Genomic DNA, 144,179 nt, shown 5'->3' on the forward strand with positions numbered 1-144,179 from the left:
AAAAAAACAATAATTCACTCAATTCACTGGTACTTGTACTATCTTAATAACAAATTGTCAAACAATTAATGTCACAGTGCACATTAGAAGATAATTTCAAAGTTTAAAAACATGTTTGTATATATATAAATATATAGTCATAAGTTATACACAAAAAAAGACTAGACAAAAACAGGGCTGCCTTTCACTAAACAACATTAGCATAAGTATTTAGGCAAGTACAGACTTTCAAGTACACTATACTTCCGCTACTTAGTGAAACAGGACCCTGATCTTAAATTATTGCAGACATACAAAACGCATGTTGAATTTTTCTCTATTGCACAATGTTTTTTATAAATATAATTTCATTAAATATAATAATGTATATCATAAAAACAGTTGTGGCAGTATATGTTAATGAATTAAAACATTGTAAAATACAAATTATTAAATATTCATGACAATATTATGGCATTTCAAGTAAAATCATAAATATGTACCTGTATACCCTTCATAAATCAAAACTGATCTATATGGAAAGTTTCAATTTGATAAATTGGGCTGTTTATGCCTGTAAGATGGCATGGTCCATCATTTAAAGTATTAAATAAAACAATGGAATGTTCACAAAAGATCATTCTGTATGACTCTAGATGCTTCTCACCATTACACCATTCAAGCCAGATACTAAACCTATACATGAAGTACATTAAAAAAAAAGTTATCAAATTTAAATTCTGTTTATGGTATTATGTTTAACATATTAGCACTACATTAATTATAATATCTTATGCATATCATAATAAATACAAACAGAATATTCACAAAGCTTAGTAAATTAGTCTTTTATATCAGGTCAATAAGCTAGTTATCGTACTCCAAAGAAAAAAGGATTGTACAGAGCTCCAATAGTCTTATTATTATGAATAAATTTGTCTACAACTGATTTTGATTTCAAATTTTACCAATAGTATTCAAAACAAGTAATTGTTTTAAAACCATACTCTCCAATGCCCTGACCTAATCTGGTCAAATGACTTGAAGTGTCATTTAACCCTAAAGCTTAGTGAGATACATCTAGTTCCACCAATGTGTATAAATACCCCTTTGATCCACAACCAATATATTATAATACATAATTAATATCAATATTCCAATAAAATCTTTAATATTTTATAACAACAACACTTATAACACCAAATTTAATTAATAACATATTATTTGAATAATTTATAACATAATTTTCACTGGCAGCTATAATTATAATCTTAAATGCCCTTTGGTGTGTAAATGTATCCCTACCCATTCCTGTTGCCACTCCCTGTAAATTTAATTACACTAAGAACAATCCCATTAACACCGGTTTCCTCCTCTGCAATACTAATAAGACTTAAGTGTAATATTTAAGAAATGACATGTACTACTTGTATTTATAAGGAAATTTTGTTAATCCTGTGTGATGAAATTAAAATATGTGATAAAATTAAATGATAAAAGATTTTTTTAAAAATATATTGAATACATCAAATGAACTATTCATTGTAAAAACAAGATAGTCAAGAAAATTATGACATTAATGTATCATGAATACCCCAATTTATTTCATGTACTCAAAACTTTTCTTATAAATTTCAAAAAGAAATAAACCACCACAAAAAATGGCTTTATATAACTTGACTTGTTTATGGTTATTTTATTTTGTCACCGAGAATCATATTGCCATTCGTATAAAATAACGGCAAAAGAATCCCTTTTGTAGGTTTTTTTTATATTATAAGATGTAGGTATTTCTATCATTTCATGTAGGGTTTTTTATATAACATGTAGGTTTATTTATATTATATCATGCAGGTTTAGGTGCATTCAAATCTATTAAATACTTGTACTTAAAGACACATTATGTAAGATTTAGATACACAGCTGGCCGTTCTTGCTATAATAGTTCTAAAACAGATAATACAATATGAACATATATAAAATTTCATTCAAATTACTTAATTCTGAGTGAAGATATTTGAAGGTTTGACAAGATCTGTGCATTAATTGTAACCAGTGCATTGGTTGTTTAGAGGCTTAGTCTTGTTTCACCATTTTTAAATTAAATTATTAAATGGCCAAACCTTCTAATCTACTTGAAATCGGGCCTATCCAATGGCATTGAGAGTTGATTATGGTCTTGTCATGTTAATAATGTCTAATTAATAGTTTATATAGCACATAAGGCCCAAAAAAGGCCTACAATAGGCAGACTCAGCTCTTGCATGATGCCTGTTTAAATCTCTAATTTTTTACTTGTAAATTAAAACAATACATTATATATTTATTGTATATAACCACCACAGATGATAAGAAACAACTTCAGAAATATTGAATGTCTCTCATAAAGTTCAGGAATATGACTAGTGGGGGGCTGATGGAAGTATGTCTTTAACAGCAGGATGTAAATAACAACAATTCATTTGACAAAAACTTTGTTAACATGTTCCATAATAAACAAGCCAGCAGTGAGCCTGATGTCCCCCGCCGAAATCACAAAACAAATAGATGACACATATTCATTAATCACACATTTGTTATGTTCCAAAGCTCATCGATCCTTAGCCTAAGCAGAAAATTCTCATCATCAAACTTAGTCATGGTATAATGATATAATGAATCCAAACTCAGAGTTTCATCACTCTCACTTAATTAAAACCAAAGTTATTGTGCCCCAAATCATCAACCAATCAGATTGCTTATCTCTGCTTACCGTCAGCAGACAATGTTCATCATCAAGGCACTCACCTAATGAACGCCTACACCAAGTTTGAACATTCTACCTCAATTAGAAGCAGAGTTATCGAGTTCCAAAGTCTCAACCAATCAAATTGCTTATCGCTCTGCTTACCCTAAGCAGAAAATGCTTATTATGGAACTTAGTCAAGGTATTGATGTGATAAAACTATACACCATGTGTCCTCACTCTCACTGAATTTGAACTATAGTTATCGTGTCCCAAAGCATCAAGCAATCAAATTGCTTATCTTTGCTTACCCTAAGCAGAAAATGCTCATCTTCGAACTCCATCCAGGCATTGACCTAATAAACACCTACACCAAGTTTGAACATTCTAGCTCAATTAGAAGGATAGTTATTGTGTCCTCCAAAAAGTGTGATGGACTGACAGACAAGCGGACGAACCCATTTGAATAGTCACCTGCTTTCTTCGAAAGGTGGGGGACAATTATGACAAATGTATGTATAAAGAACAGTACCAAAAATCCCTGTAATATCTGACACATTAAAGTTAGTTATCAATTTAGGCCTATTATGGTTGAGATATCATGGTGTACACTAAGCTCATTTATTTGTTTCCAAATGCTATAAATATAATTTTCAATGTCTAACTAATGTGAGGAATTCTTCCCTGGTTTTTGGATCTTCTCGGAATACACCGAGCATTGTACTTGTTACTGTCTTACTGTTTAACTTCTGTACACCTCTCATTACCATACACATATGACTGTAACATAAAAAAATGTCATCACTTAATAAAACGTAATAAAACATAATATGCAGTAGAAAAAAAGAATTTTATGTCCGCACAATAGTATAGTATCATTTAGTTACATTAACATGTCATGGCAGTAAATTTCAACTCAACTGTCCAGTCAATCTGTGCTGTTTCAACTAGCTAAACAACTAACGCAATTAAAAGGAAATACATGACTGCTGACTGAATAATAGAAAAAGTGATTAAAAAAGCAGAATCAGTTCAAAACAGTTTGTGAATTTTGAAGTCCAAAACTACATTTTTTCACATAAATATCTTGACAATTCAAGTGGAAAAAAAAATCAAACAAGAGTATTTGCTTGAATTCTACGAAAGTTACAAGTTGTGTTTACACTCTGAATTAGATGGAACAGATCCAACAGATATCAATCAACCCTGCACAACCATATCAGTGAGAAGAATATTACATTAAAGAGATGTTCCTCTGATATGCATATAAATTGCCTTTCTTTCACTCACAAAACTTTCATTTATTTGAATAGTATTTGAAATGAACAGGAAAGATAAAATCAAAAACTTAAATTGCATAGAAGCCCAAAAGGAAATAAAACAAAAGTTAATTATCATAACATCCGCAACGATGCTTGCCAAAGCCATTAAACAAAGCTCATGCAATCACTGTATGGTATATTTAAATAAATTTATCCCATTGGAGACTATTCTGAAGAATTACACTATTCTATCATATAAAGTAGCAGTTTCAGAATTCACAGGACACCATAAATAAAAGTGGGCTTTATTAACCATGTCATTATTTGTTGGCCAGTCACCGGGTCATAACACACTACCTGTTTCCATTCTATTATTTTATTATTAGTATATAGATCATCATAGATAGCTAATGTAGTAATGAGGGAGATTTTGCTTGAACAGCAGAAATGATTGTCAGATTTGCTTAACAGAGTTACAATACTGCAACTGTAAGAACTTCATTTTTAGTTGTATGAGTGGCTTGACAATCACAATGATAACTTACCAACATGACTGCAATATATAGATATGGTTATCCAGGCACTTATACAGAATGGAATTTAAGGACCTACGGCCAACCCCATGTGAAAATTGGATTGGAATTTTGAATTTCTTCAAAAAGGTATCTAAACATAATTATACCAACAAAAGCTTGGGTAGTTAAGTACTGCACTACATGCTCCATAATTAGACAAAACTGATAACTGTTAATGAATAGGCAAAAATAAATAGTGAACATAAACAGTAATACCTAGACATCATAACATCATTGAGAGAACTGAAACACATACAAAACAAAACAAAACACAAAAATAATACAACTCTTTCTTTATTTAATCTTAAAATTACACATCCCCAAAGAGTTGTTATGGTACTATGAATTTTTGCTTAAATGATGTGCAAATGGCCATGAGTATTCATGATACCTTGGAATTATAAAGAAACATATGGCAGACAATCACAATTACCGTAGTTAGGCAAACAACCCTTTTCTAGTGAGTTTTTGTGATCATATTTTTTTAAACACACCATGCTCTATTCTATGTGATGTCTCAAATATAAATAGAGTAGTTTTCAACGACTTCAGTTTGTTGGGGGGGGGGGGGGGGATTATATAAGAATAAGGAGACTGTATTTTTGTTTTATCAGTGTCCTTAGTCTTACAGTTTCACTCCATTAAAGATACATTGTCCCGGGTAGTTATTTCCAATAAAAGTATGGCAAATTTGGTAGGCCTATATATGGAGAGTATAGACCCCAATTACTAGAAAATACTTGAAGGAGAGTTATTGTGTTCCAAGGTCTTGACCCGATTGAAGTCTTTACTTTGCCTAAGCAGAAAATGCTCAGCATCGAACTATACACAAAGTTTCACCACTATCACTCAATTACAATTACAAAGTCTCATTAGCCCAATCGGAGCAGAACAGACCCAATTCAATGGGTGGTGAGGATACCTTGGAATTATAGAGAAACATGGCAGTCAATCACAATTACTGTATATAGGCAAATAGCCCTTCTCTAGTGAGTTTTTTTGACGATCATGGGGAGGCCCTTTTCAAATATTTTTGGATCTATATCTGGACATGTACAGTAACATAAACATGGCAGTCAAAGAAAAGAGAGTGTGACAATGAACATCAGACATATGGATAAATGGAGGACAACACTGTCCTTGATTTTAACACGTCATGTAAACACAAGTTCTCCAGAAAGAACCAATACAACATTCTGCATTTCAAATCCAAAATTTTTATTTAAACTTATAACTTACGTTGCTTCGATGACTACCCCAACACCAGCAGGAGATATAGCTTCTGTTATAGCAACAGCTATCTGTTTAGTTAATCTTTCTTGTACTGTAACAAACATACATTATAATATAATTTTATCACACGTATATACTTGAACTATCAGCTCAGTAATAACTTCATGGAACATTTTGTTAAGCCCTGTATTAAGCCCTCTTTCCTGTACCATGTTCACAAGCTTGAACATAAACTGAAAGATAACTCCACGATCAATGAATTATGAATTTTGAACAGTTGCCATAAACATACGCCCTCATTTTGCTAGAGATGGACAGAGAATAAGCTAAAAAAAAAAGCCATTTTTCGTACAATCTGGGGCCATAATCCAGGATGTTACAATCCGGCATGTGTCAATTTCGAAAGGAACTGAGATTTTTGAGATGTAAACACATAAGTTTCATCAAAATTAGATATTACATGCTTATTATACTATTTGCATAAAGGGAGCAGTCATTTTGTCAGACGGTTTCCATCCGATTTTCATGAAAGTCACAACCAACCATAATTATGATGTAACGGTGATTTTTCGTATAATCAGGAGTCATAATCCAGGAAGTTACAGTCTGATATGTGCCAATAACGAAGGGAACCGAGATCATTGGGATATACATTGTAAACAGATGTTTAAAGTTTCATCAAAATCTGATAAAAATTGTGACCTCTAGCTAAAAATGCGATTTTTCATACAATCAGGGTCCCATAATCCAGGAAGTTAAAATCTGATATGCGCTAATTGTGACCCCTAGAGGGTCTACAACAGTGATGGGATGTCAAAATTTTTTCTTGTCAGACATTTTTACCAAAGATAGGTTGCCAGGCAACGAAACATACGCCCACAGCAGCTAAATCGTCCGGGCAGTCAACAAGAGTTGTCGCATATTTTTACTTTTTTCGGTAATGAAACATTTATAATACACTTAAATCTGATTAAGAGCAACAACTCAGAAAACCATTAGAATTTGTTTGGTTTTTATAAAGTTCTGCCCCATGCTAACGTTTTGTATACAAAACTTTTAATACTGTATCATGAATTTAGCTGTTCCAAGTCATAAAAATTCATTGAAAATCAATATACTTGTTCCTCTCAAGATCTTAAACTCTGTGTATCAATCTGCAGTCAATCGGATATTAACTTTGGCCTCTAGAGCGTCCACAAGATTTTTCAAAGGGATCAAGGGCCATAACTTTGGCAGTAATTATCAGAAATCTTTGAAAATCAATAGGATCCTTCGCCTCGTGACCTCAAACACTGTGTATAAATTTAAAGTCAATCAGATATTAACTTTAGCCTCTAGAGCTTCCACAAAATTTTTTGAAGTGATCAAGGGCCATAACTCTGGCAGTAATTATCGGAAATCGCTGAAAATCAATAGGCTTCTTCGTCTCATGGCCTTAAACACTGTATATAAATTTAAAGTCAATCGGATATTAACTTTAGCCTCTAGAGCGTCCACAAGCAATTGTGGACGCCGGACCGATGGACGGACGGGGGCGACGACAATATACGACCACATTTCAATGTGGGCGTATAAAAATAAACGGACATAACTGTTATCGTTATTTAAGCAGGCAGTTTTTAGACCACACACAAAAATCATGTGTCAACAAAATATTCAAATAGATGCACCTCGTTATTTTTCATATTTAATTCCCGTATGGCATTCAAATTTATGTCAGTAATATTCCTACAAAATTATGTGATGTCGTAATACGAAAGAATGTAGCGTGCCGACTACTGCCAACCTGTACCGGTTTCAAATTCCTCTAAAATTACTGTATTTTTCAGGTCATAACTCAATACATTTTTCAGAAGAAGTTCGGCATTCATCTTGTACTCCGTTTCAATTTATATACAGAATTTTAAAAAATGACATCCGAAAACGTCGCTCTACCACAACGACCAAGTGACACCATCTGCTAAACAATCACATTTTTCAACATTTCCTAACGTACTTATTTCTTTATTTAGCCTGGAGGTCAGGTGTTCGATCCCTGGAATTGCCGAGAAAGTTCATCTAGATTTTCCGCCGTGGTTTCCCCTTGTCAGTGATGCAGGACGGAAGGCCTGACAAGGACAGCTGTCTAGTCGTTTGGATGGGACGAAAAACCAAGGTCCCGTGTAAACATTGGCGTGCAGTTGAAATTCGATATAAGAGTAGGCTGTAGTGCCGCTATCCGGGCAAAATTTCCCTCATAGTACACTGTATGGTGTATACCCATCATCATTAGTCCATTTCAGAGCAGAACAGTAGGACGTTAAACCCCATTTCATTTCATTTTCTCCGACATTAGACGTGTGAAATTTGTCACATATTCATTTCATAATTTCACACGTCTCACGAGAATTCTACTTCAGTTATTGTACTATAACCGTGTGTCATCAGAAACAGAGCTTGCATTGTCTAGTATTTTTCAGGTATGTGTGTGTGTGTGAAATAGCTTTATTTAACGGTCACTTCCACCGAAGTGATATCGCAGACAAGTTATCGGATACAATGTATATTGATTTGGGGTGTTATATGCTATTAGGATATGTGACATATATTACTAATATTAATGTGTTGTCGGCTGATATCAAGGAGATCAAATCATACGACAATAGAGAAATCACAGGTCAATCACATAGATTAAGTTTATAATCACTCTCATTGGATTGATATATAGTCTGACAAAAGGGGAAGCAATGACTTCTGTCAGGATTGGATTGATGAATTGTCCGATAAAGGATTAAGTCAGCCAATCAAGGCAGATTAACTAGTTAATCAAGGTAGGTGTATAGACGGCATAACACGATAAATACGTTGATGACTTAATTACCTAATCAATCCATTCTATTGTCAACTATAATCAGGTTGAGTGGTAGATATACACTCAGTACACTATATTAATTTTGGAATTTTGAATATTATTCACCATACCTTGATGTTCAATTGGGCATATTCCTGGTTGGATAATTTAGGACATTTTGAAAGCAGCATCGGACATGTCCGGAATATACGGGCGAAATCCCATCACTGGTCTACAATCTTGGTATTACATACTTTTACACTATTTGCGTACAGGGAGCAGCCATTTTGTTTGGGACCTTTGGTCTGATTTTCACGAAATTCGAACTCAACCCTCATTATGGTGTAACAGTGATATATTTGAACAGTTTTTAAAATGAAATTGTGACTTCTAGGGTGTCCCTAAGCTAAAAACGTAATTTTTCGTACAATCAGGGGCCTTAATTCAGGAAGTTACAATCCTATATGCACCAATATCAAACGGAACCGAGATATGTGGTTTATAAACACACATTTTCAGCTTCATCAAAATCGGATAAAAATTGTGACCTTTAGAGTGACCACAGGCTAAAAACAGGATTTTTCATAGAAACAGAGGCCATAATCCATGAAGCTATGGTCTGACACATGCCAAATCGAGATCTTTGGGATATAAACCTATATTTCAAGTTGCCTCAAAATCAAATAAAATTTGTGACCTATAAAGTATCCAAAAACAAAATGTAAACGGAAGGATGGGCGTCAAGATGAACATGAAAATGTGGGCGTATAAAAATATCTGTAAAAGAACTCTGACCTGTAGAGTGTACATAATAAATTGTAGTTGGACGCTGGAGCGGCAGACTGAGGTGACAACAATATACATCCACACTAAATGTGGGTGTATAAAACCACACAGTACTCAGTGACAAGACACATTCATATTCCAAATTTTAATTATTTGATTATATATCTAAACTTTGACCATAATTGTGAGATAATTTGTAAAAAAAAATTTATGTATTTTTTTTTACCTTGTAATCTTCTACTAAAAATTTCCACTATCCTGAAAAGATAATATATATTTCTAAATAAAGCCAACTTGTGAAGTCTATAGTATACAAACTTCATTGACATTTGACATATAATTAAATACATAGGTTATTACCCATTTATTCAAATGCCAGGATAGTAGACAAAAGAGAACATTGCAGGCAGTCAATGACTTAATAATCAATAGCACTACAAAGCACTTCAGTTGTATGCTTCTTGTGAATGATTTGTTAATGTGAGTAAGCCTGATGTGGGAGCTCTGTGTTTTAGTCTTTATATAGATAATATGCCCCTCCTCATCCCATAATAATCAGAACTAACTGTAATAATATATTGTATTATCTAGACAATGTGTATTAATATGAAATGGATATGAAGAAAACTGTTGCCAACAGAGCAAATTTCTACACAGTAGGTTTTTTTCACTTGTTTTCCTACAGTAATTTAATTAAACTAAATAAACAGATGATGTATATGATCGGGCCTAAATATCTCTAAAATATATTTATAGGCCTCTTAATTTGAGATTATCCAGTTTTTCATGTATCAAAATTAATGCAGTCACATAACTACTTTTCCTCTTTGTTTACTTGTACCGTCTGTGGCCAAATCTAATTGAAGAACACATTAATTACTAGAAATGACAATTTACTCTTCACTAAGTCTGATTGACTTACATGTACAGTACCAGACATATTAATGACATTGACACATGAATTTTTTATGAAGAGGATAATACACAGATATTCCTATCAAATTAACCAATATGGTTCTTCCTAATCTAAAAGACATCAATTTATTAGATGAGTTTGTTTAATGTGACATTATCTACAGATATCCATAAATAAATACATAAATAAGAAACCTTTATCTTAAACATACATTATGCAAGAGCTAAATCTGCCTATTGCAGTTCTTTCTTTAGGCCTGAAATGTTATATAAACTATCAATTAGACATTAACAAAACAAGACCATAATCAGCTCTTGATGGCATCAGATACTCAAAATTTTAACTAGATTAGAACGATTCGCCATTTAAAAATTTAATTTAAAAATAGGAAAGCGAGGCTAAGTCTCGAATATGCCAGTGCCCTGGTTACAACTACATGTATGCACACACATCTTGTCAAAAATACAAATAGTGATAACTTGGCTCAGAATGAAGTAATTTGAATGAAATTATCTATTTTTGAGCTACATGTACATGTATTATAGCAAGAACATATGGTCAGCTCTTTATCTAAATCTTACATAATGTATCTTTAACATATGCTGTAACCTATAAAGATATAAAAACAATAAGTTGTCAGGCAATGAAACATACATTTATATGTCCACAGTACCTAAGTCATCCTAGCAGTAGCACTAGCAGTTTACAAGTGCTGTTGCATATTTATTCTTTTGTAGTTAATTTGAGCATTTACAAGAGAGTGCAAGAGAAATAGCCCATGATTGGTTTCTAGTTCTTCGTAGTGCTAACATTAATTATACAAAACATGAATTGGTTATCAGATGATAACTTTAGCTGTAAATTTCACGTCAACTGGATTAGACAATGAAAGCAGAACAGTAGGACGTTAAACCCCATTTCTTCATTTCATTTCATTTCGTCACCATGAACCAAAACACTACATAAATTTCATGCCTGTTGGATGATAAGCTAGGCCTCTAGAGCGTTCACAAGATTTTTTAAATTGATCAAGGGTGATAGCTGCAACATTAATTATCAGAAATTGTTCTCATGAACACAAACACTGTTGTTACATTTTAAGTCAATCAGACGATACCTTCCTTTAGCCTCTAGATCACCCACAAACATTTGTGGACAATGGACGGTGGGTGACAACAATATACGAAAAAATTTCAATATAGGCTCATAACTAGTTAATCTTTAGTTAAAATTTAATTTATTAACAGATCAAACAAGCCAACAGTGAGGCTAATGTCTCCCGCCGAAGTCAAAAAAAAAACCCAGATGACACATATTAATTAATTGCACATTTATCTTTTTAAAAAGTATCCAGTAATCAAATTGATTATCTATCTATACTAAGTCTAATCATAAAATATTCACGATCAAACTCAGGTTTTGAAGTACCTGGTAGTGAATGAAACTATACACTAAGTTCCATCACTCTCCATCAATTAGAATCAAAGTTATCTTGTTCCAAAGCATTGACCAAAGAAATTCCTTAGCTCTGCTTAGCTTTAATGGGAAATATTAATCATTGAACTCAGTCAAGACATTTGCCTTATGAATATCTATACCTCAATTAAAAGCAGAACTGTTATGTTCCAAAGTCTTGACCAATCAAATTGCTTATCGCTACTTAGCCTAAGCAGAAAATTCTCATCATCGAATTTAGTCAATGTATTGATATAATGCATCTATATTCAGAGTTTCATCGCCCTCACCCAATTAGAACCCAAGTTATGTCAAGGCATTCACATAATAGACACCTACACCAATTTTGAACATTCTACCTCAATTAGAAGGAGAGTTAATGTGTTCTAAAGTCTTGACCAATCAGATTGAAGTCTCTACTTTGCCAAAGCAGAAAATGCTCAGCATCAAACTTTCAGATTGAAGTCTCTACTTTAATTGCCTAAGCAGAAAATGCTCAGCATCACACTTTGTTAAGGTATTGATGTAATAAACCTATACACGAAACTATCACTCAATTATAGAATCAAAGTTGTCGAGCTCCAAAGTCTTACCAATCAAATTGCTTATCGCTTTGCTTACCCTGAGCCGAAAATGCTCTCATAATCAAACTTACTGTAAGTCAAGGTATTGATTTGATGAAACTATACACCAAGTTTCAGCACTCTCACTTAATTAGAACCAAAGTTATCGTGTCCCAAAGCATGAACCAATCAAATTGCTTATCTCTGCTTACCCTAAGCAGAAAATGCTCATCGTTTAACTCCATCAAGGCATTCACCCAATCAACACCTAAACCAAGTTTGAACATTTTACCTCAATTTGAAAGAGAGTTATTGTGTTCCAAATTTTCGATCAATCAAATTGCTTATCGCTCTGCTTACCCTGAGCAGAAAATGCTCATTATCAAACTTAGTCAAGGAATTGATGTAATGAAACTATACACCAAATTTCATCACTCTCACTTAATTAGAACTAAAGTTATCGTGCCCCAAAGCATCAACCAATCAAATTGAATATCTCTGCTTACCCTAAGCAAAAAATGCTCTTTCAACTCAATCAAGGCACTGACATAATAAACACCTACACCAAGTTTGAACATTCTAGCTCAGTTAGAAGGAGAATTATTGTGTCCCAAAAAAAGTGTGACGGACAGACAGGCAGACAGGCGGACAAACCCATTTTAATAGTCCCCTGCTTTCTTCGAAACATTTTTTTTTCAATTTTTTTTTTTTTTATTGTTTCTTAGTCTTAATGTTTTGTAATATAGATTTGCTGTAGAAAAATTATGTATAAAATTTCTACAAAAACAGCATTGTTTGAAATCTCTTAAGTATATATTACATGTAGACAGTACATCTTTTAAACATTATCTTTGTGTTCAGTTTTCAAAGGAGATCACTCCTCAATTAATTTATTAAGTAATTTTTCTTGTAAGCAGCTCATTATTCTTGGTTAATATTGTACATATTAAATCTTATGTTTCCAAATATAAACTTCTTTTGTGTTCTTAAATTCAGTCTGCTCATTGAATTTGGTACTTCAGTGTAGAAGTTCCATATAATAATAGGTTCTAGAAGCATGACCTTTAAAATTACTTTTATTTCAACAATGCCAAAAATAGCTTCATATAGAATAGCAAAACATGACTTTTTTCCAGGAAATCTGTATAGAAAATTTTTAAGGGGACAGGAATTTTATTTCAAGAACAATAACTCTCATTTAAAGAGCATAGGTCATAGATAGTTGACCTTCCTTAAAGATACATTATGGGAGATAAGATAAAGAGATGCCAGTTCTCGTTATAATAGTTAAAAACTAGATAGTGAAAAGGTAATTTGCTGAAAATTTCAGTCAAATTGATCCACTATGAGCCGAGAAAGAAGTGGGTGAAATTTTTGCATAGTCTCGGTCATCATTACTAAAATCATTAATATAAACAGCATAGTCTCGATTATCCACTTTTTCTGATTTAATTATCAACGGCCGTTAGCGGCATATAGGAATCAAATCCAGCCAACATCGAAGGCTAGCCTTGACATCGAGAGTTTATTATGGTCTGGATAAGTTAATTAATGTCTAATTGATAATTTAGATAACATTTCAGGCCTAAAGAAAGACTTGTAATAAGCAGATTTTGCTCTTGCATAATGCATGTTTAATCATTCTTTTTGAGTCAATTGTTAAAAGATAAATAACTTATAATTATTATACTATTACTCTGAACGTACTAATATTTCAATGCAGATGTTTAGATATGTTATGAAGTGACAAAATCAATAATTCATGTAATATTTGAACATCCTGAGAAGCCCATGACTTGACAGTACAAAAATCAAAAGCAATCAATAAAGTTAAAGTTAATTGATACCCTTGACATTTCTCAATAAACATTACATAAGTTAAAGATTTTCTCTTTCAAAGCCAACTGTGACAAATTATAAGTGGTACCAGAATGGCAGATTGGGGGCAGTTATAAATCTATGCAATAATTTATTGATCACTAATAACGCTTTATTGATTTTCACTTCCACAATTGTACTCACTTCAAAGAGTCACCAAAATCAGGAAATTGAAAGTTCGTGTAATGACCAAGGCTGACTATATTTAGTTCGTAGAAATGACTTAAAATTCTGTAGACGTATAATAGACATTCGATTGGTTAATGTGACAAGTTGCTTTTAAAGCTTTTAATGGCTGTCTTTCTACCCTCTTTTAGTCTACCAGACAATATTATTTTCAAGTCTATTTTAGTTCCATTTCTAGACAAAAACATGTTGTGTACACCAATGCTGATGACATCACTGCGAACTATTTTACATTAAGATACATTTAACAAAAATTATATCTTATTTATAGATAAACATATAACAGAAATATAATTGATGTATTGACAACAGTGGCATAAACAGTAACTGAAAGGGAGGCACAAAATGATTTAATTACCTACATTGATATTGAAGGTGGGGGAGTTGTGGGGTACAGCCCCCCAAAAACAAATTATTTGGAATTAAACACACTTAAAACCACATTAACCGTTTTCAATAAGATTAACCACTCAAAAGAAAGGACGTGACCCAATGGCCCTTCTCTAAATATGCTGCTGAACATCAAAGTTCTATTCACAATATTGTAAAGGACTGTTTCATAAAAATCATCTATGTTTACCCACTATCCTATCCTACCAAAATCATCCTCCAGAAATATCAATATTATACAAATGCCTCACCCACTACACCTCCATCACTATCCCATGTTAATATTGCTACACTAATTATATCTTTTTACTACATATATTTTATCCACTATCCTATATCATTATCAAATCTAAATCATCATATCCAACAACTGTTACATTATAAAAGATTTATTAAAACAAATATTTACTGATCTTACGTAAAATATATAATTAAATGTATAGAGATACATACCTTGCTAATTTACTTAGACCCAGAATTTTCTTATTTGGTAAATATCCTATGGAAACCTAAAAAGAAAAAAAAAACAGAAAATGTTTTTGAATAAAATTATTTGAAGTACTGAAATACAGTTCATATGAAACCCTGCCGTTCAAAAAAGTTATAGTGTTTCCAATTTGTGTAAAATAAAACATAGCTTGCCAGGCAAGGCTACATATGCCCACAAGCAGCTTTGTCATATGTGCTGTAATAAGATTCATCATCTTATGATTCTTTTTCTCCATTTATCGTTACGATATTTTGAGAAAGATCAAGATCCAAATTGAGTAAAAAGTCAAAAAGTCAACTCTGTTGATTATAATAGGGTAATATCTTTCAACCAAGTATAATAATGTTAATGTACATTTATCCACAATCCTATCTGTTAGGGTCATTAACTCTGGAACTTCCTTATTCTCATCCAATAAATAATAAAACTTGATCTCTATAATATGTTTTTAAATAGTACATACATGTAGCAGCTGCTGATTCTAGTTTACTGTCATGACTGTTGACAATCTGCTTAAAACACGGATCCTATTTCGTTTTGTTTTTTATAGTTCAAAATTTCATTTTATTTGTAAGGACTACACTAGGACCTGGGAAGAGTTGTTATATAACATGCTTTCTGGATGGCGTGAGGAATTAGCCAATGAAACCATCTGTTACGGCAACTACTTGGCACACGATGCACGGAACAGTGAGTAAACCACAAGAAACGTCAATGCTGATTAATCAATGTCTGACGTCATAGGGTCAAAAGCCACTCATACGACCCCTGACATAACCTCCCTCTACAACTGGTCAGATCTTCATGTAGTGTAGGTCATTGAAAGTATAAAAAAAAGGAAACGAAATATAGACCTGTATTTTAATCAGATTGGACTGTTGATCACATAGATATGTATGTACATGTATAACACTGTCGAGCTATTACTCATGCATGTCCTACTAACTCCTTTAAAATGTGAAAATATTTTCTCTGTCAGGACTAGGAAACTTATTTGCAGATTGAGCAATATCAACTTTAACTTTCCAGATCTGGGTCTGTTTGTAGGCTACTATTCAATTCATTTTACTTACTTTTCCCATAAAAGGCACTAAATGATGTTCACATAAAGAAAACATTTCTATATCTTTAACAATAACCATTTCATCGTGATCTTCGTCAAATATAGCATCATTTAAAACATCTGAAAGTTAATTAACATAAACGTTATGTTGTTATTAAATCAGATTCAAGGTATCATCATTAAAACATTGAATCAAGTGGCACAGTTTTGCTACTAAATTTGTTTGACTGCCTAACCTCGTGGGTTTTCTCTGGGTTCCTCCAGTTTCCTGGCTTTCCTTCCCCTGCTAAAGACCCCTAATTGGAAGCAAATTATTGAAATAAAATTGTACTATGTGTTAGACCCACAAAGATCTCATTTGTGTTGAGTTGAGTGACATTTTAACAAGAGCATCACTAACAAGGCAATTTATGTCCACATTCCTGCTTTGATTGGTATGGTACTTTTTAAAATGAAGAGAATGAAATATGAAATGGCTGCAATGACTGTAATATGACAAGAGGCAAAGAAGGTTAGGCGTTGGGTTTGTTTTGCCAAATTTATAGACTAAATATTAACAAAAAAAGTGGGTGTGACACCGCCCTAGGGGTGGAGGATACACAAAAAAAAATAGTTGCGGTCTTTACGGTACAAGGAATAAATATTGAGATGATAAACACGATAAACACAAAAATTGGGCGTGATTCTGCCTCTGGGGGGTGGATATGGAACAATATAAATAGGTACCACTCTGTTGTTGAAATGATTGATATGCTGAATTTGAACAAAATCTGTTAATAATTGCAACCTGTAGAGTATTTACAGACAAAAAATTAACAAAAACGTGGGTCTGGGGGTTGGGACATGTACCAAAATAAATAGTTGCTATCATTACGGTATAAGGAATAAATATGCCAAGTTCCAAGATGATCCATTTATAATTCAAGTCTGTAGACAAAAAACACAAAATGTGGGCGGGGCTTCGCCCCTGCAGGAAAAAGTATGTGAGTTTTTAAGACGATCCATTAAGAATTGTTGCCTATAGGCGACACACTCAAAGAAAATGGGTGTGGCTGTCCCTGGAGGATGGGCATGCACCAAAAACAATAGTGATGATCCTTAGGATATAAGGAATAAGTATGAATAGTTTCCGTGGATCCGTTAAGAAATGCGGCTTGTAGACGACAAACAAATAAATACGAAAATGGGTGTGGCTCTGCTCCTGGGGGTCGGGCATGCACCAAAAACATTAGGATCATCCTTAGGGTATAAGGAATAAGTATGTAAAGTTTCAAGACGATCAGTTAAGAATTGCAGCCTGTAGATGACACACACCCATACACACAGATTGCGACCACAATATACGTTCACATTGTAAATGTGGACGTATAAAAAGGACTGTGCTACAACAGTTGGTATTAATGTCAACCCATGTCTGTCTTCTTCATGTGGCATTAATTCCTTGTTTTACAGAATTACCTCACTAGGTTTCATGCCTTAAATGAGCAGTTTTTATTTGACATCAGCACAATGTACATGAAGTAAGCTTACATTGTATAAGTTGATGTTAAATGGAGAAGGAAAAGAAAAAAATCAAAGCAGAACCCACACAGACTGTGATTGAAGAAATCTAATATTAAAGGAATTCATGAATAGGAAACAAATACCATGGGTTGATTTAAAGTCTCGGCTTATTACAGACAATCTATGCTACCATCTTGAAATAAGAATTACAAATTATTCCTCAATTACCATAGTCATGAAATGGGCCGCATACCAATTAATTCACTGTTTACAAAGATTGGCATCCTTGTTTAACCAGTAAATTGACTGATATTTAGACCATGTTTGTTTGTTCTATGCGTGGGACTAAAGTATAAGGAACTATATACACACACAGTAGTAATATATACAGGATTCTAAAATTGCTGATTTTCTAGAAAGCCAGTAATCTTTTACTAGCATAATTAAAAAGAAGTCCATTTTTTGGGGGGTATTTTTAATTACATTTTTTATAGATAAAAAAACTTCTCTGTACATATTTGCTTGACAATCACTAGAGTACCATCTTGAAAACCTTGGATGTTAAGAAACCAGTAATTGTTATTCCATACATAGTTTTTTAGTGTGATATTTAGAAATACAAAATGTGTAATATTTTATACAATGTTGATATTGTTGATTGGCAATTTGATTATAATACAGATCTAGATTTCGTTTCGTGTTTTATACTTTCGTTGGCCTCTACTACATGAAGATCTGACCAGTTGTAGTGGGAGGTCATATCCAGGACAGTAATTTAAGAAGTAAGATAGGTTGCCAGGCAACGAAATATACGCCGTCCGGGGTGTCAACAAGAGTTATCGCATATTGTTTTTGGTCAGAAATAAAAACATTTACAACACATTAAAATCTGATTACATGTAACAACCCATTTGGCTTCTAGTTCTGCCCTATTCTTACATTTGGCACACAAAACATTTAATATCAATTTCCAAAATCATTGGAAATCATTGAAAACTGACAGGCTTCTTCATCTCATGACCTTAAACACTGTGTATAAATTAAAACTATAACTCTGACAGTAATTATTGGATATAGTTGAAAATCAATAGGCTTCTTTGTCTCATGACGTTAACAATGAGTATAAATTTAAAGTCAATCAGATATCAAAGTGATCAAGGGCATAACTCTGGCAGTAATTATCAGAAATCGGTGAAAATCAAGAGGCTTCTTCATCTCATGACCTTAAACAATGTTTATAAATTTAAAGTCAATCGGATATTAACTTTAACCTTGAGATCATTCACAAGATTTTTCAAAGTGATTACGGGCCATAACCCTGGCAGAAATTATTGGAAATCGGTGAAAAACAATAGGGTTCTTCGTCTCATGACCTTAATCACTGTGTATAATCGGATATTTACTTTAGCTTCTAGAGCATGTGGACGCCGAATGGACGAACGAACAGACAGGGGCGACGACAATATACGCCCACAGTTCAATGTGGGCGCAAAATAAAAATAACCTATTAAAGTCCTGAATACATGAATGTATGTCTTTTTAGAAACTATAACTAAACATTCGGTTATTGTCAATCTGTATTGTTGAACTATCTCTATTAAAGATACATTATGGAAGATAAGATAAAGAGATGGCAGTTCTCGCTATAATAGTTAAAAACTAGATAGTGTAAAGGTAATTTGCTGAAAATTTCAGTCAAATTGGTCCACTATGAGCTGAGAAAGTAGCGGGTGAAATTTTTGCATAGTCTCGGTCATTATTACTTAAATTATTAATATAAACAGCATAGTCTCGATTATCCACTTTTTTTTATTTAATTACCAATGACCGTTAGCGGCATATAGGAATCTAATCCAGTCAACATCGAAGGCTAGCCTTAACATCGAGAGTTTATTATGGTCTGGATAAGTTAATTAATGTCTAATTGATAATTTAGATAACATTTCAGGCCTAAAGAAAGACTTGTAATAAGCAGATTTTGTTCTTGCATAATGCATGTTTAATGTGTGGAACTTGAAATGAAAATGGCACTCAAAGAGACATTTCAACTATGAACTGAAAGAAAACCTGAAACACACATGCACAATTTTTTTTTATTAAATTTGATATCATACCCAAAGCATACAGGTCAACTTAATTAATAACATTTATTTCAACAATGCTATTGTTAGGTAAGGAAAATTTGTAAATCTAGAACTTATAATAATCACCATTTAAACATAGAAAAAATATTCATCAATAAATCTCATGTGTCAAAATACTGTTACCCGAGTTAAATGATTATTTATGATACAATGTAACACCATTTGACTTTCAGGGAATGCAGATCGTCGACGTGTGTTCTCTAAGTATCAGAAATGAATACAGATTCTTGGAATGGATCTTCAACACTTTATTTCAGGAGCAAATAATTAACAGCAACAATTTTACAACTTATAATTTCCTGTGTATCGGATCTCAAACTAGTATATAGGTTCCCTAAGCTTGTCTCTCCAACTAACTGAATCATCTTATACATTTGTCTATTTATAAAAATTAGTTACTTAGAAAGTGTTGACATCAACATATAATTATTGAAGGATTAAGACTTAGGCATTTTAAAACAATAGTTAGAAGTAACTTAACAGATCAACCACTTTAGTTGCCAGTCTGTCATAATTTTATTGACAGGTTTATTGATGTCTGCCTTTAATGACTAACCAAGCATTCATGAATATTAAAATATAGATTTGAAATTTAAAACAGAATTAAAAGATAGGTTGCCAGGCAACGAAACATACCCCCACAGCAGCTAAATCGTACGGGCAGTCAACAAGTGTTGTCGCATATTTTTACTTTTTTTGGTAATGAAACATTTATAATACACTAAAATCTGATTAAGAGTAACAACTCATTAAGTAATTATCAATCTGAAGTCAATCAAATGATAACTTTAGCCTCTAGAACGTCACAAGGTTTTTCGAAGTGATCAAGGGCCAGTAATTATAAAAAATTGTTGAAAATCAATAGGCTTCTTTGTCTCATGACCTTAAACACTGTGTATAAATTTAAAGTTAATCGGATATTAACTTTGACCTCTAGAGCGTCCACAAGATTTTTTGAAGTGATCAAGGGCCATAACTCTGGCAGTAATTATTGGAAATCGCTGAAAATCAATAGGATTCTTCGTCTCATGACATTAAATACTGTGTATAAATTTAAAGTCAATCAGATAATAACTTTGACCTCTAGAGTGTCCACAAGATTTTTTGAAGTGATCAAAGGCCATAACTCTGGCAGTAAGTATCGGAAATCGCTGAAAATCAATAGGCTTCTTCATCTCATGACCTTAAACACTGTGTATACATTTAAAGTCAATCGGATATTAACTTTAACCTCTAGAGCATCCACAAGCAATTGTGGACGCCGGACCGCCGGACGGACGGACAGGGGCGACGACATTTCAATGTGGGCGTATAAAAATAATAAAATAACATATGACCTAGACATTGGTCATACAATGTACGCCACACGCTAGAATGGCCTCCAGTCTATGGAAATATTATATATCTAATGATATTGTCATAAATTGATCCGTCCGTTTATGCCTTTTTTTTCATAGACTGGACCACAGGAGCAGAAATCAGATCTTCAGGCTGAATCTTCCATACAAAACGAAAATTAAACGAAAAGAAACAGTACCGGTAATAGTAATTAGTCAAGTCCAGTCCAGTCCAGCCAAACAGGCAATGTTACATTGTGCTATTTCGATCACTCTATATCCTGATAATAGAAGTCAGATTTAGATATTTTAGCTATCAGTGCTGCAAAAATTGACCATCTGAAACAATGATATACTAATAGAATATATTTGTATGTTTTTATCATTTAGAAGGCTATCCTCGAAGGCTATCAATAAACTAAAGAGGTACTGTCACTGCAGCTCCTATCATTTTAAACTCATTTATCTCACCTAGGGGTGATGATTTTCCGTGATCGCGGAAAAAACGCGGAAATCGCGGAATTGTCCACTCAAAACGGAATTTGAAATCTCACACGGAAAAAGACGGAAAAGCCGATATTTGCTGATACTAAACACAAACTCAAAATAATTTTGCAGTTATCCAAGTATTTTATCTTTTTATTCATAAAAATCGGAAATATTGAATGATATCGCGTGGTTTTGTTACTGTCTATTTTAGTATTTCGCTACTTTCATTTCATCATTTAGGAATCATAATTTTAATCGAAACGAAAACCCGTCTTTCATGTATCCCATTATAAAATTACTCTGTAGTTTAACTTGAATTAAACATTGTAATGTATATATATGTCTTTAAAAAAACTTCTGTCACTTCATAAAAGTAAAAATCGTTTCATTTACTTCTTATTTTACTGCCGGGCTCGTGACTCGTGTTTATCCGCATTAACCACGTGACATCAGAAATATACCGTAGCCTTGTGAATCCAGCCCTTATTCTCGAAGAAACATTAACTATGAAGATGTCTGGATAAATCGCGACTACACCTAGCAGCTGAGAAACATGACTTCGTCTGCTAAAAAGATGAAACGAGCTCACAAGATGTAATTTTCTGTTATTTAATTCGGGAAACAGGTTTAAAGAATAACTAGTCATTGAACATTACAAGTCATTCACAATTCAACATTTGTTATCATTGGTTTAAAATGATCCGTTTTGTAATAAAAGGCATTTTAAGATGTTTTATTCATTTATTCATAAAATAACATTTTATCTCGAAAAAACGGAATATGGTCAGCTCTGAAACGGAAAATAACGGAATTAAAAATACTTAAAACGGAATTTGCTATTTTCTGAAACGGAAAATCATCACCCCTACTCACCGCAGTATAGTAAAACTCTAAAGTGCTCACTTCTTTGCTTAAGTGCACCCTTGGCTACCAAAACATAAAACGTTTACTAATCAAATTGAACAAAATCCTAACTACACTGAAATATTTCCTTTTAGCATACAGATATTAAAATATAGAAATGTGTTTCTGTGTATTGCAAAATAATAGGTTTAACAATTGTAACTAGGTTCACCCTTTTTTTCTTTCCTATGTCGGTACAGTACAGTACAGTACAGTACAGTACAGAGAGAGAGAGGGGCAGAGGTGGGGGGTGCAAACAGCCAGCCATCTGTAAACAACACTTTTTGAATGAATATTTACTAATAACCATAAACATATGCCCGGTAATGATAAAATCAAGGTGCAGTTTACCAATTTTTCTGTGACCATTGAACAGCTTGTTTTACACTTTCGATATTTCCTTGAACACTACATTTTTGCAGATTAGTGAAAGATGGGTTGTCAGGCAACACAGCAGTCATTTTGTTGAAGGACACAACCCATACATGTTGTAAATTAGGTATCGGAAATAAATAAAATTTGACAAGAACATGTAAACTGATGAGAAGCTCCTTACATATAACAAGTTTCCCTAATAAGCAAGTTGTAATCATATCCTGTTTACTATCCTGTCCTACCACACCTGTACACTAAACTATCATATTATATTATAAAATCCATTTTCAATAAGTAAATGAATCATAACTATTATTTCCTTTGAAGAGGGTGATGGGGGGGGGGGGAATTTGGCATAATATGTAGTAAAGCAGACCAGAATCTGTTTCTCATGAAGTACAGTGCATTAGCATCTTAGTTATCACACTTATTTCATTTTTTTAAAATTCATTTATATTCTCAATTGTAATTTTTTTATCCAGTTTTTCACACAAGGAATGTTGCATCCTGCTCTTGATAATATCAAAACTACATGTGTGTATTATTCAACATTAAAGAACTTCTAATGAAATCTTTAAACTGGCATTTAGTAATTGGATAGAGCAACAACAAAAACACATAATGTACTTATGGAAAACAGTACACTAGTAGTTGTTTTTCAAAAGTACATGTATGTGTGTTTGTTGTTTAAAGATACAATATGAGAGATTAGATAAAGAGCTGGCAGTTCTCACTATAATAGTTAAAAACTAGATAATGTAAAGCGAATTTGATGAAAATTTCAGTCAAATTGATCCACTCTGAACCAATCATCATTACTAAAGTCGGTATGATAAAAATCTTAGTCTCGATTATACATTTCATGATTTAATCGGATCCTAATCCAGTAAATATCGCAGGACAGCGATGACATCGAGAGTTTATTATGGTCTGGATAAGTTAACTAATGTCTAATTAATAATTTAGACAGCATTTCAGGCCTAAAGAAAGACCTGCAATAGGCAGATTTAGCTCTTGCGTAATGTATGTTTAACTTCTAATATATTGAATGTAGTTAGATCGAAATTTTGTTTTATTTGTTTTTTTACAACACTAGGATCTTGAAGAGTTGTTATATAACCCACACTCTGGATGATGTAAGGGATTAGCCATTGAAACAGTCTGTTACGGCAAGTTTTTTGGCATGAGGTGCACAGAACTTTGGGTAAACCACTAGAAACTTCAACGTTGATTGATTAATCAATGTCTGACGTCATAAGGTGAAAAGCCGCTCATATGACACCTGACGCAAACTTCCACTACAACTGGTCAGATCTTCATGTAGTGTAGGCCATCAAAAGTATAAAAAAAAAAACGAACGAAATATAAATCTGTATTTTAATCAGATTGTTTTCATTTTTCAGATAAAAATATCTTTTTTTTCACAGCTTAACCCATGCTAATGTAATCACAATGATTATTTAATGTTTAACTAAGAGAACAACATTAAAATATCAATGGTAGATATAATCTCCAGGCTTGGATTAAATCTTTAGATAGATAAGTGCCACTGTCTTGATTAGATGATTTTCTGTGAATCAAATTTTTGTAAATATTGAACAGAATTGATTTGAACTGATATTCTTTTCAGAGATTTAACTTTCACAATACTGTAGTTTGAAGAGGATTAAAATCCCTCAAATGACCATCAGATACTTTAATGATGTATTCATTCTGTTCCCTATTTTTTATTTACAGGCTGTCTGTAACAGGTGTTTTATTACAATTTACATCTTATTTTCGTCATATCTTTCACATTTCCTGAATAATACCCATAAATACCGAACATGGCATACAAGTATTTGTAACATTCAAATTGAGAAATTTGGTGAAAGTCAAATTGAAATATTAATGTATTTTGGTACATTAATTTGGGTCAATTTAGATTTATCGTGCCACCGCCGGAGTTGACTTGGAACAAATAAACGCCAAACTTCAGTTTAAAGTAGCTTAATTAGTCTCTAACTCATTATCATCCAAAATCTTCGACAGAGAAAACACGAATTATTTATCAGTTTAAACCAACAATGATGTTGTGATCTTACCTGGAAAAAGTTGGGCTTCTAATATCCAATATTTAAGACAAAATAAACATTTTATCATTGGTACACGAATCGTTTACCATAATGCGTTTCGGCAACATTTGTAACAAGGGACTCGATGAACGAGGCTAGACATATTCCAAAAGTCATGTCAAACGGTGACGTCATATTCTTATCTGGAGAGCATGCGCAATAAATACTATCTGTGTAGACTGGAATAACCAGACGCTAGAGATCGGCATTCGATTGAGACTTCTGGCGTATTTCGTCGAACATAACTGATTAGAAATTATTGTAAAAACAGAAACGATTGAATGTAAATCAGTTTATATACATTGTTATATGCGTTGCGACCCATTTGTGTCAATTTCTTGGTCCCAAATATTAGCGATTTAGCTCCTTTAACTTACCTTCAATATTCTCTTTATATCCTTTTGTAAAATACATCAGAGCTTTGGCAGCTCTTTGTGGGGTTTTAAGAAGACCTTGTCGACTTGGATCTTCGCCTAGATTTTCTAAAATACTTTTGAAATGTGTGGAAATATCGTCAAACCTTTCTTCTTCAGAATCATTCTCTTTGCCGTTAACCGCTACTTTCAATTTCCCCTGATCTTGACTGGATTCCCCGTTAGTCGAGTTCAACAGGCCTCTTGCCTGACCATTAGTACTGGAATGCTTCAACATCGTCAGCTGCCTCAGTTTTGCTTCGAGTTCTGAATCTGAAGTAACCGCATTATTCTTGCTAGAATTATCGCACATTCTGTGTAAAATGTTCTCTTTAATTTCAACTCCCGCTTATAAATATAAATAGATGTTTTAACCAGTAGATTCGTTCGCATATGTGCATTAAGTTGGCACATCTGTCATCTTTTTATAGACATGGTAAACTTGTGGGCCGAAATGATGCTGACATCTGATTGGTTGGATTACTATAGCTACGAATATCATGCTCTGCTAAGATAATACAATTCGGTTAACCCGACAAGAAAATTATGACAACGCGTAAAATTGCTTATGAACTGGAACCGTTTGAAACTGAAAGATTATTGCTAACAAACATAATCATGTAGCCTATTATTAGTCAAAACTGTGACCAGCGTACGCATTAATTAGTTTTCATCGCTAATTTTATAGCGCAGTATCTATTGATTTACAGCTCAATTGAATTAACACAACTCAACTGGCATGTGTCATTGTCCTTTTTTAGCACACCAAACACGTTCAGTCGGAGCAGAACAGTACCGTCAGTGGGACGTTATACCATTTGATTTCATTTCATCAAACATGTTCTTATGAGTGACCCCCACGCACCCACCCCCACACACACAACAAAACAAACAACAACAACATCATCTATACTTTAGATCAGACAAAATGTTTATTTCATCAAAACGCCTGTTAAAGGGTACAGCATACACGTGTAAGTGTAAATTTAAACAGAATCACATACAGGCCTATACAGAAATACATATTATGTACATCAAGTAATATGTTGATGGGATGATATAATCATGAATTCACCGTTAATAAACAGTCTTAATAAAGAATTTCATTATATTACTTTCATATATCATTATCATTCTATCATCACTTTTATCTTCATAAATAATGAACTGAATTGAACCATGTTGAGTCAAATATTCCTTTTATGAAATCAATTTTCAATTTCAAAATATTGTAGTTTGCAAGAGATTCCCAAATCCCTCAAATGTAGTTCAGAGATTTTAACAAACGTAGGGTTCTTCAGTTTTATATCAAGCTGGACATAATAGTTATAAGCATACATTAAAATAAAGTCATCAGAAATGAAACCCTAATGAAATGGAGTTTAACAACCTATTATTTGTCTTCACCAATAATTGGCGCATGTGAGTGTTCATATAATGTAGACGGATACGCAATGAAGTTTATGGCGAGGGAAATGTTGCCGGACCGTTGCCGGACCGCGGCGCTAACATTATTTCGAATTCCAACTATATATACCAATGTTTACATGGGATCTCATTTTTTCCATTTCACCCGAACAACTGGACGACGTTCCTTGCCAGGTGCACCGCCTAGCACTGCCCTACACCATTGACTTGGGAAAACACATCAGACAATTCCGAGAAATTTTCTTAACCCACGGACCTAAAATTAAGGTCCATGCCTTACCCACTGATCGAGCTACCGTGGCACTACTTTTCTCAAAAGCGAGGTATAAGTACGGTAAAATGCGTTATAAAATTTCAAGTTTAAAAACATTCTGGATCTAAAACTCGAAAACTAATTTAGAGAAAACATTTAAAATTGATATAGGTACGATATTTTTATACCTCTGTGACGTAGCCAGGATTTATGTGAAGGGCGGCTGTTTTGTGAGAGATAATATAAGACGACAATAGTGGAAAAATCATAACATATATAATGTAATCGATCGCCTACGTCGTGAACAAATGTCAGATGTAGCGACCCATAATATGTAATATACCGAGCTTTTAATTTTTTAGGACTGGGCCTGAGGTGAGAGGGGGTGGGGGCTGTCGCCGTGAGCCACCCCACCCCCCAAACCCAACCCCCTGGCTACGCATACCGTACTAGACTATAAATTTTCGTAAAGGTCGCTGAGATATTGAGGACGGACGGTCCGATAGACGGACATAGGCGACGACAACATTTCGATCTTTTAACACGTGGCCGCATATTCAAGCTATAAAAAAGCAAGCGACACCTTGCCCTTTTTTTAAACATAAATCTACGGGTTTTTTTTTTATATATTATATAATATGTCCTTGATTAGCACACGCTCACGAATAACGGTACGTTTCTAATCTATACATGCAGATTTTATTATTTTAGGCTACATATATTTTTTTCAAGTTCTTTTCTTATTATGTATTACAAGGAAACGGGTTTATTCTCCCGTTGTTTTATGTGGTTAGACTAACGTCGTATATCTTTAAAATATGAAGTTTCTTTTTTTATCATTCATCATTTTTTTTTTTAAATTGATGACACATCATATTCTTTGATCACCATCATCGGCTCCTTATTTTGGGTCTCGAAACGTGCAAACGACGAATGCCGAAGAATTGAGAAATGCTGTCGGGATTTGTTCTTTTCCCGCTAATTTAAGTGTATTCTGCTGGGATGATTTGAGAAAGAGAGAGAAATGGGGCTTAACGTCCGCTCGACACAAACAAGGTCATTTCGGGACTGACATATGGTTCAATTTTATTTCAATAATTTGCTTGCGTGTCTTTAGCAGTGGGAGGTAGCCTGAGCGTTCCGAAGGTGCAATAAAGTGAGAAAAAAAAGGCCAAGAAACGGCAATTGCTTAAATTCAATAGGATTCTTCGTTTCACTAATTAATTTAAATGGTGCATATAAATTTTATACAAATCAGATCATAATTTTCGTTATTCGAGCGTTCATAAGGTTCAAGGTGCAACAAAGTGAAACAAGGATCATATTGGAAAAATTGCTGAAATTCAACAGGATTCAACGTTTCAGTAAAAAAATGATGCATCAGATCGGATGGTAACTTTTGTCGTTAGTAGAGCGGGGGATCACGTGGCTAAGTGGGTAAGACGCTGGCTCGCTAGCCTGGAGGTCGGGTGTTCGATCCCTGCATTGGCCGAGAAAATTCATCCAGATTTTCCGGCGTGGTTTCCCCTTGTCAGTGATGCAGGACATCTGACAAGGACAGCTGTCTAGTCCTTCGGATGTATACATTGGAATGCACGTAAAAGATCCCTAATTGGCAGTTGGAATTCGATATAAGAGTAGGCGATGGTGCCGCTGCCCGGGCAAAATTTCCCTCGTAGCACACGGCGTGTGCAGTATAGGAGCTGCAGAACAGTAGGACGGTAAATTTTAACCCCATTTCATTTCATTTCGTTAGTAGAGCGTTCACGAGGTTCAAAAAAGTGAAACGTAAGGGCCATAACTCCAGAAGAAATTAACGGAAATTACTGATATAAGACATTTTCATATCACTGATGTAAACAGCGCATATTATCAATTTCAAAACAATCACTAGACGATTTAAATGTAGTCCGTAGGGGTACGTAGGCTGTTTCGTAACCTGTTTCGTAGCCGACTTTAGTATTTAGTTCATTCGTACCTCACTTCGTACAATCGTACCTCAAATTATGGGCGACGGCAATATACGATCCCATTTCCATGTTTGCGTACTATAACTAGTTTTGAATTAAGATATTAGTGGAGTTTATAAACAGGCGATTGTGGTGAAAATGTTCAAGGGATTTTCAGGCTTGGTATCCAAGACTATATAAACACGGAAGCTCTACTTTCCATTTTAGCGGGAATAAACAAGCTAACTCAAAACAGTTTAATGAACTGACTGATAGTGATAATCGATTCATTAAGAAAGCACATAACATAAATCAATAAAACTGAGATATCCTGATTGAATTGATGACTAATATGTAATACGCTAACTATGTTTTAAAACTTAATTTAAAGGAGCTAAATAAGTAAATCGCTAAAATTTGGGACTTAAAAATTGACACAAATTGAAATGGGTCGCAAAACATATACTCCTATACTAGTCTATAGATCTAATATTACTAATAATGAAAATATTGTAATATGAATGTATATACACTGATTTACATTCAATCATTTCCATTTTTACTCTAATTTCAATCTATTATATTCGACGAAATACGCCAGGGCAGAAGTCTTAATCGAATGGCAATCTCTAGCGTCTGGTTATTCCAGTCTACACAAATAGTATTTATTGCGCATGCTCTTCAGATAAGAATATGGCGTCACCATTTGACATGATTTGTTGAATATGTCTAGTCTCGTTCTTCGAGTCCCTTGTTACAAATGGCGCTGAAACGCATTATGCCATATATGGTAGCCTACATTGTAGGCCTACACGATTCGTGTACCAATGGACGGTAAAATGTATATTTTGTCTTAAATATATTGGATATCAGAAGCCTATCTTTTCCTGGTAATATCACAACATCAATGTTGATTTCAATTGACAAATAATTTGTCATTTCAGTGTCGAAGATTTTAGATGATATTGAGAGTTAATAGTACTGCTGAGTAGTTATTGGCCTGAAAATTGATGGCCATAGATTTATCATCCTTCCCATGTCTTGTACCACAAGATGAAACTGGTCGATGTTATGATGGATATTTGACGATTGGTGTAAGTAGAAAACATCTAAACAGGACTTGGTACTAACATAACTGTTTATGAATCACTCACTCTGAAAATAATACCCCCTATCAGACTATATAATAGTTGACTGATAGTAATCTGAAAAGTTTTGATGTATGATGCAGTATAAACCATTGGTCATAATAACAGATATATTTGTTGTGAAAAACGATATATCTGACGGATGCTTCGATCAAGTGAAGAAAATTCTAAATCAGGAGCTAAATCACTATTCTTTGGCAACCAGAAATGGACACAAATGGGTCACAACACATATAATAATGTAATATGATAAACTGATTTACATTCAATGGCTTCAGTTTTTACTGTAATTTCTAATCAGTTTTGTTCGGCGAAAAATGTGAAGTCCGAATGAATGGCAATCTTTTGCGTTTGATTAATCCAGGCTACACCGGTAGTATTCTCCTACATGGGATATGTTTGGCCTCGTTCGTCGAGTTACTTCACACAAATGGCACTCGATTTGTGTGCCAATTCTTTTGGTCTTAAATATTGGATATCAGAAGTCAAGCTTTTCACAGTAAGATAAAAACAACATCATTGTTGATTTAATGTGGGTGCCATTATGAACGACACATATAAATTACCACTAATTGTAAGATCACGAGTAGATGCCGGTAAGAACGATAGTGATGAAAGTACTAGGTGTATGAAAGTGCAGTTAGTGGGTTAGTGCACTAAGCACCTACTCTAGCATGAACGTGGTTACTTTGCTAAAGTACAAAGCAATGGTTTATGGTGTGTAATGATTGACTTATTTAATTTATTGTGGTCTTCTTATAACAATTTAGGTAAATTTTATTTTTCTTGGTCATTAGAAATATTATACATTCAGATAAAAATAAGTTTTGTGGGTTGAATATGTATGATCTAATTAAAGGATCATATATCCTTAAAGATTCTCTTTTTGTTTTTCCAAGCAAAATGAATTTAGAATGAAATTGACAGTGCCTTCAAGCAACCTGAGTGAAACAGAAATCGTATGTGAATGGAAATTACAAGAAATTATAGATGAATATATGCCCATCATTCGACAGGTATATTTGTGCACGTTGTGTCAGTGTGCATTATCGTTCACCATCACCTGTGACATTGCATGTTCCAAAAGATTTGTTCTTTGTAGGGAGCAAATTGGATGTGGATATATATTATCGTCACCTCCATCCATCTATATTTTTTTTCTTGAACACTACTACAGATTAAATGTTACACTCTCAAACCAATCAAATTTTAACGATTTCCCAAAATTACCTGGCCTTGGGCTTGACCACAGTTTATTACCCTGTCTTGTATCATTTTGTGATCAATATTATAAATAATCATAAAGGACAGTTTTAAAATCTTATACAGTTCATTGAAAGAATTATATCAACAACTTGAATTAGGAATAGAATCTTTATATATATTTATTCAGAGATTGGTCCACTGCAAAGACTTGAACACGTTTCTGAAAGAAGTAATCAGTATTGTTGTAAGTACTATATATTTATTATTATCTCACAGTTTTATAGGAGTGTAGCATAATTACATGTTTCCGTACAAAACAGTCAAAACACGTATTGTTTTCGTAAAGCGGAGGACACACTAGCCGAATGATTCGGCTGAATCAATGGGCATCAAAATTCGCTAGCGTGTCCACTGTCATTCGGCCGAATGATTCGCCTGAATCAAACATGTTTGACATATTCGGCCGAATTATATTCTCCTGGTGTGTCAGCTTCGCTGAAGCATTTAATCATGTGACGTGAAAAGTGAATCGGGCGAAGCATTCAGCGGCTAGTGTGCCCACCCATTCGGCCGAATAAAATTCGGCGCCGATTGATTCAGCCAAATGATTCGGCTAATGTGTCCACTGCTTAAGTGTTTTTATAAACTACGTAGTATAAAAACTATTGTTTTTGTTTGGATTATTATTTTTTTGTTTTTTTCCTCGCGTTTTTGAAAAAAGTACATGTTCTACAGACTTAAACTCTAAACTATCTGAAAGGTATTTAATTCGATGGTGAATGAATTACTTAAGTTTTAAAAATGATAACAGGATTAAGCCAAAACTGTCAACAAAAATTTTCCGATTATCTCCCCTTTGAAGATGAGGTCAGATTTTCAACTTCTTTAATTTTGCCTTATTTAAAAATATTTGTCAATAAAGTGACTTCATAAAATTAAAGTTTTTTCAAAAAAGTGTAAGACTTTGAAGTCAGGTAAAATGTCAATGACAAACGATAAATTAAGTCATTTGGTGCATATTCTGAAATCCGTTGCAGGAATACGGAACACATTGATGCCTTCAAAAGGGCATATTAATAACTTATGTGACCTTCTGGAAATTACCAACGCCTTCCGATTTTTCCTGAACATGAATAGTTCTCTCCATTTTAAAAAAAGACAAAAAATGACATATGGTGGTGTTAGCCCCAGATATTATCTTTCATTTTTAGAGACCTTGTGCCATAACATTTTCAACTGTTTGGCCGCCATATTGGATTTTACAAACCTTCGAATCAATATTCAGTCGCCCTTTTGATTTGGATTTTCAAAAACCTTTTTATACGCTCAAATTTTTATGTGGATGTATATTGTCCTTGCCTCCATCCATCTCTTGCAAAATCTGGGTGTATCTTGCCTGGCAATTGTTGGTAATCCAATTTTGATCAAACTTAAAATATGTTTATATCCCAAACATCTTGGTTCCATTCGATATTCGTGCTTAACTTCCTGGATTATGGCCTCTGATTGTACAAAAAAAGCGATTTTAGCTTTTTGACCCTCTAGAGGTCAGAATTTTTATCCGATTTTAAAAATCATTGAACTTTATCATCGTTACACCCTTATGATGACTGATTTTGAATTTCGTAAAAATCGGACCTCCGTTGATTGTGTAAAAGTATGTAATACCAAGGTTGTGGACCCGCTAGAGGTCACAATTTTTGTCTGATTTTGATGAAACTTAAAATATATGTTTATGTCTCAAAGATCTCAGTTCCTTTGGATATTTGCACATATCAGACCATAACTTCCTGGATTATGGCCCCTGATTGTATGAAAAACCAAAATTTTTTATCAGATTTTAAAAAAAACATTTAAATATATCGCGGTTCCACCATAATTAAGTTGAATTCGAATTTCGGGAAAATCTAAATGAAACTGCCTGACAAAATTTTTTCTGATTTTATATCCCAAAATTTCAGTCCCTTTTGATATTCCCGCATTTCAGACCATAACTTCTTGTATTATGACCCCTGATTGTACAGAAAATCGCGTTCATTTTTATACATTCATGTTGAAATGTGGTTGTATATTGTTGTTGCGCCTGTCCGTCCATTGGTCGGTCTGACTGGCATCCACAATTGCTTGTGGACACTCTAGAGGCTAAAGTTAACATCCGATTGACTTTAAATTTATACACAGTGTTTAAGGTCATGAGACGAAGAAGCCTATTGATTTTAACTGATTTTCAATAATTACTTCCAGAGTTATGCCCCTTGATAATTTTGAAAATTAATATCTGATTGACTTTAAATTTATACACAGTGTTTAAAGTCATAGGACGAATAATCCTATTGATTTTCACCAATTTCCGATAATTACTGCCAGAGTTATGGTCCTTGATGACTTTGAAAAATCTAGTGGACACTCTCGAGGTTAAAGTTAATATCCGATTGACTTAAAGATACATTCCCGGGTACAAACTGAGTGATTTGATGATATAATTGGACTAAAAACATATTCAAACTAATTGATTTATCATAATTTTTCTTCAAATCCTTCTCAAAACATTGCAATTGTCAGGGAATACCCTGGCTAAAAAAAATCGATGAAGAGAGGTCATGTTTGTGTCACATGAGTTACCTCTATATAATCATTTCGATTGACTTTAGATTGATACGCAGAGTTTAAGGTCTTAAGACTAACAAGTATATTGATTTTCATATTAAATGTTTTGTTTACTAAACGTCAGCATGGGCCAAACAAATTCTATTGATTTTCTGATAATTACTTAATGGGTTGTTACTCTTAATCAGATTTTAGTGTATTATAAATGTTTCATTACGGACAAAAGTAAAAATATGCGACAACTCTTGTTGACTGCCCAGACGATTTAGCTGCTGTGGGCGTATGTTTTGTTGCCTGGCAACCTATCTTTTAATTTATTCTCTATCCATCTCTTGCCTGGCAACCGCTGGTTTTGTTTTGAACCTTCTCCAAATGGCAACAATTATTAAGGAGCCAATTTTTGAATTTCGATTTCATTTACCTCCGGTTTCACATTGAATTTTTTTTCGACTTTTTATCTACTGTCTGGTGACATAACCATTCAGTGACCCTTGACCTTTGCATATATGATGACCCTGACGTCTACTTACAACTAATATCAAAAAGTTTTGTCTTGAAGTATAACTCCCAGTTTTATTAAGACGTCAAAATGACAAGTTTTTCCACTTCAATTGGTTATGGATGTTACTATACTCAATAGTTCATGGTGTAACTTGATTGTTGACGTGAGAAGGCGTGACCTGATGTACAGATACACGTCAATACAGCTTTTACGCAGTTCTAGTTCAGATTGAAAGTGATCAGTTTTCTGTATGCTCTCGGATAAGCTGCAGTTTGTGGCTATCCTTTTTTTGAGGCATGGTTGCTGTGTGGGTGTATTTTCTTTTTTTGCTTGGCTATCTTCTAAAGAACATAAACTTTTAAATTACAATTTAGTTTTATGAACTAACAAGGGCCTCCATTAGAATTTGACGTAAAGTATATTTTTATGTACGTCATATTGTGGGTATACTTTTTCACTATGTCAATAACACATTCCTGTAGTGTGTGGAATTGCGTACATTTTTCTAGGAACATGTAAAATCTTTTATCGGCTCGACAATAAGATCTATATTAATGATATAACAATCAATACATTGATGGTTGGCTCAATATTGACTTATTATTGGGGTATTAATTCCCTATGTTTATTTCTGCTCCAGCTAACTGAGGAATATTCAGGGTTTTATTATGCGTTGTTAAGTGATCAGTTGTAGCTATCTGATGGCTGTCTTCTATACCTACTTTTCAGTCATTGTGTTCATGTTTAAGGTGCTTGTTATGATATTTGATTTTCTATCTATAAATTTATTGGGTAAAATGGGTGGTGATTCATATGAATAAATGTTTGTTTTGTCATATAGACTTTGGTTATTATTGGATATGTTAATAGGTTTGTAAGGTTTATTTTGCAACAGACCATTATTTTGAATTGATTTTTCTAAGATCAGTGTGGAATCTATGCCATAAATCGTGGAAAATTAAATGGTTCTCTCGATTACAAAAATATTGATTCAAGGACAATGCACTTTCATTGATTTTTGTGTGCTCAGTAGAAGTGGGCACAGTATAAATCTGTTTTGTCATTGCTAACCTGATCTGAAAAATCTGACTCTAGCCTATGTTGAAATGTGATTGTAAATTGTCACCCAATAATGTATTTCAATCATTATTGCTCTGGATCACTTTGAAAAATTTTCAGCTTTTTACGAAGTGTTTATGTTAAGTTTGTGGCCCTCACCAGAGGTCAAAATATTTATCCGATTCAGGTGAAACTTAAAACATAAGTTTATCTGATTTAGATATAACTTAAAATGTTTAAGATCAAACGGTCTGGGATGAATTTGATGTTGCCTTTTACGCAAAATGTGTAACAAAGTTTGTGGACTTTCCAGTGTGATGAATTAAGAAAATGAGGACATGAAACCTATTGATTTTCATTGTTCTCCCCAATCCCTTTGCGGATACCAAAGTTGTGGACCCTCTAGAGACACGATTTTTGTCCAATTTAGATGAGACTTAAAACGTGCGAAGAATCAAAAGTTCTTGGATTAGTTCCATTTTGATGGCATCAGATTCTGGAGTTATACCCCCTGCCTTTACACAAAATGTGTAATAGTACGAAGTTAGTTGACCCTCCATAGGTGACAATTTTTCGTCCGATTTAGATGAAACTTATATTATATGTTAATGATCAGACTTTCTTGGAGGAGTTCGATTTTTGTTCTGGAGTTATACCCCTTGCTTTTAACACAACATGTGAAATTTGTACAACGTTTGTGGACACTAAAGGGCAACAGTTTTTGTCCGATTCAGATGAAACTTAAAGGGCACATAAGATGGGCGAGAAACGTTTTGGTACATATAGCCGATGGTTATTATATCCATTTTACAGCAAGGTCACACCAATCTGATTAAAATTAATTAAGCTATCTTCACTTAAAGTTGCAAAAAATAGACCTCCCTTAAAAACGACTTTGCCAATTATCGAAAACACTCTTAATCCCCTCATATGCCAGTGACGTCACAGTGACTGAATGCATATTCGGAATGTTTATTCCTTAATTACCTATATACAGCTGGCGTGTGTATTCATTAATGCTTGACTGATTCCTTAATCCCCTAATTAAATAAAACAATTGACTACGGAATAATTTGTTATGTAATTATTTAAATTTTTGATCCAATTTAGAATTTGTTTTATAATGTTATAACAAAGACAGTCGCTGTAGCCATATCCCTGTGTCATTTTAATCAGAATAAGCTGACAGTAAACCCACAATAATTGGCTTCCGATTAAAACCACAAGATTGGTGTGAAATTGTTATCGACAGCGCTACAAATTCGATAAAACCAATAGAAATGATTAAAATGTGATCTTTTAAGAGGTGAAATGGTTTCAGGTAATAATCATGTAAATTTAAAGCACCGATAATTTCGACAGCGATCTTAAAAAGTGACTTTTTGATAGAGTCTCTCTATCATCGGGTGCACTGCGTCCAAACGATTTGAGATACATTTCCGTCAGAAGAGTATAGTGGTTTTAATTTACCTGAGTACAGGAGTAAAAAGATGTGGTCATACAAAGTGTATCATAAAAGTCAAACATGATTGAAATGCGAATTGTAAATGACAGTCCGTTGTCAGGGTAGCCAATCTTGTTTTCCTGTCGCCATCGTACAGTGCCTTTCTTTCTCCATGTGGATTTGACTTCATTACTCTGAAATAGATCTTAAAATGAAATATGAAAAATATATAAATATATGTTAGAATTAAACATACATTATGCAAGAGCTAAATCTGCCTATTGCAGGTCTTTCTTTAGGCCTGAAATCTTATCTTAATTATTGATTAGACATTAATTAACTTATCCAGACAATAATCAACTCTCGATGTCAACGCTAGCCTGCAATATTTACTGGATTAGGATCCGATTTGCTGCTCAACTTTCATTCATGTCATCATGAAAGGGATAATTGAGACTATGTTTTTTATCGTACCGACTTTAGTAATGATGATTGAGGTTAGGTCAAAAATTCAAAAGCTAATCTCTCGGTTCAGAGTGGATCAGTTTGACTGAAATTTTCAGCAAATTCCCTTTACGTTATCTAGTTTTTATACGCCCACATGGAAATGTGGTCGTATATTGCCGTTGCCCCTGTCCGTCCATCCGTCCACAATTTCTTGTGAACACTCTACCTACTACATTTATCATCTGATTGTTTTGAAAATGAAGAAGCCTATTTAATTTCAATAACTTCTGTTCTGGAGTTATGGCCCTTATTTCACTTTGTTGCACCTTGTGAACGACAAAAGTTATCAACCGATCTGTATGAAATTTATATGCATCATTTAAATTAGTAAAACAAAGAAGCCTATTGAATTACATCTAGAGTTATGGCCCTTGTTTCACTTTGTTGAATCTTGTGAACGCTCTAACGACAAAAGTTATTATCCGATCTGTATGAAATTTATATGTATTGTTTGAATTAGTAAAACGAACAACCCCATTGAGTTTCAGCAAATTTCTGTTAATTACATCTAGAGGTATGGCCCTTGTTTCACTTTGTTGAATCTTGTGAACACTTGAACGACAAAAGTTATCACCCGATCTGTATGAAATTCATATGCATGATTTAAATTAGTGAAATGAAGAAGCCTATTGAATGTCCGCAATTTCTGTCAATTACTTCTAGATTTATGGCCCTTGTTTTACTTTGTTGAACCTTGTGAACGTTCGAATGACAAAAGTTATCATCCGATCTGTATGAAAATTCATATGCATTATTTGAATTAGTAAATCGAAAAAGCCTATCGAATTTCAGCAATTTCTGTAGATTACTTCCAGAGTTACGCCCTTGTTTTAGTTTTTAGAACCTTGTGAACCCTCAAACGCCGAAAATTATAATGTCATCTGTATGGTATATCAAGGTTGTGGACCCTCTAGAGGCCACAATGTTTATTTGATTATGATGAAACTTTTGATAATCGCGAATACCCGAATGTTATTTCCTGGATTATGGCCTCTGTTTGAAAAATCACATTTTTAGCTTGTGGATTCTCTAGAGGTCACAATTTTTTATCTGATTTTAAAAACCATTTAAATATATCATCATTCCACCATATTGAAGGTCAAATTTGAATTTCGGGAAAATTAAAACAAAACTGCCCGACAAAATGGCAGCTCCTAGTACGCAAATTGTGTAAAAGTATGCAATACGAAGATTGTGGAGCCTCTAGAGGTCACAATTTTTATCCGATTTTGATAAAACTTAAATTATATCTTTATAACCCAAAGATCTCAGTCCATTTTGATATTTGCGCATTTCAGACCATAAATTTCTGGATTATGGCCCCTGATTGTACGAAAAATCCTTTTGTTTCTAACTTGTTCTCTATCCATCTCTTGCAAAATGTGGGCATATCTTGCCTAACAACCACTGGTTTATAATTATTATTTATCCAATGATCAGTTAGCTTTGTTCACCAATGTTTTTGTAATAAAGTAGCCTTGAATTATTTGTTGATTCGCATTTAGACCACATTTAATTGACTTGATATGAAATCTGAATGGATAAACGTTTGTGATAAGATTAGGTTATAATGTCTAACATCGTTTAAATTCTTTATTATTATAAGGTATTTTACAATTACATTGACAGTTTAATCACTCATCAAATGACATCAGGAACTCCATGTATGATCATGTGTATTTGATATTCATGTCCATGAACCCCTGCAAATTTCGTGCCAAAATTTAACCTTAGTTACTACACCTGTAGTATGCATGGAACCATACATGGTATTAAGATTCCCAGCGTTGATTGGCTGAGAAATGAGGGCGATCTATTGTTATGCTTAGTCATTGGAAAAATCCATATTTGCTGTGAATTTCAAATGGAGTTACGATAAAAGTTGTTCTTTGTGTATAGAAATGGTTATTATTATTATATATAGCTAATAATGAATATATATCGATAAATGACTGGCACCATTTGTATTTCTATACTTATAGAAAAACTTTGGGATATCAAGTATTATGGGGTTATCCAAATTACCGGTAAATGCGGGAAATGCTTGGATCGTCTTCATTTAAACAAAGGCAGCTTATGGATCTACGGCATGACACAGCATTTTAAAATTCACTCTAAAATATTTCAATCACAAATGTCTAATCTATAACAGTGCAAGACGATAATTCAGAGATTATGATTAGGGCAGTCATGTGTTAATTGGACCGTCAATAAACACTTGTCAACTGGTTGCGTATAGACAGTGATATATTGTATAGATAACTGTATGTGGTCCCTGTGACGTCACCAGCCAATCAACTGGACTAAAGGTGTAATCGAAAAATTGAAAAGCGTTTTTTGGGTGTCCGATACTTAAACATTAATATGTCGAATAATTTTAACCGGATTGATGTGAACTTGCCGCAATGTCTATATAGTAACCACTTGCTGTAAATACATAAAATCTAGTTTTATCATCTTATGTGGTCTTTAAAATGTGTTTAGGATCAATAGTTCTTGGATGAGTTAGATTTCCATTCTAAGGTTAAAATCCCTGCTTATTACACAAATTTTGAAATGTGTATGAAGTTTGTAGACCCCCCCAACGGCTACAATTTCTTCCGATTCCGATGAAACTTCAACAGTATGTTAAGGATCAAAAGATCTTGAATGAGTTTGATTTTGTTCCGCATTAAAACTTTAATTCGGTGTGAAGAATTGGGACTATGAGAGGATGAGTCCTATTGATTCTGCTGTTCCCCATCCATCTCTTGCAAAATGTTGTTGTATTTCTTTTGAATTGGTTCAGTGATCAGTCTTCATTTCACAGTCACAGTACCATACATCCATGATGCTTATCTTGATTATACATAATAATACATGTCATTATATTATCATTATGTACACCTGGACATTTTTGCCTATTTATCTGACACACATCAGTTGTAAGGCACTCTTCCCATCTTCCCATCTTCCCATTAGTGTCATATATTTGTAGTTTATAAGTGAATTTTTAAACAAATGCATTTTATTTGTTCATGTAACCAGTTAAGTGTCAAATGATGAATTTGTCATAATTGAATATAAAATTACAGGAAATCAATTGAAATGAAATGGGGCTTAACCTCCTACTGTTTTGCTCCGCCTGGGCTAATGTAGACAAAAATTACAGGACAAATTTTAAAGTAAAATGCAACCTTTACAAACAAATTTCTAAAAATATATCTTTGCTTACTTTCCTCTAATCGAGTGATAATTTCAACTTTCTGAAGTGAAGTACCAATTTGTTTTGAATCGATTGATTAATGAAATAAATTATGGTGTCCACCTACAGTGAGAATAGGACACTTGTTGTAATTGGCTGAATTATGGTCACACTTTTCATATCGGTATATCAAATATTTCAAGATAGACTAAAGAACTTTAAAGAATTTAGAGCTGACTTCGTAAAGAGGTCATTGAATATGAAAATATGCAGTTGAGTGTCTGTGATGTGGATGAAGGTGATTGGCTGTGTGATTGAACTATTTTAATAATAGAGTGATTGTTTTGGAAGGTAGACTTTTGCAGACTATAACTGCAGAGTGTCATTTTGCAGATGGCTGTTCAATTCTCAATTCCATGCTTGGTGATGCATTTCAGATTACTCACCAACTTTTAAATGTCATGTCCTTGGCTCAAGCTAAGTTCCAGCATACAAAATTGTATTGTTTGTTATAGTCAAATCTTTCCAAAATTGAAGTCTTGGCTAATAGTAATAACTGAAGTCTATGTAAAGAAACAAGTTTAATGTTAATTTTATCGTCTTTTTATTAAATTAAAGGAAAGTAAGATAAAGTATGAGGAATCACCAGATATCACATGTAATTTAACAAGTCATATTGTTACTGAGATAGAAAAAATAGGATGGCACAAGTAAGTTACTCTCAATCTTCTGCTTATAATCCTCCATCAAAAACTGAAAAAACAAAAGAAATGAATGAGAGAGTGAGAAATGGAGTTTAACTTCCACTCGACTCAAACCAAATCATTTTTGGAGTAACATACTTCAATAATTCACTTGCACACAGCAGTGTTTAGCAGTGGTAGGAAACCAGAGGACCCTGAGAAAACCCAAGAGGTGGAATAGTTGACCCTAATCCTTGTCACTACAAGCTTTGGATCAGAACAATGCCACTTGGATCAATGATCTAAAATGTATGAATATTATCTGAATAACATACTGTTAAAATCAATGATCAAAAGCGCATGAGTTAGACCACCCAACCCCGCAAGAAATAAAATAGACAGCCACCTCACTCAAAACAATTAATGTAGGGAACCCCGTTGTATGATAGCAAGAACTACAAGCTGTTCTATCTGTTCTAGTGAGTTATACCAATATGTCCGCATCTCTATCTTTCAAGTTTGTAGATCAGAAATATAAACATTATTCCTCAAAAATTAAGCAACGCATACTAAAATTATTAATAGCATATAGCCTATATCGACATCTATAATCAATCTTCATAGACCACATGCAATGTTTTTACTATTTTGGAACCTTTTCCTAATGTAGGAACCAAGTTTTAGTCATGACAAACTAAGTAATTAATTTGAACTTACACTTACATTTTCAGACTCGTTGCCATAGATACAAGTTTTCATAGTGTTACCTTAAAAGCATTGGACAGTCAACAGAGAGAACATTTATTGAATATAAAGTTAAATTCCCAGGTATGTCCTGATAACGTTCAATGTAGGCCAGGCCCCTGAGATTGTCAATCACTTATGGAATTCTCCAGCCAGGATTGGATTTCTATTGCTCTGATTCAGTCAAAGACAAAAACTGACAAAAAATAATAATGATCAACTAATATTATTATTAGATTGGAGGTCTGTCTGATTAATGGTACAATGTGCCATGGGGACAGTAGGTGAAATTGTGAGCGGCCAGTGTCACAAATATTATTTGTAGGTTTTTAATCATAATGCTGGTTGATGCCAATTCATGCAAATTCAGGGAAGTGTACTTAAGTTTAAAATGCCCGAAAATGTGGCTTAAATTATCGTGGCAATATTTATTTTCTAATACAGCCGGTATAATTTGTCATGAGTTTACACTATAACCTGGCTATTAAGTTTGTCAGTCCAGTCGTGGGTCCGCAACAAATTGGTTTATATAGCATAACTCGGTTACAATTTGATCTTAACCACTATATTCAATTTTAATTCTGTTATGTTTGGGTTTTAAAACAAAAAAATCTTCATAACTGGTAGACTTTGGGAGTATTTCAAAAGTCATAGTTGTTATTTATAAGGCGAGATTGATATGTTTCATGGGGTAATAAGAAAATTCTTATTATTTCTGTGAATGAAATTCAGCATTTATTTTATTGGCCTATATTATAAAAAGATAAAAAAATATTTTATATTCAATATGTATATTGCGTCTGCAACACACATTTATATCTTTGTCCCCCACCTTTCAAAGAAAGCAGGGGACTTTTAAAATGTGTCTGTCTGTCCATCTGTCTGTCTGTCCATCTGTCTGTCTGTCACACTTTTTGGGACACAATAACTCTCCTTCTAGTTGAGCTGGAATATCCAAATTTGGTGTAGGCCATTATTAGGTGAATCCCTTGATGGAGTTCGAAGATGAGCAGCGATAAGCAATTGATTGGTTGATGCTTTGAGACACAATGTGTACACAGGAACTCAGTTTTTCATCCCATCTGAATGACTAGACTGCTGTCCTTGTCAAACCCTCCATCATCCATCACTGACAAGGGGGAACCACGCTCGAAAATCTGGATGAACTTTCTTGGCCAATGCAGGGATCGAACACCCGACCTTCAGGCTAGCGAGCCAGCGTCTTACCCATTTAGCCAGCGTGCCCCCCCTCTAATTAAGTGAGAGTGATCAAACTTGGTGTATCGTTTAATTACATCAACATCTTGACTAAGTTCGATAATGAGCATTTTCTGATCAGGGTAAGCAGATCAATGAGCAATTTGATTAGTTGAGACTTTGGAACGCAATAACTCTCCTTCTAATTGCGGTAGGATGTTCAAACTTGTTGTAGGCAATCATTACTTGAATGCCTTTTGGAGTTTGAAGATGAGCATTTTCTGCTTAGGGTAAGCAGAGATAGGCAATTTGATTGGTTGATGCTTTGGAACACAATAACCTTGGTTCTAATTAAGTCAAAGTGATGAAACTTGGTGTATAGTTTCATTACATCAATAACTTCACTAAGTTCGATATCCTGTGTACACATTGGCGTGCACGTAAAAAATCCCTTGACAGATGGAATTCGATAGTGCCGCTGTCCGGGCAAAATCTCCCTCATAGCACACTGTATGGCGTATGCCCAGTTCGGAGCAGAACTGTAGGACATTAAACCCCATTTCATTTCAAGTTCGATAATGAGCATTTTCTGCTTCTACTAAGTAGCGATAAGCAATTTGATTGGTCAAGACTTTGGAACATAACGCTGTTTTTAATTGAGGTTGAATGTTTAAACTTGATGTAGATGTTCATTACTGAGTTCAATGATTAACATTTCCCACTAAAGCTAAGCATAGCTAAGCAGCAGTTTTATTGGTCGATGCTTTGGGACAAGATGACTTTGATTCTAATTGATGGAGAGTTATGAAGCTTAGTGTATAGTTTCACTACCAGGTTCTTCAAAACCTTGACTGAGTTTGATCGTGAACATTTTATGCTTAGACTTAGTATAGATAATCTGTTTGATTAATCAATACTTTTGAAAAAGATAAATGTACAATTAATCAATTGACTTGTTTATTTTATAGTGTATAAATGCTGCACCTGTCACCACTACATATCTACCATGCATATCCCTTTTCCACTGGAATAAAGAGGTATATAATTTTATTGTAAATGAATCTATAATTATTATTTTTTTTATGGATGATTGTAAAATTTTGATATAAATATATAATTCATTTACACTTTGGTAAAAGTGTGACAGAAAAATTAGATATCTTGTACTGGTAATTAATTATCTTGTTTCCAAGGATACTATCAGTAGACTAGCATCTTGTCTTAATGACATTCGAGGATGGATGACCAGAAATAGTCTAAAACTTAAAGGACAATATTGGTGCCAGTCATTATCACGTATGTGATAGAGCTGGTTAAACACATTCCAAATATAATTTTAACACAGAGATCATTGCTACGATAGCTGAGTAATACATTCGAGGATGGATGACCAGAAATAGGCTAAAACTTAAAGGACAATATTGGTGCCAGTCATTATCACGTATGTGATAGAGCTGGTTAAACATATTCCAAATATAATTTTAACACAGAGATCATTGCTACGATAGCTGAGTAATACAGGTTTCCAGAATCGGAAGTGACGAACGCCAAAGGAAAACACGAGTCATACCTCTATATAACTGACTGATGTGACGAGTGATAACAAATACATGGGCGAATTTCTGCTCACTAATAATTCCTTCCAATGATCTCTGTTAAAATTATATTTGGAACGTGTTTAATTAGTTCTATCACATATGTGATAATGACTGACACCATTATTGTCCTTTAACGAAGACAAATCCGAATTTCTGGTCATATCATAAAAATCACAATCCACTAAATTGTTTAAAGCGGATTCCATTCAGAATCTTGGCTATGTGACCGATGAATTTATGTCCCCAGTTCCCCAAATCAATAGTATCATACGGAAAATGCATCTTCAAATGAGAGCTATTTCGAGAATACACTCTAATCTTAATACTGATGCTTGCCAGAGTTTTGTTAGAGATTCATTAGTAACATCGCATATGGACTATGCAAATTCACTTCTATTAGGAGCACCAGAAAGAGCTTTAAACCGACTACAAATAGCACAGAACAATGGTGCATGTCTAATAACTAGAACACAAAAATTTGATCATACATCAGCTAAGTTACAGAAACTCTATTGGCTTCCAGTTCGAGCAAGGGTTCAAATTAAAGCTCTTGGAAATGTGTTAAATCAATTTATTCTGAACTGCACCCTGTTATTTAAAGATAAATTATGCGAGATTAGATAAAGAGCTGGCAATTCTTACTATAATAGTTAAAAACTACATAATGTAATGGGAATTTGCTGAAAATTTCAGTCAAATTGATCCACTCTGAACAGCGATTTTGGCGATTGAATTTTCGGCCTAGCCTCAATCATCATTACTAAAGTCGGTATGATAAAAGACATCGTCTCGATTATCCATTTGATGATTAAATTATGAATGAAAGTTGAGCAGCAAATCTGATCGTAATCAAGTAAATATCGCAGGCTAGCGTTGACATTGAGAGTTGATTATAGTCGGGATAAGTTAATTAATGTCTAATTGTTAATTTAGATAACATTTCAGGCCTAAAGACAGACCTGCAATAGGCAGATTTTGCTCTTGCATAATGTATGTTTAAAAAAACTCTTGATTTCTATACTCCTTGGCGATCCAACCTTCATTCTTCAGGTGATCGTAGCATTTTGAGGATTCCTAAATATAATAAACGTTCTGGTGAATATGCTTTCTCCATCAGAGTGGCTAAAATGTGGAATGATCTTCCAAAAACTTTTCAAGAGTCGTCTTCCATCCAGAGCTTTAAGGCTAACTTAAAAACATAGTTATTTCAAAAATGTTTTTGAACTGTTTTGTTGTGAATGTGCTTAGAAACACTCATGAGTAATGAAGCGCTATATAAATGGAACAATAATAATAATTATTTCAGGATGGCCTTGTTAGCTTATTTAATGAATTTGAATCTACGCTGAAAAACTACGAAGAATTCTGGGATGAAATGGAAGAGATTGATACCTGTACATGGGTTTTAGAACCCGAAAAACCCACTTATGCAGCAGTTCATAGAAGAATAGCTATTGGTTAGTCCCACGACCCATATTGTCTCCATTTAATTCATTAAAAAAGAGAAATACTTTTTATACGCCCCCATTTTCATGCGGACGTATATTGTCATCGCCGCTGCCCGTCCATTTACAATTTCTTTGTGGACACACTACAGGTCACAATTCTTATCCGATTTTGACGAAACTTGAAATATAGGTTTATCTCCAAAAGATCTTGGTTCCTTTTGATATTGGCATGTATCGGATTGAAACTTCCTGGATTATGGCCCCAGATCACGTTTTTAGCTTGTGGATGGACACCCTAGAGGTCACAATTTTTATCTTATTTAGATGAAAGTTGACATGTATGTCTATAACTGAAAGATCTTGGTTCCTTTCGATAATTATGTATATCAGACTGCAACTTCCTGGATTATGCCCCAGATTGTATGAAAAATCGTGTTTTTAGGTTGCAGCCCTCATTTATATCACTGTTACACCATAATGCTGATTGAGTTTGAATTTTGTGAAAATCGGACCAAAACTAGGAAGTTTGGTAAAAGTAAGGCAAAGTCCAATAAAATCTATTAAATCATACGATGATTTTCTTAACACAAGGTACAATTTTATGGATACATAATTTCTGAGTTTGATACTAAGCGACATTTCGATGTGGATACTCTCGTCTTTATCAAGTATCCTCGTCAAAATGTCGCTTAGTATCAAACTCAGTAATTGTGTATCCATAAAATTGTACCTTGTGTTAATATGTTCAATTACTAAATGCCAATCAAAGAAGAGATGATTTTCTTGACACACCATTTTTTGCTGGGATAGTGGACGGGACTCCATCAGCAGAATTAATTTAATAAATAGAGAGACTCAGACATCTGCCGAAGAATAATCGACTTATTAAAAAATTTATTTTGGAAGACTAGAAAAGAAATTATTCGCATAAAGGCTAATAATGAAAATTTAAAAAAAGATTGAATTTTGTAAAAATTGGACAGTAACTGCCCGACAAAATGCCACTTCTTGAACGCAAATAGTGTAAAAGTATGTAAATCCAAGGTTTTGGACCCGCTAGAGGTCACAATTTTTGTCTGATTATGATGAAACTTGAAATATATGTTTATATCACAAAGATCTCTGTTCCTGTCAATATTCGCTTATATCGGACCGTAAGTTCCTAGATTATGGCCCCTGATTGTACGAAAAAATCTTGATTTTAGCTTGTGGACCCTCTATAGGTCACAATTTTTATCCGATTTTAAGAAAGTATATCAGTGTAACAACCTAATCACTGTTGAGTTGAAATTTCTCGAAAATCAGATCGAAACTGCCTGACAGAATGGCCACTCCTTACATGCAAATAGTGTAAAAGTATGTAATACCAAGGATGTGGACCATCTGATTTTGATGAAAATTAAAATATATGTTTATATCCCAGAAATTTTGATTCCTTTTGATATTTTCACATATCGGACCACAACTTCCTGGATTATATCCCCTGATTGTATGAAAAATCGCTTCTTTTTTGGGGGTTTGTGCTCTATCCATCTCTTGCAAAATGTGGGCGTATCTTCCCTGGCAACCTTTGTTTTTTTTTTTACAATGTTAGAGTGAAAAATCCTCCAAATGGTAAGACTTCAAGCCAAAATAAGTATCCAAATCAATAAACTGTCCAAAATGTGTAAGAAATATTCATATTGGAAATGTGACCTCATTGGCCATACCCTTGAGACGGTTTCAGAAGCTAATTAGTATCTTTCAGGGACCTTGAAAACACAGGAAAAATAAGGATTTTTGTTGATGTGCATGTATTATATAGTTACCATCAGAAAATATAACTATTTCTAACAATTTTATCATCCTTTAAGTATGTAAACCATGCTATTCTGTGGGAGATAAATCCATAAATTTAAGTCAAAATAAAGTTTTGAATTGGGTTGATCTGGGGTGTTATTGCCTTTATTGGAAATAACCACCTGATAAATACTTTCGGGACAATGTATCTTTAAGCAGGAGGCTAATTCTGTAAACACGTTATTTCATGACAGATCCTGATCCCTGTATATAGGTCTATGTACATGAAGTGAAATCAGATGTAGTGTTCTGTATATCTTCACACAAAATCAGTGTTAAATAAGCATAAAATTCAACAAATAAGAGAAAAACAATGAGACAGATCTTTTTGATTCACACTATTGATGATATTTTATATTTAAGGTACAAATGCTTCTGTACAAATAACTGTTGATCCAAAACAACCCAAGGTTTTTCCGGAGTTTGTGTTTCTAGGTGCTGATCAAATTATAAATCCACTGAAAGAAAACCTGAACCAGAATTTATACAGATGGTAATTTAATCTTTACTGTTTTTCAGATGAATTAATTTGCAAAAATAAAACTAAATTCAATAGTTTCCTTACATCTATTATTTGAATATTAAAATAAAGTTTGATTGTCTGTGCATGTTTCCTCTACAATGGGAAGGAACATATAAAGTACCTAACTCGACTTAACTATTGATAGAAATGAAATGAAATGAAATGGGGTTTAATGTCCTACTGTTCTGCTCCTAAACTGGGCTAATGAAGACGGGCATACGCCATACAGTGTGCTATGAGGGAAATTTTGCCCGGGTAGCGGCGCTATGGCCTACTCTTATATCGAATTCCAACTGCCAAGGGATCTTTTACGTGCACGCCAATATGTACACGGGACCTCTGTTTTTCGTCCCATCCGAACGACTAGACAGCTGTCCTTGTCAGGCCCTCCGTCCTGCATCACTGACATGGGGAAACCACGCCGGAAAATCTGGATGAACTTCTCGGCCAATGCAGATATCGAACACCCGACCTCCAGGCTAGCGAGCCAGCGTCTTACCCACTTAGCCACGTGATCCCCAACTATTGATAGACATATTGTATAATATTTACACACATTAATTTTACAATTTACAGATTTTACTTTATTTCAGGGACATATCACGACATTTATTAGTTAATCTAGAGACAGTTCTTGATATTAAATTTCCCTCTCCAACCAACTCAAAAAAAGAAGTAAGACTGGTTTCATTTTTCTTCCATCAAATACTCAAGGCTTATGAAATATGAAATTATACAAATTGGCCTGACTGAATTTTGAAAATACTTATCAAATCACAGTATACTGAAAGGTTGATGAACGCTACTTTCCAAATACTGTAGCTGTTCCTCACATAATCTAATCCCTGGATCAATGGACACAAAATAAAGATCACTGACCACACAGCAGAACTACTGACTCAGGGGTTTCATTAAGAGCAAGTGTCTGGCGAATTTCACCGCCTACTTAGCTTTTTGTGATGGCTATATTTCATCTGAGGGGGGTTGGATGGCTGAATGGTTTGTGCGTGAGTGCTGTATCATAAAGTCTGTCATAGAGTCAACTGGCGTGGTTTTGATTCCCCCGTTGTATGTGACAAGGAGTATGGTCGTCTGTCCAGCTTCGTGGGTTATCTCGGGGTCTTCTGGTTTCCTGCCACTGCTAAAGCGAATTATTGAAATAAAATTGAACCATGTTAGTCCCAAAATGACCTACTTTGTGTCAAGTGGACGTTAAAACCCATTTCTCTCTTTTTCATATGACAAATTGTTAAATATAAATACTTGGTTATTATTTGTCAGCGAAAATAACGAAGATAGCTGAGGTGAAAGTATCTTTCTAGACGACCGGAGATTGCATTCTACAGGACATTTTTATCAAGAATTAATTAAGTTTCAAAATAGCTCACAATGTATTGATTTGATGTACCGGGTATAGCTATATTAGAAAAGAGAAAAGTGGTTCATAAATACATCGTTTATATTTAGATCCATCTATTTTCTGCGACTGCACCAAATTGAGTGTTCAAACTTTTTCACAAGTTAATTATCTTGTGCTAACTTTTACATTTAAAAAATGTTTACCTGATATAGGTTCTAATTGAAATAAAAAGTTGCCCTTCATTCTCCATTGTGTATAGATTTGTGAAAGTGGTGTAAAATCAACGATTGAATTGCATCATATTGCATGCCAAAATGCAAAATTTTCTCTTGGGAGGCATGCCCCGAACCCCGCAAGGTTATTTCGTGCCTACGACGCTCAGCTCGAACGCCTGCAGCACTATTTTCAATCCTTCCACTGTGAAAAAATTAGCCGGCTACTTTGATACTTTACCCACCTGCAGTAAATTAACTCCATAATTAAGTGGTAGACAGACTAGCCGAATTGCTTGGCAAACCAGACACATTAGGCGAATATATTTGGCCAAATATATCAAACGTTTGAATCAAGCAAGTCATTTGGCAGAATAGAAATACGGCTGAATGACACTGGACACACTAGATGAACTTCGGCGATAATTGATACCGCTGAATCATTTGGCTAGGACTACAAACTGCATAGCAATTGGGAGATTTAAAAATATTCCACCCATGGTAATACTTCTGTTCTTGTAACGGCTTTCCCAGGTGTTGGGGGGAATAAGTTAGGCAAGCTAAAGATATATATATATCAGAATTTAGTACTTTGGTACTATTTTCCTCTATCAGTTTAATCACATTTTATGTAATACTGATGAATGAATGTTGATTCGTGTATTAAATTGATTTGATTTCAGGATTTTAGTGTAGAATGTGGTATTTGTTATTGCTACCGTTTAGAACAATTTACACCAGATATTGTATGTGATGACAAACGATGTGGACAACCATTTCATAGGATATGTTTATATGAGGTATAAGTATCAAGATCAATTCGATCTTTGTTATTTACTTTCTTTAGGATATAAAAAAAAGATGCCGCAATAGAAGTGTGGAATTGTAACTGAATGACACAGATCTGATGTGAAATCAAATGTTTGAGCTATGATATCATGTTTTTACTTGATTGATGCCTTTGAATGGATTGATATGTTTCATTTACAGAATGTTTTCTGTATTTTATTGATTTTTTTGGGAGGCAGGATGAATCAGTAAGTATGTCCCGGGTTTGATCCTGGTGTTGGCTGAGAAAGTTTCTCTAGATTTTCTAGCACAGTTTCCTCTTGTCAGTGGTGCAGGCTGGAGGGCAGGGCTCACCCTGTCGGTCGCCAAAGTGGCAATTTGCGATAAAAATATGAGAGTGGCGGTTAAAATTTGATTTTGGCGATAATGTTTTGCGGTACTGGCGATTCTTTTTAAGAACTGGCAAAAAAAATCTTAAAATTCTAATCGTATTTATTCTGGATTAACCATTAATTGATCGAGTGTCAATCACTTGGCTGAATACTATAAATTAATCAACTGGCTGATAATCCGGATAGCGTCAATGACTAATACTAATCAGTTGTCTTGGATTAGTTGATTGATAATTGCCATGATGTATATAAAGCCTATCTTAAGTCATTATGTACTCCTACTGATTAATCTCAGCGGTGATTATTTGATATTTCGTTTCGTGTTTAAAAAAATGGTTATACATGTAATCAAAATGGCCGACAGATCCTTTCGAAGAGAATTAAATATTTTGATAGTTGAACTGTGGCTTCATATACGGCATATACAAGCATGTCGATCGGTTATCATTATTTCAAATCATATCATCACCTCTGGTCGAAAACGTAAGAAAGAGTTGAATAGCGACGATTTTTAGAGCGAGAAATCATTTCGCCATATGTATCATATTACCGACGCCAAAATGCTCTAAAGGTGAACGACGGGTATAATTGTAAGCCTCTCTTACAAATAAAATCAAAATTTATATCATTCTAACTATAGGCCTATGTATACACAACACATAAATTTATAGAAAATTGGCAATCCTTGAATGAGATCTGACATGTAAATACTGAAAATATATTGTGCAGTACGGTGTTTAAATAGACTAAAGTCGCCAAAAAAAAAAGGATCTTATTAAATCCAAAGTTGTTGTATATTGTATTGTATATATCGGTAATTGTTTTAGAATATTAATAAGCCTAGCTGAGACATAAAATCGTTAGATGTTATCTTTTTTATCACACATATTTGGCAGATAAAATTTCCAGTTGTTTTGGCGGAAAAAAATTGAAAGCCAGTGTGAGCCCTGCTGGAGGGCCTGCCAAGGATAGTGTCAAGTAATTCAGTTGAGACGAAAACCCATGACAGTTGAAATTTGAAATATGGGTAGGCCATTTCGCCGCTGTCTATGTAAAATGGGGTTGGCCCATCTTCATTAGCCCAGTTGGTGGTTCAGACAAGTAAACCCACATTGTAATATACTCTTCAAAAACAGAAATGCACAGCCCATTTTTCATTTTTTTTATTTGAACAGGATTGTTGTTTCCATAAAACTGACTTGTTTTTAATGTCATTATGTAAGGATAAACAAGCCAACAGTGAGGCTGATGTCCCCCGCCGAAAAGGAAAATAATTAGAGGACACATATAAATTTATCACAAATTATCTTTTACAAAGTATTGAACAATCAAACAGTATATCTTTACTTATAGTCTAACAATCAAAGTAGGAGAGTTATTGTTTTCCAAAGTCTCGACCAATCAAATTGCGTATCGCTCTGCTTACCCTGAGCAGAAAATGCTCATTATCAAACTTAGTCATCTCTGCTTATCTCTGCTTACCCTAAGCGGAAAATGCTCATCTTCGAACTCCATCAAGGCATTGACCTAATCAACACATACACCAAGTTTGAACATTCTAGCTCAATTAGGAAGAGAGTTATCGTGCCCCAAAGTATCAACCAATCAAATTGCTGCTTACCCTGAGCAGAAAATGCTCATTATCAAACTTAGTCAAGGTATTACTGTAATGAAACTATACACCAAGTTTCATCAATCTCACTTAATTAGAACTAAAGTTATCGTGTCCCAAAGCATCAACCAATCAAATTGCTTATCTCTGCTTACCCTAAGCGGAAAATGCTCATCTTCGAACTCCATCAAGGCATTGACCTAATCAACACATACACCAAGTTTGAACATTCTAGCTCAATTAGGAAGAGAGTTATCGTGCCCCAAAGTATCAACCAATCAAATTGCTTATCTCTGCTTACCCTAAGCGGAAAATGCTCATCTTCGAACTCCATCAAGGCATTGACCTAATAAACACATACACCAAGTTTGAACATTCTAGCTCAATTAAAAGTTATCGTGTCCCAAAGCATCAACCAATCAAATTGCTTATCTCTGCTTACCCTAAGCGGAAAATGCTCATCTTCGAACTCCATCAAGGCATTGACCTAATCAACACATACACCAAGTTTGAACATTCGAGCCCAATTAGGAAGAGAGTTATCGTGTCCCAAAGCATCAACCAATCAAATTGCTTATCTCTGCTTACCCTAAGCGGAAAATGCTCATCTTCGAACTCCATCAAGGCATTGACCTAATAAACACATACACCAAGTTTGAACATTCTAGCTCAATTAGGAAGAGAGTTATTGTGTCCCAAAAAGTGTGACGGACAGACAGACGGACGGACAGACGGACCGACAGACGGACGAACCCATTTTAATAGTCCCCTGCTTTCTTCGAAAGGCGGGGGACAATAAAAATTCATTATTGGTTTTAAATGTAGGGTCACTAATTGTGACTGGCATACTTTATGCCGAAATTTGTTTTCGCTTAATTGCACCAAAACACATGAGTTTAACAACTTTGCAAGCTTTTTGAATGAAACCCAAGTCTAAGGCCTTTAAAAATCCTGGGGTTCTCGGTTTCATAATCAGTTGCACATGTAAACACTCAATGAGCTAAGTGATGCCACCTCTGAACGAAGACCAACGCAAAAACGCTATGAGTCGGTTACAAGCAGGTGAATCCCAGACAGATGGGATAGGTACCGACAGTGAAGTTCAACACGTGACCGCCCAAGCTTAGGCCAAACAAGAGTGACCGCACCTGCCCTGGATCGTCATATCTGGTTACATCATTTGCGGAAACGGTTCACAACAGTAACCTCTATTGCAGCAGAAATTCCTGGACGGCATAGGATCTCAGACCAGTCAGTCCATAAAGCCTACGTAAAACCGAATTACGAGCTGTTGTTTTGAAATACGCTGACACCGTCAAATCAGACTTCAGCAGGTTCAGACACACAGGGTATGGCCACAGCAACGCTGAAGAACAGTTTGGTTCAGTGACGACTGAAGGTTCCTGTTGCAATAAGGCGATGGCAGAGTGAGGGTATACCAACGACAGGTGTAATTATGCATTTCTTTTTTTTGAAGAGTATATTTTAGCCAAAGGGAAGTAACTACGGTTATAAACATTGCTCAGTATTAGGTCATGCTGGTAATTGTTCTGCCTTTCCTCGCTGACTTCAAAAATAAAGTTTACACTGCATCTTAGCTTATAATTTTGATATACATGTAACATTCCACTGACTATAACAACCAACCCCATATGTAGCAATTATCTGTGTCACATGGAACTGCATGTACAGTAGACCAATTATTTTGGTTAACTTGTCCACATGGCAACTCATTTATTGGTAGAAAGATCTCTAAAATTATAATTATACGTCCACAATTTGTTTGTTGACACTCTACAGGTCACAATTCTTATCCAATTTTGATGAAACTTGAAATATAGGTTTATCTCCAAAAGATCTTGGCTGCTTTCGATATTGGCATGTATCTGATCGAAACTTCATGGATTATGGCCCCTGTTTGTACAAAAAATCATGTTTTTAGCTTGTGGACCCTATAGAGGTCACAATTTTTATCCGATTTTGTTGAAACTTCAAATGTAGGTTTATAACTCAAAGATCTCAGTTCCTTTCGATATTCACGCATATCGGACCGTAACTTCCAGAATTATAGCCCCTGATTGTACAAAAAATCACGTTTTTAGCTTGTGGACCCTATAGAGGTCATAATTTTTATCTGATTTAAAAAAACGTATTATTATATCACCGTTACACCCTAAGGACGACTGACTTCGAATTTTGTGAAAATTGGCCCAAAATTGACAGACAAAATGGCCGCCGTTCGTTTCCAAATAGCGTAATAATATGGTATATCAAGGTTGTGGACCCTATAGAGGTCACAATTTTAATCTGATTTTGCTGAAACTTGAGATGTAAGTTTATAACCCAAAGATCTTGGTTCCTTTCGATATTCGCGTATATCGAATTGTAATTTCCTGAATTATGGCCCTTGATTGTAGGAAAAATCTCTTTCTTCTTAGCTTGTTCTCTATCCATCTCTTGAAAATGTGGGTGTATCCTGCCTGGCAGCCGCTGGTTTTCATTTACAAAGGAATATGTAGAAACTATATGATGTTTAATAAATACAAAAATAATATTGGGGAAAATTTGAGTGAGAATTGGATTTACTACAACATCGTTTTATCCATAAATTCACTTCAAATTTTTACAATAATTCAGAAACTTTGCTTCATTAGATGCATGTCTTGAGTATTGACTGAGTTGGATGATGAACATTTTCTGTTTAGATAAAGCAGAGATAAACAATTTGTTCTGTTGATGTTTTGCAACAAGATAACTTGCATCGAAATGAGAGTGATGAAACATGGTTTTCATGTATTTTGACCTAGCATTTTCCACTTGGGTTAATCAGAGTAATAAACAATTGATTCTAATTTTGACTAAGTTTGATAATGAGAATTTTCTACTTGATGCTTTATAAAAGATAAATGTGCAAGTAATTATTGAGTGTAATCTATTTATTTTGGTAGTGAGGCAGGGATAATTAGCTTCCATCTTAGCAAGTTTTACTAAAGGGGCATTATTCAAGAGCTAAATCTGCCTATTGCAGGTCTTTCTTTAGGCCTTAAATGTTATATAAATTTTTAATTAGACATTTATTAACTTGCCAAGACCATAATCAACCCTCAATGTCATTGGCTGGTCTAGATTTAAATAAGATTTGCGGTTAATGATTTAATTTAACCAGCAAGCTAAAAACAAATTTGATTTTTTGTACAATCAGGGACAATAATCCAGAAAGTTATGGCCTGAAATGTGCAAATATCAACAGGGACAGAGATCTTTGGGATATAAAGATATGTTTAAAGTTTCATCAAAATCAGATAAAAATTGTGACCTCTAGAGGGTCCACAACCTTCGTATTACACACTTCTACACAATTTGCGTACAAAGAGCGGCGGGCAGTTTCATTTTGATTTTCACGAAATACAATATTAACCTTCATTATGGTGGAATGGTTATGTATTTAAACGGTTTTTAAAATCGGAAAAAAATTGTGACCTCTAGAGAATCTGCAAGCTAAAAATGCGATTTTTCGAACAATCGGGGGCCATAATCCAGAAAGTTCGGGTATCCGCGATTATCAAAAGGAAACAAGATCTTAGTGTGTAATGGTGATATATTCACACGTTTTTTTAAATCAGATAAAAATTGTGACCTCTACAGAGACCACAAGCTAAAAACGTGAATTTTTGTTCAATCAAGGGCCATAATTCAGGAAGTTACGATCCGATATGCGCGAATATCGAAAGGAACCAACATCTTTGGGTTATAAACATATATTGCAAGTTTCATCAAAATCAGATCAAAATTGTGGCCTCTAGAGGGTTCACAATTTTGATATACCAGATGTTTACACTATTTGCGTACGAGGGGCGGCCATTTTGTCCGGCAGTTTTGGCCCGATTTTCACGAAATTCGAACTCAACAAACATCACAGTGTAACGGTGATATATTCAAACGTTTTTTTAATCAGATAATAATTGTGAACTCTAGAGGGACCACAAGCTAAAAATGCGATTTTTCGTACAATCAGGGGCCATAATTCAGGAAGTTATGATTCGATATGTACGAAAATAAAAAGGAACCAAGATATTTGGGTTATAAACATGCATTTTAAGTTTCATCAAAATCAGATGAAAATTGTGACCTCCAGAGTGTCCACAACCCTGATACACAATATTGTGACACTATTTGAAAACGAGGGGTGGTCATTTAACGTGTAACGGTGATATATTCAAACATTTTTTTAAATCGGATAAAAATTGTGACCTCTATGGGGTCCACAAGCTAAAAACACGATTTTTCGTACAATCTGGGGCCATAATTCAGGAAGTTATGGTCCGATATGTGCGAATATCGAAAGGAACCGAGACCTGTGGGTTATAAACATGCATTTCAAGTTTCATCAAAATCAGATGACACGAGGGCCGGCCATTTTGTCCGTCAGTTTTGGTCCGATTTTTACGAAATTCAAACTCAACCATCCTTAGGGTGTAACGGTGATATATTGTAACGTTTTTTTTAATCGGATAAAAATTGTGACCTCTATGGGGTCCACAAGCTAAAAATGTGATTTTTCGTACAATCAGGGGCCATAATTCAGGCAGTTTCTGATTTTAAAAACCGTTTAGATATATCACCATTGCACCATAATAAGGGTTGAATTGGAATTTCTGGTAAATCGAAATGAAACTGCCCGACAAAATGGCTGTGTATAAGTATGTAATACAAAGGTTATGGACCCTCTAGAGGTCACAATTTTTATGAAACTTAAAACATATCTTTATATTCCAAATATCTCAGTCCCTTTTGATATTTGTGCATTTCAGACCATAACTTTCTGGATTATGGCTCCTGATTGTACAAAAAATCTTTTTCGTTTTTAGCTTGTTCTCTATCCATCTCTTGCAAAATGTTGGCGTATCCTGTCTGGCAGCCGCTGTTTAACTATTATAGCGAGAACTGTCAGCTCTTTATCTAAATCTTACATTATGCATGTTTAAATGTAATCTGTGAAGGATTATGAAGTTTATTTTTACTGGGAAACAGATCGGAGCTAATAACCCCAATGTAGTTCTGTCACTCTTTTAGCACCCTGATGATACATGTTCAATGTATACTAGTAACAACAAGGTCATAATATATTTTCAGTGGTTGAGAACACTTCCTTCCACCAGACAAAGTTTTAATACAATTTATGGAGAGTGTCCATTCTGTAATAAGGTTTGTTAAAATAATTCTAGGCATGTACATGTATTTGAGAATATTAAGGTTTTGTTTTCATAACAATAGATACTGGTATATAGTATTTGTGAAAAAGCTAAGTATAATCGCTATTTTCCACAGATATAACCTTGTAGAACTAATGACATTTGATAAACATATTTATTGGCTCTGGAAAAATATTTTTTAAAATTAATTTGTTGAAATCAACAAATATTCAAAGCTAAATTAACAGATAATGGCAGTCACATCGATTTGTAAAGTTCACAATTTTGGAAAATGTACCAAAACAGATAAAAGCTTATGCTGCTGCTTGAGAATAATGGTGAACTTTAATTTGTAATCCATGTTGCTAATGAATATTTTCTAATATTTTTGTTTTTAGTCAATTACAGTCAAGATGCCTTTGTCTTAATTGCTGTAAAGTGAACATCCAGATGAAAAGATTCCAATATTCAATCATATTGATGATCTTGCCAACTTTTATGGAATGAACTTCCAATCTTCCATGTATCTAATAAACTGTATGTAATAAAGACATGTAAATATACTGTATAGAAATAAATGACAGGTGTAAAAATTATGTTTTATTCATATGTTAATATAAAAAGGGAACGTACAATAAACTATAATAGAAACTGGACATTTTGTTCTTAGATAAATAATAGAGAAGTTCCAAGTAATATATTTAATTTAATTACGAATAATCATGTCCTTGATTATGATACTGTTCAGTTCATTACAATTTTTCATTTTTTTGTACACTGTGTAGTAACGACATATAAAACTAGGTACGTTACTTAAAATGTATAATTTAAAGTAGCTAAGTCTCTAACTCAATATCATCCAAAGTTTTCGACATTGAAAACACGAATTGTCAATTTAAATCGACATTGATGTTGTAATCTTACCGGGAAAAGATGGGCTTCTGATATCCAACATTTGTAACAAGGGACTCGAAGAACGAGGCTAGACATATTCCACAAGTCATGTCAAACGGGGATGCCATATTCTTATCTGGAGAGTATGTGCAATCAATACTATCGGTGTAGACTGAAATAACCAGACACTAGAGATTGCCATTCGATTGAAACTTCTGGCATATTTTGCCGAACATAATTGATTAGAAATTACGGTAAAAAAAAGAAATGATTGAATGTAAATCAGTTTATATACATTCATATTACAATATTATATGCGTTGCGACCCATTTTTGAACAAGTAATTTGACTGGGATGATGTTTAATTCAGTTCATAAACAGTATCAGATGGTTATGGTCAGAATCAATTCAATGAATGGCTTTGCTTTGGTAGAAGAATTACAGACACTGTTAATCAGTTAATGCCACTAAAGCCTCAACAAGATTTCCTTTGTGTTTTCTAAGAGTCTTTTCAGCAACCGTTCTTGAAATCTCCATTTCATTTACAATGATATCCACATCATCTTTATTTATTTTGACTTTTGTGAGTTCTTTTTCCTTCACTTGTTTTTCAGCCACCTCCAATTTCTGCTGGTCACTCACTGCTTTCATAACATCCCCGATACTTTGGGACGAAATTTCCGCTTCCTCCACATAGTCAGTTACTTTCTCTAAGTCTGCGGTACCAGAATCATGCTTTTTACTCTTGGGTTCTTTGGTAGTCTGTCCATTTTCTTCGTGAAGATCAACATCCACGTTTTCGCCATCGGTCGCCATCTTGCAAGTGGAGTAATTTCCCCTTACAAAGAGTAAATTTGGTTATCCAGGCTCATTTCTTTTCTTTTTTATTTTTACTTTTATTCGATAGCTGGTTATATGAGGATACTAGTTTTCTTCTTTAATGCAAATTATTTGATCACAGTCTTCACCTATAATGGATTTATCAGTTCTTGGAACCTAGTTGTGAAAACCATAGTATATATTATATTATAATGTTAGGCCTAGGGTCATTTCTCGGCGACGTAGAAACCTATATAATGTTAAATGTAGCTATTATCCAATTTTTAAACCGTTCCCTCGACCACTAATGATTTCACGGTGATTCGACAGATAAGATAATATTGTAGTGTTATAAGATATTCTATATCAAAAGTAATATAAATATTCATTATCACACCCTGTAGATTAGAGAAATGCGGGAGAAAGCCTTTCAGGACTGGACAAACGTGCCTACAACAAAAACAAATATCCGCAAACCTAGGTGACGGTCGTTCGTAATTTGCGTTGACCCGTTTCTAGTTGAAGGTTGTTTTAACCACACGACGACCTCTATAAAACGCTTCCTTTATTGTTAGAGAACCAAATTTGTTACCCTTGCAGATTATAGTAACTAAACATAAATTTTGTGCACCGTGACGAGTTACCAGTGAAAGTGTAAGAAGATGGCCTTTTTGTCCGGAGATCAAGCATTAGATGCCAAGATACAAGAATGGCTCGAGTGGGATAGGAATGACAGAACAAGAAATGAAATACAACAACTTGTTGATTCAAAGAATGTGACAGAACTTCACACGCGACTAATGAGCAGGATAGAATTTGGCACGGCGGGAATGCGATCTCGAATGGCAGCTGGAAATTCCATGATGAACGACCTGACAATTATTCAAGCTACACAAGGTCTGACAAAATATTTACTCGATACGTGTCCAAATGCCAAATCGATGGGTGTTGTCATTGGGTATGATGCAAGACACAACAGCAAACGATGGAGTGAGCTGACATCAACCGTTCTCGTGAGTCAAGGAATACCAGTGTATGTTTTCTCCCGAGTTTGCCCAACTCCATACGTTCCATTCGGTGTAACGCATTATGGCACAGCTTGCGGCATTATGATTACTGCCTCCCACAATCCAAAAGAAGACAATGGCTACAAAGTTTATTGGTCAAATGGGGCTCAAATCATCCCACCTGTTGATAAAGGCATCTCCAAAGGGATTAGGGAAAATTTAAAACCATGGGATAATTCTTGGAACACCGACCTCCTAACCTCTAACCTATGTAAAGATCCTTATTCCGAAATCTACCAGAAATATAATGAGTGTATTAGAGATTTAACGACAAGTAAAGACATTAATAAAGATTCACCCTTATTTACCTACACAGCAATGCATGGCGTTGGCTACCATTACATCCAAGAAGCATTTCGCGTTAGTGGTTTTAGGGAGTTAATTGCTGTAAAAGAGCAGGTGGAGCCAGATCCAGAATTTCCCACTGTTAAGTACCCAAACCCTGAGGAAGGAAAGGGTGCTCTATTATTGTCCATGCAGACTGCTGATAAAAACAACAGTAAAGTTATACTTGCCAACGACCCAGACGCTGATCGATTGGCCATTGCGGAGAAATTACCAAATGGTGAGTGGAAAATATTTACTGGTAATGAAATTGGAGCTTTACTTGGTTGTTGGTGCTGGGAAACATTTAGACAACAACACCCGGAAGTTCCAGCCTCAGATGTTTATATGCTGGCTAGTACCGTATCTTCAAAAATATTGCAATCCATAGGCAGTGTCGAAGGATTTAACTTTGTAGAAACATTGACAGGCTTTAAATGGATGGGCAATAAATCTGTTCAACTGATGAAAGAAGGCAAAACTGTTCTTTTTGCTTTCGAAGAGGCAATCGGATTTATGGTTGGTACCAAGGTGCTAGATAAGGATGGAATATCGGCGGCGGTGACAGCTGCAGAACTTGTGTTTCAGTTGCATAGAAGCGGGTCATCTCTAAATCAACAGTTGGAAAGAATCTACGAAAAATACGGACACCACCTTTCGAATAATTCATATTTTATATGCCACGATAAAAACGTTATAGAATCTATGTTTGATCATCTGCGGAACTTTAATGGCCAGGGCAAATATCCAACGTCTTGTGGTCCGTACAAAATACGACATGTTCGTGATTTGACGGGCGCTGGTTTCGACAGTAGCAAACCTGGTAACATACCAGAATTACCAACTAGCAGCAGTCAAATGATAACATTTACATTTGAGAACGGCTGTGTCTCCACCCTACGTACCAGTGGCACAGAGCCCAAAATCAAATATTATACAGAACACTGTCCTGATAAGAGTACAGGAATGGATAGAGACGAGGCTTTGCGAGAACTTAATGATATCGTAGATAACATCATCACACATTTCTTCCAACCTGAAAAACGCGGATTGCAACCCCGTGCAGATTAAGGGTCATTTCTTGATTTATCTCAATTTGTCGTTTCCATCTCGATCGGCGATGGTTTATTAAGTATATTCGTGGCCGAAAATCCACCATTGTTTGATTGATACTGAAGTAATCGTGGTGGCCTTTTGCAAGCCTAGACATATGAAATATATCTCGCTATTAAAACCGTGATTTATCATATTGTCTCACAACACCGACCGTTGGCCGGAGCTAATCAATGTCAGCCTAAACTTTTGACGCACACGGTTTTGTATCACCGACAAATGATCCCAGGTGTACGCTGAAAATGTATTGCAAATTGTTATAACTGCGATAATAATAGCAAGTATTATAATCGGCGTGGTTCCGAGAATAAGTCACACTTTAGTACTTTATTAGTGTAGCATAAAAATAGTTCTAGTCTTGTCTATTATATATATATATATATAGTAATTGTTATCTCAGTAGAATTTAGAAAATATTAATTTGGTTACTGACCCACCAGGGATTAACATGCCGGATTAAATTGTCGGACGTGTTTCTGCATTTATTTTCACTCGCTAATCATATGTATCAAATAATTATTAGATGAACGGCCACGTGATTATTAATCTGTTTCTTTTATTGTCCCCGCCTCTCGAAGAAAGCAGGGGACTATTAAAATGGTTCTGTTCGCCCGTCTGTCTGTCACACTTCTTAGTACAGTTACTCTCCTTTTGAGCTAGAATGTTCAGACTCGTATAAGTGTTTATTAGGCGAATGTCTTGATGGAGTTCGAAGATGAGCAGAGATAAGCTTAAGCTAAGCAGAGATAAGCAATTTGATTGGTTGATGCTTTGGAACACGATAACTTTGGATCTAATTTTTTCAATGACATTTAGTAATCGAACTGGAAAATACAGATCACAATTCTATGGAATACAATTACTGCTTATTACTGAGCAACGTTTCGACTAGGCTTCTCTAGTCATTATCAAGCCATGATAAAATATAACAAGACAATATATACGTGTACACAACAATACTTGGTTAATGCTGACCAACTAGATATACCCTTCTAATCACCTTCAAGGGAATCTAACTTAATTATTATAGATTATAATTATAGAGTACATCACCCCAATCTGTTTCACAGAGGATTACGAAAGTCTTCTAGCGAATATTCTGCTGATTAGTGTGATATAGCCCTTAGAGTAGCCTAGTCGAAACGTCGCTCAGTAATTGTATTCCATAGTATTGTGACCAGTATATAACTTTGGTTATAATTAAGTGAGAGTGATGAAACTCAGTGTATATGTTCATTCCATCAGTACCTTGGCCAAGTTCGATAATGAGCATTTTCTGTTAAAAGCAGAGCGATAAGAAATTTGATTGGTCGAGACTTTGGGACTCGATAACTCTCCATCTAATTGAGGTTGAATGTTTAAACTTGGTGTAAGTGTTTGTTAGGTAAATGCCTTGATGGAGTTCGAAGGTGAGCATTTTCTGCTTAGGCTTAGCAGAGCTAAGCAATTTTATTGGTTCAAACATTGGGGCACGATTAATTTGGTTCTAATCGAGTGAGAGTACTGAAACTTGGTGTATAGTTTCATTACATCAATTCCTTGACTAAGTTCGATAATGAGCATTTTACTCCTCAGGATAAGCAGAGCGATAAGCAATTTGATTGGTCGAGACTTTGGAGCTAGATAACATTGATTATTAAGTGAGAGTGGTGAAATCTTGCGTGTAGATTTATTACCTTGATTAAGCTCGATGCGAACACTTTCTGCTTAGGTTAAGTAGAGACTTCAATCTGATTGGTCGAGACTATAGAACACAATACCGTTCTTAATTGAGGTAGAATTTTCAAACTTTGGGCCTCTACTAGGTGAATGCCCAAAGCAGAGATCAGCAATTTGATTGGTTGAGACTTTGGTTCTAATAGGGCGAGAGTGATGGAGCTCTGAGTATAGATTTGTTATATCACGATGAGAATGTTTTGCTTAATCCATTTAAAAACATGTCTTCTATTCATTTAATTCATTAAACATACAATATGCAAGAGCTAAATCTGTATATTGCAGGTCTTTCTTTAGGCCTGAAATGTTATCTAAATTATTAATTAGACATTAATTAACCTATCCAGACCATAATCAACTCTAGATGGCATCGCTAGCCTGCGATCTTTAATGGATTGTGAGCCGATTTACTGCATAACTTTCCTTCACGACTTAACGATTAAATGGATAATCCAGACTATGCTGTTTATCGTACTGGCTTTAGTAATGATGATCAACGCTAGGCGGAAATTCAATCGATTTGTTCTCGGTTCATAGTGAATCAATTTGAATGAAATTTTCAGCAAATTGCCTTTACATTATCTAGTTTTTAACTATTTTTGTGAGAATTCCCAACTCGTTATTGATTCTCCCATAATGTATCTTTAAATATTGGCTTATATGTGTTTCTTTTTTTTCTTTTTTTTTTGTATTGAAATAATAATCGTCATATTCGTCATTGATTTTTTATTCGCTAATTTGTGTTTCTTTTATTTTGTATGAAAATAATAATCGTCACATTCATCATTGATTTTTTATCTCTTGTTTTGTTTAATTAAGACATATTTTACTATAAAGTATTCATTGATTTCTATTTTGTATTTATGTTTCTTCATTCACCCAATTCCATAAAATACTACTACTTGTTGCAATTTAACCACAACTTTCAACTTTTCCCGTTCTTTTTTTCATTTGCTGTTTGGAGCCCCGGTGGCTAAGTGGGTAAGATGTTGGCTAGCTAGCTTGGAGGTCGCGTGTTCGATCCCTGCATTGGCCGAAAAAGTTCATCGGGACTTCCCAACTAGTCATTGGTGCAGGACGGAGGGCCTTACTAGGACAGCTATCTAGTCGTTCGGATGGGACGAAAAACCGAGGTCGCGTGTGTAATTAGTGTGCACGCAAAAGATCTATTGGCAGTTGGAATTCGATATAAGAGTACACCATCGTGCCGCTGCCCGGGAAACATTTCCCTCATAACACACTGTATGGCGTATGCCCGTCTTCATTAACCCAGTTGTAGCAGTGTTAAGCCCCATTTCATTTCCTTGGCTGATGTAAGTGTTCAGTATGGTGGACCATGTTTGCCATAGCAAATACATTTAATTTTAATATTATTTGCTGTGAAATTATTAGAATTTTTATACGCCACATACTTATGTGGACGTATAAACTTGAAATATAGGTTTATCTCCAAAAGATCTCGGTTCCTTTCGATATTGGCATGTATCTGATCGAAACTTCATGGATTATGGTCCCTGATTGTACGAAAAATCGCGCTTTTAGCTTGTAGACACTCTAAAAGTCACAATTTTCATCTGATTTTGATGAAACTTGAAATGAATATTTATAACCCAAAGATCTCGGTTCCTTACGAAATCGGGTCGTAACTTCCTGAATTATGACCCTTAATTGTACAAAAAATCGCGTATGTCGCTTCTGGTCCCTCTAGGGGTAACAATAATTATCCGATTTAAAAAGAAAACGTTTGAATATATCACCGTTACACCCTAATGATGGTTGAATTCGAATTTCGTGAAAATTGGACCAAAACTGCTGGACAAAATGGACGCTCTTCGTTCGCAAATACATGTAGCGTAAATATATGATATATCAAGGTTGTAGATCCTCTAGAGGCCACAATTTTGATGAAACTTAAAATACATGTTTATAACTCGACAGATCTTGGTCCCTTCCGATATTCGCGCATATCGGATGGTAACTTTCTGAATTATTGCCCTTTATTGTACGAAAATTCGCGTTTTTAGCTTGGGGTCCGATTTAAAAAAAACAAAAAAAACCGTCTGAATATATCACCTTTAGCTTGTTTTATCTGATTTAAAAAACCGTTTGAATACATCACTGTTACACGCTAATGATGGTTGAGTTTGAATTTTGAGAAAATCGGACCAAAACTGCCTGACAAAATGGCCACCCCTTGTACGCAAATAGTGTAAAAGTATGTAATACCGAGGTTGTGGACTCTCTAGAAGTCACATTTTTATCCGATTTTGATATCTTTATGTCTCAAATATCTCCTGGATTATGGCCCCTGATTGTACCAAAAAACGTTTTTTTTTTTAAACTTGTTCTCTATCCATCTCTTGCAAAGTGTGGGCGTATCTTGCCTGGCAACCGCTGGTTCAAATTATTTTCAATTCTCTTTGTCTTTATTAAGCTTTCATATTAAGCCCCCAAGTTAGCGTTGTCTCAGAAATGAGGTTTATCGTCCTACTTGTTTTTAGCCCCTATAGCTAATAGAGACGGCCATACATTTATACCATGCGGTGTACTAGGAGGGGGCTTTTCCCCATTACAATGACTGCCAACTGCCGATGGTTCTTTTACGTGCACGCTAACGTGTAGGCACAGGGCCTCGGTTTGTCGTACTGTATGAACGACTAGATACCGTTTCTTGGCAGGCCCGCGTCCTGTATCACTGACAAGGAGAAACCGCAGTGGAAAATCTCATCGTACGTTCTCGGGAGACATTGGGTTCGAATACTAGACCACCTGGTACAAGTGGGCTAGCACTTAGTGGGTGTGGAAGGTGGAGGCCAGGAAAGTTCGATATAGCCTTATCACTGTTAAAAAATAAATGTAAAATTACAGTGAAAAATATGTAATTTTTTTAAAATAACGCTGTAAAAATACCACTGCATGTTTTTATACTATAAATTTACTGTATTAGTGAGGTCACGTGGAATTACTGTAAATAATTGGTAAATTAACAATAAAGTGTATTTTTACAAGTTATAACTGTATTTTTATACGTGAACACTCTACAGACTACATTTATCATCTGATTGTTTTGATATTGATATATATGTTGTTTGCATTAGTGAGATGAAGAAGCCTATTTAATTTCAATAACTTCCGTTAATTTCTTCTGGAGTTATGGCCCTTGTTGCACATTGTGAACGCTCTAACGACAAAAGTTATCAACTGATCTGTATGAAATTTATATGCATCATTTAAATTAGTAAAACAAAAAATCCTATTGAATTTCAGCAATTTCCGTTTTATTACATCTAGAGTTATGGCCTTTGTTTCACTTTGTTGAATCTTGTAAACGCTCTAATGACAACAGTTATCATCCGATCTGTTTGAAATTGATATGCATCATTTAAATTAGTGAAACGAAGAAGCCTATTGAATTTCAGCAATTTCCGTTAATTACGCCGTGAGTTATGGCCCTTGTTTCACTTTGTTGTACTCTGACGAGAAAAGTTATTATCCGATCTGTATGAAATTTATATGTATCGTTTAAATTAGTAAAACGAACAAGCCTATTCAGTTTTAGCAAATTTCCGGTAATTACATCTAGAGTTATGGCCCTTGTTTCACTTTATTGAATTTTGTGAACGCTCGAACGACAAAAGTTATCACTTAATCTGTATGAAATTCATATGCACCATTTAAATTAGTGAAATGAAGAAGCCTATTGAATGTCAGCAATTTCCGTCAATTGCTTCTAGAGTTATGCCCCTTGTTTTACTTTGTTGAACCTTGTGAACGTTCAAACGACAAAAGTTATCACCCGATCTGTATGAAATTTATATGCATTATTTGAATTAGTAAAACAAAAAATCCTGTGGAATTTCAACAATTTCTGTAGATTACTTCCAGTGTTATGGCCCTTGTTTTAGTTTTTAGAACCCTGTGAACCCTCAAACGACGAAAATTATAATGTCATCTGTATGAAATTTTCTGTTAAAATGCCCCTAATTACCTACAAAAGAATAAATATGCGACAACCCTCGTCGACCGCACGGACGATTTAGCTGCTGTGGGTGTATGTTTTGTTGCCTGGCAACCTATCTTTACAGCAAATTGTAAATTAACTTTCCAATAGTGGCCACATCGGTTATTCCCTCTTTGGCCACATGTAAGATTACATCAAACGTAATTTAAAAATACAACCATATGTCAGTTTACATTATGTGAGCTGTATATTAACAGAAATGCTATTTGAAATAGTATTTTTACAACAAATTGTAAATTTACTGTCAAATAGTGTTCAAATCGGTTATTCCGCTTCGACCACATATCGAATTTCGTTCAAAATATTTACTTTTATATCAGTCAGATAAGTCTATTTTAGACAAATAGGTTATTCAGAATCTTCGTGCCATGCCTCCTACTCTTTCCATTGTAAGAAGCAGAACAGTAGGACGTTAAACCCCATTTCATTTAATTTCTTTCCATTATCGAATGATGTTTTGCTTGCTCGGCTGAAAGGTCAGCAAAACTTTATGTGTTCGCCACGATCTAACCTAGGACTACTTGGCCGAGTGGGGACAAACACATTCAACGTATATTTCAAGTAAATATACACTTCAAATTGTATTTTTACCGTAAAATCACTGGCAGAAAGTTGCCAGTAATATCACTGTATTTTAACACTGACTTGTAAATGTACCCCATAATGTTAGATTTAGATTTACAAACACCACGTAAATTTACAGTGAGTGTAAAATAACTTTGAGGTAAATTTACAACCACAGTGTAAATTTACAGTGAGTGTAAGGTAACTTTAAGGTAAATTTACACCCACAGTGTAAATTTACAATGAACGTAAATTTACAAGAACAAGTTATTTTACACTCTCTGTAAATTTACATGCTGTTTGTAAATCTGATTCTACCACTTAGGTGTAAATTTACAAGTCAGTGTTAAAATACAGTCAATTTACTGGAAACTTTCTGCCAGTCAATTTACGGTAAAAATACACAAATATTATTTACAGTGTAAAGTAAGATAATCGGTACCACATTTACGTGTCGTATATGTCCTCTTGGTCAATCCATTATCACTTTCTTGTAGCCACTTTCTTGACTTCTTTTTGTAACATGGTCATTCAGTTTGTTTGGACGAGAGTGGAGCAACAACAGTAGGGTACATGCCCCGTACATGAAGCGTAGCCATGTAATAAGATTGACAGATTTTTTACTCTTTAGATTAATAATAGCATTATATGATATATTTAACTAATTATTGGATTCACATACATGTACTGTAGAGAAATAATATCTCACGCACTCGAATGAGTGAGTCGTTGACACATAAAAAGATTTATAAAACCAAATCATAGCTGGTTCTGTGTGAAACCAGAATATCATGTCGTTTATCACTTAGCTTAGTAACCAATCATTATAATTAATTACGTTATGTTTGACCAATTAGATAATTGAAAGCCAAAACTCAAGGGTAGAAAGAAAACCAACAGAGCTCATGGCGTACGACAGACAGCCACTAAATTCGGGAGATACCGGCGAGGTTCAAGAGACACCAGCTGGATGAAGTAGACCCCATTGATTTTTGGCAGAGCCATATGATGTTGGCATTCCGTCAGTAAACTCGATCTGCAAATTAGGGGATGGAGAGAAAAACATGAAGTTTTTATTGTATTGATGTAACCTTATTTTACTTTACAATAATTCCTCGTTCTCAATGGTTTTTACTTTTCATAATAACAATAGTTTTTATTCCATGTTTTTATTTAAAATATGTCTTCGGCGTTGGAAGGAATGTAGTAATATGGTCTTTGCGATCATATTGTATCTTTAATCTAATAATCAGATTCCCACTGTGTATACAGTCATATCTCACGCACTCAAATGGAATTGACTGGTGTGTTTGTATATAAACTCAGTGATAATTCGGTAAAAACACTGGTTTTGTCCTTTCCATTCATCAAATACCATCTTGTTTATGACATGTGTTTGGTAGACCAAATAAGGTAATGTTCTACTTCCGGTCTTTGGGGTATAGGGCAATCTGTTTCACAGAGAATTACGAGTCTAGTATAATACCTCTGTCATAGATGACTGCCTTAACACGTGCTGTCACAGCACGCGGTGTGAATCATTGGCTGAATGACGCGTGCATTGTTTACATAAGACATAACTGCTTCGGAGAGAATGCTGCATTTTAGTCATTTTAATACCCATTTACACTAAATAGGAAATAATTTTTACCTACAAATACGTCAAACGCCTTTATTTATTTTTCCAATATATACAAAAAATGTTTTAGAATTTAATTTGTCGCAGGAAAAAAGTTAATATTTCTAGCTCATTAAGCCGCATCAATGTCATCCTTATCAGTGATTGTCGCGGCCAAGCAAATATTCACTGCGGATCAGTGTGGGTATAGGGATTTTTATTCCATATTTGGGAAGGAAATAACGCCAATGTCAGTCTATGACGTAACGAAATTAGGGGATTATAAAAGAGGGTTTTGGGCGAAATTCATTAGAGCTCACCCTGTTTGTCAGAGCAGTCATCAAAAGCTATATATACTTGATTGATAACGAGGAACATTGATGCCAAGCAGTTTTAATCATAAAGTTGTATGAACGACCTGACCTGTAGTTATAATTAAGATCTTGAAGAAAACACAACGGTAAACGGTATTATTTTGAACCATTATAAAGCGAAATCAAATGAAATGGAGCTTAGCGTCCCACGTTTCTGCTCATAATATAAGAGAAATTTTGCCAGGACAGGGACGCTGCGACCGCTTTCTTTATTTCTAATTCCAAGTATCAAAGATTTTCTTCATGGGATCTCGGTTTAGCTTTCCACCCGAACGACTAGACGTTGTTGCTTGCCATACATTTGTTGGGATCAGTAGGGAAAGGATTGCTGTGTAATCCTAGTTTAAAGTAGCTAAGTCCGTAACTCAATATCATCCAAAATCTTCGACATTGGAAACACGATTTTTTTTTTGCAATTTAAATCAGCATTGGTGTTGTGATCTTACCTGGAAAAGATGGGCTTCTGATATCCAATATTTAAGGCAAAATAACTATTTTACCATTGGTACACGACTCGTGTACCATAATGCGTTTCAGCGCCATTTGTAACAAGGTGATCAAAGAATGAGGCGAGGCATATTCCACAAGTCATGTCAAACGGTGATATCATGTTCTTATTTGGAGAGCATGCGCAATAAATAATATCGGTGTTTACTGGAATAACCAGACGCTAGAAACTGACTTGCGGTTGAGACTTCTGGCGAATTTCGCCGAACATAACTGATGACAATTTACCTGCAGTAAAACGGACACGATTGAATGTAAAACAGTTTATATAAATTCATATTACATTATTATATGTGTTGCGACCCATTTGTGCCAATTTCTAGGTTCAAAATATTAGCGATTTAGCTCCTTTAATATTGCCACTTTATTATTAGTACACACAAGTTATGCATTTTAGACATTGTTGTTCGATTAGTAATATGAGTTCTTATATCACTTGATTCTGTCTTTATGAAGGTGACCAGCAGAACGTCGTAATGGTAATTATTTTCGCCACTGCCCCGTGGTCGCCAAATGGGTCGTTTTGTGCATCCCGTGTATATTCAACTTATCACTTTGAGTTTAGTATGTAGCATAGAAATGGAGATTATATAAATAAGCTAGCGTAATATTATAAATATCATCATCGAGTTCGATAGTCTTAATTCTCTGCATAGAACACTTTAGTGACAGGACATCTGTAAACTTAAACTTCACGTTTCAGTTAGGCAAAGCTTTAACCAAATAGTCTGGACCGTGAGGGCACGTGTGAAAAATCTGAAAAAAACCAGAACGGTAAAGCAAAATTTGATTAAATGAAACAAAAACTAGTAGCCTAGTCAATATAATAGACATTGATTACTACATGTATTCTGGTTTGTAATGTGTAATAGCCTATATCTTGAGTGGGAAACAAACAGGATTTATACATTTGGATGATCTGGAAATAGACGAGCGAAGAAATTATTTTTAAAAAACAGAATTTACCAAAATACACAAAAGACACTTGTATGAAAATTTATTTCAGAAAGTGTAATTTTATAAGCACACCCATTCACCTGCTTGTTTGTCATTATCTACGTATGTTTTATAATATAGACCACCTCATCACATTGATATTGAAGAGGTTTTATGTTACTTTAAATGATAAAATAAAAATCCCTTTATAGTTATAGAGTATTACTATGTTAAATCTGCACCCTGTCGAACTTTGATTTTACAAACATCCGGTTTAACTATGCACTTACCGTTTTCACAATATGGGCAACACTCGCCGACTTTTTTCTTAGGGTTATCACAGGCTACAGCTTCACAAGGCGTCACATCACAAACAGTTTCCCCACCCTTTTCAGGACAATAGCACGATATACAGTCCGTGTCGACAATAGTCGCGCCTTTACGATAAACTTTACCATCTGTGTGAGCGCAACCGTATTCCAAACATCTGGGACAACAAGACCTCGAGTTTTTGTCAAATTTTAGGCAGTTAATTTCACTTTGACAGTCTTTAATAGAACAGGTCACCCTGCCCCCGTGACGTGAGCACGAACAGGTCATACAGGGTTCTGGGTGAAATCTTCTTCCAGCGGTAATGGTCATATTCTCATACCTACAGACTCTCTCCTCATTCAAAGACCTTGACGATGTGGTCGAACAATTAAATAAAAGTACAACCAAAACCATGATTAAAAGTGAAACTAATCCGCTGCAACTTTCCATTATTATATGTTTCAGAAACTGTTAAGACAAAATAAAATTCGTTGTCAGTTTTAAAACAAAAGATAGTTATGTCATTAATGGACCAATAAGGTTGACGCTAATGATGCACCCCTTCTCTTTAATCGCTGTTTCATTTAATTTTATGTACACACATGCACACAGTCATACGACGCAATTTAACAGAAATGTCAGCTATAATATTATCCAATTCTCTGATTTCGTCTTCCGTTGTGTTTTGACTGTTATCGCCGACCTATATAATGTTTACTAGTTGCTTACTGGTTTTAATGTAAATAAAGACTGGTCTGAAAATACAAATCAGTACTTGTTCCTGTTCGTTGAAAATTCCAAGGGTGACGCCACAGTAGGGCCGATAATACACGACAGCCTAAAAATGAAATATATATACACTATTCACATTACACTTGCAGCATGGCTTATTGGGAAGAGTGAAGATGGTTTATAAAAACATAGACTCTAAATAAATACAGTAGATTTATCGCGGTTTTTTTTTTTAATTTTTTTTTTGGTACGGTTATGAAGTGTGTTTTACGATATTTTTTTAAAATGTTGATAAATTAATGTTATTTAATATAAGTTAAAGTAACTAATCTGAATAACCTGAATAATATATATATATATATAATCTTGAATAACACTTACGTAATGAAAGATATTTGTTTTAACTGGAAGATGATCCAGTAATATTTCAAAACATCTAAACACTGACCTTCAGAAATTATCGAGTTGAGGATAAATGTGCTGGTTTACTTCACCAAGAGTTGTAATAATAATAATACGATAATATCGTGGTTATAGCAACACGTCGTACAAGTAAGTGGCGAATTATTTGCTAAAACGAAAGTATACATAAGAGGATAGGAATGTTGTAGGAGTAGTCTACAATCTACATAGTAAACCTGGGGTCAGACATATAATTATGTAACCTAAGCACACGAATTTCCATGCGGTACCAAAAGAGAGCCAATTATACTTTGCTTAAATCGGGGATGTTAGAATTATGGTGAAAAGAGAAAAGAAACATATAGAAAGCAACATTGTTATATTAAAGATACTTTCCCGTATACAAACTGTGATTTAAAAATACGCCAGAAGTCTCAATCCAATGGCAATCTCTAGCGCCTGGTTATTCCAGTCTCCACCGATAGTATTCATTGCGCATGCTCTCCAGATAAGAATATGACGTCATATTTTGACATGACTTGTGGAATATGTCTAGTCTCGTTCTTAGAGTCGCTTGTTACAAATGGCGTTGAAACGCATTATGGTACGCAATTCGTGTACCAATGGTAAAATGTTTATTTTGTCTTAAATATTGGATATCAGGAGCCCATCTTTTCCCGGTAAGATCACAACATCAATGTTCATTTAAATTGAACAGTAGAACGTTAAACCCCCATTTATTTTCATTTAAATTGACAAATAATACGCGTTTTCAATGTCGAAGACTTTGGATGATATTGAGTTGCCAAATGGTTAGCGTGTACGCGTTGTATCATACGGTCTTCATTGAGTCCAACCTAGAGGGTTTTCTCCGGGTCCTTCGGTTTCCTCCCAGTGCTAAAGACCCTAAACGAATTGAATTATTGAAATAAAATTGAACCATATGTTAGTCGAGTGGACGTTAAACCCCATTTCTCTTTCTCTCTACAAGATCAAAAGTTCTTTTGGATGACCGAGAGATTCTAAGTTAGATTTGAAAATATGAAATTAACCCTCATATCGCAATGAAAGCTTCTGAGTTTATATGGTTGTTGGTCGACTTTTGGAGTGATTTGTTGTCTTTAAAAAGGACTGGCTGTTTAAAAATTATGTTCTAATACACAAAATGTTCAATATTTCTATTTTATCTTTGTGTTACTTGCCCAGAATATACCTCAGGATGCACCAAAATCGATCCGAGTTTTAAAAATTTTATTGAACCTACGCCTGTTAAGGTTTACTCTGCCCCTGGGCTAGAGCAGTTCCCAACTGTTCAGGTGATGAGGAGGAACGTGCATTTTTCAAAAGCATAATTGATTCAAATACGTAACCACAATTTTCTTTAAAAACAATATTTTGATCGTCAGTATATTTCCGTTTTATTGTGTACGGTCGTAGGTCACTGATATTTTTTCTAATACCACTTCTCATTCAGAAGTTCACAAATGTAACAAATATTTGTACTTATACTATGCAGGGTATGCTTATACCTTATAATATAACACTTCTTTCGTACGGTATAGCTAACGATCTTTATTGTAGTTTCGCATGCGAATTTGAAAACCATTTTCAAGATCAGACAAATCGTTTAGAAACCGCACAACATTTCATTAAAACAAATCCACGGGACCATATGTAAGCAACATGAAGAGTCATATCAAATCTAAATCTGTAAATAATGACCTGGCAAAACGTGTATGCTTGAGTCAATTTCTGTCGAGAAAACATGGCTAGATTCCAATGTAACGTTTGAGAATTACTTCAACACACCCGATAACCCGTTTTCTTACGAAAAAGTGAAGTATCGTGTTACTAAAAATCTATTCAAACGTTGCGTTTAAGAACAGACTATAACAGTGTGCTATAAGGAAAATTTTGCTCGGGCAGCGGCACTATGGTCTACTCTTATATCGAATTCCAACTGTCAAGGGATCTTTTACGTCTACGCTAGTGTATACATAGAACCTCGGTTTTTTGTCCCATCCTTTATTTAAACACTCGTGTAATATTATATGATCAATCATGTAATTAATTCTCAATTTCGGACTGGTTATTCTACATTTCGCAGAATGGAAATGAAATGGGGGTTTAACGTCTTACTTTTCTGTACAGATCTACAAAAAGGAATTAAAGATAACAAGACAGGTGACTGCTTAGCTAGACTGTATAGTCTTGTATATTCGTTTGCTTGAAATCCTCCATGGGTAAATGACTTCAGCATTTTTTTAGTAAAGAAAAAGTTTAAAACATTTTATTTCTAATATTTATTACTTTCTAAGGACATAAATGTTGTCACCTCCCTTGAAACTTGCAGCAACGTACTCGATCGCTTTTATAGATTAGTGTATTGTTTTACTGAAAAGTATTCTTATTAATACAATCGTCACTTTTTATTATATTTTCTTTCAATTTCTGTTGTAGTACCATTTGCTTTAAATTCATTTAAACAGACATAGAGATAGAACCCGGATATACCGTATGCAAAGAATGTAGTTTATATGGTTGTTTAGAATTGGGAAGAATAAAATCCGTGCCCTCCAAATTAACTTATTTATATGGAAATACAATCACTGGTTTATAAGTATAGCACGACGTTTCGACAACTGTGTTGTGTTTTTAATGTGTTCAATGCTAAATGTCACTCAAGGATTATATTCTGAAAGTACATTTGTAATCTCCAGGAAAAACAAACATTGGAATTAAATTGCCTAATAAGTCCATAATAGGTTAATCAAGTTAATTACCACAGAGCATCAACCAATGTGTTTAACCTTGCCATCTTAGCACATGTATTACTCAGTTACAAGGTTACAACAGCACATGGGATAAGAGAGAGAGAGAAATGGGGTTTAACGTCCACTCGACACAGACTAGACCATTTCGGGACTAACACATGGTTTTAATTTTATTTCAATAATTCGTTTGCGCGTAGGGGTCTTTAGCAGTGGGAGGAAACCGGAGGACCGGGAAGAAAACCCACGAGGTTGGACAGGTCACCCTACTCCTTGTCACGTACAACCGGGGAATCGAAACCACGCCAGTTGACTCAATGTCAAATTTTGTTGACATAACTTTCTTTTCGGGAATTGAAACCAGACATTTTTGTCTTTTCTAAAACATTATGATATTATGGAATAAACAATAAGAACACTTTAATAAAATTCAATTCAGTTTAATAAATAAGGTAAAAACATTATTTACATAATAAAAGCATTTGACAGAAAACTTGCTAAAACATTTGATTACGAATACTTTAAAACATTTCTATTCTTTCCCATGGGTCTTTAAATAATCTGGATACCCTTTACACGCTTTTTCCATAGTGCTTAAAAACTGTGGTACACCAGTCTGAAAATAAATATACAGAAAATCTTTAAGTAAACTTTCATTTATTTGGATACAATTTGTTTGTTAAAAGTGAATCATTATGTGTCATTTAATACATTGTACAAATAATAACCTTTTCTAAACACATAATCTGTTTTTCCTGATTTTGTGGGAGTCCTTCACCATAGACCCTTTAAGTTTAATACAGTTCTATTCAATATAAAATCAATCTAGATATTAAGCCAAATATAGTATTAAATTGTATGTTTTATTTGTATTGAAATCCAGTTTAACAAATAAACACAATCTTTTCTTGTTTTTTTTTTCTGTTTTATAATTTATTCCTATAATTAAGCACATAGATTAATTGGACACAATTCAAGCTCACCTTAGCACCCCAATTTATTAACCATGTAGGGATGGCACCTTTAGGATTATCGTAGTACTTCATATATGCTGAAAACAAAATTCAAAACATAACATATTTCATTTAATACCATGATATAGAAATGAAATGAAGTGAAATAGTGTTTAACATCCTACTCCGAACTGGGCTAATGAAGATGGGCATACGCCATATAGTGTGCTATGAGAGAAATTTTGCCCAGACAGCGGCAGTAAGGCCTACTCTTATATCAAATTCCAACTGTCAAGGGATCTTTTACTTGCACGCCAATGTGTACACAAGACCTTGTTTTTCTGTCCCATCCAAACGACTAGGCACTGACAAGGGGGAACCACGCCAGAAAATTTGGATGAACTTTCTCGGCCAATGCAGGGATCGAACACCCGATCTCCATGATATAGAAATCTGCCAAATATGACTTAACATTATCATTTATATGTATATAAGAATCCCAACAACTTTATCTACTCTCAGTTTACAAAAATTGAAAACAAAAAATAAACCAATATAAATCGGTAGCCTACCTCTTGTACCATTTTTACCATCTGATGTTAAAGCAGCATTCTGTACACAATCATCTACTCTAATAACTCCACTTTTCTCCGGTATGGAGGAATCACTTGTACTTTTAGCTAATACTACCCAAACATTATCATTATTGCACTTTAATTCACGTAATTCTCTACTAAACACATACTTTTAACTCTAGTTAAGGAATACTCATGTTTTTGTTTGCTTGGCAGTGGTGATATTACTGATTTTGCTGGGAAGATATCACTTGTATCTGGATGTAAATATGTGTGGCCAACAATCTAATTAAAATTAGATCTCTATTTCATTGGAATGTATTGTACATGAGATGTACATAAGATTTAACAACTTCTTTATTCTCTTTGAAGACTGATTTTAGCCACCGTGATTGATTAAAACCATTATTGTCAAAGGAGAGAGAGAGAGAGAGACATGGGGTTTAACGTCCACTCGACACAAACTTGGTCATTTCGGGACTAACATATGGTTTTATTTTTTATTTCAATAAATCGCTTGCGTGTAGAGGTTGGACAGGCGACCCTATTCCTTGTCACGTACAACCGGGGATTCGAAACCACGCCAGTTGACTCAATGACAGGCCTTATGATAGGCCTTCAGCGCACACATGCTAACCATTCGGCCATCCAAACCCCCTTAATTATTGTCAAAGGAGAAACATCTTTGGGTAACTGAGGGGTCTAATGATCTTCCGAGTTCTGTGCCTTACCGTTCCAGGGTCATCCTTGTTAATGCGATAGAGGCTGTACTTTTTAACTGATGTTTTTCAAATTTGGTGGGAATCATTGGCGTCATAAGAGGTCGAACCCTTTCGATATTCCTTGATACTCCGATCAAGAGTTACACCACTACCTTATTTGCTGACAGACTTATTAATGCAATAGAGGCTATAGTTTTTAACAGATTCTTTTCAAATTTATTATGAAGCACTATGGTCATGAGAGGATGAGAGGACAAACCCTATTGATATTCAGCGTTGCATGACTGTCCATTTGGAGTTATTACCATTCTTTAACTAAAATCTTTGTGAATGCGATGGAGGCTATGGTTTTCAACAGATTCTTTTCAAATTTGATGTGAAACATTTGAGTCATGAGAGGATGAACTCTATTGATATTCAGCATTCCGTGTCCTTCCATACCAAAGTCATTTCCCCTATGCCGAAAACCTTGTGAATGCGACAGATACTATAGTTTTTAAATGATACATTTAGGTTCTAAGAAGACGAACCCTATCGATATTCAACGTTATTGTTACTGGTATATTATTGTTTGATAAAGGATACATCTCTATTCCACATAGGAAATGGGTAATTTATTTCCCAATATATCAGTTTCTTATCAATGACTTGTGTTTCATATATTTCTGTAAAATAAGATTGAGACAATAAATTTAAATTCAAATGGTATTTGAAGTTAAGTAATGTTTTATCATCTGACTGCCTTGAAATTTATACACAGAGTTGTACCATTGGCAAAAAAAGGTTGAGAACCACTGGTGTAGATGATAAGCTTCTCACCTTTAGCAAAGGAGTCCCATTTTTTACGATATTCTAAATCCATGTAAACATCAGCACATATTTTAGGAGGAACATCTTTTAGAAATCCATAAATTTTATACTCATATAAACCGGATTCCTACAATACAAAGGAAATGACGTTAATATAATGATGTTCATATATAAAACTAGTTCATGAATGGATTCTAAAGCTTCTACATTTCTTCTTATAGAGTAACATTCTTACACCATAGTAAGTTTGGTAATTTACCTGAACTAAAAATTACCTCACTCATCAGAGCCTGCCTAGACTACCATCCATGTGTGGTTTTCACTAACATTATCTGTATTACCAAGTGCACAAGGATAAGGGTATGGTGGACATATTCTGAAATCAGTGCAAGTTTGACAATGACAATTGGGCTGTGGAAACCATCTGTATCAGTTTGACCATGACAACATACGTTAACCAAAGAAAAACCAATAAGGATTATAATTCTCCTTATGAACACATGTGCACAGTACTAATGCAGTTCGAGGAATGATAAAATGAGTTATTCCCCTTTCACTGTAATACAAATAATATTTTACATGATAAAACATCCCAAACTTACGCTGTCTGTCTACAGTTAGCTCCGCCTGACGTTGATGCATCGCTGTGTGCAGTATGATGATAAAATAGTTATTTTGCTACCCAGACTACCAATGATGATCTGGGCTGCACAATGTTGTTGTTGGTTAGTTGTATTTTACGTCCGCTTCCACCGAGGTGATATCGCAGACAACTGCACAAATTTTGATGTTGTTATTTGTAGTAGGGTAGGCTACTGTATCAGTATAATATGTGTCTAAGGTTATGCTGCATCAATTCAAATGCTTATAAAATTCTTTATCATTACTGTAACATTATAGAAATTATACCAAACAAAATTCAGTGATTCGCTAAATAAATAAATAAAAAATAATTAACTAACCTCATTATACAGTCGATATATTTTGACATCATTTGATTCTGTGAAAAAATCCCAACCCTCAATCTGAGGATTTTCCAACTCTTTTACTGTATTTTCAAACTCTGTGTCAGTAAATAGTGAGAAAGACTGACAGCCACCAGGACTGCTGCCAAACACATTATCGGAGGCTATGGAAGTCATATTTTTAGTCCTTTGTCACTCCTTGTTTTGAGCCCAGCCTAAGGTGCCCTTATACTCTGTTCTGTACCCCCAAAATAAACTTCAGTTCAAATTTTACAAATTAAAACGAAGCAAAGTCAAACAATAATACAACTACACCAATCAAGTGCTTGGATACTGGGCGTCCTTGACACCCATATTAACAATAAAAGAATCAAAGATCTGCTGGATCAGTCTAAAGAAGCATAGCAACCTCATAGTATAACATCAAGCGTGTCCTAACATCACTCGTGGATCAAATCGTTTGTTTATTTCGTTGTTTACATCCGGTTTGCGAAAGCTGAACTAAGTACCGCTAGATTTTCCAGTCGAATATATCAGTCGAGGGTTGATTAAAATTTGGTATTAGTTTGTGTAATTTAAATAAAAAACGCACTAATTCATATAATTATCATAATTTATCATCGTTTTTGTCTATTTTTTTATAGTTAAAACTAAAACTTTATTGCGTGTTTCCTGCAATAACAATTCCATAAAACAATTTGTAGACCTCTCTTTGCAAGTAAGGTCATCAACTAGGGTTAAGGGTCAACGGGGGGATCACGTGGCTAAGTGGGTAAGACGCTGGCTTGCTAGCCTGGAGGTCGGGTGTTCGATCCCTGCATTGGCCGAAAAAGTTCATCCAGATTTTCCGGCGTGGTTCCCCCTTGTCAGTGATGCAGGACGGGGGGGGGGGGGGGCTGACAAAGACAGCTGTCTAGTCCTTCGGATGAGACGAAAAACCGAGGTCCCGTGTATACATTAGAACGTACGTAAAAGATCCCTTGGCGGTTGGAATTCGATATAAGAGTAGGCGATAGTGCCGCTGCCCGGGCAAAATGTCCCTCATAGCACACTGTATGGCGTATGCCCGTCTTCATTAGCCTAGCATAGGCGCAGAACAGTAGGACGTTAAACCCCATTTCATTTCATTTCAAGGGTCAACGACTGAGATCATTGACTGAGATAAATGGCAGTAGACCACTATATATAGCTTATTTTTAGTCTGTGTCCGATGCATATAGTATCTATAATTTTAAGTTGCTTCAGAATTGAAACGACAATGTGCAGGGATTTATAGAGGACTAGGTTATATGTTGTTATCTTAGTTACTACCACCGCTGCTTAATAAAGACACGCTTTTCCTCAGTATATTGAGCGACTGATATATTCGACTGATACGATGGGACTGATAAATACGACTGCACTTAATTAAGGGGCTCCACCCCTCCCAGCTAGTTTTAATTCCGATATTTAGGTGCGGTCCGCACTTCCTAAAACATAGAGTCCCGACATATGCCCGTACATACAGTTAGGGAATATGGTAGTTAGGGGATGGAGTGTGTGTGGTGGTGGTGGTGGTGGTGTGTGTGTGTGTGTGTGGGGGGGGGGGGGGTATTTGTTAAGACGTTTTCTTGTGGCCTCGCCCAGGCGATAAAACAAATATCTCAGTCGATAAAATCAGTCAAATAATTCAGTCGAATATATCAGTCCATAAATCAAGTCGCTCAAGAGGAAGCAGCGGTGGCAGTGAACTAAGATAATATAGAGTAGCCCAGTCATGCTGGTAGCCATCATTGTATGACCTAGTGGTGGAGGTGAGTCGAGGTCGAGGCCCAAGCCCCGCCGCTCCCAACTAGAATCAAGTTCGATTTGTCGGGCAAAAGTAGTTTGAGAAACTATGTTGGGTGTGTCTCTGTGTGTGTGTGTGTGGGGGGGGACGTTTTCTTGTGGTCTCGTCCAGACGATAAAACAAGTCGTATAAATTTGTCGAATAATCTAGTCGACCCCCTCCCCCCCCCCAAAAAAAAAAACAAAACAGTCGAACATATCAATCGTATTTATCAGTCGAATATTTCAGTCATATATCAGTCGCTCAATATTACGCAGCGGTGGCAGTGAACTAAGTTAATATAGAGTAGCCCAATCATGCTGATAGCCATAGCTGTTGGAGTCGGGTCTTTCAAACTAGTTTCTAGTTAGGGGGTGGAGTGTGTGTGGGTGGCGGGGGAAGGAGGTACTTGTTAAGACTTATTCTTGTGGCCTCGCCTGGACTATAAATCCACCCAAATATCTCAGTCGATAAAATCAGTCAAATAATCCAGTCGATTTTAGCAGTCGATCTGGTAACCTTAATTGTAGGACCCAAGGGTAGAGGTGGCGGAGGCTCAAACCCCTCACCTCCCAACTTATTTCAAGTTCGATTTTTTGGACAAAAGTAGTCTGAGAATTAGGTAATTAGCAGATACTAACGTCTTTAGACCCACTTCCTAAAGAACAGAGTCCCTACATATGCCCGTAATTAGTGTGTGCTTTTGAAGCTGTAATGTTTTATGTGCATATTTTGTATTTGGTGCGCTTTGCAACGTGTATGACTTTGGAGGATATTGAGTTAGAGACTTAGCTACCTTAACTACAGAGTAACATTTTCGGTCCCCACCTATGGTGACTGATTGGTAAGATGTCGTGATGTCACACTTAATAAGGCGACAACCTGACATTTTAACCCGGCCCCACGACTTCCCGAAATAACGACATTTTAACCCAACAATACGACATTTTCACCCGACACCACAATATTAAAAATGTCATAATGTCGCGTAGAAATGTCGCATTGTCGGGTTAAAATGTCGTGATGTTATGAGAGAGAGAGAAAGAGAGAGAGAGAGAGAGAGAGAGAGAGAGAGAGAGGGGGGGGGGGGTAATGTCCACTCGACACAAACTATGTCATTTTGGGACTAACATGTATGGTTTAACTTTATTTTAAAAATTTCGCTTGCGAGTAGAGGTCTTTAGCAGTGGGAGGAAACCAGAGAACCCGGGGAAAACCAACGAGGTTGGACAGGCAACCACACACAGCCTTGTCACACACAAACAGGCCACAACTTGAGACTATGGTAGCTGAAACAGACCAATAGAAATCCAAGAAGAATGGTTTACCAGTTTACCAAATTGAGATTTCCTGAGACATAATTTAAAGTGAAACCCGGACTTTATAAAGAGAGAGAGAAATGGGGTTTAACGTCCACTCGACACAAACTAGGTCATTTCGGGACTAAGATATGGTTTAATTTTATTTCAATAATTCGCTTGCGCGTAGGGGTCTTTAGCACTGGGAGGAAACCGGAGGACCCGGAGATAACCAACGAGGTTGGACAGGCGACCCTACTCCTTGTCACGTACAGCCGGGGAATCGAAACAACACCAGTTGACTCAATGACAGACTTTATGATACAGCGCGCACGTGCTAACCATTCAGCCCCCCCCCCCCGAACTTTATAAATTAGAAGTAGTGATGTGTTATAGTGTTTTGAAATTAGGACACATGAAGATTTAAAAAAAGACAATTTGTGTTTTCTGTGTTTAGGTTTAGTGAATTTTCATAGGACTTTGCAGTACTGTGATGAACTTTTAGAGAGCTTTTACATGCGATTTTTGATTTTTATTTGTGTTCATTGATACTTATATTTTTTAGAACAGATTGACGCAGATTGTGATCATATGTAATCTTGTATGTTAATCATATAGTAATCATATATATGTGCATGTTGCATGAATAATTACAGGGTTTAGTACATGGAGGTTTTTAAGAGTCTCCTACCTGTTCATTTCGCATAAATCTTAGAAGGTGATATATATCGATTTTCGAGATTTCTGCTACATTTATGAATATTTATATAATTTATGTTGGTATGGTTATTGTAAAGGATTCAAGGGATCTTTTACCTAATACCGAGCAAAAAGTCTTGAAGAAAGGGACGAATGTAACACTCTTTGTAGAATTTTTGCTCTTGAAATTAATGATGGCATTATATTGTATTAATTAATATCTTTGGTAAGTTATTAGATTCATATATATGTTAGCGAATGAGTGACAGATGGTTACATAAAAAAGAGTTATAATTTGGTAAACATTAGCTGGTTTTGTGGGAATAAAAATATCATGTATTACACGTGATAGGAAATTTACGATTGCATCATTCAGCTTGTTTAACCAATCTCTATACCTATTTACATCATATTTGGCCAATTAGATAATTGAAGGTCCAAAACCCAAAGCTACAAAACTATCATACTTGTGAGAATTCGCTAGACAGCAGCTTGATTCCAGAAGAGAAAAAATGTAGCAATGTCTATCGGCAGACTCAAACCAGCGAGTCTGGCTGGCTAGTGTTTGGGAATGACTTTAGTATTGTAATCCATACTATGCATGTGTCCATGTATCCGGCTATGATATATAAAATGTAAAAACGAACTGTTGCATTGTTATTCCTGGTAAACCAAACATCTTAACTAACTGAGATAGATAAGAAGAAAATACACAACGTGAAGGGGAAGCAAAGACGATCACAAGGCTACTAAGATATGTAATAATAAAATAGAATACATATTCTATTTGGTGCCGTAACGCAATTTCGACCTTTAGGGTAAGCAGCAACTTTGGAAGAAGAATACAATGATTACATGTATTGTGCACATCCATCAATTAATAAACTATACTAAAAAGATTAACAGTTATAGTTTATAACTGTTTCCTCATTTATCATTTAATGATTTAAGAACAAAGAAAACACTGGCAATAAAATCAACAGTTATAAACTATAAATAAATACTAAAATGGCCGGCAGTTGTCCCGCCGGCAGTTTTCCTAGACCCGGTTAAAACATATATATCTCAACAATGATTGACAAATTTGTATCGTATTTTGCATGCAATATAATGTAAATATACACAATGTAACTGAATAGTCAAATCTAAAATTATTATTTTTCAATCTTCAAACAACTCCAAAGCAAATGATGCATTCTTCAAGTTGGTTCTCCAGTATATAAATGTACCGAATAGGAATGGTTCATATGCTTAAGTAGTTTTCGTTTTATTATCAGGATTGATATTTTTTTTTCTTGACGTATATTTATTTTATTTTTCAAAATGGAGTGGGGTTTTTTTTTGAATGTTTAGACCACAACTGTGTCCCTTTATGGTGATAGACGCATGCGTCTAAGAGAACAGACAAAGAAAGGTAATTATTGTGTCTTGCTTTGAAAATTATCCCACATGTCTGAATGCCATGGAGACATCTCAATAGGTTTAATAGCAAGAAAAATTAACTGTTTCACTGTCATTGTTAATATAAGATTTCACGCCATTTATTTAGTGCGCATGTGGGATAAAGAAGATGTCATCTCGTCAAAAGAAGCCGAAAACGTCTTATTTCTTTTCCGGTCTCTCATGGGTGTGTATGGTTGGAATGACTGGATTATAAAAAAAATAGACTTGTGATAGAGGGTATCTCAAAATTCGCCAACTCATCGTCACATCCTCCAGACAATCTTAGGAAGTTCCTCAAAAACAAGGTCTACTTTTTTCTAACATCTGCCTCTACACACCCTTTCGCTGAAGCGAATAATAAAATGATCACATCAGAAAACAAATCAACATGACAGTCTTATTTACCCTAATGAAATATGTCCCATCCTATCGCCAAGGCACTGTCCTTGCCAGAACCCCACACCAGAATGTCCAGGCCAACACCAAGACGAGAGTGTCATTTTAAACATTGACTGAAGTCAATAATACTTGTGGATACTGCCTACCTTTTATTGACCTGTACAACATTTAGGCAGGCAAGCAGACATATTTTTTTTACAACTAGGACGTCTTCAGGCCCGTAGCTAGCGGGGCAAGGGGAAGATAGAGGGACAGCTGCCTCCCCTGGAAAGAATCGGCACCATTGGGGAAAGAATCGGTCCCCCTTTCAATTGGACGCAATACGAAGCCAACGACCAACGTGCCCCTCTTGCCACTCCGCTAGCCACGGGCCGGGTCTTAGTTGTTGATGAGCCATTTGAATAACCTGACAAGCTAATATGTTTTAACATCGCATAATTGTGGCGTTTTTTTCTATCCTCTGTATTCAACTTCAAATACACGGAAACAATGTTTGCCGATAATTGCCAACAAAGATTATTGCGGGAAATTGATGGAAATACTACTATTAAATAGGTAATAAATCTTGTGTTTTTCGCTATATTATGTCTTCCGAGTTATCAATAAAATATCAATCAATTTTTATGTCAAAACAAATTTAATGCCCCAATTAAGGTAGCCAAATCTAATTATAAATAGCTACATTTTAACAGCTGGTGTATTTGATTGCTGTCGGGGTGAAAATTCTACGGTTTAAATAATGGTTATATAATTCCAGTAATTGGTCAATCAATAAGAGTAAGGCGTGTATTTAAACGGTTGACAAATAAGTTTGCTGGAAATAAAAGCATGCAAAGTTACTTTTACAGGAAAAAGATTATCAGGTTTGTCAACTAAATATTGTCTAATGTTCGTTTTTGATAAGGAGGTCGAAGTGGCTCAGCGAGAAAAGGCGATGGCTAGCTGACCCGGAGATCGATCCCGGTCTTGGTCGCGAAAGTTCCACGGGATTTTCTGGCGTGGTCCCCCTTTAGCAGCGATGCTGGACGGAGGGCTTGAAGCGCCCAGTCTTTCGGTTGGGAAGAAAATAACGACTCCCTGTGAACACATTGGTGTGTACTTAAAAGACAGCTTTAATCCGAAATAAGAGTAGGCCGTGGCACCGCTGTTCGGGCAAAATTCCCTGATGAATTGGAAATTTGTCAACAATTCGTCATTCTCGGACTAAGATGTAAACGAGAAATGACCAAAGCAAGCCAGTGCCACCTACGATTATCACGAAAATCTTTTTAATCCGACCGAATCCAAGCCTGAGATTGATGTTTGATATCTGGATTTTATTTTCTTACTGTTAAATGATCAATTCGGGTACATTTTAGCGTGGGTTGGGCCATAAACAAAACTATAAACAAAACAAATGAATAAAATGGTGACTAAATCATAAATCTATACTATAGCTGTTGCCTCTTTGGTCACATTTTTGAAGATCCTCATCACTACCTCTTGCAATGCTCCTTACATTCAAATGCACGAAAGGGAACCATAGACAAATTACAACCCGTATCATAAAAACATTAACTATCTCTTGTTCGGGTCCACAAAACACTGTACAAATGTAAACAACAATATTTTTAACCAAGTCAACAAGTTTATTGACATGTCAAACAGATTTTAATCTTGCTTATTAATTGTTTTAATTTACAATATTAGTTTTAAATTTACGTGATGATGTAACATATAATATATATTGTACATTGCCATCCGTCTCATGATATATGTATTTACATATATTTATGTATGTGTTTGCCATTTCAACTGTGTATATACACCCATTTTGTTCCTTTGTTTTAATATTATGTATTTATATTATTTAGAGAGAGGGGTTTTACATAGGCTAAGCCTGTTTCCCCAATCCCATTCAGACAAACTGAATAAAATATTGTTTATAAAAAAAAAAAAAAAGCTGTTGGGCGTCTAGAAAGTAACCTTATCAATGATTTTACCCCCACCCCCTTGCCACAATGAACAACCCTCTTGTAGTGTCCATATCGCATACTAAACTGGTCCCTTTTATTGTATAACACAATATATGCTCCCAAAATAACTACTATGTCCATCTCTACATCATATAATCATCTATATATGCAGTGGTGGATTAAGCTCCACCAAGGCCTGAGGCGGCAGTTGCTGGAGGGCCTATTTAGTTTTTAAAGTTAGAGCCAAGGTAGTTGCTAACATTAAAAACGTAATGTAACTTTATATGCCCATAAATGACGTCACGTGGATACAATATATTAAGCAAGACATAACCGAAAACTTACAAGGATTTAACGTACATTGTAGGCCTACGTTTAAAAAATAAGATCAGATCTCCAAACAATAGGGCCTATTTAAAATGGCGTGGGCCTAATTAATCTCGGGCCAGGGCCTATGTTGATTCCCGTTGGGCCTAAACCCCACCCCCCTAACATTCATTGTCTATGCGTTTTTAATCGTATTAGACAAGTCTAAAAACATTTTTTTTACAAAATCTTTGGGCCTGAGGCTGCAGCCTCGTCAGCCTCATTGATAATCCGCTACTGTATATATGTGAAATATATAATCAACAATGAATAAAACAACTTTATAGCTGGCGACGAGGTAAAGTTTCCTTCACTCCTAATGGCTACTTTACTAAATATACCCGGATGACACAAAAAAAGCGTTCATCGCCTAAACTTGAATAACGAAGAGGGGTCGTCAGGGACCTCCAGTGGTTCCAGCAGGATAGTGCCACCCCCACACCTCAAACGAATCATTGGCATGGCTACAGCAACGTTTCCCTGACCGACTGATCAGCCGCAGGTGTGACCCGGAGTGGTCGCCGCATTCACCGGACTTGAACGCCCCAGATTTTTATCTGTGGGGATACCTTAAGGACAGGTTGTATGGCAACAACCCCCAGACTATCCCTGATCTGAAGGCAGAAATCACATCAGCAATAAAAGCGATCCCAAGGGAAGAATGTGGGGGGGGGGGGGTCATCGAGAACTTTGCCCGCCGGATCCAAATGTGCTTGCAGCACCGGGGAGCTCATTTAGAGCACATTTTTTGAGCGCCAGTTAAACAAAGAGTTTTTGTGGTACAGACTTGAAACTTTGGAGATGTCTGCTACATAGACTTAACCTAATGTAGCTGAATTTTTGTGTTAATCTAAATTTTGGAAGTTATTCGATTTTTATTGATGAACGTTTTTTTGTGTCACCCTGTACCAGCCTTACCGAAGTTTCAAGCCGATTCAGACCCCACATCGCTTGCAACCAGGTGGACAAAATGACGGGATCGTTTCGATGTAAACAGTCAGGCAATCGGCGTGACAGACGATAATAATAATAATTTATTTTTATATAGCGTTCTACACATTCGTTTCAGAAACGCTTTACACGAGTTAAAAGTTAAGTGATAAATATAATCACAGATGAAATAAAATAATATAATGAATAAGATACCTATATAAATGGTAAAAAATAAAATGAGATATAAGTTAAAACATTAAATAAAAACGACCAGAAATATAATGAGATAAAAGTTAAAACATTATAAAAGCCATACAATTATTATAAGGTACAAAGTAAAAAAAAAATTAGGGTAAAAGTTGCCTGTTGAATAAATAGGTTTTAAGACCACACTTAAATGAACTTAGTTCCCTTTGCTGACGAAGATGTTGTGGAAGGGTATTCCATAGAAATGGCGCTATGGTTGAAAAGGCTCGCCATCAATAGTTTTTATTGGTATGTTTAGTGTCTGTTCTTATGAGAGCGTAGAGTTCGGAATTATCAGATCTTAAGCCCGACCTTCCAGGTGTATACAATTGAATCAGTTCACGCAAATATACAGGTGCCTGATTGGGTAAACACTTGTGAACTAATAATATGATTTTGAATTCGATACGCTCACGTATTTTAAGCCAGTGAAGACCATAAATGATAGGAGTGATACTCTCTCTACAGTTTACTTGTGCTATACTAAACGAGCTGCTGAATTTTGAATTGATTATATTTTGTCTAGTTAGTTGGGGATGCCAATAAGTAAGCTGTTGCAATAGTCCAATTTACTAGTTGCATGAATAAGTTTCTCAGTTTCTAGTCGATTTAGTAGTGGCCTAATTTTAGCGATTTTGTACAGTGAGTAAAATGCAGATCGGCACAGTTGATTTACTTGTGATTTCATGTGACCGTTGTCGTCAAATAATACACATAGGTTTCGTACTGAAAACGATGGGCTTATATCCACCACACCCATTTTCATAGTTTCCAGTTTTTCGGCTTCTTTCTTGAAGGAAGATTTAAAATGGACCACTGCCGTTTTGTCATCGTTTAAGACCAAAAGGTTTGATTTCATCCATTGTCTGATCTCCTGTAGACATTTCTGCATAATGGAAGATACATCTGATGGTTTATTACAGACCATATATAACTGGGAATGGTCAGCATATAGCATACATTCAAGGCCATGACGTATGAATATTTCTTCGAGTGGGGTAGTGTAAGGAGTAAATACGACAGGTCCCAAAACTGACCCTTGTGGTACAAACATTAATTGCATCCTGTCCATCCTGGCTTATTCCCTTGTCTCAAACGTCTGACTTGTTCAATGAAAAAAACCAGCAAATGCATCACATACCTGATCTTGTGGAATGTTGGGGGGTATTAGTACAGTTATACCGATGCTTTTACCAATAGATAAGCAAAATAGAGCTTTATTGTTGCATCTAGCAGGAGATTCAGTGCAAGATGTTTTCGATGGCCTTTCTGACACAGGCGAAGATTTTGAAGCTGCATCATACAAATTAAATGAATACTTTCTTCCCAAGAAAAACTTTCGTTTCGAACGGTACGTCTTCAAACAAGAATTACAACCCAGCGGAGAAACTGTTAGTCAATTTGTCACACGCCTTAGATCTCTAGCCTCTACATGTGAATTTACGAAAGTAAATGATGCACAATACGCTGTGATCAAAGGTTTCAAACATCGTAACATCACGCCTTATTGGCCCAAGGCCAGTGGGAAGGCTGAACGTTTTATGCGCACTGTTGAAAAGTCGGTTCGTTCATCTTTCATTGAAGGAAAGAACTCTACCAATTTCTACCTAACTATAGAGCGACACCTCACTCAAGTACAGGTGTATCTCCAGCTGAATTGTTATTCAACCGCCCAATTAAAACCAAATTACCAGAGAATCCATCTCTCGCACCAGCTTGCAAGGATAAACCAAATAACTTTCCTCGCAAGAACCCCTCCGACTTGTATGGCGCTATTGCGTGTCGCATGTGCAGCCCAGGGGCGATAAGTTCTTCATTTGTGAAAATACTCTCAAAGCATGTCAAATGTCCATGACTATTTATCATATCGGAACCTGCATAGGTATTTGCATTTCAATATCCCCTACTTTTTTTTTGAAGAGTATATATTGGGGAATTGACAGAATATCTTTGACATAATATATGGTTTTTAAAAGCATTAGCTTCATTTTAATATTTTCGAAAAATGAGGTCTTGCGCGTAGGTGTTTTACATAATATTTGCTAAAGGGTTTATAAAAGTTCATTTCAAATAAGATAAGTTAATCTTTTAACAAAGAGAAAAACATACCGTGGTTGAAATCAGTTAAGGGATAAAAAGTGCAAATCTTAAGTAATAAAAAAAGAGAGAAGCTACATTATCTATTTGGCTAAAAATATTCAAATTGTAATCATCAGATATGTACAGTTAAAGGAGCTCAACTTCAATATTATCGATTGTATTCAAAATTAAAAACACGAATTAGAATACAGCATTTGTCCATTTCAATCAATAGTGATGTTGTTATCTTACTGTGAAAATATGGGATACTAATATCCAATATTTAAGACACAATGCACATTTTAAAAGCAGTATACTACGTCGTGTACGCTTTGAGCATTATCGATGGATTTGTATCTCAAGAAATGGATATTATTAGAATGGACTAGTCAGGCGTAAATAAGTTCCGCTCAATTTGGACCGTTAACGTATTTCACCGAACATGATTGATTAGAAATTACAATAAAATTTGAATAATTGTATGTGATTTTAGACCAAGTTACGTTTATTTCAAGGCTCAAAAGATTATGCCCTTTAACACTGGTCTAGTTTAACGAAACGAATTAAACTGCCCGGGAAGCTAAAATCTGTCTAATCGAATTTTCGTATGTAGATCTACCTTTTTTGCTGGACCTGGAACTGTTTCCCAAGCACTACTCACCGTGTTACGTTGTTTATGTACTGAATATATATCTGAACCTGTAACCCAAACCTTTGTAGATTTTATATATTTTTCTAATAAACTAAGAGATAAAGAGATTAAACGGAATAGTAACAGTTAATATACCACCACTCTAATCTCCATATTATGATTCTTGTCTGTAATATTGTGTTTATATGATAATATTAGTATATGGATATTGCTTTGTATTATTTATATATTACTCTTCAAAAAAAAAAATAGGGGATATTCAGAAACAATACAAAACTGCGGAAATGCACTGCTGTTTTTATCAGAGGTAACCAGTGTATGTTAATAACAGGCCAATTGCCTACACATGAACATAAACAGTTCATATGGGCGGCTTATCTGACGGCCCGATTTCACTCGCAAAGAGATACACTAACAAAAGCGAAAATGGACGTTTTTGATTTTTGTATTAATAATAAGTAATTGCTCCACCAATCCTCAGACATTCAGCAATTCGTCGTGGTATGCCCCTAATCATCCGTCTAATCGCGATTTGTGGCAATCTGACCCACTCCTCTTGCAGTGCCTCGGCCAATTCGTGCAGTGTTGTCGGTTGACGTTGACGAACACGTCTCCCGATCATGTCCCAGAGGGGAAAGGTCAGGACTCGTGGCTGGCCAAGGCATATGGACAATATGGTGACGCTGGAGGTAGTTATTCACTACACGAGCGCGGTGGGCACGAGCATTAACATCTTGAATGATGAAACGTCGACCTGCACGTTGAGCAAAGGGCAGAACTATCGGTGCCAGGATGTGGTCACGGTAGTACACTGCACCAGTGACCATTCCTTGAACAATATGCAAGTCCGTTCTGTCAGTCATGTTGATTCCTCCCCACACCATAACAGACCCACGCCCGAATCTGTCATGCTGTCTGACGGTAACGTTAGTATGACGCTCATTTGCACGCCTCCAAACGCGAGCACGCCTATCGGTGAAATCCAGAGTAAATCTGGACTCATCGACGATTACTCCAATTTCTACGCTGCCTACACCATTGACGCCTGTTTGTCATGTGCTGGTGAGTTAATAGAGGCACAACACGCGGTCGTCGCGCATGCAAATGGGCTGCATTTAGCCGATTTCAAATAGTTTGGGGTGTAATTCGAATTCCTGTAACTTGGTACAAGTTTAGAGAAAGTATTGGCCGTTTGACCTCGATTTCGCAGGACCTGTGTACGAATGTATCGATCCTGGGCATGTGTTGTGGCTCTAGGGCGACCTGAACGAGGTCTATCAACATTGTCTGTTTGTTTGCACCGGTTCCACAGTCTGCTGATCACAGACTTGACACATTTTAATGCATGTTGGCTACTGTTCGCTGTGTAGAACCCATTTGAAGCATGGCAATAGCACGTAGATGTTCATCATGTTGAAGACGTCTGATTGCAAATTAAACGTAACACACTAAAGCAAAGATACGCTAAACAGTAAATCTTATGCAAGAACCGATAGGAAAGCAAACATGGATAGAATAAACCAGCACGCGGCAGTTTTCATCAACCCTTCCTTGAAGTGTCAAATTTGACAATGAACCCCTCCCACGTGTATGGCGCTATTGCGTGTTGCATGTGCAGCTCGGTGATTCTGTTGGGGCGATAAGTTCTTCATCTGTGAACATACTCTCAAAGCATGTCAAGTGTTCATGACTATTTTTCATATCACAACCTGCATAGGTATTTGCATTTCAATATCTCCTACTTTTTTTTGAAGAGCATAAATTGTAAATATCATTGTTTTCCTCGATGAATCTGTGACTCAAGGACAGTGACAGATCATGGCGAAGGCAACAAAGGCAAATGCCTAGCCCCCCCCCCCCAAAAAAAAAACCCCCAACCAAATCGACCTCCGGAAATGCTACTGGCTCACTGTTGATGCTATTTATTAATTGTCCCCCGTCTTTCTGTCTGTCCGTCCGTCGGTCTGCCCGTCACACGTTTTGAGACACAATAAATTTCATTCTAATTGAGCTAGAATGCCTTGATGAGCATTTGCTGCTTAGGTTAAGGAGAGCTAAGCAATTTGATTGGTTGAGACTAATTGGATGAGAGGGATGAAACATAGGTAATAGGTAATCAGTTTGATTACTCGATACTTTTTAAAAAGATAAATGTGCAATTAATTAATATGTGTCATCTGTTTATTTTTATTTTCGGCGGGGGACATCTGCCTCACTGTTGGCTTGTTCTTTTTGCAAACTCATGTAGTCGGATTTGGATAACAGGAAAGTGGCATAACCGTTGGAAAAGAAATCTTGAAACAATTCTACAAGTATATTCCTGAAGAACAAATTCTGCACTATTCGGAAATATGATCTGCAACAACTTCATTCAGATTACTAATCGAGATCGACACTAACTGCTTAGAACTAAGTATATGTCTCTCGCCCGGGATATACTTCACAGGCCACTATATCAGCTCGAAATATCAAAACATTTCTCGGGCGAGGACCCCCTCACTCCCTCCGGATCTCTCCTCAGGGTGTCATTTTGTCACTGGGGTTCCGGCGACCTTATGACCTGTCACTGCTCAATGGTAATAAAAAAACTTGAACTTGAACTAACCTAGTCGTTGCAGATAAGTGTGACGTTTAACTCCATGCCATTCTTCTTGACGGTGGCTCTCTTCGAAAAAAAAATTATGGTTCCGGCAATCCAATTACGATCGGCATGAAACTTCGGACGATTATTCCTTGGACAGTTGGGATTGGGCATTTCCAAGATGGCGGTGATGATTATTGGTCCATAGTACGCTCGGGGTATTTTGTGGATCCTTGTCAAAACGAGGCAAATAGCGTTTATTTCAACAAAGAATCTCGCCAATTGCGTTTTTCTTTTTACAATAATCTACAGTGTGGGCGTATATGTCATTTAAAGACACTGTAGAGTGTCGGATGCCCAAGTCATTGTACGTTATGATATAGATATGCAACCTTTTCGACATATCTAATTAATCCGTATACTCTAGTATTACCTAGAGAACAACGACATGTTTACTGTCAGTAGTTATCCCGTGTTACCAGGAACGTGATTAGAATCTGTTTCTACCTTCGGTGCCAATACATTAACATACATGTAGGCCTACTATTATTCACTTCATTGTGGCTATTCAGGAACTTGTTAAAATATTAATCGTCAATCGATTTCTATCGTAACACCAGTATTGTCAAATGCGGGGGAAAAGGGAAATGGGTTCATTTACAATTGGTAATTTCATCTCCGAAAGTGCACGTCTGATTAACATTGAAAGGGTTCACTGAAAAAAAAGTATGCTACAACTAATATATATACATGTATATTTGAAAAAAACAAAAAAACAAACAATATCTCATATATACTTTGCTAACAACTACTTCGTAATATCCCACGTGGTAGAGACTACAGTTTTTATATTTGTTTAAATACTCTATCGGTTCTACGACTTACCGATTCTGCGTTATGTCCCATTTCCCGAAACCCTTTGGGCTAAAGTTTTCTATGGATTTGTTTCCAAATTTGGCTGGAAGCATTGGGGCCACGAGAGGACAAACCCTGTTGATATTCTGCGTTCCGCTCATTTTGTTTCTAGAGTCATGTCCTCTTTTCCGAAAACAAGGACTGTTTTAAAAGCAAATACTAGTACAATAGAATCGATGAAAGTGAACGGAACATATTATGTAAACTGATGCAAATTACAAATGGTCATAGTATAAGTCAGAATACAGATAGATTCTAATGCTTTGAATTTGCGACATGGTTTATTTCTTAGTCCATTTGATCGGACTATAATCATGTAGGGTTTTCTTTGATGGACAAGGAGATATTGCAGGGAGTGTTCTATTTGACCAGTTAGAAAGTCCATGTTAGACAGTGGAAGGTACCAGCTCATGACGCAGAAAACAGAAATGAAATGGGGTTTAACGTCTTACTGTTCTGCTCCTAAACTGGGCTAATGAAGACGGGCATACGCCATACAGTGTGCTATGAGGGAAATTTTGCCCGGGCAGCGGCACTATCGCCTACTCTTATATCGAATTCCAACTGCCAAGGGATCTTTTACTTGCATTCCAATATATACACGGGACCTCGGTTTTTCGTCTCATCCGAAGGACTAGACAGCTGTCCTTGTCAGGCCCTCGGTTCTGCATCACTGACAAGGGGAAACCACGTCGGAAAATCCAGATGAACTTTCTCGGCCAATGCAGGGATCGAACACCCGACCTCGAGGCTAGCGAGCCAGCGTCTTAACCACCTAGCCACCGTGGCTCCCGCAGAAAACAGCATCTATGGGAAAACGGCATACGACACTTACCGAAAATATTGATTTTTCTCGGGTACATATACATAACATTTTCTAGAATTCTAGAATTATTTAATCCAGGTTGGCGATAAGTCGTTTTAGAAGATTTATGTCCTTCTTGTTTGTACAAACCACCCTTGAAGTTTCAGATATATTAAAGACTTTCAGTTGACATTTGTCACCGTAATGTATGGGTTATATGAACATCTTACAAATAAGAAAACGGTGATTAACTGAAAACTAATTTCAGAGCACGGTTTTATTGTTTTTTAAATGTCTTATATGGTTGTCATTTAATGACGTATACGACGGTTAACCGAAAATAAATAATTGTTTTGGAAGTAGAATCGGTATGGCATGTTGTGTTCTACGTCATCAATCTTGGTTAAAACGACAGTATTTTCAATTAATAACTCAGACAATTTAAATTATCATCACTCTGTTTAATAATACATTTGGCTTTTCGGATATTTCTTATAATACTGGAAGACATATCCCATACGTTTTCAAATCAGGCTGTCACTACATGTACTTCTCATTTTAACTTTATAACGAATATTGATCTGATTTTACTACTAATACTTGGGGGGTTTACATCCGCTTCCAAGGAGGACGATGCATCAAACTTGTCATAAAAGTCAAGTTGAGGTTGATAAAGAGCACAGGTCTAGCGCAAGTACAGTCCAGGAAAGAGAGCTTCAAAAAGCTATTCGCTGTGAACTGATTAGGTGTGAGTTATTGCTCTGTCGTGCAACGCCCATGCCACAGTCATACCTTGCAGGCCTTCACGTGTGTGATCTAAGCGTTTATTTCACCTTAAACTTAGTGATAAATATCCAGATGCAGAGAGAGAAAGAGAGAGAGAGATGGGGTTTAACGTCCACTCGACACAACCTAAGTCATTTCGGGACTAACACATAGTTCAATTTTGTTTCAATAATTCCCTTGCACGTAGGGGTTCTTAAGCAGTGGGAGGAAACCGGAGGAGCCCTGAGAAAACCCACGAGGCTAGACAGGCGATCCTATTCCTTGCCACGTACAACCGGGGAATCAAGACCACGCCAGTTAACTCAATGACAGACCTTATGATACAGCGCGCACATGCTAACGATTCGGCCATCCACCCCCGCCACTAATATCCAGATGGCCCTAAGGGGTTGGGCGGTTGAGTTGTTTAAGAAGAGCACTTTAGATCATAAGATCATCGTATGTACGTGGCAAAGAGTAGGGTGACATGCCCAACCTTTTGTGTTTTCTTCGGGCCCTCCAGTTTCCTTCCACGCCTTCCACGGCTAAAAAAACTACGCGCAAGAGGATTATTGAAACAGAATAATACAATATCTTCGATATTTTGAATTTCAAATACGAGCGCAAATTCTCTAATGCGAAGGAATAATAGGAGTAATATACACCATCATGTAGAGGGTTTTTTTTAATCTTCTTGGAAAAACATAACTTTCATACATTTCTTTTTATATTTATATCAATCTGCAAATGGAACAAAAAACAAGTTTTGAATGCAGGTTTGTTTAATTTTCATATTGAAACATTATTTTGATTAGTTTAAGAGTCCCTAAATGAGTTCGTAAACCTGGTCGAAAACAGGAAGGCAAATACACAATTCAATGATTAAATTTTAAAATTAGGTTGGGCCTTCGATCTGAGAACTGAAAATTAAAAAAACACTGAACCCACAAATGTTCGGAATACAGACAAAAAAGCAGGACCCTTCGTGCTTAATCAAATCTTCACAACGGGAAGCTGTATTCCCTGAACACATATCAAAGTAGCCATTTGCGCAAATTGCTCAGATAACATTCCAAGTATAGAGAGCAGTCCAATGGTCAAAGCTTTTCGAGATAAGCTTTTTCTCGATTGTTCATATGGAATTCGATGCTACTGAATCACTGCCAGCTTTGAGGGTGTTTAGTAACTGGCTAATTAATAATTAAATAAATAATTAAAATCCTATTTGTTTAAAATGACACAAAGATGTGGAAATAAGCCGCTGTAATGTATTTAAATAGAATAGAACCCCTTGGGTCCATTTTCGGAACTCGTCATAGGGACAATTTTATCACGATTAATGTTTATTGTGCGCCACCTATTTAATCTATGGAGATCATCACACGAGAGGGTGTGTCAATCCGGCGACTGAAGTCCACTTCCATACCAGTTTCCTAGCGCCGACCACGAAACCACCAAACGCTCATTGTTTCAGTGCTTCATATCGGATTTGAAATTCTTTTGTTAAAAACTGTAGCATCTATCAAGGTTTCTGGCAAATGGAACAAAACAGAAGGTTGTACATCGATGTCCTCTAATGAACCCAAAGCTTCACACCAATTTAGAAAATGATCTGTTAAGAAATGTAGTCTCAATCGCATTCAAAAGGTTTTCGGATAAGAGGGCATAATTCCGGAACCAAATGTTTTTTTAAAAAAGGCGGTTAAAAACTATAAGCTGTATCACGTTGACATGGTTTTCGAAAAAATGGACATATCTGTGGAATGGAAGGTCCGATGCACACCGAATTCCCACTCATTCGAGATCTTTTGTACCTTGAAGTACAGTTTCGCCCAAATCAGGCATAAATGAGGTGCTTTGGTGGGGGTGGGTCTCATAATTGTTGTACATAATTATTTCAAATTTTGCGTAAAATCACCAAAATCTCACATTTTGCGTAAAATGCAGAGGGCATAATTCCAGAACGTATGACCCCATACCCACCAAATTCGAACTCTTTCAATATCTGTTGACCTTTAACACATATGTTAAGTTTCATCTGAATCGGACAAAGATAAAGGTGGGAGACAATGATCCAATAGCTAAAAAGTGAATTCACATAATTATGTTAAAGAATACATAAGGTCACCAGGCGAGATTTTCTGTACTTATAGCAAGTGCTCAGTATACACACATTTCGGCAAGCTCACACCAATCGGATTAAAATTATTCGACATATTACCGCTTTAGTATCAAACACACATAACACTTTTCAATTTTTCTATTACGGCCTTAATCCAGTTGATTAGGGACCAAACGTACAATATACACTATTAAAGTCTTATCACTATCCATACACACCTCCAGTTGACTAGTCTGTATTGACGGTCCAATTAATATGTTTACTGGCTTAATCATTACCCGTCGATTCTCTTCCGACTAAAGTAAAGACTGTGTCGATCATGAGCAATACCTATGCTGCAACCAATAGGAATTACAAGCCGATTACATTGCCGGTGTCAGATTATATGAGAAAGGCATAATGGTGGGACAGGTACACCTGACCACAACCCTAATTTTGTACTTGATATACAATTAGTCAAGGCAAGTCTTAATTCATATTTATCACGTTGCAAAGTAAATAAAAAAGAGAATATTACGAGATTTGTGTGAACCTATATCTTTGATATGGAGAGCATACAGAAGATAATACCTAATCAGCGTTCTGAATGCCGTCACACTCCTAACATCGAGGTGTTAATTAATTTATGACCCTATATATATATGGTCTCTTTCGCGCCGCACGATGACTCCAGGAATATGATATACAGTTGGCTACTCAAATCGGTAAATGAATCCGCGAAAACCTGGTGAAGATGAAGCATTTCTTCAATGTCTGGCATGAAGCTAAAGGTAAATTTGTTATATTTTTGGTTTGTTTGGATCATCATAAAACATACCATTGACATATCAAAGCTGACTTTTATGTCAGACTATATCTTGGAAGGTCGTTGGAACGAAGAAGTTTCTAAAATAAATGTTAATTATAACATTAGAATTATTACTGTTTCTACCAGGTTTGAAAACAAAATTGATGGCACTTGGATAAGAAAAACACCGTGGCAGCATCAATCTATTTATTCCAAGTATAACGAACTATGTAAATCACATCCCGAAGTACCACCACGAAACCATTTCGTTTGGCAAAAGCCGACAATTAATTATCTCTTGACTTCATAAATGTTCGTGGCGTCGTCGATAACAATTTTACACCCATCTTATAAAGAGCGAAATATTGTATAGGTTTACTGTAGGCTTAATCCAATTTATTCTAATAAAAATGGGCTCGGGGAATATGGCTACTGCGACTGTCTTTGTTATTGTATTATAAAACAAATTCTACATTGGATCTTAAATTAAAATAAATTACAAAAATTATTCCGTAGTCAATTGTTTTATTTAATTTGTGGATTAAGGAATCAGCCAGGCGTTAATGAATACACACCCTGGCTGCATATAGGTAATTAAGGAATAAACATTTCGAATATGCATTCGGTCACTGTGACGTAACTGGTGTCTAAGGGGATTCAGAGTGTTTTCGTTTTTACAGAAGGTCTATATTTGCAACTTTGAGTGAAGATGGCTGATTTAATATTAATCAGATTGGCGTGAACTTGCCGTAAAGTGCATAAAGTAACCACTGGCTACAAGTACAGAAAATGTCGTCTGGTGATCTTATGTGCACTTTAATTTTCATCTGAATCGGACAAAGATAAAGGCTTCTGGGAGACAATGATCGAATAGTGAAATATGAATTCACAGAGTCCGATTTCATATAAAGCCTCGACATAGGCGTACGGGTTTCATGACAGTTCGGGGAGGGTTCAGAAACCGAAATGCCCCAAAACATTTCGGGTTACAGGCGGCGCCGCCGTTCTTCTGTGAGAGTGGAGCTCATTGTGTAGGGACACCCCAAGACAATTTTGGAAAATTTGACGGCCGCAAACGCATTTCCCGCTATTCTAGCCCGTGAATACAGCAACTTCAAAGTGGTCCAATATAGCCTAATTAAGATGCCTGACTGGAATTCCAATCAACCAATCAATCGTTTACAGTCCACGGAGACGGTACCGTCGGGAGAAAATTTAACGTGTTTTTCTGCTATTCCAGCAACTTCAGTGTGGTCCAATATTGCCTACCTTATAGGTGGCTGACCTGAATCACAAACACCCAATCAATCGTCGTGTGGTATGGGGGCCGAATCTAACCGCGGCAAATGTGTTTTTCTGCTATTCTAGCCCGTTAGGTAAGCAACTCCAAAATTGTTCAATGGTTTTGTAACCGAAATCCCACTCTACGCCAACCTGAATTCCAACCATCCAACCAGGCTGTTGCAGCTGCATTCATAATTAAAGGGACTATTCCGATTTAAAAAGTCTCAGAAATAAAAGTCCGTGTTCGTATGGAATCTAAGCGCCAAAATACATATTTTATTAGCCTTGTGATCGTCTATAATATTGCCTCTAGTTGTATTTGTAATTCTTTAACTGGTTAGGACGTATCTTTAAATGTTTCTTTAACATCTCACGTTGTGTATATCTTCTTCGCTACATATTTTTTAGCCTTGTGGTCGTCTATAGTATTGTCTCTAGTTGTATTTGTAATTCTTTAACTGGTTAGGACGTATCTTTAAATGTTTCTCTAACATCTCACGTTGTGTATATCTTTTTATCAGTCTCAAAAATATCGTATGATTAACAAACAAGATGACAGGAACAGTTTTATATCAAGCTGGATACATAGGTTACAAGCATAGATTAAAAAAATAAAATCATCCTCTCTATCTCTGCTACATCCTCTCCTCTAGAATTTACATGGTGGTCTAGAATTTATCCTTGGCGTTAGACCCCAATGTCCTGTTATTGTCAAAATTGTTCATAAACAATTTAATTTGCGTTTCAAAATAAACTCATACCATAGCTAATATACTGACAATTGAGAATAATTAGTCAAGGCCATAATATTATTACGAGATATCAAGACATTATTACAGGTACGACGAAGCTACCATGTTGATCTAGTTTGACTTCTTGCCAGCGTTAACTAGCGATATTAGGACAGACAACCAGATAATTAGAACAATTCTATGTTATTGTATGCTAACCGTATTATAATACCTGCTGTATTGCATAGTGAAATTATGTATGGCGAAGATAGGTCGGTTTATTTATACACAAAGTGAAGTAAGAAAGTTATAGACGTCAAAATAGTGAAGTTCGTGTTCACATCCATATTGAAACACAAGTTGAGTGAAAGAGTAAATGAAACCCAAAACTAGACGACCGTCCGTAATCAAACATTCATCAATGGTCGATAATCAAACTTGAGAATAGACAGAACAATGGTGACCCTAGTATTATACTTTATGAGAACAGATAAGGATATACTTAGACAAAGTAAAGAGAGGTCTCATATGCTTCATCCAATTGACCCAGATCAGCGCTTCCGATAAGACACAAAGGTAGAACTTCAACAATGAAATTATAGAGTCAATGTAAAAAAAGAAATAGCGCCTTTTCGTTAGTTTAACAAGAAGAATACTAAGCCTCGCAGACTAGGTGATCAATGGATCTAAGCAGGAAAAAGGTTCGCAAGCTAAGCCCCAACCCAATTACTAGGATACCACTTTCCACCGAGCAATATTCTTATCACCCCCACGCCTTGTTCGAGGGGTCGTAGCGCGGCCGTAAATTCCCATTAGTATTAGTAGTAATAGTTGTAGTAATACTAACTAAATTTTACATGCTAGATCTTGTGGCAAGAAAGAAAAAATGTAAAGATACCAACCAACTGGCCACAATTCGGTTACAAAGAACGCTTTAGGTTGATGAAGAAGTAGTAAATGCCGAATGAAATGAAATTAAGTTCACATTTAAATTATATTGTGAAAAACTAAAAAGGATCCGAACCCATATTATTAGATTCGAGTCTGATTTGTTAACCCAATTCACAAACAAAATATTATACAACACATGTGTTTACTGAATGGATGAATGATATATGGTTTAATGTCCTAATTTTCAACACAAACCGAGATAAGGAAGACGGGCATATGCCATATATTCTTCCATGAGGGGAATTTTGCCTGGACAGCAAGTGAATTCTAACTGTCAGGTTTTCTTTTACATACACGCCAAAGTGTACACGGCACCTCGGCTTTTTGTCCTAACCGAACGACTAGACGCTTTTAACTGCTAGGACCTCCACCCTACGTCACTGACATGGGTAACTACGCTGGAAAATTCCCTAGAACGCACTCGACGAACACCGCGATCAAACCACGAACCTCATGGTTAGTAAGTAAGCCAGCTTCTTACTCCCATGAGTTTACAGAATATATCCATCGCGGTCTTTATTCTACTCTGTCCTCAGGTAATATAACTAAATACTTTAAATTAATAAAGTATTCGCAGTAGAACAATAAATAAGATAATAAACTTTCACGCAATTTAATACATACCAAATATTAGACAGCATTTAATTTAAGATTGGACGATGTTTTAGTATACCACCAAGAAATGAGATACAGGAAGACTTTAAATCAAAATGAATTTATCTAATAAAAGAAACTTACCACCCTCCGGCATTAAGCAAAATTATTTTGGGACTACGGAAACAATGTGCACTCAGCAATATACTCCTACACAGCGATATAAATGTTGCTTCACTGATACTTTCGAAATAGACACAGCAATCTCCATTCATCATTTAAAATTGTCCTCGAAATGTATTTGTTCTTAACTTCTATTGTTATGCCAGAAGCGCCTTTAAACGATTTCTGAAACCCTTAAAGACTGAATCAAACATTTTAACGGAATTCGAAATTTCTATGTTAATCCATCAAGTAAGTTTATTAATCAGTTTGTAGCTGAGGGTTGAACTTGAGGGCCCTTGATATGAACCTTTACGGTATACAGCCATTTAAATGATCTTTGTGATTGGCTTCTGGATTATCGGTGAATAATTCTCCACTAATTGTACCGAATAAATTACTGTTTACATGTTTACAGCTTCCTGTTGTATTTGTCAGAAATGCAACTAAGTGGGGTTAAGCGTACTGCTGTTTTACACCCACTGGCGGCTAATGAAGACAGTATATTTTTCAGCCAGGCATAGTTTGTTGGTAGAATGTGTATGCTCAATCCAGGAAAACGTGTGATTCCACCAGGAATTATATCGTCGGTCGTTTCCACACAAATAGAACTGCAGTTCACAAACTACAAACACGTCAGAAAGTGTCGAAAAGAGAAGTAGCCTTTTACAAAATTATTAATAATATGACTTTATTTATAGGACTACCAGGAAAATCTGTAACTATCCTTAAAAATGAATTATTGCGCAGAAGGGTGCGGGGTAGGGTGGGGTTCAAGAAACAAGATAATTATCGGAGAATTTGATCAAATCAGAAGCTCTGCGACAATTTTTCTGCTCATTTAGACGCATACGAAAGGAAATGAAATGAAATGAATTGAATTGGGGTTTAACGTCCTACTGTTCTGCTCCAAACTGGGCTAATGAAAACGGGCATACGCTATACAGTGTGCAAAGAGGAACATTTTGCCCGGACAGCGGCACTACGGCATACTCTTATATCGAATTCCAGTTGTCAAGGGATCTTTTACGTGCACGCCAATGTGTACATGGGACCTTGGTTTTTCGTGCCACCCGAAAGACTAGACAGCTGTCCTTGTCAGGCCCTCGGGTTTGTTTGGTTGGCGTTATTTCGTTGAATAGATCATAACATTTCATCTTCTACTACGGTGCTCGTAAACATGTTTAAGTGGTTTTCAATTAGTTTAACTCGCAAAAACAAATTACTTTATTGTAATCTGTAAGTGGAATATTGAGAAACACATTAACAGAACACAATTTCTAAGGCAACAGAACACTTTTTTATGGGAAACAATGACTGGTTTATCGACGTCGTGTTTATGTTATAAACCAGTGATTGTTTCGACATAAACGTATCAGTGCTTGGATTTTTGATAATTATTTGTAATTTGATAGCTGATTTGATGTATGATTTAAAATGAATTTTCTTTCTTTTCCGAAGCTATACCCACCCCCTTCCCCGCCAACCACCCATCCACCCACCCAATGCACGAGGAGTAGTATTGTTATATTATCAATGACTTTAGAGGAGATTTGAGTCTAGACGTTATGTTTGACTTATACATACACAAGGTGCGTAACGTGAGACTAAACTAGTCAAATCATAATCTTTTAATACCTGATTTAACATAGGATCAGCTTTACATCTTACAGTCGTGAAGGTTTCAATTAACATAAGCACCTAGATGGAATTAGGAACTGTGTAATGTGGGTATACTGAGAGCCTTCGGTGAAATGGGGTAGCTTTAAGTCAGTAGGTCTACATCCCAGCATAAGATCAGAGACAGTGATTAATTGACTAGAAGTCTATTTCACAGATAACCACTAGTACTACATGCAACCTAAAAATAGAGACAAGGGCAAATATAGCAAAAAATCAATTTTTTTTTTAAAACTGGCTTTGAATGTTTGGTGAAATGAGGCAACGTTTCAAAATTCAGCGCAGCATAGTTGTCCCTGTAATAGAAACGCATTAAATCATTTAAAAAAAAAAGTAAAATAAAAAAATTAGATTTACTTGCGGAAAACCGCTGGAATTAAAGAACACCGTCGGATTATTTTTCAAATTCGCAAGGGTTTAATGGAAGAACACTATCGAAATACAATATTTTTGGATCGCCAATATTAGATCGCCCCATTTACGTTCGGGTTTGGAGCCACAGTGGCTAAGTGGGTATGACGTTGGCTCGCTAGCGTGGAGGTCACACGGGTTGGCTCGGTATTGGCCGAGAAAGTTTATTGAGGTTTCCAGCGTGGTTTCCCCTTGTGAGTGGTGCAGGTCTAGTCGATCGGATGGGACGAAAAACCGAGATCCCGTGTACACATTGGGGTGCACGTAAAAGATCCCTTGGCAGTAGGAATTCGATATAAAAGTAGGCCGTAGTGCCACTGTCCGGGAAAATGTCCCTCATAGCACACTGTATGGCATATGCCCGTCTTCATTAGCCATGTCGGAGCAGAACAGTAGGAGGTTAAACCCCATTTAATTTCATTTCACGTTCGGGTTTATGAAATCTTGTAGAAACAATACTGGAAAAAATATTTGCAGAATCTATAGAATTTTCAAAATTTTCGATTTGCTGATTAAATAAAGACACTGCTTTTTAGGACTTCGAATTTTGTCTAAGGTTTGGATTGTTCGTACTGGATTTTATTTTATTAAAGTAGCTAAGTCTCTAACTCAATATCATCCAAAACCATCGACATTGAAAACACGAATTATTTGTCAATTTAAACCAACATTGATGTTGTGATCTTACGAGGAAAAGATGGGCGTCTGGTGTCCAATAATTAAGACAAAATAAACATTTTACCGTTGGAACACGAATCGTGTACCATGGTGCATTTCAGCGCCATTTTTAACAAGGGACTCGTAGAAAGAGGCTAGATATATTCCACAAGTCATGTCAATCGGTGACGCCTTATTCTTATCTGGAGAGCATGCACAATAGGTACTATCGGGATAGAGTGGAAAAACCAGACGCTAGAGATTGCCATTCGATTGATACTTCTGGCGTATTTCGCCGAACATAAATGATTAGAAATCGCAGTAAAAACGGAAACAATTGAATATAAATCAGTTTATTTACATTCACATTATATTATTATATGCGTTGCGACCCATTTGTGTCAATTTCTAGGTCCCAAATATTAGCGATTTAGCTCCTTTAATGACTTCAAACCAGTGTCATAAACTCTGTATTTAAACCATGAAATTTGGCACTCTGTGGTATTCTTTTGCAAACTTCTCAAGGGGGGGCATATGCCATATATTCGAATAATTATTAATTTGATCGTACACCTACATAACATGTATCATAATATGAGAAAAAAATATAAATGGCCCATTGGATCGACCCCGTGTAGATTTTTAAATTAGATCCGAAATTATTCTTTTCCCATATAGATAAGAGTTTATATAGAATCACTACCTCGCTTACTGGTTCTCGGTGTGTATGAAATGAGAATCTTTGGGGTTTATTGACCGATAGAAGTCATATGACGAGTTCCATGTATTAAAAACCTATGTTACATTTCCCATTTTGGTAAACATAATGCCAGTATTTAAATCTATTTTATTTACCTAATTATTTCTCCTGTAAGATAAACGTTGAATCAAACTCTTTACAATCCATATCAACCGGCCCCTAGGCTACAGTACCTTCTTGACTAAATTTAGGAGAGACTTATTAATCCAGCCAATACCTATTAGTCAGATATAATTAAGACTATCCATTGAAGTCCAACAATAGAGGGATTAACAACAGGTCAATGACCAAACTCTCTCTCAACTTAGAAGCAATATTAGTTTAATTGTCAATGTGTCACAATTTTCTATTATATGTTTTGTAGAACTGTATGTCAAATGTAGAGTGAGCTATGATTTAGAACGAATTGGATCTCTCTCTTTCTTGTAAATATTTGTTGACTTACCTATGTTTAATAAATCACATAAGTTACTTGGACCAGAATAACGTGGTCACATTATCTCAGCAACATTGCCAAAGCGAGTATCCCAAATACTTGGATGTAGCTGAAGGTTAAAAGCAACGTAGTATACTAATTTCATCTGCTATTAATAAGAAACAATATAACATATATATCTCGTTAAGTATCACGACCCCCACCCCCCCCCCACCCCCAAAAAAAAAAAGAAAAAAAAAAAAAAAAAGAAAAGAAAAACAAAACCCAAAGACGTGTATAATTCCAAGTGTCTTGATTCTCAATGTATGGATGCACTGTATTTACATGATCTACAAACTAATTGTTCTATAGTGTAATTAGTTACCAAATCCTAAAACAAATTAATAACCACTACTGCACCAAAACAGCAGAATGGTCACAGGTTAGGTGTTGGCAGTCATTTAATAAGCGAATGGGTAAAGTTTCACTTAATATTGACATTGATAATGTTTTATTTCCAATAACATTTCACGTATTTGATAAATTAAATCACAATATAATTATGGGTATAGATTTTATTTCTGATATTACAGCTATTATTAACTTAGAAAACATGACATTTGTAATTGATGATAAAAATATACCAATAATTTCCAAAAATTCGAAAAACGGAAAAGCGTGTACAGGGACCGAAGTAACATTACAAGCCAATTCAGAATCTATCATTCCTGTTAATATTTTGAATATACCCCAAAATAACATAATATTATTAGAACTCGATGATAGCTTAGTCAAACATAAAGTTATAGGTGCAAAATGAATTTTAATACCTCATTATATAAAGTATTAAACCCTACTAATACGATTATTTTGATCGAGGAAATTATGCCTATTGCAAATGCTACTTTAATTGATGATGATTGTGTCCTTTCAAATTTAAATGATCTCAGTACAGATTTAAAATCGATAAACAATTTTAAATAACTTTCGAAAGACTAAATTAACAAATAAATATATTACTAAAGCTAACAATCTAACAATTTAGGTTTTAATCTTAATAAAGCACCAGTCCTCATTTTCCCAAAGTTGGATAAACAATTCATTATCCACTGTGATGCATCCAACAATTCTATTGCATAATATATCCTATCACAAATGCATGATGGCAAGGAAGACCCCATTTATTATGGACGGGACGGGGCGGGGCGTTAACTGCAGAAGGCTGAACGAAACTTATCTATAACTGACAAAGAAGGACTGGTGTTAGTAGAAGCTATCGAAGAATACAAAATTTGTCTACAGGCAAACGAGTTCATAGTTTATACTGATCATATAGGGCGTTGGGCATTGCGCCAACAAGGTTATAAGTTTAAGATTAAACACATTGCAGGTATCAGGATCATTGCGGCTGATTGTCTATCCAGACGTGAATACGACGGAGTATGAGAAACCATGCACATATATTCAATACATCATGTGAAGTCTCATCTTTAACTTCGCTTTCCTTTGAATATAAAAATGACTGTGAAAATAATAACCCATATAGAGTCAATACTGTTAATGTTCTCGATAATTAATTTAAAAATAACAAAGATCCGGGACAATTATTACATAATATCTATCTTCATCATTTACAGAAAATTTGTCCTGACTACGCTGATATAATTATTTACCTGGAAAACAAATTGGTATACCCGAAAACAAATATGACCTTGATAGAGTTGTTAGTGAAGCAAAATCTTTCAATATTATTGATTATATCACTTGTCTAGAACCAACAAATTATTTAAATCAGAAATAATCAATAAGCAAATAGCAGTGCCCAAAACTTTAAGACATGATATACCCCAAGTTTATGACGACAATTTACCAACCGACGGTCAACAAGGAGCATACGATTAAGGTACTTCTGGTCGCAAATGTTAAGCGAAGTTACCAACTACGTGAAGACTTGTGAGATGTGTCAGCAAGCCAAAAACGATATGCATGCAAACCCAGTACCATTGACGCCTATGCCGATTGAGAATGTATTTTGTAGATGGCATATGGATTTTCTTGGTCCATTTCCTACAGCAAAGGATGGTAGTAAATACTGCTTATTATTAGTTGATAGTGCTTCGAAATGGCAGGAAAGTTTTGCTTTGAAGTCACAATCTGCGAATGATGTGGCAAATGTTTTATACAAAAATGTGTTTACCAGATATGGGTGTCTAAGATCTTTAATATCTGATAGAGGTACACAATTCATGTCTAACCTGGTAAAAGCCTTACGTAAGCTATTTTAGGTAAAACGCCCATATCACCCACAAACTAATAGCGACCGTGAAAGAATGAACCGATTTATTAAAGATAGGTTAAAGGCTTTCTGTACACAAGATCAAACTAATTGGCTTGTTTTTCTTCCCTGAATAATGATGGCGTATAGAATAACACCAGCTAGTCAATCTACGGGACAATCACCATTTTATATGCTCTTCGATCGTCGATGCACACAGCGCTAGATAATGCATTAGCTCCTGAAGAGACTATATCAAATGCTGTGAAAGATTATATGTCAAAAATACTCCAAAATCTGGAAATAACTCGTAAAGATGCTGATATTTTTGTGTAAAACAGACGCAAGAAAAAAGAAAACCCAAGAGGTTGGACAGACGACCCTAGTCCTTGTCACGTACAACCGGGGAATCGAAACCACGCCAGTTGACTCAATGACAGACCTTATAATACTTCAGAAACATTGGGTATGACCATATGACCGAATTCTAAGGATAAATTTACATATCGTCTGCGACGTGTAACGGACAACCGAGAGGTAAACCGAGATTGAAATTGTATTACGACCCATCCGGTCGTCCTACTGAATATCTTGGTTCCGACATTAACCTTAATCCAGAAGAGTTGAGTTAGAAAAAGTTGTACCACAACCCGCCAAGGGAGATAATAAATTCCAAAAGGAAGATATTAAGTCTATAGTAGCTTTTAAAAGAAAACAAAAACCATAACATGTCTTATCAAGTAAAATGGACCGATCATTCGAGATCAAGCTGTTGGGAACCATCAGACATGCTACCTGGTAAAATTATGCAGAATTATCACATACACAGAACTAATGGGGGTAAAGTTAGAAAACAGCTCCTAAGAAATCATAAATTTTTTGACAAATTAAATATTGCAAGTATTTCTACACAACAATTCAGTCTTCCAAAAAATAAATGCCATCATCTCCATAGTAAACCAAAGTGGAAGAATGCAATTTCGAGACTTGAATATACATTTAAGAATAATAGAAAGTCATATATCTACAATCTGCATCTACATATAGAAGAGCTGGAAGACTAAATGTCATATAGTTTATACCAGGAGTCATCAGCAGGCTAAGTTATAAATGGTTAAAAGCGATTGAAATTTTCTACAGAAAATGATCCGATCTATGTTTCCTTGGCATTTTATCAAGACATTGTTAAACACGTGGCCTAGCTAACCATGCTAGTTTACAATCATTGCCTATGTTTCATTGTTGACGATTAATGCAGTTACGTATTTTCAGGGGCGCAGATCGCAAAAATTAGTGGTGGGGACAGTTTATGGTAAAGAGGGGGGTAATTTTTTGAAAACTAGACGCTCTAAAACGCACTCTGTGGGTATTTTCAGCATCATTTTCTGGCAAACAATTCTAATCCCTGAGGAAGCAAATGATACGAAATCTAATCTAAAGACAAATCTTCAAGCCACAGTTCACGATTTATTCTCTCATGTACACAAGAACTAGAAATATTTACACTACTGAGATTCCAGCTCCGCCTCCATTCCCAGTAGTGTTCGATCCTAATAATAATTTAAAGAATATTTTCTTTAGAAATATATAAATGTTCATTTAGAGTCGGGCCCTTAGACTGGAAGCAAGGTGGGCGTGAGCTGCTAGAGGTTGGGGGGGGGGGGGCTTTTACATTCTCAGCGATTCTGAGGAGTTTTTACCAATAACAAAATACTTCAGAGAGCATTTTTTTTTAATCGAAGGAAACATTCAATAAAGTGTTTAATATATTTAAAACTAAAGAACACTACACTTATATCCACTATGCCCGTTTCTTTTCCCTTTGTCTTCTTTCGGGACGGCCCATGACAAGTTTTAAAAAAATGTCTTTTCCGATAAATGTTTAAACCATCTTCAAAACAGCAACAAAATTCCACTTACTTGTAATAATAAATACACGATTCTTGGCTCAGCTTAAATTTTAGATTTAATTGCCTATATTCCACAGAGAGAGATAGAAACCAGTCTTTAAAATTACGTTTATTTTGTATGGCAGCAAATCTAGCAATGAAGGGTTCCCCTGATATACAAACTAAATCCTTTTAAGTTAGGTGATTTATCATCCAGTAAAGCAGATAAAACCAAAATCTCAGTTATTCCTTAACCGTTTAATACCCAGCGTATCAGATATACACACCTACATGATATACATATTATTATAATCCCTATGGAATATTTTAATTTTTTGCTGTTATAATATGTATTATCACCTATTCCCTGTTAAATAACCAGGATACGCCCATATTTTCGAGAGATGGATAGAGAACAAGCTAAAAAGAAAGTGATTTTTCCTACAATCAAGGGCCATAATTCAGGAAATTACAATTCGATATGCGCAAGTATCGAAAGGAACCGAGATCTTTGGGTTATAAACTTACATTTCAAGTTTCATCAAAATAGGATTAAAATTGTGACCTCTATAGGGTCCACAACCTTGATATACCATATTTTTACGCTATTTGAGAACGAAGGGCGGCCATTTTGTCTGTCACTTTTGGGCCGATTTTCACGAAATTCGAACTTAGCCGTTCTTAGGGTGTAACGGTGATATAATATTACGTTTGTTTAAATCGGATAAAAATTATGACCTCTATAGGGTCCACAAGCTAAAAACGCGATTTTTCGAACAATCAGGGGCCATAATTCAGGAAGTTACGGTCCGATGCGAGAATATCGAAAGGAACTGAGATCTTTGAGTTATAAACTTACATTTCAAGTTTCAACAAAATCGAATAAAAATTGTGACCTCTATAGGGTCCACAGCCTTGATATAGCATATTTTTACGCTATTTGAGAACGAACGGCGGCCATTTTGTCTGTCAGTATTGGGCCGATTTTCACGAAATTCGAACTCAGCCGTCTTTAGGGTTTAACGGTGATATAATAATACGGTTTTTTAAATCAGATAAAAATTATGACCTCTATAGGGTCCACAAGCTAAAAACGCGATTTTTCGTACAATCAGGGGACATAATTCATGAAGTTACGGTCCGATATGCGCGAATATCGAAAGGAACCTCTTTAGAGTCCACAACCTTGATATACCATATTTTTACGCTATTTGAGAACGAACGGCGGCCATTGTGTCTGTCAGTTTTGGGCCGATTTTCACGAAATTCGAACTCAGCCGTCCTTAGGATTTAACGGTGATATAATAATACGGTTTTTCTAAATCAAATAAAAATTATTACCTCTATAGGGTCCACAAGCTAAAAACGCGATTGTTCGTACAATCAGGGGACATAATTCATGAAGTTACGGTCCGATATGCGCGAATATCGAAAGGAACCGAGATCTTTGGGTTATAAGCATACATTTCAAGTTTTAACCAAATCGGATAAAAAATTGTGACCTCTACGGTGTTCACAAGCTAAAAATGTGATTTTTCGTACAATCCATGAAGTTAAAGTCCAATACATGCCAATTTCCGAGATCTTAGGGTGATAAACCTATATTTCAAGTTTCGTTGAAATCGGATAAAAATTGTGACCTGTAGAATGTTCACAAACAATTGTGGACGGACGGACAGGGGCGACGACAATATACGTCCACATGAAAATGTAGGCGTATAAAAATCGGTCACCGGATGCAGCTGTACAACTTCAAGGACCCTGGCCTCAAGTGCCTGGGACCAACTCTACACGACTTTCTGAAAAATGTCAATAAAAGCTCTGGAATGATTTCAATTTCAAAACAATAAACAGTAAGCAAAACATCGGAAATAGGTGGTGGGGACACAGTATATCATGTCCCCACCACTAAAAATATTGGTGCGGACGCGTCCCGGTGTCCCCACCGGGATCTGCGCCCATGCGTATTATTCAAAAATAATATTAGAAATTAAGTTAACATATGTAATGAAATGAAATGAAATGGGGTTTCACGTCGTACTGTTCTGCTCCGAACTGGGCTAATGAAGACGGTAATACGCCATACAGTGTGCTATGAGAGAAATTTTGCCCGGAGAGCGGCACTACGGCCTACTCTTATATTGAATTCCATCTGTCAAGGGATCATATATGGCCAAATTCTAATGTGTATTTATCGCAGAAAGGTGATAAAATATGAATCCAATACATACTTGATCTATAAAATGAACCTTCACGCATGTCCGATGACGTCATCAATCCAAAATCCAAGATGGCGGCCAAAATGGTGGCAAATACACAAAATTATCATGTCAACTCAAACCGGGCATCTAATATATCGTTTCATATGTTTTCGGGGTCGTAGATGACGAATATACCCATAGAAATTCATTAGAATCATTGTGTGTGATGCTAAGTCGATTCAGTCACCCGCTGATTTTACTGATTTCTACAATGGACCGCCAGAGGAGTCTACCTGGTTACCTACTGACTGGTATTGATCAGGGGGAAGGAACAACATGATGAGTTGACCTCTATAGGTACAGAAATCAAATATTCTCGGTAGTCAATATCAACATCATGAAGCATTGAGAAGCATACTCACATGAAATCTATGCGCTGTCCACGGGCTCAGAGTCAACCTACAGATTTCAGTTTGGAGGGCACTAGATGAAAATGTGAAGGATGCATTAGAATGGGGGTGGTTTCACGGACAATATGGACTAGAACCAATAAAGACTGATCTACCTGTGGCACCTGATAGCGTTCTCAATTTCATCAGGTGTGGATGTAAATCCACAAAAAATCAATGTGGAAATCAGATGTGTACTTGCCGAAAAAATGGACTAAAATGCGTTGAAGCCTGTCGTGGCTGTCATGGTGCGGACTGTATGAACTCTGAGCCTGTCGATCTTGACGATGGAATGGAGGAATTGGACAGCGCATAGATTTCATGTGAGTATGCTTCTCAATGCTTCATGATGTTGACATTGACTACCGAGAATATTTGATTTCTGTAACTATAGAGGTCAACTCATCATGTTGTTCCTTCCCCCTGATCAATACCAGTCAGTAGGTAACCAGGTAGACTCCTCTGGCGGTCCATTGTAGAAATCAGTAAAATCAGCGGGTGACTGAATCGACTTAGCATCACACACAATGATTCTAATGAATTTCTATTCGTCATCTACTACCCCGAAAACATATGAAACGATATATTAGATGCCCGGTTTGAGTTGACATGATAATTTTGTGTATTTGCCGCCATCTTGGATTTTGGATTGATGACGTCATCGGACATGCGTGAAGGTTCATTTTTTAGATCAAGTATGTATTGGATTCATATTTTATCACCTTTCTGCGATAAATACACATTAGAATTTGGCCATATATGCATATATCATACCCTACCCCCTAATTCCAGGCGAAAATCTGGGCCGTCAGGACCTCAAAATTCAATCCGCTGCCAAAAAAATTCCCGTGACCCAATCGACGGGGCTTTTTTTTCTGGAGCACTAGACACCACCCCCATTTCGAAAAGCAAAGAATTGCTTCCATGGCAATTTTGTTCCACAAAGGCCCGCAACTCTGGTGCCACCGCCAGACTATTAGCTTATATTTAATGTCATAGCTATGTGTGTGTGCAGTTTCGTGTATATAACCATTGTATCGTGGATGTTATAAAGATTTAAAAACATAGTTAACCAACAAAGTGAAAATAGTTTTATACACAACGTGGAGGCTAAAGTTAGTTCCGAATTGATCATAGTGTCATATATAGACCTTGTTCTGTACCTGCACTAAAGAATTTGTGAACGCCTTTAGCCCTGATAATGACTTGCAATTGAGCAATCTGAACGGGTATAAAGTGACTGAAAACATACAAAATAATATGATATAATCAGAAATGAATATGAATATGAGTAAAATTTAAATTTTAATATGAATCATATAAAGATGTAAAATATCTAATGGTGTTATTGAAGAAGGTTTGGTCTAAAAGGATCTAATTAAGCTGCTGATGATAATAAATCAAACACGGTAAAATGAAGATATTTAGATGGAAATTCAAAATATTAACCGTATAGTTAATTTTTACCGATCTATGAGATCACTACTGGTGAAGTTACCAAATTATATGAATACATAATATGAATAAAAATAAATTAATGATATCATATTAGATTAATAATTGTTTATTCAAAAGACATGAGAAATGACTTTATCGTAAATATAATGAAAAATACGTGGATATCGCGATAAGTACGATAATTTTCACATAATGTGTTAATAAAGAGTGATGTAAGATATTACTTTAAATATATATTATGAGTAAAGATATGCGATTTATGATATTAATAAAACATAAATATATCGTAAATATATGTGAATAGGAATTAAATATTTCGTAAATATATGTGAATATGATAATATATCGCAAATATATATATGTGAATATGATATAAATATATCGTAAAGATATTTGAATATGATTTAATTAAATCCTTAGAATATACATAATTGAAAGGATAATGGATGTGTTGAACGAATATATGACCACAATATTGTGAAGGTATATACATTTGAAAATGTTACGTTTTAATAATAATCACTGATCGCTGCTACAAATGATTAGGTTTGGTAAGAAAAACATCTATATATTATTTTATGGTTATCTGTCTTAATATAAGATCAGTAACATAGTATTCTATAATTTGCCCACTGCCCCCCTTTCCATATTTGAACTACTACACTTGTTTATATAGTTGTTCTTTTTTTGGAACAAAAGAAAGAAAAATTATTGTTGTATGAGCTATTTTTGCAGATGAGCGTCATAAACCAACCAGTGAGCATACTATCAATCCAAGTCCATAGTCTGAAGTTCGTCTGTGACACCAGTATAAAAAAGAGCAACTGGAGAATCCGTTGGTCTCACATGGAGAAATTGGAAATATGAAGCCAGCTCAGATAATCCTCGTGTACTAAAATGCGACATCTGAACAACAACAACCACCAATTATAAGGATGACCAGCGTTATTCCAAGTGGATGATTATGTTCTTACAGATTACATATTGCAGAAAGTAACAGAAAAGTCAGTAATGTGTGTTTAACAAATCCCAACTTAGTTCACAAGTCTATTGAATAATCTGCGCGGTGCTAATTAATATGTTCGGTAGTGGTGTACATTTACACCTGACCAACAATTACTTGAAATGGATGAATATTACCCACAGTCGTTAATAATGAACCAATACGAAGTGCATAATATTAAACAGAACTTTCTTTAATTTACAAAAACATTCTTTACAATTATATATAAAATACATATTTACAGTGAAAGTGTTTTTATACTTTGTTCTTGAACATATTTTCAATGACTTATTTCATCTTACCTGGATAATAGTGGACGTAGATGTCAATATGTATATATTTTTTTATTGTTTTTATATTTCACGAATGCTATGCAGATCGACATAAGTCATATGAGTTCCATGTATTAAAAACCTATGTTTAATAAATCACATAGGAGTTACTTGTAATCGGTTTTAATTTAATAAGACCAGAAATGACGTGGTTACATTTTCTCATGTTTTAAGCTACTGCATGTCAATCTAAAAATTCATTATTGTAAGAACCACCCATTTACTGTCAAAGATTCGATTTTAGATAATAACGTCAGATGTATGGTAACAAAGCGGAGAATAATTACATCTGCCAATCTTCGAAACATTTACTTTAATTGAAGCATAATGTTTTGGTAATTACAGAAACAGTTCAGATTAAAGACGACAAACTGAATACACTGTACTTAAAGATTACATCTCGAGGTCCGTTCCTATTTTCTTCTACAATTATAACCCAATTACTACAAGACGTAATGGATCCAACATGCACTTTGAAACAATGATAATATGATTAGTTGACCAGATATTTTAAGACGTGGAATAATGAATATTAATGTTATGTGTAGTAAGAACTTATTGCAGCTTTTTTTAAAAATTACTATTAAGCCTATTCCCGAGGCACAGGTATAAGGTATAATTCAGCAACAGTCTGTCTTTCATTCTTTAGAACCAAATTTAATATTCTTCTGGACACTGTATTAAAACATGTGTCATTCGAAAATTTTAATAACAAAAACATGTTAAATACTTGAATGCCATAAACAAGCGATATTCTGCGTTCTGTAATTAATAAACATACTTTGAGGTTCGATACACAGAGCTAAATTGACGTGAGTTATTTGGGATATTATTCAAGACACCCACATTATATGCGGGTGTATATCATCAAGTTCCGGTTGCTTAATAGGTATCTAATTTCGGCGTCGCGCATCGATGATACGCACAGATATTACTCCTTTGCGATTTTTTTTATTTCAATTTTCTTAGAATTTTTGGCTAGTCCCATAGGAGAAACGTAAGCGAAATTATTGTCGTCACTGTAACCTTGTAAACGCTCTATAGGACAGAATTGAAAACTTATTTACAACGGAATCACCAAAGATTTGTTTTGATTGGCAAATCACAAGGTAGGGCTATTGCTGCTGACAAAGAAGTACAATCATTAAATGAATCATAGACTAAAAACTGCAAATGTACTGTTATTGTTGCCTTCCTACCAAACCATCTTGTGAACTTACCCATTGAAATCACCAGGAATGGACAAAACTGGCTATAGGGCAGTCATCAAGTAGCTGCAACTGCAAGGACTAACTCCAACACAGATACATGCCGACATAGTCTTTAGGGGTGATTCTCCTCCCTTTTCCACAGTAAAAGAGTGGCCTTTGCCAGTGTTGTGGGCATCTCTCATCAGGGGGTTGAGCACATAATCGCCAACGAGTTGGGAATGACAAACGTTTCTGCAAGATGGGTGCCAAAACTCTTGACTGCGGATTAGAAACGTGTCAGATTCCTGACGCCCCGTGACAATATGCGGTGTTTAAAGCAGATCCTGATAATTGTTGACCAGATTTGTAACCATGGGTGAGACCTGTATTCACCACTTTCAATCAGAATTCAAAATTCAGTCATTTTCCTAGTAATGATGACGTCATGTCAGCTGTGAAAAACTTTTTAGGTTGGATGAAGAAAAATTCGCGGCTTTGAAAAATCGTTGGCAAAAGTGTCTACACATCGAACATGTTTAGAAAAATAAATGGAAACCATCGATTTTGTACAGGTCTTTAGGCTTAAAACTTTTCAGCCAGCCCTCGTATTTGACTGACAAACTTCCTGTGGTGATATTGTTCCTTTCTATTAGAAAGCTGTTGTTGTTGGTCGTAATTTCTCTGCCTGTCAATGCCATGCTCACCAAATATGGTCATATGGGGATATGTATCGGGCTTAAAAATATATATAAAAGAGATATGTCTGTCTTGATATTTGTTATTTGTATTAATTGTGCAGGGCGGGTTGAAAATCAGATCCCTTCCAGTTGTATAATTTTCGACTTGTCCAATGAGTCGACCTTTGATCACTGCGACTAAAAGAATATTAGAATCGACCATAACTTAAATAACGCAGACAGGCATTGTTTGATTATGCTTGTGCTTCAACTGTTTACTGTAAGTAAATGGCCTTAAGCTCTTAAGTTTTATTACCATAGAAATGAAATGAAATGGGGTTTAACGTCCTACTTTATTATCGTAGAACATATGGTTATATTAGTATTGTGTTAAACACTTCTGATAAAGCCCTTTAATTAGCACTTACCGTCTTCCCGTCAACTACTTGTTACTATAGATTTATTGGTAACGACTCTGTCTTTACAAAATTCGTATCAAACAATTAAGTAATATTTAATGGACGTTACCATCCTTAATGGGTACCAACACATTAATGCCACTTAAAATCTAGATACATAATTATATATGAGTTGTTTAAGGATAACTCCTGTCATTAAAAATTGTATATTATGTATTAAATATCTGGTATTAAAATATTTTCAAACATGCGCAGCCCGAAGTGCAAATCGTTTCACATTATTTTCCTCATGTGTTTCCATTTTGGGCTACAATTTAAAACAATACTAGATGAGATATGTTCATTAGATGGTAATTTATTTGATTAAAACCACAAAAAGTTATTAGAGAGGGAGAAATGGGGTTTAACGTCCACTCGACACAAACTAGGTCATTTCGGCACTGACACATGGTTCAATTTTATTTCAATAATTCGCTTGCGCGTAGGAGTCTGTAGTAGTAGGAGGAAACCGGATTACCCGGAGAAAACCCACGAGGTTGGACAGGCGACCCTACTCCTTGTCACGTACAACCGGGGAATCGAAACCACGCCAGTTGACTTTACTAGATACTAACTTGGTCTTGATGTTCATGATAGAATTATCCTTCAAGAAATTAGAAAAAAATATAGATGGCGGCGTCAAAACAATACGCAGAAATGTCAACTTTGCATTAGTCAATTTTAATAATATGTTTTGTACTAGGAATGCATCATATTGTTTATGATCTAAAATGCCTTCTGGTCTGGGTGTAACGTTAACAGGGTAATAGCAATCCGCTGTATATGTGGACTAATTATAGGGTGTAATAGCGGCTTGACTAGTCCAAAATAGTTCTTGGCCCTCCGCACTCTCTATTTTTTGGTAATTAAAATCCTGAGTTGTTCGCTTCACCCTAGCTGTTAGATGCATAACCATTGTCAGTCCTACAGGCGTTACTGCAACTTTAGTGGAAACAGGACATGGGGGATTTATAACAATATTCTCAGCACACATCCTTAAATAGATGGGCGATATTTAACCATTTCTCCGTCGTGGATTGTTTGATGATTTACTCTAGATTAGCCAGGATTATCCGACTGCATGATATCCAAGTATGAATTTAAATGCGCCGGAAATTACTGGAGGTCATTGTAAAATGAGTTGAAACGCTTTGATCGGTTTTACCAATAGGAAGGCCTGATATAAACTTTTTAGCTTTAAATAACAACATTTTCTGCTGATAATTAGAATCTTTGTACACTCCTGCGACGTTTTAAAATTGTCTGAAAACTTCCTTTTAAAAATTTGTCATTCTTTTCCCATCAACCCACAGTTAATAAAAGAATCGCCTCATTGCAGAATACATATAGACGTTATAAATAATGGTGTTCTAATGTTTGCTTTTGACGAAAGGCTTTGACAGGTGAATTGTATTACCCCCAAAACTCATTATCGTTTCTTGGTGGATTTATGTCGTGTCGCGGAAGATCAAAAGTCTTGAAATGTTCAAGTATGTAATTTATCTTAAGAAAGATATTTATCGTATTAACACCCACAGAAAGTGTGATAGAATTCTAAAAGTATTTGTTTGCAATAAGTATTATTCTTACTTTGAATGATATCCATTTGGTTTATATGACGAGAATACATTTTCAGCTAATGCCTGGCTTTCACGTATCTACGAACATCACAAATCACCCCGAATAGTGTCGAATCGAAATTAAACGAAATTCGTGGCGATTCGACCCCCCCCCCCCAAAAAAAAAACCACCAAAATTTTGTAGAATCGGGAGTAGCTATGTGACAAAGTGCTTTATAACTTTCATCAAATTGAACGATCATTTAGGTGCATACAACTTATCGACCCCAGCTGGCTTTTGATAATATGATATTGACTTTTTAACTCCATTTATGATCGTGACTCTTATCCATTTTCCCTATTATCAGGCGCTGTATAACCGGGAGGGTTTTTTTGGTTTTTCTTTTTCTTTTTATTGAAATACACTGTACATTTATATATACATAACTACAATATAAAAAGCATCACTTAGAAAGTCCTATTTTGTATGAGTTTGTTATAGTAATTTATGTAGTCGCATTTTTGGATCTATGGGTAAGTGTATAAATGGGTTGAAATTATCTTTTATTTTGAATTCTCTCCATTTTGTTCTTGGGAGGTCAATGTTTTTGTATTCTCTCAACTGATCATATGCATATTTATTTACTTTATTTATTGACATAATTTTATCGAATGTTGTTGTTTTACCCTACGTACAATATGTTTTTTTTGAAACTGCATATTAAACCGTGATATGTAAGAACATTAACGTTAATAGAATGGTTTGTTTTATATCCATAACTTATATTTGTTGAATTAATTTATAGTCTTTTATTTTTATATCTCAAACCTCTCACATAAAGAAGCTACCTCAACACCGAAAATATGATCAAATTATCTGCGCATACGTCAAGAACTCCCCCCCCCCCTCGCACCAATCTTATTCTTGGATAACTCGACTGTAGCTGCCTTATGTTCCATATTCCTGTCTTACAGCATGTCGTTTCCCCTTCCGTTTAATATTATCTACGTAAGAAAAACAATATAATTACAGATGATTAAATGGAAGGTTATTACATACATAATTCGTGTACATATTAAAGACCATCGCCAATTAGCTACACCGGCATACACCCCGTCGTATATCGTTGTAGGAACAGATATACATATTAAAATCTACAGACCATCGCCAATTAGCTACACCGGCATACACCCCATCTTATATCGTTGTAGGAACAGATATTCTAAAAACTAGCAATGACGGGACAATCAAGAATTCATATGGGACCATTTGTTTTTATTAAAAAAAAAAGAAAAAGTTTCTAGTATTTAAATACAAAATAATTATTACCCATCAATTGTATACTAGAAGTTGTTTTTCGAAGGATGATCTCTTTAATTTAATATATCAGATTAGACTGACAATATATCAGAGTATTAAGCCAAATACATAATTTTATGTAAGTGTAATCATCCGAGTCCAGCCGCTGCCGCGGCAGAAGGGCGAAATGTTTGATATATGAAGCAGCTACGAATAGTTTACGAAAGAGTTAAAATAATTCGTCGGTAATCGGGTGAATTTAATATGTCGAATGTCAATATAGGGTTACGATAATGGTACGGCCCGAATCCAGACTTTTTCCAATTCGTAGATAAATTTGAGATAAGTCTTGAAGTTCGTGATTCTTATTTGGTTCTAAAGCATGGCTGACACTTGCACGATTTCGTGGCACGCATTGGCACGACTCGAGTCGTGCCAGTGCGCAAACTAGTCGTAAACTGGCGTGAAGTGTGCGTAAACCCGTCGTGACTGCGTGCCATGTCTGGACGAGAATTTTGAAATGTTCAAAATTTTCGTCAAGACAAAATTTAGCGACCGGGTCGTGAACTATGCGCAAACTGTTCGTGAACTCGTCAGGACGATGCGGGAGGATGCGCGGGAGGATGCGTGACAGTGCGCGCCATGCCACGACTGTCACGAACTGCCACGAATAGTTCACGACTAGTTCACGAACAGTTCACGACTACTGCGGCACGACACCGTCCGAATTGCGCAAACTCGTCGTGCCAATGCGGGAAGTGCGTAAACAATGCGCAAACTATGCGTGAACTCGTCGTGTCAACATGGACACTGATGGGCACGCATTCGTGAACTCGTCGTGAACTATGCGTGAACTAGTCGTGAACAGTTCGGGAGCCTCCCAGTTCGTGTCCCAAAATGGCACGACTTGCCACGACAAAATCGTGGCCAAAAGTGTCAGCCTGGCTTTACACATTCGTATTATTCGTGGCAGTTCGTAGTTTGTAGATAGTTCTTGAAGTTCATAAGTGATTCTTATTTGGTTCTTACACATTCGTATTATTCGTGGCAGTTCGTAGTTCAGCCACGAAAGTGCAAAGTTTTTGTTTGTCAAAAACTTTCGTGGCCGGTGTAGATGTATTGTAAGCCCTTTCTTATCGCCCGTATCGATAAATAATGCAAAATATCGTAAACGTTTCGTAGCTTTATCAGCATCATTCGTGGAGAGCTTAGTGTATTCGTAACCAATTTGGCATATTCTTAATTCATTGGTAACTGAATCGCTACAATTTGTAGATGATTCTTTCATTTCGTACCTTTATCGTAATCCTACCGGCATATTTTTTCACCCGATTACCCACGAATTATCGCAATTCTTTCGTAAACTATTCGTAACTGCTTCGTAGATACACCAGATTCTCTACGTTCGGTTTGATTGTTTTGCTGAATTGCCACGAATGACGAATGACATGTAAATGGCCGCTTACAGCCACCAACAAGTGAGATGGGTTCGGTGAACGATGGTCGAACGCGTGTCCTGTAGATCATAACTATTGATGCCATCTGCTCGATCGCACTCACTTCTAAATTAATGACCATTGCGCGGAATAACGTAGCATGTTAGTCCTGAAATGACATAGTTTTAGGGTATCGTAGTTAACTCCCTATGGTTTATATCTAAATCAGCGGAACTCTTGATTATGAGATAAAATTAAACAGATTTCAAAGAACATTATTTCGGAAGAGTTAGCGTCTTTGTTTGAATGGTTCAGTTGGGTTCACAAAATACAAATTTTAAACCAAATTAGGTAGATAGTATATTGTCGATTGACATACCTTCTATATTGGAATAAAACAGCTAGGGAAAGAGATATTAATTATAATCTACATGTACGTCAGACGTCAGAAAAACCATTTGATTATCTTTCGGGTTTTAACAAAAATCAATTTGTGACAGTAATAGCTTTGAACTATACTATTTCAAAACGCTATTGGTCATCGATTTAGCTCGTTAGTCCTTAAAATAAACCTCGGCACGTGCCGTGAACATTACAGAAGTCATTGGTTATCACGTCCATCTGAATATAATGCCGTTGATATCCCGTCAGCGTTTTATGTAAAAATCTCATATTTAACTCGATTCCATTATTTTATTTCATTAGATTTTATTGTTTTGATGTTATCAAATCCCTAAAATACCCCATTTTTCGATCATCTATGTCTTCTGTATCAAGGTTCAGTTGCCCTCTCTTCTCAATGACTGGCAGATAAGCAAGTTTTCAATTGGCGCAATAATCACGCCTGGTTGTTTACCACGTGGGCAAAAATTGCTTCTGGCTAAATGAAATGAAAAAATGAAACTCAATATGGTTTGGCAGTTCAGAATAACAAAAAAAAAGGTTATTAGCAAGAAATGAATGGATTTATTGTCGCTTTGATAAAATGAATTTCAGTATTAAATGTAGAAGAAGGGTAATTATCTGATTTGTACATAATAAGATTAAAGGTGGCTTAACAAATTAAATCTGAACACTTACTTGTATATCACAGTGTGTAGGCGTTTTAAATTCCACAAAAAACCTAATTGTGTCTGATAGTGTTAGGTATCTTCTATCCATTCAATGCTGAGACGAAAAAAGCAGTACACAAAAGGTACCGCCCCGAGCCTCCTCTCATGTACGTTACTGCAAACGTTTCATCGGTAATTTTTATGGGGTACACGACGTTTCGACAAATATACTTGTATCGTTATCAAGTACAATGACTTATAGTAAACTTGGGGTCAATATATATGAAATTCAAGCACAATGACATATAGTAAACTTGAGGTCAATATATTATAAAATTAAAAAACATTGTCATATATATATTTCGGCATTATTTTTCATATTTATCAAAAACTCATCCCAAGCTACCAAGGTTAGATTAAGCTCGTTAATGTACATAATATCGCCAACCATCTACATCAAAATCGTGCCGATGCATTCCATTCTGCACACAGAGAACTATCCGCCATATCCAGCAATTAGTGTACTGTTTTGTAATGCGGTCCTACTCCGGTTGACATCTGTTATACACAAAAAGATTATATTAAAAGATACATTATGTAAGATTTTTGATAAAGGGCTGACCTTTTTCGGTATAATATTTCAAAAATATATAATGCGAAATGAATATATTGCAAATTTCATTCAAATTACTTTATTTTGAGCAAAGTTATCAGGGGTTGTAAGTTTGACAAGATGCGTGCATTTATTGTAAGTACGTTCTAATCTACTTACATCGGAGGCATCTGACGGCATCGAGATTATGGTCTTGTTCTCAAGCGGAGCTCATTGTAGACAGAGAGCGTAAGTTTAGTATGGATGCATTCCTATAGATTGATATAAGACCTAAAGAGAACACACAATCAGAACACAAAAAAAAACTATTACCAAATGAAACTGATCGAATGTCAGAACAAATAAAGCTATTTTCATGATTGTCAGTCGACAATTTCACTAATTGTTCTATTATTCAAAAAGCTTGACTAACAATTTACTCCAATTGAATTTAGCATCCTTTAATATTTAAAATGATTGAAACTATAATACAGCTACCACGGAGTATATATTTACAACACATATAAATAGAAAATGTTTTAAACACGGAAACGTGTGTTGCCCATTATTTTAACAAGATAATATACTGCTGATTGGTTTGTCATTGATTGCCGAATTGTTCTGTGTAACCATTTCCGATTCTATAACAACTAAGTGTAGGTTCAACAATGTAGGCTAAATATTTACATTGTATTTGGATAATGACGCGTTTTAGTGTTATTATTTATAGTAGCATTGTTTAGTAAATAAATGTTGATCTAGAAAGTATTACACAACAATCCATTTCCATAGTTATTTAAAAGTTAATTGGAGTAACTAATTTGTATGCAATTAAGATATTTGGGAGAAAAGAGGAAGCGGGATACATGCTTTGTTTTCACATTGCAATTGGACTTTGTGTTTTGTTTTTAAATGCAGTGGACCAATGGACAATTTAGTAAAAATCCAAATCGATTTATTGGGTTGTTTTTCAAGATATTTAATACGAAAATACCATTGAAGTAATAATAGTCGATTAATTTAAAGGGACTATCTCGGTTTGAACGGAATCTCAAAAATAAAAGTCTGAGTACGTATGAAATTTAAACGCCAAATAAAGAGGAATGGTGTATTTACCTTGTCTCAAAATTTCAGCTCAAAATATTGAGTCGTTTGGATTTGAACGTCAAAACTTCTTATCCGGACACGTAACCCTTTTAAGATTTCGGGTCAATGTTTTCGTTGGTTGACCAGATAATAGATTCATTTTCCTTTAGACAGACGTCTATACAATGAATGACCCATGTGCTGTACTTGATAACGAAAGGTAAATTTCACATACACATTATATTTTATAAAATAAAAGTCTGGTTTTATCCAGACACAGCATAATACAGCTAGGGGCACCGGTCTCCATTTCCAGATGAAGACTGACGGGTTTAAGTTGTTTGAAAACTTATCACACATATTGAGTTAGTTGCTCGGTCTTAAGGTAGAGGATTCTAAGTGATTTTAACACAAAATTAAGCAGTTTTATTCTCCAAAATATTATCGGGATTGGCCCTTTAAAGTGAATTTGTATTAATTCATTACACAAACATTCCACGTGATACACCTTTTATAAACAATGAACCTCGTGGGTTTTCTCCGGGTCCTCCGGTTTCCTCCCACGCGCAAGCGAATTATTGCAATAAAATTAAAACTATTATGTTAGTCCCGAAATGACCTAGTTTGTGTCGAGTGGACGTTAAACCCCATTTCTCTCCCTCTCTATAAACAATGACTTTACAACATTACTATAGACCTTGCTACAATTGTTGATTTCGTTGGATTTTATATGACGGTTGTTTTATTGGATGACAATCTTGTCTTTATTTCGGCAATATATCTTTTCAAAACTTCAGGGCTGAGATGGTTCGATGTGTTACTCTTTAAGGTGCAAGCTGGATTCCGTTTTATGTTCGGCAGATACGACAAAGTTCTAAATCTGGCTTGCATTCTGATCTCACAGAATGACGTCATGGTAATCGATCTAAAGACCTCAGATTCCATCGTTTCAGCAACAAAGATTAAGATTTTCTCGATAGAGGACCTTAGGGCCTCCTAGACCAAGGCGGAAGAGACCCCCCCCCCCCCGCAGCCCTGCCCCTCGGATGTTCCGGTTCCCCTGCCCTATTCCAAAGTCCGATAGTTTTGTTTACGAAAAGATGTAAATAACACCTTTCTTTGAGCATAATCAATTAAGTTGATAGTTGAACATTCTAAAAACCATTGCTTTCTATTTCATTGATATAAATATGCTTGATGTACTTAATCCAGCCATCTAGCCTCCTCCCCCAACTGTAAGACAAAGTATGCTGCAACACCTTTGTGTTGTAGTTGAATTGATTATGGTAGAAATGTTTTGTTTTTTATAGTTCAAAATTTTGTTTTACTTGTCTTCACTACACTAGAATCTGGAAGAGTTGTTATATTACCGGCGTTTTGGTTGAAGTGAGGGATTAGTCAATGAAACGGTCTGTTATGGCGACTTCTTGACATGCCATGCACGGAACTGTGGGTAAACCACTAAAGGTACAACTTGTCAGATCTTATGTAGTGTAGGCCATCGAAAGTTTAAAAAACGAAACGAAATATAGATCTGTATTTCAATCAGATTGACTTGGGATAATACATCGTAAACATAAACATCCACAGGAGTGCGATTATTGTATTTGACTGGTTTCCACTGGAAGAAATACGTGCAGGATGTTCATCGGCTGGGTGAGTTCGTTGGCGTCCACTCGACACAAACTAGGCCATTTCGGGACTGATATGATACAATTTCTTTTCAATTATGTTTTATTCGAAGAACGGGTTAAAAAACACGCGGTTGGGCATGGGATCCAAACCACGCCACTTAACTTAACGACAGACCTTGAGCTAACCCGGATAGCAAGCTAAGATGAATATTACGTTACTTTTACGTCATTTTGGTTAGAATTAGGTTACTGATGAAAAAAAAATATTGTTAAATTTACGTTGATTTAGTGTCAGAATGATTATGATTACTTTTACGTAACGATGAAAAACCAGTTGAACTGTATAGAAATCGTTCGTTTGCAAGATAACATGGTGGAAGGTAGGCTAGAAAACCAGTTTGTCTGCTATTACAATATGGCCATAAACAGTTTTCACTGACGGCGTTACAAAGTTTACAGGTATTGGTTTCAGGATGATAGAGCCGGTACACCCGTCTCATTCTTGAAGAGCTCACATACTTACCAAAGTCCGCAGTAAACCATAACGTGTGAATATTTCAGTTTAAACGATGCGTGTAATTTATGGTGTCTCTTTTGTAGCTTTGATGGCGAACCATTCTAGGCAATTAATGTATGAATCAACGACGGGGTGAGCGGGTTTGAAACCACCTACGCTTGTTGGCCATGCTGAAATGAAATCAGTATGAATTCCAGAAAAAATTCTTTGACATACATAGAGAGAGAGAGAGAGAGAAATGGGGTTTAACGTCCACTCGACACAAACTAGGTCATTTCGGGACTAACATATGGTTTTTAATTTTATTTCAATAATTCGCTTGCGCGTAGGGGTCTTTAGCAGTGGGAGGAAACCGGAGGACCCGGAGAAAACCCACGAGGTTGGACAGGCAACCCTACGCCTTGTCCATTGTCACGTACAACCGGGGCTCGAAACCACGCCAGTTGACTCAATGACAGGCTTTATGTTAAAGCGCGCACGTGCTAACCATTCAGCCATCCAACCCCCCGACATACATAGAGCTAAGAGGTATAATCTTTAACCGCTGACAGGTTTAACATGTGGAAAAGTAGTCTTCGACTAACTACTACATCTTAGACCAGTAATGACAACCACTTGCCAACGAATCGTGGTTAATCGACCGAGTTACATACATTTCTACATTACATGAATCCAATATCCAATATGATTCTATCGCAGATAGACATGGGTTAAGTCCTTGTTTTTATATTTTGACTTAGCATAAAATGTCGTTGAAATATCCTCATTTTGCATTCTTCTCATCAGCACAGAAAGTCATTTGTACACTTCTTCCTGTTTTCGGTCAGGTTTTTGTCCTGCTTTCTTTAGTAAAAGATGGTTCCCCGGGCACATTATATCCCAATGTGTTGTTTGTGTTAGGTTTTAAATTACGATGACTTTAGACAAACCATATTGAAACAAATGATAAAAGTAAAATTTGTCAGATAAAATTATGATCTGTGTTCATGTATTAACTATTTTATGTTTTAATCTGTTGATTGGAATTGGCTAAGCCGATTATGGACAATAGATAAATATATTGCGCAGAGATCGACTTCATACAGCCATCTTTTATTCCATCTTTTTAGAATTGTATTGTATGTGTGTAATTAATTTTAAAATTATCCCTTTTTCCATCTAAATGTCTACGGGGTGCAAAGGCATTACACTAATAAGATATTTCAATCCGTGTTTCAGTTTATATCTTAAACCACCAGATAAGAAAACATGTTATATAGGTGGTTCTTCATGTTAGCACTGCTCTTGACACGAGCAACAAAACCGACTTCAAGTCACTTAAAGGGGTTTGGCATAGATGATTGCTGATTGCCCATACTTGCGATTAATACTTCATATTAGTCTATACTAGGCATTACCCTAGCCTTGGCACTGTATATTTGCGTAACTTGATATTCTTTTACGTATTACAAACTGCACAGTTGTCCATGACATCCATAAATGTTGTCAAAGTTCCCATAGTAACTGTTAACAAGGTCCCATAGTCGGGATCTTCCATTTTATATTCTCAAAACAATGCCGAAACTCAAAAACAATTTTATAATTATTGCGGTGTATTGAAAAATATAAATAAAAGTCTACCGGTAAAAACACTCTAAACAATGTTTTATATAGGCCTAATCATTGATAGAGGTTATAAATTAATGTTCATAACTCCAGAAAACGTCTAACTTCAATAGAAATCATTCTTTTATCAGGAAATATCTTAAATAAAATAAAAAAAAGATGACAATTATTGTTGTCCTCAAATTAAGGTCATCACAATTATACATATACAAAAACAACAAGCCAACAGTGAGACTGATGTCCCCCGCCGAAATCGCAAAATAAACAGGTGACACATATTAATTAATGTCAAGCTATACACTAAGTTTCATCACTCTCTATCAGATAGAATCAACATTATCTTTTCCCAAAGCATCGACCAATGTTATGTTACAAAGTCTTGACCAATCAAATTGCTTATCGCTCCTTAGCCTGAGCAGAAAATTCTCACCATCGAACTTAGTCAAGGTAATAATATAATGAATCTATATTCGGAGTTTCATCGCTCTCACTTCATTATAACCAAAGTTATCGTGCCCCAAAGCATCGAACTCCATCAAGGTATTCACATAATTAACGCCTACACCAAGTAGAAGGAAAGTTATTGTGTTCCAAAGTCTCGAACAATCAAATTGCTTATCGCTCTGCTTACCCTCGGCAGAAAATGTTCATTATCGAACTTAGTCAAGGTATTGATGTAATGAAACTATACACCAAGTTTCATCACTCTCACTTAATTAGAACTAAACTTATCGTGCCCAAAAGCATCAACCGGTCAAATTGCTTATCTCTGCTTACCCTAAGCAGAAAATGCTCATCTTCGAACTCCATCAAGGCATTGACCTAATAAGCACCTACACCAAGTATGAACATTCTAGCTCAATTAGAATGAGAATTATTGTGACCCAAATAAGTGTGACGGATGGATAGACAGACAGACGAACCCATTTTAATAGTGCCCTGCTTTCTTCGGAAGGCGGGGGACAATAAATGAGATTTTCAGGATTCCTCGGATCACGTGCAAGTGTATGCATTTACTCTATGATGGATACTTTAGGTATCCAGAAAAAATATACTCTTAAAAAAAGTAGGGGATATTCAGAAACAATACAAAACTGCGGAAATACACTGCTGTTTTTTATGAGAGGTAACCGGTGTATGTTAATAACAGGTCAATTGCCTACACATGAACATAAAAAGTTCATATGGGCGGCTTATTTGTAGGCCCCATTTCACTCGCAAAGAGATACACTGTGCCACGGCCAATTCTTTCAGTGTTGTCGGTTGACGTTGACGTCGACGAACACATCTCCCGATCATTTCCCAAACATGCTCTATAGGGGAAAGGTCAGGACTCATGGCTGGCCAAGGCATATTGACAATATGGTGACGCTGGGGGTCTCCCTCCCACGTGTATGACGCTATTGTGTGTCACACGTGCAGCTCAGTGGTTCTGTTGGGGCGATAAGTTCTTCATCTGTGAACATACCCTCAAAGCATGTCAAGTGTCCATGACTATTTATCATACCACAACCTGCATAGATATTTGCATTTTAATATCCCCTACGTTTTTTGAAGAGTATACTTTGAACATGTAGATTGCAACGCTATCTTGATTACCTCTAGTAGATATTTTAAATTGTATAAGTATATTTGACATACAGATGTAAAATGAACTGTTTATAACCGACAACACCCACTTAACGGTCTTAAATCATTGCTCTGTCCATTAACATCCAGGTTAATAAAATACAGCTAATGACAGTTTCGCGAGATTAGGAATCGACTGAACGTCCATTACCGTTTAAAGTATAGGATAATTACCAAAGCTCCTATAGTAGTAGACTTTTAACTGGAATGTTGCAACTTAATTATATTGCCTTAAAAATAAATAAATGAAAGTGTAAACTAAGTTGATTTATCACTTTCTCCAGTCTCGCATTCATATGATTTTCTAATTTCAAATGTAAATGTTTTACGAGAGAAAAAATTTGATATTTCAATTGAGTTCCTCTTTAAGCCCCGATGGACTATACAACTTTTTTTTTTTTGAAAATTTTCTCCAATTTTTTTTTTTATTGTATCGTGGCCGGAAATATAACTTTGAAATTCGATGGGGTTTATCCATATTCCCAAGTTTAATAAAAAAAATCACTTGGTATATCGTATGCAATAACTTTGAAATCAAGCAGACAATTAACAACCAAATACTAGAGGTGGACTTAAACTGAGTTAAATTACAAACTACCACCACCGTCTGTTAAGAATTATCAAACCAGGGAACAGTAAGTATGACATTTTTTTTACAGGTTAAATTATGCATAGATTTTGTAAATAGACACCTCATAATGTTGCTTAATCAGGGTGTTTAATTCAGACGAGGTTTATAACAATAGAATGTTTTGTAACATCAATCTACTATCAATCGTGTAAACATCTGTATTTGTTCTGACATCCGATCAGTTTGATCTCCTAACAGGTTTTATGTGTATCAGTTGTATACAGTCTAGAGTGTTCATCATTATACAGTTCAGTATAGTGAGTTTGATGTTATTATGATATCCTCGTGATTATGAATATTCCTAAATTTAATAGTCTGATAGTAATTTTGGAAATTTAGTATTACGAAACTTACGCTGCCTGTCATTAATTAGGTTCATTTAAGAACAGACACGAAGCTAGTTAGTCGACATTTTAATTTCTGCGGCCTGCTCTTAATCCGAATTCCAACTATCAATGATTCCTTTTGGTACAAGCCAATGTGTACATCGGATCTCGTTTTGCTCTGCAATAGTTTGATATGCCAACACTATGTGGTAATAATATTGGAACGGGTGAAATAAAAGGGTGTTTCTCTGATTTATTTATTCAAAAACAGGTAATTAGTTGCCTATGTGTGCATCTTTCTGGAGAAAGACCACACCCTGTTACAAATATAGCGCTGCACAAGAACAATTTTTGGTTAACCGAGTAACGACCCTAACAGCTTCTAACTACCCTTTAGAACTTTTCAGTATTGGTTACATTACAACCATTCCAGATTTCATATACATATATATTCCAACATGGCCTTATAAATACAAGATATATAGGGGTTTCCTATTGAAAGAGAATGTTCAGTTCACGTATTTTAATCAACAGTTTTGAGGAGAAGGTTTAATAAGTTATGTGTGATTGGTCCATTTGGTATCGTGTGAAAGGGTAATTTCTAGATTTTCGAAAATCAATAATTTCAAGGAGATATATTGATTAAAATGTGGGTTATATAAAAGGTACCCCCCGCCTCCAATTCCTTAAAAGGGTATATTCTGACACTGTCACTGTTCCAGAGTCTCATTAAACAACATGCACGATTTCAATTCATGTATTCGTTTCTCTAATAACTAATATCATGTAAACTTTAGCTACCCTACAGAGTCAGTTATAAGGTTATCTAATGTTTCTTGATATCTCATTAGAATTTCATGATAGCAGAAGCTTCGAATTATATATGATAAAAAGTTCTATTTTCAACCCGACTTTATTATATACCCATTTATATCACCTCCACACTCAGTGGCACTATAATAGCTCCCACTGACATTTCTTGTAATCTGTGACACAAGAACGATAGCTATTACAAGTAACATTCTAAAATATTTGAATCCCTATGTTAGTTCTTAATAACGCACAGACATCAGGGCCCGGTTCCTAGAAAATTCTTAAAGTAAGCACAAAGTCATGCTTCACTATTTATTACGTAAGAAACTTATAAAAATACCGTCCCTAGAAAATTCTCAAGACCATTCTTACGAAAGCACAAGTCAAGTATAACTCTAAGCACATTGTGACTGGTAAAGTTTACCATAAACTGAGACTACGATGCTCTTTAACGTCATAAAAACAACTTTGGTATGCGAATTACCTAATTACCTAAATTTGTCGTCTGCTTCATTGACGTCATATATATTTATATGGTTTATTTCGATGCATTTGACATGTCCCCTATTCACATATAAAATGTGCCACAAGATAAAAAAACGCAGACACATACAAACTAACTGAATAATTGTGAGAGCGCCTGATCTTAAAGTAGCCTGTGTGTTTGTAGCCTATTGTTTACTTATTGGCAAATAAATAAAATGGTTTCAGGGTAGGCCTAGAAGCGAAATTTTTAATTTGAAATTTCTTCTGGAGAAGGATTTTCTCTGTCTTATAATTGTCTCTTTGGTATCAAAAGGTATTGAAAATGCCGTCGAATAACTCTACGGTCAGCCATCTTTTTGAAGCAGAAACATGGGCGCAGATCCCGGTCGGTACACCGGGACGCGTCCCCACCATTATTTTTAGTGGTGGGGACTTGATATACTGTGTCCTCACCACCTATTTCCGATGTTTTGCCTACTGTTTATTATTTTGAAATTGAAATCATTCCAGAGCTTTTATTGACATTTTTCAGAAAGTGTAGAGTTGGGCCCAGGCACTTGAGGCCAGGGTCCTTGAAGTTGTACGGCTGCATCCGGTGACCGATTTTTATACGCCCACATTTTCATGTGGACGTATATTGTCGTCGCCCCTGTCCGTCCGTCCACAATTGTTTGTGAACATTCTACAGGTCACAATTTTTATTCGATTTCAACGAAACTTGAAATATAGGTTTATCACCCTAAGATCTCGGCTCCTTTCGATATTGGCATGTATCGGACTTTAACTTCGTGGATTATGGCCCCTGATTGTACGAAAAATCACAATTTTAGCTTGTGAACACTGTAGAGGTCACAATTTTTTATCCGATTTGGTTTAAACTTGAAATGTATGCTTATAACCCAAAGATCTCGGTTTCTTTCGATATTCGCGCATATCGGACCGTAACTTCGTGAATTATGGCCCCTGATTGTACGAAAAATCGCGTTTTTAGCTTGTGGACCCTATAGAGGTCATAATTTTTATCTGATTTAAAAAACCGTATTATTATATCACCGTTAAACCCTAAGGACGGCTGAGTTCGAATTTCGTGAAAATCGGCCCAAAACTGACAGACAAAATGGCCGCCGTTCGTTCTCAAATAGCGTAAAAAATATGCTATATCAAGGCTGTGGACCCTATAGAGGTCACAATTTTTATCCGATTTTGTTGAAACTTGAAATGTAAGTTTATAACTCAAAGATCTCAGTTCCTTTCGATATTCGCGCATCGGACCGTAACTTCCTGAATTATGGCCCCTGATTGTACGAAAAATTGCGTTTTTAGCTTGTGGACCCTATAGGGGTCATAATTTTTATCCGATTTTGTTGAAACTTGAAATGTAAGTTTATAACCCAAAGATTTTGATTCCTTTCGATATTCGCGCATATCGGACCGTAACTTCCTGAATTATGGCCCCTGATTGTACGAAAAATCGCGTTTTTAGCTTGTGGACCCTATAGAGGTCATAATTTTTATCCGATTTAAACAAACGTAATATTATATCACCGTTACACCCTAAGAACGGGTAAGTTCGAATTTCGTGAAAATCGGCCCAAAACTGACAGACAAAATGGCCGCCCTTCGTTCTCAAATAGCGTAAAAATATGGTATATCAAGGTTGTGGACCCTATAGAGGTCACAATTTTAATCCTATTTTGATGAAACTTGAAATGTAAGTTTATAACCCAAAGATCTCGGTTCCTTTCGATACTTGCGCATATCGAATTGTAATTTCCTGAATTATGGCCCTTGATTTTAGGAAAAATCACTTTCTTTTTAGCTTGTTCGCTATCCATCTCTCGAAAATATGGGCGTATCCTGGTTATTTAACAGGGAATAGGTGATAATTCATATTATAACAGCAAACAATTAAAATATTCCTTAGGGATTATAATAATATGTATATCATGAAGGTGTGCATATCTGATACGCTGGGTATTAAACGGTTAAGGAATAACTGAGATTTTGGTTTTATCTGCTTTACTGGATGATAAATCACCTAACTAAAGGATTTAGTTTGTATATCAGGGGAACCCTTCATTGCTAGATTTGCTGCCATACAAAATAAACGTATTTTTAAAGACTGGTTTCTATCTCTCTCTGTGGAATATAGGCAATTAAATCTAAAATTTAAGCTGAGCCAAGAATCGTGTATTTATTATTACAAGTAAGTGGAATTTTGTTGCTGTTTTGAAGATGGTTTAAACATTTATCGGAAAAGACATTTTTTAAAACTTGTCATGGGCCGTCCCGAAAGAAGACAAAGGGAAAAGAAACAGGCATAGTGGATATAAGTGTAGTGTTCTTTAGTTTTAAATATATTAAACACTTTATTGAATGTTTCCTTCGATTAAAAAAAATGCTCTCTGAAGTATTTTGTTATTGGTAAAAACTCCTCAGAATCGCTGAGAATGTAAAAGCTCCCCCCCCCCCCAATCCTCTAGCAGCTCACGCCCACCTTGCTTCCAGCCTAAGGGCCCGACTCTGAATGAACACTTAAAAATTTCTAAAGAAAATATTCTTTAAATTATTATTAGGATCGAACACTACTGGGAATGGAGGCGGAGCTGGAATCTCAGTAGTGTAAATATTTCTAGTTCTTGTGTACATGAGAGAATAAATCGTGAACGGTGGCTTGAAGATTTGTCTTTAGATTAGATTTCGTATCATTTGCTTCCTCAGGGATTAGAATTGTTTGCCAGAAAATGATGCTGAAAATACCCACAGAGTGCGTTTTAGAGCGTCTAGTTTTCAAAAAATTTCGGGGGAAGACCCCCGAACCCCCCTCTTTACCATGGAATGTCCCCACCACTAATTTTTGGCGATCTGCGCCCTATACCTTACTTGGGACTTGTGCTTAGATTGACTATGTTTCAGAACGAAGTTGTGCTTAAGTTTTTTCTTGGAACGCATAATAACGTTCTTGTGCTTACAATGAAGTCTACTTAAAATCTAAGCACAAGAATGTTCTTGAGAATTTTCTAGGAACACAAAATAAGGTAGGTTTACTTAAATGCAAAGTCTACCTAAACCTAAGCACAAGAACGTGCTTAAGAATTTTCTAGGAATCGGGCCCTCAACTAGTTTTCATATTCTGTTTTAAAATAAGCGAATGAAATACAAAATTGGACAAATCTAAAATGGATTAAATAAAAAATAAAATTATCATTTCGAACAACCTTAGAACACGATAATAGCAAGTCCGATCCTTTGTTCCTATGTCTGTCTTCATTAGGACATTAAACCACATTTCATTAATGCAATACGATCCGTTGTCCATATAAAATTTTAATTTAAAGGAATATTTCCATGACAATCCAGTCCCGCCCCCACCCCACCCCACCCCAAAAAACAAACCCCAACCCCAAAAGAATGGCGCCTAAAAGGTGGTACGATAAGTTAACTCTCAGTTAAACATATAAGTAAAATTCAAGTATTAGAGAAAAAAACCTAAAAATTAAATTTTTGGCTAGTACTTTCATCGTTATCAAACGAATCGTCAGGCCATGTTAATGCGTTACAGGTGGAAATTTCAATCGCTTAGTTGTCGGTTCATAGTGGATCAATTTGAATGGAATTTTCAGCAAATTGCCTTTACATTATCTAGTTTTTAACTATTATAGTGAGAACTGCCAATTTGTTATCGAATCTCCCATAATGTATCTTTAAGCGAATATTAATATTTATATACTGTTGATCTGTATTCTATTACTGCTCTAACAAAACTTTCACTTTATAATGATAAACATTTTCTTGAAATGGTTCAAAGATGTAAATTTAGAATCCGTCCGTGTGGATCGCGATAAAGTTTCTATTTCTGATGCCTTCATTATGGTAGTATTTTCCAACTGTATATTATTCAAGTTGCATTAAGCGATACGGAATTTCATAGTTAGCGATGTTCTTGACGAAATTAAACCAAAATGAAATGGGGTTTATCGTCCTACTTTTCTGCACCACGCCATACAGTGTGGCATGGGGGAAATTTACAAGTTTTTTTATGCAGCCGAGCCCCCACCAACTATGGACCCGCCCCTGAGTGGCCAACCATTCAGTGCAGGTTTAGATTTTCTAATCAACCCTAGACCTCTCTCATAAAAACACTCTGCCTTAGTAGATAGTAATTGGACCCGTGAGCCAGTAATCTAGCCAACTCAGACCGAATTAAACAATGCCAACTGAAGAAATTTGAACAGCTAAAACAGAAAATGCCGTCATCTACGAGTGCAAATACAAACCCATTTAAAACAGATTTCCTCACCAAAACAGTAGTAAACCTCGGTGATAAAAAAAACTCAGTGAATATCAGATCAACCTGCTCCCTAAGGGCCTCAAGCATGCACCATGTCTACTACCAAAGAAACACGATGACCTCATCGCCAATGTAGAGAAGGGCCTTAGACAACTGACACCGGGCGGAAAAGTTGATTTTCTACGCCACCAAATAGCTAACCTGATAACAAAATCCAACCCCAACAACATCAGCAGAAAGGACAAGGAAGCCATTCAGAATTTGAAAGATGACAAGACCATAACCATAATTCCTGCAGACAAAGGGAAGTCAACAGTAATAATTTTAATGAATACCGATGATTACAATATCACGGTCACCGAATTATATTTAAAGAAAATTAGGAAAAACCCGACAACAACACTGGAAAAACAACTGAATGAAAAATTAGAAAAACTCCGACACCAACAAGAGATCACTAACGAACTCTTCTACCAGTTGCGACCAAACCAGCCACGCCCGCCGTACGCCCGCGCTACGATAAAAACTCATAAAAACCCAATTAAAGCTAGGTTACTTGTCTGCTGTAGGGATTCACTGTTCTACAATGTTTCCAAATACCCGTCTAACCTGCTTGCCTCATTAGGAACATCATCTCCATCATTCATCAAAGACTCAACTGAATTCTGTCACCAAATCCGAAACATCACCCAGCCTGGAAGAATTGTATCCTATAATGTAACAGACCTATTTAATAACGTTCCCCGCCAAGAAGCTACTGAAGTTCTCCGCTCTCGTATAGATAAATTATAAGTTCCACTGGAAACCAAAATAAACACCAACAGCATCGTCGAACTTATCAACATGTGCTTTGACTCAACCTACTTCACATGGGGCGACGACTTGTACAAGCAAATTCATGGATTACCAATGGGAAGCCCACTGTTCCCGATAATGTCTGAAATTGTCCTTACTGAATTTGAAGAACGCGCCCTAAGCACATCCCCCATAACCCCTAGGGTTGGCTTCGCAAAGTTGACGATACCTTTGTTGTTTTGGAAGAACAGGGTGAACCTATGGCCCTGTTAGATCACCTAACACCCCAGGATCAAATTTACCATAGAAACAGAGAAATGTTAGACGTTCACGTCCACAGAAAAACAAGTCACATGAAAACCAACGCATACAGACCAGTATATCAATTATAACTCAAGTCACCCCACAGTGTTAAAATAGCCCCCATATTCACCTTAGTACGCAGAGCCGTGAACATTTGTGAACTAGAATATCTTAACGAGGAATTAGATCACTTACGACATGTCTTCTGCAACTATAGTCAACAGATTCAGGCCACCTTAAATAACAACAGAGGTAACCAACAGAAGCCAGAAAAGTTCTCCATTAGTGTCACCCTGCCGTTTTACGGGGATCTCAGCTATCAGGTCAGCCGATTGTTAAAGAAGTCGAACTTGAACACCCTTTTCACTATCCCCACATCCTTAAAACAGATCCTAAAAGCAAATGGAAAACTGCAACCGACCATTCCCACACAGCCTAAAGGAGTCATCTACAAAATCAATTGCTCCTGCGAAAAAACCTATATCGGTGAAACTAAAAGCACAGTGGAAAAAAGAATTTTAGAACACAAGTCAAGAGCCCCTACTAACACATCGACCATAGCAGAGCACTTGAAGGACCACCCACGTCACCAAATAGATTGAGACAAAGTAGAAATTCTGGCCACAAACCAACACAACAAGAAGCCATACATATCAAAAGAATTTCACCATAATTAAATAGAGATTTGGGACTGTTTTTTACTAGGGTCTATGATACAGTTATCAAAAATTAAATTATAATCAATCATGGACTTTTCATAATGTTGTAATTTATTCTTATCTTATCCCCAAGTTTATTCTCATTTTTCAACTTTCACACCTCAGCATCACCCCTCAGGGACTATAGTACTATGTTAACTGTTATAACACTTCTATCTATAATGCAAAATGGTTTCATGTTTATCTATTTTTATGTACTTGTAGTGTTTCCAAGTTCTTTGTCGGTAAATATCATTAACTATAATCACGAACTCCTCTAATAATTAATAACAATCAATTAAGTATGGCTTCATATTGTATAGTTATATATATAGACCCTCTAGTTTACTAAATGCCATTGTGCTTGATAACGATAAGAGGATACTTATCGAAACGTCATGCTTGTGTATAATAAACCAGAGATTGTTTTCCCATATAACTGTGTTAGTTCCACAATTGAGCCCTTGTGATACTATAGGGGTTATTTTAGTTCTAAGAAAAATGTTCTGTTTAATAAAGAAATCTTTACCTACATGATGTGTGACGAAAACTAGGGTAAGAAAGGAGCTTGTATTATTCTACTACTTACTATCTTAGGCTTATTTACCGACAGTTATGTCAGTATCCATTGCTGGAAGTAGTATTGTCCAGAAATCCCGTGCACACATTAGTACAATTAACTAGAATAGTGTTGACGTAAAACCGTGCATATACGAAACACTTACCCAAAAATGGTAATTGTCCCGCCCTAATAGATGACGCATTTTACTCTCTATATAGGAGAGAGCTGGTTTAATTTACTCTCAGACATCATTTGGAGCTCAGAGGAACGTCACACCCACAGCCTCCTGGGCTAAGAGGCCAGGGATACAGATATCATAGAGCAGTCCAAGAGGGGAACATCATACCACGCTGGGATAGAGACAAAATGTAGTATTTAAACCATTAGGTCTGAGTTGTAAAGGATGCTAAACTCAGATCGTAGAATTTAGATATTTTAATAACGCCTAAAGTTTCTATAATAGATGTTGTAGTTTTCCTGTATTTAACTTTGTAGTTTGCTGTATTTGTTATATAAACTTAGTAACAACATAAACAGTGTTTCAAACTTAATTGATCATTGGAAATGGTTATCACAACATGAAGTCAAAGAAAATACTAGACGATACTGTCACCCTAGTATCACGGGCCGCTCTCTGGGATTTCCTGATAACAGTCACATCTGTCCTACCGTAGTGCCACGCCGGAAAATCTGGATGAACTTTCTCTTCCAATGCAGGGATCGAACACCCGACCTGCAGGCTAGCGTGCCAGCGTCTTACCCACTTAGCCACCGTGACCCCTGAACAAATAAAGAAATTGGATTATACATTGTCTTAATTTAGAAATTTCATGAATAGAAATAAGAAATCAGACGATAGCACTTAGAATTTTGATTATACACTGTCTTAATTTAGAAATTACATGAATAGAAGTTGGAAATTAGACGCTAGCACGTTAGAATTTTGAATCTAATATACCGCCATATGTGTGTACCGTTTAGAAAAATAGCAAACAGATTTCGTTGTCATAACAAGCCAGTAGTGCAGTGGTTTTATAGCCGAGGCGCCATCGCATCGGTCACCATTGCCGTTAAGCACAGTTTGCTCCGGGGTTTAAAGCACGCTGAGATAGTATTAATTTCAATTGGCATTACGGATAAAATACGTCCCCGTGGAACTCTTTATATCCCGAGTAAGACTGAGTTCGATATAACTTGAAATGAACCTACATTCTAACCGTCTGTCACATAATTCGAATCAATTCTATCTAGGCATATTTAATTAGCCTGACACCCTATGAATCGTCTCTAGTCAAGTTCCTCATATCAATCCCATAAGTGTATACTTAATGTCCCTTACTACATGAAATCTCAATTCACTGATAAAATCATGGATGGAAAACCAATGTGCTGTTAACTTCTTTAAAATTCGTGACTACATGTTATAAAATTTGTGTCTAATCATCTTATTTTCCCGATTATAAGAAATATAACTCCATATGGAAATGGTACAAATAGATATCCAAGCGACAGGATGGCGTACGTATGTACGTACGATAAATAAGACAAGCTTTTATGCGCATATTTCTTGTGATCGCCCACAATACAAGTCGGAGTTTTTAAGACAATATTTTCTAAGTTACTGGTACTATTATGGTACGTTGGGTTACTGACCCTTTCGCCAAAACTTGAACACGTTTTATAGTTCAGAGACTTTTTTTAAATATACAAATATGTTCAGACTGTCCGGCTAGTCCAAGGAAGAAGTTCTGTCGGTATTCAGAGATACAAATAATTCAAACGGGACTAGATCTCGTGGTGTCTCTCTGGGGCCCCCGGTTTCGTCTCGAATTGACCTAGTTTCCTCTCTCTCTCTCACTCTCTCTCTCACCCCTAATATAATTCATGTGATAATTGTATTACGTGCTTGAAAACTAGGTAATAACATTACCGTATGTTATTGACTGATTTCATATCTGGTTATATATCACTTATAACACAAAATTAATATTACTTTTGTCGATAGACAATTTTTACGATCTGCTCAGGACTAATCCAGAATCTTTAAACGTTGACAATCGTTAGCTTCGCAGCAAATAATATACCTAACAACTGTTATATATTATCCAGTTGACATTTACTTTGGTATTTATATCCTCTCGATACCACAATAATTGATAACGGAAATCATATCAAAATGTAATAAATAGTGGGCGGCCTGCTCATATTCTCGCGGTAGCTTTAAACGTGTTGTGTAATAAATGGTATTAGTAATTGATCTGACGTATTTTGTTTTGATCCCATTTATCCCAAGATGGATATTATGACCCCTGATCATTACAATAGTAACAAACCCATTTTTTCTAAGATATTTCTTGTAATATGCTCAATTTGAGTTTCCACAGGCAATATTAGATAAGCCTATGTTATTGCCATTTCACGCTGTCTAGCTTGCTATGGAGACAAAAATCAGTATTACAGTAAACTTTTTGTTTAAGATTTCACTGGAGAATAGTCGATCTAGGTATGTGAATGATGTTTCAACAACGGCATTTGCCAAACTAACGCGTTTAATTTATAAATTTAAAATGAAATAAGATTTAACGTCCTACTTTTCTGAACTGATTGGGCTTATGAAGACGAACTTACTCCATACATTGTGTGGACATCGCTGCTTCGGGCTACTACCTTACGTGCGCGCTAATGTGTAAACATGGCGTCTGTGTATTGTCCCATCCGAACGACTAGACACTGCTCCCTGCCAGGCCCCCTCCTA

The 144,179-nt window shown here is 35.7% G+C and overlaps 4 protein-coding genes and 1 long non-coding RNA gene across 9 annotated transcripts; 2 read left to right on the top strand and 3 right to left on the bottom strand.

Annotated features, from left to right (window-relative positions):
• Positions 1 to 1,125: 1,125 nt before the first annotated feature.
• LOC126822060 (GTP cyclohydrolase 1) lies at positions 1,126 to 26,059 on the bottom strand. The gene is made up of 6 exons (XM_050550805.2): positions 25,574 to 26,059; positions 16,342 to 16,451; positions 15,232 to 15,287; positions 9,617 to 9,648; positions 5,781 to 5,865; positions 1,126 to 3,484 (listed from the first exon to the last, which is right to left on the bottom strand). The coding sequence occupies exons 1-6, from the start codon at positions 25,920 to 25,922 to the stop codon at positions 3,358 to 3,360; spliced, it is 759 nt and encodes a 252-aa protein (XP_050406762.1). The 5' UTR covers positions 25,923 to 26,059; the 3' UTR covers positions 1,126 to 3,357.
• Positions 26,060 to 29,110: 3,051 nt separating this feature from the next.
• On the top strand, positions 29,111 to 59,081 carry LOC126822047 (E3 ubiquitin-protein ligase FANCL). Of its 3 annotated transcripts, none has more exons than XM_050550784.2 (13): positions 29,111 to 29,208; positions 30,184 to 30,333; positions 31,287 to 31,403; positions 31,781 to 31,837; positions 41,515 to 41,606; positions 42,311 to 42,407; positions 44,489 to 44,557; positions 46,425 to 46,575; positions 48,769 to 48,898; positions 49,522 to 49,603; positions 51,184 to 51,300; positions 58,427 to 58,498; positions 58,884 to 59,081. In XM_050550784.2, the coding sequence occupies exons 2-13, from the start codon at positions 30,250 to 30,252 to the stop codon at positions 58,911 to 58,913; spliced, it is 1,098 nt and encodes a 365-aa protein (XP_050406741.2). In that variant the 5' UTR covers positions 29,111 to 29,208; positions 30,184 to 30,249; the 3' UTR covers positions 58,914 to 59,081. The 3 variants fall into 3 exon arrangements, with proteins under 3 accessions (XP_050406741.2, XP_050406742.2, XP_050406740.2); XM_050550785.2 differs by lacking the exon at positions 29,111 to 29,208 and adding an exon at positions 29,456 to 29,641; XM_050550783.2 differs by lacking the exon at positions 29,111 to 29,208 and adding an exon at positions 29,456 to 29,593.
• A 1,238-nt stretch (positions 59,082 to 60,319) lies between these two features.
• Positions 60,320 to 67,433, top strand: LOC126822036 (phosphopentomutase). Of its 2 annotated transcripts, none has more exons than XM_056101472.1 (2): positions 60,320 to 66,895; positions 66,938 to 67,433. In XM_056101472.1, the coding sequence occupies exon 1, from the start codon at positions 60,861 to 60,863 to the stop codon at positions 62,658 to 62,660; it is 1,800 nt and encodes a 599-aa protein (XP_055957447.1). In that variant the 5' UTR covers positions 60,320 to 60,860; the 3' UTR covers positions 62,661 to 66,895; positions 66,938 to 67,433. The 2 variants fall into 2 exon arrangements, with proteins under 2 accessions (XP_055957447.1, XP_055957448.1); XM_056101473.1 differs by having other exon boundaries at positions 60,320 to 63,375; positions 63,426 to 67,433.
• A 5,449-nt stretch (positions 67,434 to 72,882) lies between these two features.
• On the bottom strand, positions 72,883 to 74,095 carry LOC130013019 (uncharacterized). Of its 2 annotated transcripts, none has more exons than XR_008788292.1 (2): positions 73,931 to 74,095; positions 72,883 to 73,588 (listed from the first exon to the last, which is right to left on the bottom strand). It is a non-coding gene; the product is annotated as an uncharacterized LOC130013019 (long non-coding RNA). The 2 variants fall into 2 exon arrangements; XR_008788293.1 differs by having other exon boundaries at positions 73,864 to 74,095.
• Positions 74,096 to 77,074: 2,979 nt separating this feature from the next.
• Positions 77,075 to 81,188, bottom strand: LOC126822062 (phosphatidylcholine transfer protein). Its single transcript, XM_050550807.2, has 6 exons — positions 80,678 to 81,188; positions 79,725 to 79,842; positions 79,491 to 79,570; positions 78,181 to 78,352; positions 77,639 to 77,706; positions 77,075 to 77,271 (listed from the first exon to the last, which is right to left on the bottom strand). Exons 1-6 carry the CDS (start codon positions 80,855 to 80,857, stop codon positions 77,188 to 77,190), a joined length of 702 nt encoding a protein of 233 aa, XP_050406764.1. The 5' UTR covers positions 80,858 to 81,188; the 3' UTR covers positions 77,075 to 77,187.
• Between the last annotated feature and the right edge of the window lie 62,991 nt (positions 81,189 to 144,179).

The sequence above is a fragment of the Patella vulgata genome, chromosome 5 (genome assembly GCF_932274485.2).
Source record: "Patella vulgata chromosome 5, xgPatVulg1.2, whole genome shotgun sequence".
In the NCBI taxonomy this organism is placed as follows: domain Eukaryota; kingdom Metazoa; phylum Mollusca; class Gastropoda; family Patellidae; genus Patella; species Patella vulgata.

Bases quoted from the DNA above. Each gene is read 5' to 3' on its own strand.
- LOC126822060 (XM_050550805.2), bottom strand. From the start codon at position 25,922: ATGTGCGATAATTCTAGCAAGAATAATGCGGTTACTTCAGATTCAGAA. The intron at 16,452-25,573 runs GTAAGTTAAAGG...ATTAACTTTCAG, and splicing joins ATATAAAGAGAATATTGAAG to ATGTTTTAAATGATGCTATA. The intron at 5,866-9,616 runs GTAAAAAAAAAT...TGTTTGTTACAG, and splicing joins TTTTAGTAGAAGATTACAAG to TACAAGAAAGATTAACTAAA.
- LOC126822047 (XM_050550784.2), top strand. From the start codon at position 30,250: ATGGCCATAGATTTATCATCCTTCCCATGTCTTGTACCACAAGATGAA. The intron at 31,838-41,514 runs GTAAGTACTATA...ATTAAATTAAAG, and splicing joins AAGAAGTAATCAGTATTGTT to GAAAGTAAGATAAAGTATGA. The intron at 44,558-46,424 runs GTATATAATTTT...TAATTATTTCAG, and splicing joins TTTTCCACTGGAATAAAGAG to GATGGCCTTGTTAGCTTATT.
- LOC126822036 (XM_056101472.1), top strand. From the start codon at position 60,861: ATGGCCTTTTTGTCCGGAGATCAAGCATTAGATGCCAAGATACAAGAA.
- LOC126822062 (XM_050550807.2), bottom strand. From the start codon at position 80,857: ATGACTTCCATAGCCTCCGATAATGTGTTTGGCAGCAGTCCTGGTGGC. The intron at 79,571-79,724 runs GTGAGAAGCTTA...CTTATTTTACAG, and splicing joins ATGGGACTCCTTTGCTAAAG to AAATATATGAAACACAAGTC. The intron at 77,707-78,180 runs GTAGGCTACCGA...TTTTGTTTTCAG, and splicing joins TGGTAAAAATGGTACAAGAG to CATATATGAAGTACTACGAT.